The 106,397-nt window shown below is 46.9% G+C and overlaps 1 protein-coding gene across 1 annotated transcript; it reads right to left on the bottom strand.

Annotated features, from left to right (window-relative positions):
* Positions 1–9,256: 9,256 nt before the first annotated feature.
* Positions 9,257–95,259, bottom strand: RBBP8NL (RBBP8 N-terminal like). The gene is made up of 14 exons (XM_053249239.1): positions 95,181–95,259; positions 51,663–51,815; positions 50,453–50,495; positions 46,313–46,408; positions 40,790–40,902; positions 33,425–33,497; positions 31,737–31,903; positions 29,507–29,589; positions 28,947–29,110; positions 26,871–27,630; positions 25,276–25,387; positions 18,773–18,837; positions 15,238–15,364; positions 9,257–9,656 (listed from the first exon to the last, which is right to left on the bottom strand). Exons 2-14 carry the CDS (start codon positions 51,727–51,729, stop codon positions 9,523–9,525), a joined length of 2,004 nt encoding a protein of 667 aa, XP_053105214.1. The 5' UTR covers positions 51,730–51,815; positions 95,181–95,259; the 3' UTR covers positions 9,257–9,522.
* Positions 95,260–106,397: the final 11,138 nt, after the last annotated feature.

The following is a 106,397-nucleotide window of genomic DNA, read 5'->3' as shown; positions in this document are numbered from 1 at the left end:
CGGTCCTGAGACCCCTTGCCCCTTGAGATAGGTCCATAGTTGTCATGGCCACTATGAACTCCTGAAGCGCCCAGACAAATTGTTCCCAAAGTGGACACTGAAGTCCCCCAGCACCACAAGCCTGGCGGACTCCAATGCCAAACCTAAGACCAAGTCCATCAGCTCAGTTAGGGACTCCTTTGGGCAATCGGTACACCAACAGGGGCAATCGGTACACTAACAGAAGTCCCAGTCTATCCCTTGTCCCCAAAGTTAGGTACACACATTATGTATGGTCAGATGCTTCAACAGGGAGCCTGGTCAGGAAGAGGTTATTTTTATAGACCACAGCCACTCGACCTCCCTGCTTGCGTCCCCACACTTGGTCTTCAACAGAGTACCCTGGAGGGAGAAGCTGGGACCAGACTGGGCCACCAGGCTCCCCCAACCAAGTCTCTGTAATACATACCAGTTCTGCCCTTTCATCCAGAATCAAATCATGGATGATTTCAGATTTATTCTGGACAGACCCGGCATTATAGAGGAGCAAGGTGAGGGTTTGTGGGAGGTTGGTCCTGCTTCCCAAGATCAAAGAGCTGGCAGGACAGCCGGAAGGGGAAACCGCTAATAGATTTCTGACTTCCCTTCCCCTGTAATGCCTCGCTGACCCACCAACTTAACTTCTATTCCCCACCACCACCAGAATAGCCACCTCATAGTCAGTGGACACCCCCCCTTTCTCCCCATCCCTATACAAACTAGACCACATCTGAAACACCCAGGACCTAAAAACAACAGAGGCCAAAATAATACCACCTGGCCCTTGCCCTCATTCTCCCCCAAAGTGGCTCCCCCAAAGGGGTGGCCCCTTTTAGTTCAAATCTCCTCCAGAATGGAGTGTGCCAGTCCACATATTAGCTGCACCTACCCTGAATTCTCTGTGGGCTGAGGTACACCTAGGTAATTTTGGAGCCTGGACCTAAAAGCTTTTGGTGCCTCCCGCCCTGCAAATTAAGCATCATGATGCTCAGCCGGGCAACCACACTACCCAGGACAGACTAAAGAGGATTTGGGGGGCCCCAGGGGCAAGAGTGCCTCTGCCTGTGGGCTATCAGACCAGTACAGACAGGACTCTGTTTTTCCCTGAATCAAGACTGCACATTTGTGCTTAGCCCGCAGTATGTCCGGCTTAAAAAAAATCCTCTATTTTCAGCAGCTTTTGGGAAAAAACAAAAAGCTTCCACAGGGAAGCTTTTTGGGTTGTGCATTTGTCAGACTTCATTGCATGACCCAAAGGCTCCTGGGCGGACAGGTCTCTTGCTGCCCCCTCTTTTAGACAGTGCTACAAGTCCTCTGTTGGATCCAGATCTTGGGACGCCAAGATCTTGCAGTGCTAAAAATGCAGTAGCTGAAAACAAAAGCACTGGTTTCTGCTTTAAAACTCCCTGCCTCTTAAATGGTCTGGGGTGTGAGGGGAGGGAACATGAGGCGATGAAGGCAGTCACTCACAAAGGCAAGGCTTGGCAACTTGCCATGCCGTTCTTCTGTTCTTCCATAGCTGTCAAACTAAAAAAAGAAAAGAAAAAGCTCTCCCTCCACCTCCTCTGTTGTGATTGATTGGAGGAAAAACCTGGAGCAAGCCGGTGGGAACGCACAGGGAAAAGATCTGCCAGGGATTGCGGAGAGGAGTCGACCCTATGTGAACTGTCCATTTAATCCCCTGAATTAAGCATCTTGCCCTGAATTAAGCATCTGAGATATCTTGGGGCACGAAGGCATGTGGGAATAACTCCCAGGTGAAGATGACCCTCTTGCTGCAAAGCAACACCCAGATTGCCAACTCATCTATAAATGTTGTGCAACAGAAGTGTTTATATTTCAGGTTTGCACCATAGTAGCATTCTCCATCGGACAGGTCAGCAACAAATCCCACCTGTCGAAAGTCCCTAACACAGGGTAGCCGCCACCTTTTCTGTTGCACTCAGCATCATATGCTATCAGTCTGGTATGCATATTGGAAATGGTTTGACCAAGTAGACAAAGATTTGGACAGATGAGATACAGATTTCTGGAGAGTAGCAAACTCAACATGAGACACAAGCTTTTTAGCTTGCTCTTGCTGCTCTAGTTTGTTGCATCAGTCCTCCTTACTGGGTGCCGTATTTACCTGAATAGAAGACGACTCTATTACTACTACTACGAATATTTATATACTGCTCTTCAACCAAAGTTTTCAAAGTGGTTTAAATAGAAAAACAAATAATAAATAAGATGGTCTCCTGTCCCCCAAGGGCTGACAATTTAAACAGAAACGTAAGGCAGAGACCAGCAACAGCCACCGGAGGGATGCTGTGCTGGGGTTGGATAGGGTCAGTTGCTATCCCCCTGCTAAATATAAGAGAATCACCACTTAAAACCCCCCTGATAACTTGGCAAAGAGGCACTTTTTAATGTGGTGATTCTCTTCATTTAGCAGGGGGAGAGTAAATGGCCCTATCCACCCCCAGCACAGTACCTCCAGTGACAGTTGCTGGTGTCTATCTTGTATTTCTTTTTAGATTGTGAACCCTTTGGGGACAGGGATCCATCTTATTTATTTATTATTTCTCTGTGTAAACCACCCTGAGCCATTTTTGGAAGGGTGGTATAGAAGCCGAATGAACAAACAAACAAACAAACAAACAAACAAATAATAAAAAGGTGTCTCTCTGCTCTGAATTTAGAGATGACCCACTTTAAAAATCTAGATCAAATCCAGATCATATTTGCCTAAAAGGAAGAGGCCTCTGAATTTGTTGATCTCCACCCCCGCCCACCCACCCGTTTCTAACATCAAGTAATTTAGAGGGGAAAACCTAATCTTGGATTCAGATAAATACAGTAGCTTTTTCCCAGTTTTCCTCATCTCTGATGCCTCTGAACATCCCCTCCCAAATCTGAAAGCAGTGCTGGCTCCAGGTTTGGTGTGGCTTTGGGGAAAGATGCCCTCAGTGGACCCCTTTCCTCGTGTTGGTCTATCTCCTTGCCACTGTCACTGCTGCTCTTTCCTCTCTGGGCCCAATCCATGCCACTTCCCAGAGGGAGAAAGTAAAGTGAGCGAAGGTAGCTGCTCCTTTTCTTTCTTGTCCCTGCTTGGAGAAGATGGATAAATGGCCGGCAGTGGCAGCAGCAATGGCAGCAAGCAGCAGGACTGCTCACCCCAGAGGTTGGCACTGGGCCCTTTGCTGGGTATATGGAACAATGGGCACGTGCCAAATGATGCAGGCCCCTCATGTCAGTTCCATCTGGGAGACAAAACAGGACAACTCCAGTAGGTAGCTGGAAAGCATCGCACCTCTCTTTACTGCAGGGGTTCTCAAACTTGGGTCCCCAGATGTTGTTGGACTCCCATAATGCCCCGTGGCCATTGTGGCTGAGGATTATGGGAGTTGGAGTCCAACAGCATCTGGGCCCCCAAGTGTGAAGACCTCTGCTTTACTGTCCCCTTCTTAGGCCACTGCCCCATGACATTAAAATGGCGTTCAAAGGTTTCACACAGCCTCCAAGCGCAATCTTGCCCACCTGTGTTGCTGCTGCAGGCTTCCTAGATGCTGATGCTGCTTCCTAGAGCAACATTACCCTCTCTAAACATGCTGAGCAGGGACCGTGTGTGGTTTTTGCAGCGGCATTTGCTGGCCAGCTCTTGAATTCTGAGAAGCTGCCCTTTCTCCCAGTTGCCACGAAAGTGTGGATGAAAAAGGACAGATTCTTCTCGGAATGCGGGAGCTGGTTGGTAGTGGGCACAGTGGAAATGATGCAAGGTCCTTGCATGGCCTTGCATGTTTACAGGGGGTAGCATTCAGGGGCATAGCTGCAATTGAACAGTGTTTCATATAGTGATCCGAGGTCCTGTTCAGATGTAACAAGGAACCGCGGGTCCAAGGGACCTGTGGTCCTGTGCCTCCCCTCTCCCGTCCACATTCGGATGACAGGGAGAGTTGCCTCTCTGCAGTTAGCAAGACTGCAGAGAGGTGGGGCTGGCTGTGCAGCTTCCCTCTTTCCTGAAGGACAGCCCACGCAGCCAATCGGGCTGGAAGAGGGAGGAGCTTCCGGTTCCATGGGGCCAAAACTGCAGTGCCAGGGTTCAGATGTAACGCTGGCACCGCAAAACCGGAATTAAGGGTGACGAAACTCCACTCTGACTGAAGGTTCAGAGTAGAGTTTGGTGAGGGAAACCACAGACCCCTTTTCACCCTTAACTCTGGTTTTCTGAATTCAGACTTGTGGCTTCAGAAACCGGAGGTGAAGGGACCTCGGGTTTCTTATTACGCCCTAATTAGGCCAGAGTTTTGCTGGAATCCTTCCCATTGCAAATGTATCAAGTTTAGAAGTACCATGTTATGTCCACTAGGTGGCAGGCACAGACCAAAAGAGGTAAGTGCTTGCACTTTCCTATTAGGTTTCTGCTAATGACAGGGGATATTGCAACATTGTCATTAACACATATTCAAAGTTACTTAACTATGGAGCGAGGGGTGATTCGCACTTTGGATTAATTAATGCAGGATACAAGGGTGTCCTCTTGCATATGAGACAAATAGCACCAGTAATAAAGCATGATCTCAGGTGTTGTGAGAACACATACCCAAACTTACCAGTTTCCAGCACCTTGATAGGCTTCTTCCTCTCCTGTAGGTTCCTTCTCTGGGGTGGCCCAGAGTATTGTGGCACCTAAGTCAGGGTGCCAGATGTTGTCTTGCCTCATGACCCTGCTGGAGGCCAGCGCGCTTTCAAAATGTTGTTGGACTACAACTCCCATCATCCCCAGCCACAATGTCCCAAAGCTATTGTAGCTGGGGATGGTGGCAGCTATAGTTCAACATCATCTGAGGATCCAACTTTGGAAACTCTTGGCTTTCAGGACGTTGTAAAGTACTGTGTACAGTGATGGTGGTGTTATGTAATTGAACAAATAAACAGAAAAGAGCCCTATTGAGATGAGATGTTGTGCATGTGTAGAGATGTCTGTAGACTTGCACATTTGTTGGTGTGAATGACTTTGCCTGCATGCTTTAAAAAAGTGAACCGGGATACAGGCCCCTCAAATGCATGGCACAGAAAGGAAGTGCACTACTGTACCTGAATTCAACACAATGTGTGAATAACTGTACCTGTGTACAGGTCTGTATCTGTGTGTACAGGGTGCACAGATTGTACAATATTCCACCGGCCTTGTGATGGACTGTGTGTGTGCTGGTGCACAAGAGTGTTGCTGTGCAAAACACAAGAATCGTGCAAAGACATTTGTGTGATGGATGGCCACTGGAAATACTGGCTGTCCATTTGCACAAGTATTGCATTTTGTGCAAGAGGACTCTTGCCCAATTGTGTGCATATTTGTTGCACAGTATGTTCGCCAGTGTATTCATAGGACTACGGCTTTCACCTTAAAGCCTGTTCCAGTGGTCCCTGAGTGGCATTATGGCATCCTCTCTTAGACCTTTTCACATGTCATATTTGGCCTCCTTGGAAATTCATGGTGTGGATTTGTCCTTACTATGGCTGGAGGCTGCCTTTAATGACTGTCTCTACTCTGTGCAGGGCAGAAAGGACCAGCTTATTGCTGCAGTTTATACTAGGGCTAACCCCACAAAATGCCTGATTACCTGGATTCCTAGAAACTGGATACTGGCAGAAATAGCCCTCTGTTTTGGTTCTACAAAATCCCACCTGACAAAGGCTGGAGAAAAGGAATTTGAGCTATTATTACCGCCCCATGAGCTAGAATCATAATGTGTGAAAGAGCCGCCTCCCTCCGCCAAGAAAGCTTATCTGTACATACCTGGTTCAAGGTACGCAAGCAAAACACATTAAGAGACATATGAGACTGTGTTGTTGTCCTGGTGTACAAGAAGAGGGGAGGGCTCAAAACAGAGCAACTTTCCCCCACCCCTTTCAGGAAAGACTGGGAAAGAAAATCCTCCCCACCTGATCCTGAAGGACAGCTTGTTTGTACCAAATGCTTTGGAAATATGGTTCAAGAGCAGCTTATTCATGTCAACAACACTTCCAAGGTCAGTGCAAACTGCCGAGTTGGCACTTGCAGCTCGACAAACAGGTTGATGTTTTCCAGGCAAGTTCCATTTCCTTGTATGCCACCTCATTTCTTCCCCCTTCTCTTTTGCCCTTTAAGGGCTGCTTGGTGTGTTACAAAATCCCAGCATAGGAGGCACATATTACCCAGATTCAGATGTCCATTCGTGACGACTCCACACGTGAATCTTGCACATACCAGGAGACTGTCATCAGTCACAGATCTCCAGTATGCGCAGCGCACATGGCATGACAAACCTGTGCATGCAATCACCACCGGTTAAAATCATGATGCAGGTGTGAGATTACTTACTTCGTGGCTGGAAGGCCTGTGCAAAGCAGTCCTGACTTTCCTTTATGAATCCTCAACCAATATCTATCTATCTATCTATCTATCTATCTATCTATCTATCTATCTATCTATCTATCTATCTATCTCTGGTGGTGATTGCATGCACAGGTTAAAATCTATCTCATTTAGCCATCCAGGATAAACTGTGCAGAGTTTTAATCAATGCAGCATTATGCAGCAGGGGATTCAGTATACCTAGAACCCGGAATTTCATTCCTAATGCAAGGTGCATTTTGCATAATTACTATGTAGCATTTGCTGCCACAAGATGTGAAGATGTGGTGATGGCCACGAGCTTAGAAATAAAAGGGGATTTGATAAATCCATGCAGGATTAGGTCATCGATGGCTATTAGTCATGATGGTGAGATGGCACCTCCATGTTCAGAGGCAGTGTACCACTGGGGAGGGAAAGGTGAGAGAGGGCGCTTGCCTTCAAGCTCTGCATTTGGAGGCATCTGATTGGCCACTATTGGAAACAGGATGCTGAGCTAGATGGGTCCTGGGTCAGATGTTCTTTATTGCTCATTCCTTTATGGCCCTCAAGCTTTTGGGAGTAGGTCACCCAGAGCCTAATTCCATTCAGGACTGAGGCAGAAGACTCCTCTCTCAATTGATGACAGTGAGGGTGAGCAGCAGCCAGAAAGGCCATCCAGTTATTCCTGGCCCCGGGACTATTTCAGGCTGGGAGAAGCATCAGCTGCAGGGTGGCTAGGGCTCTGTGCACTAGATCTGCTATGTGTCCCTATCAGCCCAATGGAATCTGTGGGGCTTTGTCCTGGGTAAAACGTCCCTGTCACAGAAAAGTGCTGCAGGGATTTGATATACATTAGTGTCAGGGGGTGGGGGTGTCTCAATCTTGGGTCCCCAGGTGTGGCTGGACTACAACTCCCATCATCCCCTGCCACAAGAGCCAGAGGGCATTGATGGGAGCTGTAGTCCAATAAAATCTAAGGGTCTCTGCCTTAGCAGAGTGATCTGTGAAAGAAGCACTTGTACAGATTAGGGATTAGGCCTTTCACGGGCCTCCGAACAGGTTCGATCACTAGGTGGTTTGAAGGTGGGGGGGATAACTTTAAGGGTGGGGGAGGATGCATTTACCCCTCCCTCCACGCTGCGTCCCCCCCCCTCCAGCAATCGCTTAAAAACCGGTCTGGCGGGCGGGGGGTAAGTGTACCTCCCTCTGCACTTAAAGTTATCCTCCCCGCCTTTGACCTAGTCCCCGCTGCTTCTTGGCACATCCCTAGTACGGATACACACTTGCGCTTTCCAGGAGCAACCCACAGCCTCAAGCCATACTTTAGGCATACAGGAAGCTGCCATATACGGAGTCAGACCGTTGGGCCATCTACCCTGTAGTGTGTGTACTGGCTAGCAGCAGCTCCTCCAGTGTTTCAGGCAGGAGTCTCTCCCAGCCCTACCTGGAGTCGAGATGCCGGGGATCGAACCTGGGACCTTCTGAATGCCAAGCAGATGCTCCTGAGCTACAGCCCCGTCGCCGGAGGGGAATATCTTACAGCAGACAATGCTTACACATATGGACACCCATCCAAATGCAAACCATGGCAGGCCCTGCTTAGCAAAGGGGACAATTCGTGACTGCCACTGCAAGGCCATCTCTCCTCCCCATCCTTCAGTATCTGTGGAATATAGATCCTTTCACCACCTATATTCTACACCATCATTCCCCCAAGGCAACTTCTCAGCAAATAAGGCCAAGCCATGATTTTGGCCCAGGGGTCTGGAATAGCAGCCAGGCTACGTTGCAATTTCCGGGCTTGCCTTCAGGAATCCGCAGTGTCATGAGCAGCGTGATTCACTTGCAGGGCTGGGTTCGAATGTAATGATGGCCGACAGTTGCATACCCAAGCAAAAGTACACTTTGAGCATTCAGGCTTTGTTTTAAAAGCTCTCGGGCTCACAGGATCTCTTAGGCTGGTCACAGAGTCAGTGATATACCGTAGCTGGCAAATCCGTGTCCATAGACTGGAAGACATCATGGTCTCTTTACACAAGACTCGTGTGCTGAATGTTAGCTTTCCCTTCCAGTGAACATTCAGGAGCTCTGCATCTCCAGATCACACAGTGGCTGTTCTCACAACCACAAATTCCTGGGCAGGACGGGGTTAACCCAGGAATCCGTGGTCATCTGGGGAACCAGGATGCCTCCCGACCCAGAAGCTCTGAACCTGGGTAGCCCAGATCCGCTACCCAGGTTTAAAGTGAGGTAGGAGACAAAGAGAGCCACCTGACCTTTCTGCCAATGGCCATGTTTGCCATAGAGTTCTATGGAGAGCAGGGCCAGGCAGAACGGAGCTGCTGCGGTACTGAGGGCTGCCTCACTGCTGATCCCGCAATGCATTGTGGGATAGGTGGAGGCCCCAGCTCCCGATTTCAGCAATGGAGAAGGCTGCTCAAGTGTTCATGTGGGCGCACGAGCTGCAAAGCCGAAAGGAGGCTCTGGCCCTCTGGGAGGCAGGTGGTAGGAGTGTGCCTTCCCCCCAGCCGACCCCCATATAGTCATGAGAACAGGCTCATATTCATGCTCAAGATAAAATGTTATGTCATACCAAGATTAAAATGCCAGAATGGGCAGGACCTATAGAATAAGAATAATAAATTGGTAGACTGGAAGAGAGCAGTGGGCCATTCAAGTCTAACTACAAATCCAGGGGTGTAGCTAGGGGAGAGAGGGCCCGTGTTCACCCCTCTCCCCAGTGGCCCCTCAGAATGAGGGAGATAATGAAGAAAATAGGGAGGGGTGGAGTTGGGGGGAGGGGCTCTGGAGCTTGGGGGCCCGGGTTGTTTGAACCCATCCGCTCAATTATAGCTACGCCCCTGTGCAAATCTTTTGAGATAATTTATAAACGCTGTCCAGAGTGCCTTGACTGTCAGTGAGTTACTAGTCCTCATGAATTCACTTGTAAGCCAGGATTTGAACCAACAGTTCCTGGTAGCTGGTGACACAAGCAATGGGCTCCAGAAGGGTGTCCATCCTTGTTAATGTCAATGGGGATCATTAGAGCCATTTGGGGCTGCAGAAGGACCTCTTAGCAAGCCAGCAATGGCTGACAACCGCTCTAGCTGCAGCAACTGTCCTAGCCAGAAAGTACATTCAAATCATTTCTCCTCGGAGGTGGCATTTTGACTGAAAGCAGGGCTGGGGTTTTCCATTTGGTTTGCCGCTCCTTCTGCGTCGGCTGGAGTCTCACTGGGTTTGCCATTCCTTCCGCCTCTCATGGACTTTTTATAGGCTGTGAAGAGGAAAACAAACAGGGGTGTGAGCTGGACGGCCGTGCATTGCGGGATGATTCTGTCTGTGTGTACAGATGGTGGTGGTGGTGGTGATGATAGGGATATCCCAGGCCTCAGCACCTCACACACCCTGTGTTTGTCACAAGTGACTGGACACGACACATGTGGTTTATTCATGTGACCCTTGGACAACAATATCGAGCAATTGGCTTCCTGGGGGTGAAGCTCAGTGGCGGAGCATCTGCTTTGAAGGCAGAAGGTCCCAGGTTCACTAGCTGCGCTGGCAGCCTCTCCAGGTAGGGCTGGGAAAGACTCCTGCCTGAAACCTTGGAGAGATGCTGCCAGTCTGTGTAGTAGACAGTCCTGAGCTCGACGGACCAGTGGCCTGACTCAGAATAAGACAGCTTCCTGTGTTCGTATATTTTCAGACCAGAAATCTATCTTCATCCCTACAACTGCAATATGGGACCCATTTGGCCACCTCTATCAGTCAATTCCTCGCTTCTCCTTTAAAAATAAACTGCTGACAAAATGGCCACAGTATCCCTGGTGTGCCTCACTGTTGTCTGGGGCGTGATCCAGTTGTGGGTCACAACCTAGCAGCTGAAAACTAGTGAAGTAGAAAGCTATGGGGTTCATGGAAAGGTGTCATCAAAGGCAGGAGCCCCCTGGAAAGGCAGGAGCCCCCCCTCCCCCCTGGGCAAAAGCCTGATGTTGAAGCAGAAAGCAGCTGGGCTGATAGAATAGGACGCACTTAGAACAAAACCCTGTAGCAACCCATGTGGGAGCACACACCACCGTATGTGGTCCAAAGCACCAGCCAGGAGGCCAATGAAAAGAGGAGAGGAGCTTGAGGAAGGGTCCAGAGACACATAGGAGGCTGCCTTATACTGAGTCAGACCATTGATCCATCTAGCTCAGTGTTGTCTACCCAGACTGGCAGTGGCTTCTCCAAGGTTGCAGGCAGGAGTCTCTCTCAGCCCTATTTTGGAGTTGCCAGGGAGGGAATTTGGAATCTTCTGCATGCAAGCTGGCAGGCGCTCCTCCCAGAGCAGCCCCATCCCCTAAGGGGAATAGCTTGCAGTGCTCACACATGTAGTCTCCAGTGTTCCCGCTAACAGGAATTCCCAAATGTTGTTGACTACAACACTCATAATGCCCAGCCAAAGCCATTGCAGCTGGGAATGCTTGGAGTTGTAGTGAACAACATCTGGGAATCAGAGGGAACACTGGTAGTCTCCCATTCAAATGCAAACCAAGGTGGACCCTGCTTAGTAAAGGGGACAATTCATGCTTGCTACCCCCAGACCAGCTCTCCTCCCTGTCCTTGGTGGCCAACAAGCACCATCCATGGGAAGAAAGACACAGAAGCTCTTCTCACGATCAGTGAGAAGAGCTTCTCGTGGGTCTGTGGGGAAAGATCAGCTGCCCGCCCCGCAGCTGCGGGCTGGATCCAGCTGCGGGCTGGATCAGCCGCCCACACAACTCCCAGCTCCATCACGCTCGCTCCGTTAACCTCATTTAAGGCGAGGGGGAATTCGGCGGGCTAGCCGCCTTGGAATCACCGGGTTCACCTGAGAGCCTGGCAGTTCCCACGATCAGCAGAAAGCAGGCTCTTTCTACTGATCGTGGGAATAGTTTCACAGCCTAACTCTGCCTGGTGCATGAGCTGCCAATAGCCCCCAGTTTCCCACAGTGGCCCACCGGATGCCTCTGGGAAGCCCGTAAGCAGGAGATGAAGGCGCACCCCTTTGTAGGGATGTGCACTAACCGGTTCGGAGGCCATTTTAGAGGCCCCGGAACCGGTTTGAATGCTGGGGCCGGTTTGATGTTCAAAGGCCCCAGGGTTGGCACTTTAAGGGTGGAGGGAGGGTGCACTTACCCTTCCCGCCATTTCCCCCCCACCAGCGCTGTATTTTTCTAAAAACCTTTGGGCGGCAGTGTACCCCCCTGCCGCCCCGGTGCCCTCATAGGCCGGAAGTGGTTCCGTGCACATCCCTACCCCTTTGCTGCTGTCGCTCCCCTGCAACTGCTGTTGAGAGGGATCTTGCCTCTGGACCAAGATCTGCATGCAGCCGGTACCTGTTATTCACATGTTATTGTTGGACACAGCCGTACACCTCTCCTCTGCATCCTGCATTTCCGTGGGCCAGAATCAGGCCCACTTTGAAATTAAAGCCAGGTACAGTCACCCACACAAAAGCATGAATGAGTGTACAGACATCTGAACGCAGGGCCCAACAGACAACTGGAAGGATTGACGTCTACCAAACCCTGCCATGGTTTTTGGCTTGGTGCTGTCAGCTGAACACCTTTCAAGCCCTGCTCTTGAAGGGAAGGGCCCAAGGCTTTCAAAAGCTTCTTTTTCTTGTTCTGTCAACATTTTCTGTCCAAGTTCATCAGATGTGTCAAGAAGGCAAAGTGATGGGAACAGAAGCTTGTTAAACAAGCCCTCCTTTAAAGCCTGGCCGACAGCCGTCTCTCTCCCTTTTACGGTGGGTCAACACTGCTCTCTCTCTCCCCCCCCCCCCGCCCCGGGTCTCTTTCTCTCCCTCTCTCTTTTGACTGCACAAACAGAGCCGGGGATCGTGCTTTCGACCTGAGTTGGAGAAACGTTTAAACTTTTAAGAGGCAGGTTGTATGAAAGCCTGGCCCTTATCAGTTTCCTGCTTCGTCACCTGTAGGAAATACCAGTACAACGCATTGCATTGTTAGCAAGTTGACACCTCTCCGGGGCATGGCTTAAAAATAAACACGGTCTATGAGAAAAGCTCTCCCTACGTGTCAGTAGCTCTGGCAGGGAGTCTTTGGCCACGTCTTTGTCAATCAACATTTCTTAGGGAAGGCTAAGCAAACATGACATTGTGTACCTACTACACCTATTCATGTTCAGGGTTGAGAAGGCCTGTCCCCGCCCTGTCCCCACCCCAGGAACCCAGGTCAGCTTGGCTAACCATTTGCAGAAGTCCCGGCTGGCTCAGAGAGACCCACAAGTCCCTGCTGTGCTGTGTGTCTTATCGCAGTTCGCCTGTATCTCTTTGGACAAACATTGACGCAGTTAGCAGAAGTGAGTGTGTCTGGATTGTGCAGAGAAAGAGGGCCTAATTCCACCCCATCTATTTTTCTCTTTCAAATAAAGTAATAACATCAATTCATCAGTTTAGCAAGCAGGAACGGGGTAAAAAAAAACCCCAGAGGAACCAAGCAGAAGATCTTTGACAACAAGATCTGGTTATTACCTATAAAGCTCTGAATGGCTTGAGTCCAAGGTATCTAAGAGGACGCCTTCTTCTTCATGAACCCCACCCCCTATTAAGATCATCTGGGGAGAACTGGTTGTGGTTGCCACTGGTTTGGTTGGTGGTAGGGTTGCCATATCCTGGGTTGCCAAATCCAGGTGCCTAATTTGCATATTATGTAAATTGGCTTGAAAGTAATTTTGCATATGCAAATTAGCAGCTGCACTTTCCAGTTGACTTGTATTTGCTCTGGATATGTACCAACAATAGTTGGGGAATATATCTTTGCCTGACCATTTTTCTTGACATATTAACAGTAGCAATAGAACAAAAAAAAAAAAAGGGGGGGGAGGGAGAAGGGGGGGAAGCAAAAAAAAAAAGCACAGCTTTTAAATTAAGACTGCAATTCTGTACACACTTATATGAGAGAAGATCTGATTGAAACCAATGGTGCTTACTTTTAAGTAGGCATGCATTGAACGTAAAGCCAAGAAAGTCCTTAAACATGACAATACACAGCCTGGTAGACAGGCACTGATTTACATCAAAAGCAAACTATCCTCTCAACTGCCCGATAGAGATCCCCTGCTGATAAAAAATAAAGGCAACATTCCTCAGGGGATTACTGTACTTGTGACCCTCTCCCAGCTACCTCTCTTAATCCAAGTCCAGCTGTTGAGCAGAATAGTGACTGCATGCTTTGCTCCATAACTCCATTTCTACAACGGCTAGAGTGTAGCGCTTTTTTTTTAAAAAAAAAAAATGAAAGCTGAAATCTGGGTGAATCTGTGTGGGCTAAGCAATCCAGGTGAGATGCTTAAAATCCAGCTGAAACCCAGAATTCCAGGGGGCATGGCAACTCTACTTGGTGGCAACCCAAAACAGGGCCTTTTCCAGGGTTGCCCTGGGACTTTGGAATATGTTAAATGGTAACAAAATTAGAGCCTCCCCTTCTCTGGATGTTTTAAAGAAATATCTGAACTATTATGAGAGTTCAGAGGAAGGCAGCCATTATAGGCTAAGACTACTTTATTGTGTTACAGGAAGAGACAAATTCAACAAGCAGTACAGGCAGGAAGTAGGAAGGGACTCTGCCTCCAATTAGGATCACTACTAGCAAATGCTAGTGCCACCTACTGGCTGGATATATTACAACAACATTTCCACACAATAATACCTGTTTAATCAGTAGTTTTAAAGTTTTAAGTTTTAGAGCTTTATCTATATTTTACATTGGTTTAATTATGTTAATGCTTTTATTATTGTTGTGTTTTAAATTGTAAACCACCTAGAGATTTTAGATGGGGCGGTATAGAAATGTGCTAAACAAACAAACAAACATACATACATACTTTTGCTGAATAGTTAAGCCAAGTAAGGAGGATCTAATGTGATAAAGCTTGCTGAGATGAAATTGGAATTACAAGGAAGCAGGTTTAGGTGAGACATTAGGAAGAATCTCCCAACTGTAAGAGCTGCTTGATAGTGGCACAGCCGGACTCATGTACCGGTAGGCTTCTGCCAAAAGTCCAGTTGGGTTCCTCCCCATTTTTGATATCATGGGTCTATTGTGAAGTTGAGTGAGATAAGGGAATATTCTTGCACAGTAAATTTCAAGGGTAGTACATGTTATAGACCCACTAAATAAATACTTGAGCGGAAATCCTGTGTGTTATTTCTCTTGGTTCAAATTTGGTTTATGAGAACTTGGCAACGGTGGGAATCCAGATGAATTAAAGGTGGAACATTACATCATTGTTTTCAATCACAAGAGTTTAGATTTTCTGAGTGCAAAACCTGGCATATTAAGAACCTAAGAACAGCCTTGTTGGATCAGGCCCAAGAAGGCCCATCTAGTCCAGCATCCTGTTTCACACAGTGGCCCACCAGATGCCCCTGGGAAGCCCACAGGCAAGAGGTAGGTGCATACCCTCTCTCCTACTGCTCTGCAACTGGTATTCAGAAGCATCTGTCCCCTGCTAACTGAGCAAAGAGGCACCTTTTTAAAGTGGCGATTCTCTTTATTGAGCAGGGGGAGAACGACTGGCCCAATTCACCCCTGGCACAGCACTCCCCTAGTGGCTGTTGCTGGTGTCTGTCTTGTGTTTCTTTTTTAGATTGTGAGTCCTTTGGGGACAGAGAGCCATTTTATTTATATCTATGTAAACCGCTTTGGGAGTTTTTGTTGAAAAGCAGTATATAAATATTTGTCGTATTCGTATCTCATCTCTGAGGCTCGAGGTGGCCTGTAGCCCTCAGACTATGAGCCATTGATAGACCAGTCCTCTATGAATTTATCTAAATATTTTGCCGTGTGGAATTCTCAAGCTGCCACACATACCTTTGGTCCATGAATCCTGTCCTCTCTTCCGCTTCTTTGGCAATCTAGGACTGCCCGCCTTTATGCCGTAATGTTCTTTTTCCATAGAAGTTCCCTGGAGACTTCCATCACTGCACGCATCAGTCACCTACACCAATTAGGGAGGGAGGAAATGGTTCAGGCAGGATCCTGATGCTTGGAAGATCATTGTCATATCTGGCATCTGCCTCTCCCCCTCCAATGAAGATAGTGCTCAGATTTTACATTTAAGATTGGCCAAATTGGGCCTGGTTGGAAATGTTGTTGTAGGGGAAGAATGACAGTTCCATCCCCAAATAGTAAAGCAAAACCAGTTTGGTGAGAAAGCAGCAAAGCAAGAGGTCCTGAGACAGTATTGAAGAACTACAAGGATTTATTCAAAGAAAAGGTTACAAACACATGTGAAAAAGCCTGCAGCTTAATTTCAGCTGTAGCTCATGGCTGAAGAGAGAGACCAAAACCAACAGACATCTCTGGAGAGACAGAATGGAGACTAACATTGGAAGAACAAATAGGGGAGGAGTCCAGCACTTTTATCCATGACCCTAACAACACACGCCCACCCATGGTCACTATGAGACACTGCAGCTGAGAGCTGATGCTGCCAGGGTCCTAGCTCAAACAGTTGTCATCTATCTGTATTCACTCTAAAAACTAAGTGGATGCTCTTCCAGCCCTGCCCACAAGTCATCTATTGTCTAACTAGGGTTTAAAGCTGAAGCCTTTTATAGATACAGTCAGTAGACAGTAAGGTGTTCACATGACCAAAGTGGGGAAGGCTTGGGGGAAGGCATGAGCCTACCTGCCTCCCCCCGCATGACCAGAGCCTGAACAGGGCTCTGACACTCACGCACCAACATGAGTGGCATAGTGGTGAGTGGTGTGACGGGTTGAAGGCAGGGGAATGAAGCCAGGCTGCCAGGTTTCCCACAATGCACTACACAAGCAGTGTGGTGCATTGGGAAATCTCCCTTCTGCTGGGCCATTCCTTTCCCCAGCCTCTATGGCCAAGATGACTGCCGGCAGCCCAGGAGTAGCTGTTGGGCAGCATGAACATCAACATGGCCAGGCAGTGTGGTAGGTTGTAAGGATGTGCACAGAACCAGGCACGGGTGGCTCGATTGCAGGGGCTGTCTCACTTTAAGGGCAGGAGAGGGTGCACTTACCCCTCCCTTCACTTTTCCCCCACTGGTGCTCGGTATTTTACAGGTTCTACGGGGCGGCAGTGTATTTCCCTGCAGTCCTGTTTGCTCTTCGGCTGGAAGTGGCTGGTGCGTGTCACGAGTCCCTGTGCACCCGCCCGATGTGAGTGAGTGCGACGTATGTGTGCAAGCGCCCAATGGGCGCATGCATGCCAACTACCTCCAGCCACTTGTGGCCGAAGAGCAAATGGGGTGGCAGATTCATGCACATCCCTAGTAGGAGGCACACACCCTCCTACCTCACTTTTAGCCTGGGTCCAAAAGCAGGGCTACCCAGGGGAGGAGGGGTGCGACCGGGACCCATCCCAGCACTTCACACGACCTGGGGTAGCCCTGCCCTACCCCTGTAGGGCTGGTCATGGGAACGACCTTAGTGTGTTGGGTCTGGAAATGGAGATCTTTCCTTAGCAATGGGAATTTAATTTCCCTTTCCTTCCAACTTTCTTCTCCTGTATTTAGCAAGGGCATGAAGCACTGATGAATCGGGACACATGTCATGTGCCAGAAGATTAGCTTCTAGTGATTGAAGGTACTCATTCAGGGTAGCTGAAGTAGAAGAGACTTGAATAATCTTGTTGCTGGCTCTGGCATGCTTGCTTTTTCTTACATCAATAGCATGTGGGCGGTGGGGGGGGATCAACTGGCATTGAGAATGTGGCAGGGGGCTAGGGGGCATTAAACCTACCCATCTGCCATGGTCATAATGCCGTTCACATCTCCCCACTGCACATGCTATTTGCATACATTTGGAAAAATGTACTTTTTCAACTTTGTATCACTTTTATCATTGTCTTAATTGGATCTGTTCTATAAAGTTTAACACTTTTAAAAGTGGATTGGGAAATACTTATACTTGCTGCTCGTCTTTTAACGGGGTGGGGGGGGAGCATGGCAAATAGCACACAGCGCAGTGGTGGTGGAGACAATCTTTTATCTAGACCTTAGGCGAAGGTTAATTGACCCTCTTTTACATAATTTGCCAGGTTGACTGCACAAATTCTACATCAAATATTTACTTATAGATGTGAATTCATCTATCACACACACAGTTGCAAAATTCTGTTCTGCAATACAGGTTCATCTCACTCTGCTCGCTAATGGTTAGATCCAATGTACAGTTATGTTATTACTATGGCTATGTTTAAAATGTTATATTGTTTCAGATGTTGTGTTATTGGCCAAAGACCATAATAAAGACTGACTGACTGGTGGAGACAATCTGGATCAGAACAGCGGTAGAGGGCATTTCTTGCATGTGCTATTTACATACATACCGTATTTTATGGACTATAAGACTCACTTTTTTCCTTGAAAAATATCCGCCAAAATTCAGGAGCGTCTTATATGTTTTAACAGTTTAATATGTTAAAACTCTGAAAAACTGGATTAAAATTAAGGTGCGTCTTATAGTCTGTAGCGTCTTATAGTCCGTAAAATACGGTAATAGTAAATATACACTATTGTTGCTGCCTCAGAAAAGACTACATTTCCCAGGGGTAGGAGACAAGTTGCTTTCCTCTACCTTCACTCCTGCCTGCAAGGTCGCAGGCAGCCATCTCCCTACTGGGCTTCAGGGGAAGGAAGGAAAAAGTCAATTTAAAAGTCAAGCAGTAGGAAGATGGCTGCCTGTTCCATTGAGAGCAAAGGTAGAAGAAAGTGGCCTGTCTCCTGCTCCCTGCATGGACCCTGTAAGTAATTGTGGAGTGGGGTTGAAGCACCAAAGCTTTGCTTCCGAAGGTCAAAGGGCACCTGTCTGAAGCTCTAAGGTGCTCCCTGAAGCAAAGTGGGGATGCTTCACACAGCCCTACTTTTTATGAGAGTTCTGGTCCGCCACCTATCTGCTCAGTAGACAGCCCTCCAAAGTAGCCAACCAGATATTCTTGGGAAGTTCACATTCAAGGGATGTTGGAGGTAGCCCTCCCTTCAGGTAGAATCTGACAACCAGAGATATACTGCCTTTAAATATGGAGGATCTCTCTTGAGCTAGTAGCTGTTGATAAGCCTATTCTCCAGGAATCTGTCCTAACCTTTCTTAAAGTTATCTAAGCTAGTGGCCATCGCTACATTTTGTGGCAATGAATTCCACAAGAATTTATGAGTTGTGTTAAAAATTGCATCCTTTCGTCTTTCCTGAACCTACTGCCAAACGGATTCACTGGATGACCTATTGACTATGTATCCTAGTGCTGAGCATGAGAAGGGCTGTCCAGTGGCTCCCTAGCAGAGACCCACACTGACCACATGTTGCAGTTGGGTGGGAGATGCAGACTAGGGAGGGGTGCATGTACAGACTGAAGGGTGAAGACTGAACAAACCTCGCTATCAGACGTACTGTCGGGTTCATTGGATTCTTCTTTAACTGATTCTGAATCGCCATCATCTAAAGGATACAAAAACAGGAAAAACATCTATGGATGAAACATATGTCACTTGTCAGAAGCACAATAATTGATCATGGAAACAAAGCAGGCAGTTGACTGTAGGCTCTTCCAGGGGACATGAAGAAGAAGCACTGCTCCTGCACTCTTCCAAGTGCAATTTTACTCAGCTTCCACACACTCCAGGAGCCTTGCATTGTTTTTCAAGTGTGAATTCAGCTCTGTCCATTTGCAGAGCATTATGCAATTTTAGCAGTGCCACCTGCTGGCCAGGGACATTCTGTGAAGAACCACTATTCACCAGAAAAGTAGTAATCAGTTCCTCATGGCAAGTAAGAGCTGGCCAGCAGGTGGAGCTGCTAAAATTGCTCAACAACCTACTGTGCATATGGACAGAGTGTACATTTCCACTGGAAAAGATAGCACAAGCCTGCTGAAGTGTAAGGGAGACAAATAAAATCATGCTTGGAACAGTGCTTCTTAACGTCACCTGAAAGAGCTCATTGAGTACACCAAAGCTATCAATGATTGACCAGGAGAGGGATCTTGGGGTCATGGTAGACAGCTCATTGAAAGTGTTGACTCAATGGGCGGCAGCTGTGAAAAAGGCCAATTCCATGCTAGGGATCATTAGGAAGGGGATTGAAAATAAAACTGCTAATATCATAATGCCCTTATACAAAACTATGGTGCAGCCACACCTGGAGTACTGCGTACAATTCTGGTCACCACATCTAAAAAAGGACATTGTAGAACTGGAAAAGGTGCAGAAGAGGGCATCCAAGATGATCAAGGGCCTAGAACACCTTTCTTATGAGGCAAGGCTACAACATCTGGGGCTATTTAGTTTAGAAAAGAGATGACTGAGGGGAGACATGATAGGGGTCTATTAAATCACGCATGATGTGGAGAAAGTGGATAGAGAGAGATTCTTCTCCCTCTTACATAACACTAGAACCAGGGGTCATCCTGTGAAATTGGTTGCCAGCAAATTTAGGACCAACAAAAGGAAGTATTTCTTCACATAACACTTAGTCAACTTGTGGAATTCCCTGCCACAAGACATGGTGACAGCCAACAATCTGGATTGTTTTTTTGAAGGGTTTGGATAACGTCTTGGAGGAGAGGTCTATCAACAGCTACTAGTCGGAGATCTATAGGCCACCTCCAGCCTCAGAGGCAGGATGCTTCTGAGTGCCAGTTGCAGGAGAGTAACAGCAGGAGCAAGGGCATGCCGTCAACTCCTGCCTGTGGGCTTCCAGCGACATCTGGTGAGCCACTGTGTGAAACAGGATGCTGGACTAGATGGGCCTTCTTGGGCCTGATCCAGCAGGGCTGTTCTTATGTCCTTATGTTAAACCTACAGTAAATGCACTGGCAAATGAAATGCCGATGATGTTAGCAAGTCCCTATTTTACAGCATGTTCCAGACATATGGTGGCATTGAGCAGAAGACCTCTAAAAATATGAATCTGCATGACCATTTTGATCTCACAGCAAGAAAGTGACCTTTCCCATCAATATGCAGCGAGGGTCAATTTGCTCAATCAGAACTGGCAAGTTGATGATGAACTTGAACTAGGCCTCACAATAATTAAATCCACAAGAAGTATTCTGGGAAGCAACTCCTCATTTTCTTCTCTTATAAAGACCTCTCATGGCCCCGAATCTGCCAGATACAGTATGTGGTCTCTCTGTGTGTGAAGTTATTAGATCCTGAACCTGGGAGATCAGGTTAGACTTTTGGGGGGAAGAGTCAGCCCACCCTTAAGTGAGCATGGCCCAAGTATGATGGAAGAGGACCGTGTGTTAAGTGCAGGCAAGAGAGAAAGGTGCAATTAATTTGATGTCTGAACTGGAGGTGTCCAACAACTCCTTTTATACGATTCGACTAGATCAATATCAGTTTGTGACTCCTGAGGATGTGGACAAGCTGCTTAGAGCGATGAGGCCTAACACTTGTTCTCTTGACCCTTGTCCAACATGGCTTGTTCAATCTAGCAGGGAGGCTATTGTAGGCGGCCTGGTGGAAATCATAAATGCCTTTCTGAGGGAGGGCAGGATGCCTCCTTGTCTCAAGGAGGCAATTATTAGACCTCTTCTAAAGAAGCCTGCATTAGATCCCTCAGAGTTGAGCAATTATAGGCCTGTCTCCAACCTCCCGTGGTTGGGCAAGGTAATTGAGAGGATGGTGGCCTTTCAGCTCCAGGCGGTCTTGGAGGAAACTGATTATCTAGACCCATTTCAAACTGGCTTTCGGGCAGGCTATGGGGTGGAGACTGCCTTGGGCAGCCTGATGGATGATCTCCAATTGGCAATTGACAGAGGAAGTGTGACTCTGTTGGTCCTTTTGGATCTCTCGGCGGCTTTTGAAACTATCGACCATAGTATCCTTCTGGAATGTCTGAGGCTGTTGGGGGGTGGGAGGCACTGTTTTACAGTGGTTCCACTCCTACCTCTCGGACAGATTTCAGATGGTGTCGATTGGAGATTCTTGTTCTTCAAAATCTAAGCTTAAGTATGGTGTCCCTCAAGGCTCCATACTCTCTCCAATGCTCTTTAACATTTACATGAAACCGCTGGGAGAGATCATCAGGGGATTTGGAGCTGGGTGTTACCAGTACGCTGATGACACCCTGATCTACTTCTCCATGTCAACTCCTTCAGGAGCTGGCATAATCTCCCTAAATGCCAGCCTGGAAGCGGTAATGGGCTGGATGAGGGAGAATAAACTGAAGCTGAATCCAGATAAGACGGAGGTACTTATTGTGCGGGGTCAGAACTCCCGAGATGATTTTGATCTACCTGTTCTAGATGGGGTCACACTTCCCCAAAAGGAACAGGTCCGCAGTCTGGGAGTACTTCTGGATTCACACCTCTCCCTGGTTTCTCAGGTTGAGGAGGTGGCCAGGGGTGCTTGCTATCAGTTTCGGCTGATACGCCAGCTGCGTCCGTTTCTCAAGATCAATGACCTCAAAACAGTGGTACATCAGTTGGTGACCTCCAGACTTGACTTTTGTAATGCACTCTATGTGGGGCTGCCTTTGTACGTAGTCCGGAAGCTTCAGTTGGTTCAGAATGCGGCAGCCAGGTTGGTCTCTGGGTCATCTCGGAGAGACCATATTACTCCTTTGCTGATGGAGTTACACTGGCTGCCAATAGGTTTCCGGGCAAAATACAAACTGCTAGTTATAACTTATAAAGCCCTAAATGACTTAGGCCCTGGGTATTTAAGAGAACGTCTTCTTCACTATGAGCCCCACCGCCCATTAAGGTAATCTGAGGAGGTCCATCTCCAGTTACCGCCAGATCGTCTGATGGCTGCACAGACACGGGCCTTCTTGGTTGCTGCCCCAGGATTCTCCACTAAGATACGATCCTCCCTATCTCTAGCAATTTTTCAAAAAAAAAATAAAATAAAATAAAAAAATCTAAAAACCAATCTTTTTAACCAAGCTTTCTCAGCCTTTTAAAATTATTTGGTTTTAATTTTGTGATTGATTTTAAATTGTTGAAGTGTTTTAACTTTTATATGTGTTTTAATTTTTTTATGTTAACCGCCCAGAGATAAAAGTTTGAGCAGTATATAAATGTGATGAATGAATGAATGAATGAATAAATAAATAACAAGTTAATTTCTAGCTGGCTTTCTGGCAGTGACGGTGACGGTAGCGGCTGAGACCTATGGTTCACACTGAGAGCAAGCTGTAAAAAGCAAAGAAAATAGAAAGTGGAGGCAAAGCTCCAGAGAGTCCAAAGTTGGGAGGAGAGTTGGTGAAGGGATGGCACAGATCCTGGAACTTCTCAGGAAGCGACCTGCCCAGCCTGAGGCAAAGTCTGAGACCAGTTCCTCCACACAAAAGTTCCTGGAACTTGCAGGCTGGAACAGAGGCTGTGAACAGGGTTTAGGGCCAAGGTCCTGCCCTACAACAGATCAGCACACCAACAATAATGCTCCAAGGAGTGTGATCCCAGTGCAGGTGCAGGGACCAAGGTGGTCTCTTGGATCTGGCCTGCATTACTAGAACTTGGACTTCCAGGTTCTCTGTGTGGAGCCCTCTGGAAACCAGAAACTGCCAAATGGGCCAAGGTGTACCAGGAAATACATGGCTGCTCGCTGAGCTTTGTGTCAATACTCAAATGACAATCAAATAAACCTTTGCATTTTTCCCCACACCCAGAATTCAACCTGTGGAAAAATCCTCTAGCCCTGATTAAATCTCTTTATATGTACATCAACACAAAGTAATCTTCCCCCGCTTTCTTTTAACAACTTTCCCACTAATGCAAAATCCCGATTCTCTGGTCCAGACTAGGTGTTCCCCAAATGTCCTGACATATTAAAAAATAAAAATTTAAAAATCCATCCATCCAGATCCACTCCACTTTCCAGCACAGGCAGTAGAGATGATATAATGAAGCGGCTTTTGTAATTATGGAGGAAAGAACATGGATGGCTTTCTAATACATGGAGAGAATATCAGTTCTTTTGCTGAAGCACTTGGAAGAAGATTCTAGTCCTCATAGAGAAAAGTAGCACACACTGGGAAATCTGTGTACGGTTTTTATTTTTGTATTTTATATATTTTAAATCAGATTTGTTGTTATATTTTTAACTTAATACTTTTAGCTGTTGTTTTTATTATGTTTTTCAACTTTTGTAAACCACCTTGGGATTGTTTTTAATGAAAAGTGGTATATAAATTTAACACTCACTCAACTCACTCACTCACTCAAATAAATACCACAAGAGGATTTTCTCCTCAGATTGGTCTCAGATTGAGGCTTATAACTCCCTGTTGTTATCTATGGCATCAGACTATAACAAACAGCTGCCTCTCAGTCAATCTTCTGATAACCTTGAATTACAAAAGGATTCAGGGGGCCTTGTGATGGGTCCTTTAGAAAGCTAAGTGATGTGTATGTGGGGGGTGATTTGGCAAAAATTAGTGGCGGTACAGGGATGAAGCTTGCCAGTTTCATTAACTGGGGCTTGGATAACTTCATGGAGGAGAAGTCTACCATCGGCTACTAGATGGAGGGCTATAGGCCACCTCCAGCATCAAAGGCAGGATGCCTCTAAGTACCAGTTGCAGGGGAGTAACAGCAGGAGGGAGGGCATGCCCTCAACTCCTGCCTGTGGCTTCCAGTGGCATCTGGTGGGCCCCCAGACCTGGACTGTATGAAACAAGATGCTGGACTAGATGGGCCTTTTCTTATTGTTCTTATTAAGGGCTACCCTACATTTTTCTTCATAATTCTTGCACAGTCTTCTGATTGCCTGAGCACCCTATGCAAGCCCTTCAAAACCAGTTAACCCCCAGACCTGGACATACTGTTGCTGACAGGGACTGTTGTGGCCAGGGGCGGCTCCTTAAGGAGGCATGGTAAGTTGATGACCTCAGGCGGCGCCTCTGTGAAGGGAGGCAAGTGTGGACATCCTCCACTCTCTGGGCATCGCCTCACCTGCTTGCCACCCTGCTGATCTTCCCCATTGCTGCTGGGATGTGTTTTAAGGGTGGTGAAAAAGCAGGTTAACTGCCCAAACTGAAGTTTAAACTTTTGCCAGGATGGGAAAGGGCAGGGTGTGTGCAAGGGAGCTGCTGTTGGCCCTGCTGTCCAATGTTGATGGCAGTGTTAGGGGCGTGGCAAGCAGCACATGGGCCTCACCTTGGGTGGCCTCACCTTGGGTGCAAGAACTGGCGCTGGGTGCCGCCAGCCACTAAAACCCAGCCTCGTCAACTTTCCCAAGCGGGTGCTACTGAGCATGTCCAGAAAGAATAACTGAACCCCTGTGTACATTTTTTGTTGCTCACACTAGGAATCAGGTTTCACAGTCCTACAAATGTGGACAAAATAAATCTAAACTAGGGCTGCATTCTCACAATCCTGGTGATCCTAGTTAAAGAGTTAGCCAGAATTGCTGAGTCTTGAGGATCTGGTTGTGAGAACATACTTAGCCATTTTATATCTATCTATCTATCTATCTATCTATCTATCTATCTATCTATCTATCTATCTATCTATCTAAACAAACCGCTTTGGAAACTTTAGCTGGAAAGCAGTAAATAAATATTTGTTGTATTGTATATATTTCCTAGGCAATCCTGGTCAAACTACTGTGGCTAAACTGCCTTTAACCAGGATAGATAACCAGGATCTGATCTCTTAACTCTTTAGCCAGGACTGCTGTGATTGTGGGAACATAGTCTGGGAGAAAGAGGATCAGAGACTACAATGTGTGTTAATTCACACAAGTCTTTAGTTGCTGCCTCGGTCCCTGACCTAAGCTGTTGAAATGCTCATTTTAGGCTTTGTGGTGTTCAGCCTAATCTACCTATCTGGGGATCAGGCTCCTAAAGCAGTGCTCTTACCCACAAAGCTAAATATTATTCCCGATCACTGCCCTTCCAAAAGCTCAAGTGACGTTTTCATTTTACCTGGCTGGTCTGTAACTTGCTTCTCGGCTCCTGCAGGTGTTTTAGTCTCTGAACTGGCAACTGTATCACAAGGGGATGACCTGGAAACAGGCTGGTCTCGCCCTGAAGAGATCTGTAGGACGTCATAATGAATTATCTGTCAATAATTTAGTTTACACAGATTTCTGGATATCTTTGGCCAGAAATGTTGCAGGTTGGCACTCAACAAAACACCTCCTCACCCCAAACAACCCTAAATGGTGCTCAGCCTCAGTGTAGAAACTAGGACAGGTTGGCAACAGCAGACAGGAAGTTAGTCCTTGGGCCTGATCCAGCAGGGCTGTTCTTATGTTCTTAAGCAAGAATTCTGTACAAATACGCACATCCATAAATGCAGCTACCTCCAAAATCCAAATTCTGTGACTGTGGAATAATTTGTTACCTAATTTGTATACTTTGCTTGGGCTCCACAGCTCATTTTTCACACGGAAGAATCCCTATTTCTTTGTTCTATCTATCTTTTTTAAAAAAGAAGATTGTGGCACTCACAAGATATTAGGGAAGCACTAGATAGGAACATAGGAAATGGCCATATACTGAGTCAGACCATTGGTCCATCTTGCTCAGTATTGTCTGCACAGACTGGCAGCGGCTTCTCCAGACAGGCAGGAATCTCACCCAGCCCTATCTGGAGATGCCAGGGAGAGAACTTGGAACCTTTTGCATGCAAGCAAGCAGATGATAGTCTTTCCCATTCCCTAAGGGGAATATCTTACAGTGCTCACATGTCGTCTCCCATTCAAGTGCAAACCAGGGCAGACCCTGCTTAGCAAAGGAGACAATTCATGCTTGCAACCACAAGAGATGTGTGGAGGCCGAGAGCGAAGTGCTGGGGGCAAGGGAGAGGCACTACAGGCTCCCTTCTGTAGTCAAGCTCCTCTCTCGCTCCCTATGCTTTTTGTACATCTTAAGAGCTAGAAACTTGAGTTTCTTATAAAAATAAATAAAATGAAAGCGCAGAGTCTTAGGATGGCATGACAGGAGCAATGCATGCAGCCTATTATCTGTCCTCTTGTGACATATCCAGGGTGAGTGAGTATTCATAGAGGAGAGATCTTTGTGCTTTCACTTGAATGTCTACATGGAGTCAATGCACAGACAACTGTATGAGCATAGCAGGACTCTCCTTCTGTGGCTGGAAACACTGCTTTCCCCTGTAGTGTGGAGAGAGCCCATACAGATATATGTGTTGATTCACTGAGCTTCATTTGACTGCTATGTGAAATATAATCTGTGAAGTGGCCCTAACCCAGGGGTTTTCAGCCTTGAGTCCCCAGATGTTATTGGACTACAACTTCCATCATCCACAACATTTGGGCATTATGGCTGGGGATTATGGGTATCGTAGTCCAACGACAAAGTTGACAACTCCTGTCCTAACTCAATAGTGGTCTGCTCTGCAGGGCTGTTGTGTGTGTTGGGGGGCAAGCACAACATATACTGTAAAGCACCTGGCACAAAAACATCAATGAGATAAAGCAGTATAGGTGCATGAGGAAGGAGATGGTGATGAAACAGCCTAACACAAGAGCTCCCGAGGAGTACATTTTTCTTACCAAAGATGCTGCAATGCCCTCTTTGGTTTTGGCCATGAGCTGCTCTGACTCTTTGCTCCCATGGAGATATTTCGCCTCATGGGCGTGGAATGGGTCCTCATTCGGTTCTTCATCCACACTCCCAGCCTTGCACTCTGCTGAGGACTGCTGCCCGCTGACTAGCTTCAAGGCCTCTCTTCCTTTCCCATAATCTGATAAATCCAGTGGTGCTTCGGTGAGATACTCCCTCATAGTCTCAGCCGTCTCTGCTTCCTCCAGATCCTCCTTATGAATCCAGAGAAATTTCCCAAGTGTCTCATCAGTGGGCTCATCCAGGCAGGGACTTTCTTTTTTGCACTCTTTTGCAGACCTCAGCAACGGGGAGGGTGATCGCTTTTCTTGGCTGCCTTCCATCTTGGCCTTAACTTCTTGCTGTCGCTGTTGTGTTAATAAATACTGGAGTTTCTCTTGGTGGTTAAGGAACTGGAGTCTGTTCTCTAACTTGCAGTCCTTCATGTACACCACAGCGTCTGGGAGTTCCAAGATGGCAGCTTGGTCCTCCCAGTCATCTTGGGACCTTGCTCTACCTCCCACTTCTCTGGTCAGTAACAAGTGGTGAGGGAAACTGCCGTCCTTGTTGCTGGAGTTATTCCGGAGTCCAAGATGGTGCAGGGCAAAATGTTGGTCGAGGAGGCGGAGCTGTTCTTTTCTGGTGGCAAACTTCAGAGTTTCATAAGACGAAGCAATTTCATGGCAGTCTGATTTGCTGGCTCTTAAATAACTAAGACAAACATTGCTGTTACCACCACCCAAATATCTCTCAGGGTCACATTTTTGAAATGGTTCAGGAGTTATTTCACCTGGGAGACCCACTTTTCATCTATGGTGACTTTCTTTGGTTAGCCTGGACAGAATATTGAGGTGGTGAAGCCATGGTTGAGTGCTCCGCCCACTTGAGCCCGATCCTGATCCTGCATACTGCGTTCGGATCAGGCATGGAGAATCAGCTGTGGACTGTTTCTCCTTCTCTGCCCTCCCTCTCCCTCTTTTCCTTTGGTCTAGGACAGAAGTGGGCAAACCTGGCCCTCCAGCTCTTGATAAACTACAATTCCCATCAACCCCAGCCACAATTTATCAAAACCCCAGCATTGTAGCTGACTCATTCCTTTTTGCATTGGGAAGGGGGAGCCTCCATCCCATTGCAATATGGAGCAAGTCAGCCTACCTGCCAACAAGTCCCTATTTTCCCATTCACCTGGATGGGAAAATAGGGCCATATTGGCAGGGATGAGAGTGCCAAATGCTGGCACACTTTGCAGCTGACTCACTCTGTTATGCTCAGGAAAGTCGTGTCTCCTTTCCTGTGTCTAAAGGACCAAGTCAGCTGCAAAGCCAGGAGCTTAAATTCTCAGCTTTAGCAACTGACTCATTTCTTTATGTATTGGTAAAGGGGTGCCATCTTTCCTGTGCATTATAGGGTGAGTGACCTCTAAATGCTGGGAATCCCCTGTTTTGCTTTTGCAGCGGACTCAGAGCAAATCAGTGCTGCTTACTGGTTGAGATATGCCACGTTATATCACCATAAGCAAAAGGGCTAGGAAGAAACCTGATTTCTTTTAAAGGAAAGCGGAACACTTTGGGAAGAGGCCTGGAATATCCTTGAAGGGGCTAAATCTTTTCTACTCCCTCCCCCGGTGACTACGATTCTGGTATTCAGCCAGCTGATCCCCTGGGACTTTTACACACAGCAGGCTTTATCGCAAATTTACTGGGAGGCTTTATTGAGAACTCGAAGTTGTCCCCCCCAAATGATGCAAACAGTGGATTATTTTTTACCCCGGATATAAACTGGGCTACACTCATAACGTGCAGTGAAAAACCTGAATTGTGTGTGAATTGCTCCCTGATAACTCGCAGCAGGGACTTTGGGGTAAATCTGGCCAATATGTGAATGCACGCCCTCCATTCCGGAGGAGATGTGAGTTAAAGAGCTTTAAAAGCTCTGTGTGAAAAACTTCCTGGTTTTGTTTGACTTTCTTTGTGGGATAGCGCTTTTGTCTGTGACAATGATGGCTTGGGTCTTGTGGTGTTACTTACGCCTCAAAGCTGGGACTTCGCTCAGGCTGGGGGGATGGCGGAATTTCACTTGCTGGGGGCGAGGTGGAATTTCCTGGGCAATCCCTTTCCTCAGAGCACGATCTCATGCCAGGTCGAAGCAACGCAATGGTTCCATGCAGCTGGTTTGCGATCCTCTGAGAACTCTAACAACAGAGAGGAGACAGGGAGAGGGGAATGCCTGATTTCATTATTTCACGTATGCATATTCGGGATGGACAGAACTAAAGAGCAGCCCCAGGAAGTGGCAAAGGTCTTGCTCAAAGTTTCCATGGGACAGGACTTAGGATGTGGAGGGACCATAGCTCCGTGGCAGAGTACATTTATATGGTCCCAGGTTTAATCTCTAGCATTTAAAGAAAAGAAAAGAAGATCAGGTAGATGATGGGAAAGACCCCTGTCTGTGAGCTGCTGCCAGTCAGAGGAGGTTGTCCTAAGTTCAACAGGACCCATTAATTCACTCCCAGGATCAGATCTCTAGCTTATGATCATGAAACACATTTGATGGAGACGGATATACAATTTGACCTGAAAACCCTTACCGTCTCCAGAGCATGTTCTTCCTGGATAATTATTTCAGGGGAGACCCTGTTGCCCGGAGAACTTCTCCGTCCTGGAGACTGATCTAGAAGAAGAAAGAAAGGAATGATCAGAATGTATCTTTTGGTGTTTCAAATGTCATGCTGTAAGCCCCCTTTCAATTGGAGAGGGTGCTTGTAGGGTGGTTGTTGGTGGGGTTTTTTTTTTTGGGGGGGGTGCTAGGAATTCCCCATGCCTGACATCTGCAAGATACACAGGGATGCTCAATTCCTTTGCTAACTAGCAGGATCAGTGCAGGTGGCATAGTCCAAAAACAGGGGCTTGGAGCACAGAAACCTAAGGCTACTTGATTATTCTTTCTTGAGGGGAGAAGATAGAGCTCACTGATAGAATACCTGCTTTATATGCAGAAAATTCCTGGTTCAAAACCAAGTTTCTCCAGGTAAATATCAGGCAGCCGGTCTGGGGAAGACCCCCACTACAGAGCCACTGATAGCCAGAGCAGATAAAACTGGTCCAGAGGAATCCCTCCTGTTGGGAATTCTCTCTGGTAAGAGAAACCCTTTTTCATTATAGCAGAGTGCACAGAGGTACAACACAGTGGAATTTAGTTAGGCATGTGCGTATGCTGAGAGTAAAGTAACTTGGAGCCAGTTCAATATAAGCAGTATTTATTAGAGAACTCCATTCTAGATAGGAAAGTGAGGAGACAGAATCTCTAATCTATCTATCTAGCTGGATGCAGATGGATTCTGCATCTCTGCACACATGGTGCAGGGGAGAGGAGCTTGCATGTTGCAAGGTAGAAGGAAGGGAAGAGGAAGGAAGTGGCTGGAAGGAAGGAACTCCCTAAGATTAGCAATCTACATATCAAAGGGATAGTGTCAGAGCAGTAGAGAAGGGATGACCAATGTCTTGACCCTCTAGCCCTCTGACTAACTAGTCTGTCCTATGTCATTGAGACAAGAGACAGCACATAGTCCTTCCCTTCCAACACCTCCCATGTGAATTTGGTTTCTATTGGACTGTAAATGCAAACATTACTAGAGGGACACATAAACACCATTCACAAGGTAGAACTCCCTTATTCTCAACAGCCAATTAATAAATACTTAATTGATCCCACAGCCTAGCACTAGGGTAATAATGCCATTATCAAGGCCAAATTGACCCTAGAGAAAACAACATTTTTTAGCACAAACAGCAAGCATGAATTGTCCTCTTTGCTAAGCAAGGTCTGCCCTGGTGTGCATTTGAATGGGAGACTAGAAGTTTGTGCACTGTAAGATATTCCCCTCGGAGGTGGAGGCCGCTCTCAATGCTTGCATGCAGAAGGTTCTAAGTTCCCTCCCTGGCAGCATATTCAAGATAGGGCTGAGAGAGACTTCTGCCTGCATCCTTGGAGAAGCTGCTGCCAGTCTGTGAAGACAATAGTGAGCTAGATGGACCAGTGGTCTGACTTAGTATATGGCAGCTTCCTATGTTCTTAACATTTCCTTAGCTTTTCTTAAAGAGGAATCTAAATTAGACAGCCCCAGCTACGGGAATGCTCTCCCTGGGGAAATTCCCTTCCCTCTGCTTTGTCTTCTGAAAAAAGCCAAAGATCTTCCTTTCAGCCCAGGCAGCTGGGTAAGGGGATGAGTTCAGTTGCTGGCATTTTCATAGCGGATCGTTGTTGATTTTGAATGGATTGTGTATTCATTTTTAGACTGTGCATGCTTGTTTGTTGTTGGTTTTGTTTTAATATTGCACACTGTCTCAGGGACATAAATTCAAACATAAATAAAATAATAATAAGTAAAGGGAGGTTTCTCCTGGACCCTGGGGATTCTGATGACCAGAATTATCTCCTAATATCCAGGGCGGCCCTTGCATGAGGCAAGGTGAAGCGGTTGCTTCAGGTGGCAGTTTTATGAGGCTGCTGCCATGAGAGCAGCTCTTTGGGCCTGATCTGACCTTTGCAAGCAGGGCCTCTCCTCACTCCTTGTAAAGCTTTCAAGAAGCAGCACAAGAGGAGATAAGAGGAGGCAGCCAGCAGCCTTCCTCCTCCCCACTCTGGAAGCTCATTTTCAGAGCTTGCAGGGGTTGGTGTTAAGGGAGCTGGCCCCCACCAGGCTCACGGGGCAAGGCGGCACCTGGTGCTTCACCTCAGGTGTTGCACTCTTTTGGGCACCTCTGCCTAATATAGAAATGCCTCATGAAGAAACTGGGCCCAGCCCCAGAAGAACATGCCTCCTCCCATTGGACGGCTGAGACGTTCCCTATAGCCATCCTCTGTTTCTTGGCTAGCCGTCTTCTCGGTGCTGGATCTTCGGCCCTGCACGGAGAACAAGGGCAATGGTGAGTCTGGGGTGGAGCTCCCTTCTCTGGACACCCATCTCAGGAGCTTTGGTCTGTCCCTGTTGGAATACAAAGGGAATGCATGGATGAGGAGAAGGTATGGAAGATCACCATCTATTTGGACGGCACCTTTGCCCAAGAAGCGAAGGCTAAAATCCCGCCACTCTTTTGCACTGATTAATATGTAGCCAGCTTTCCCACCAGTATTGGCTCCCAGCGGGGTGGTGGTGTTTACAATAAATAATTCTTTTTTAAAACCCTATTCCTTACAATGACTGGTAATGACATACTTCTGGAATGGCACACTTATGGAATGAACAGATTTGCACTAGTGCAAGAAGGCTGACACAAATCCACACATCCTTCAGCTCTTCCCCAGCTGTTGATCAAATCAGCACAGCAGCAGGGGAAAGGGGAAAGATAGATTTCTTCCCAAGCATGTGGTCAGCACAACCCTTCTCTCTCTACCATGCAAATCCCCCCCCCCATATTTTAATGTCCCACACAGGATTCTTCAGCAGGGAGAGGTGCACGTTAAGCGTGACTGATTCTTCGGCTTTCTCTCTCTTCCAGATGCTGTTGTTTACCACTCAGTTTCCAGCTTCTCCACAGAAAAATGGCAGCACAAAGCAGCTTGAGTGAATACTCTGCACTGTGCTTGTATGGATCCACAGGCAAGTGCCACACACATACACCCCCCCACCCACCCAAACAACAATTGTCCCAGGGCAGTAATTAACCTGGGAATATCAGCAGGTCCAGGGCTGTCCTAGTTAAGCTGAGAGAGGAGCAGGTATGTTCTAAGAAATTTGCACTGTCAAGAGAAAATAATTAGTTCCAAGAAAAACCAGGAAGTTCCATTTGCCGGCAACTGAATTGTCACTCCAGTCCTTCCCAATATATGGGTATGTGCAGGATGGAACAGTTTCGATGTCAGTCCTAGCTGTGACTTTGCAGGCGCTGTTGGACTACAACTCCCATCACCCCGGGCCACAATGGCTGATGGGAGTTGTAGTCCAACAACATCTGGGGACTCACGGTTGGAAACCCATGGGTTAGAGCAATGAAAGGTGTGAGCAGGCTTAAATGATGGGTCAGAATACAGCCGGCATGTTTTGCCTTCTGTTTCTGAATCCACAAGGACTAGAATCTTACTTTTATAAATAAATTAATGAATATGCAATCTGGAAATCTGGAAAAGCTAATGGCTCAAACAGGCATTTAGTAGCAAGCCTAGAACCAGACCAACCTGGTCAACATGGCAGCAGGGGGCGTGATGCAGCTGTCAGCAACACTGAATGCCTTTTGCAGCTGCATGTCACAGCTCCTGCAATCTGGAATGCCCAGGGCCCACACTAGTGTTGGGCAGCCAGCTGAGGGTTTGCCCAGGCTCCCTTCAGACCTGTGGCTGGAAATCCCCACGCCTCTCATGAGAAGCACCAAAACCACCAAGAAAGAGCAGTTCAACGGTCCCCAGCTCAAGATGGCTGCTGCTTTCAGGAGGTCAGCCATATTGGACTGGACAGACTAGTGGGGAAGCCAAACGCCAGGTGATAAGCGGAAGCTAGGAGAGACCTTACTCCATGCTGCAGAGCCGTTTCAGTTCTTCTTTCAGGCTCTTGTTCTCCTCTCTCAGTTTGTTCATTTCGTTAGCTGTGACAGAGTAAGCAAAGAGAAGGCTGGGTTAGAGGGTGCTGGATGTATGTTCACACAGGTATGCTGGTGGGAGGCAATGTGCGTGGTGTGGACTAGAGCAGGAGTCAGCACTGCTTGAGGAAAGTCAGTTCAAAAGCTTATCAGGCTGCCCTTCTGGACTTCTCTGCATCAATTATATAGCACCTTTTAATTTGCAAAATGCAGTAAATCAGAGATTCTGAAGCTTGGGTCCCTGAATGCTGTTGGATTACAACTTCCACAATCCCCAGCCACAATGGCCAAAGGCTATTTCTTCCAGATTATTCCACAATAAAGATTTAATGCAGGGGTTCTCAAACTTGGCTCCCCAAATGTTGTTGAACTACAGCTCCTGTTAGGAGGTCCAGAATCAGGCCTCCATTGTAGTTGTCCCCAACATTTGGGGAACCAAGTTTGAGGGCTCCTGCATTACATCTTTATTGTTACGTCTCTCACAACAGTGGGGCGAGAGCAGGTCTTGTGGTAGCAAATATGAATTGTCCCCTTTGCTAAGCAGGGTCTGCCCTGGTTTGCATTTGAATGGGCGACTACATGTCTGAGCATGGTAGGAGATTCCCCTTAAGGGATGGGGGCACTCTGGGAAGAGCATCTAGGTTCCAAGTTCCCTCCCTGGCATCTCTACGATAGCGCTGAGAAAGATTGCTTTCTGCAACACTGGAGAAGCCGCTGCCAGTCTGTGTAAACAATACTGAGCGAGATGGACCTATGGTCTGACTCAGTATATGGCAGCTTCCTATGTTAGGTGTACCAATGGTCTGAGGAGGCAGCTTCCCATGTTCCTAAAACTCCTATTACACTGGTCACTATTGCTTCCATTTTATTGGTGGAGAACTGAGACTGAGGGACAGGAATAAGTCTAAGGCCATACAATGAAGAGGTGGCAGAGGAGATCCAGTGTGATATACAGGTGTACCTCGTTATCCACAGGGGCTCCATTCCTGCTGTTTTCTGCAGATAACAAAAATGCAGATCATGAGGCAGTGAGTCTATGGGGCTTAGGGGTTTAGGTTCCTGCAGGGCAAATAAGGGCACAAAACAGCAAAAGCCGGCAAAAACAGGAGCAAGAAAGTACCGTGCTCTGCAGGTCTCCAGCTGTCCAGTGATGCCCTGCAATCCACCCAATTTGGGGGATTTCCCTCAAAACCTCGTGTTGTTAAATTTATTTATTTTTTGGACAGAAGAGCCACAAAATGGCTCCTTAAGACAAAGTGGTGGCTGGAAATTACCCCAGAAATTGCCTAGGAATGTGGTAACCCTTTCTGTCCCCGCGTATGCCAGAGGCAGGTGCCCATTTACAGACTGAGGATACACAGAACCACAAATAGTGGTACCGCATATAGTGAGGTCCACCTGTAGTGCAGTGGAACACAGAAACATAGGAAGCTGCCTTACTAGTCCAGTCCATTGGTCCCTCTAGCTCAGTACTGTCTGTTCTGAACGGCAGAAGCTCTTTTCTAGGTTTCAGTCTATCCCAGCCTTACCTGGGACCTTATGCATGCAAGCAGATGCTCTGCGAATGAGCAAACATAAGATAGACACCAGCAACAGTCACTGGAGGTACTGTGTTGGGGGTGGATAAGGCCAGTTACTCTCCCCCTGCTAAATAAAGAGAATCACCACATTAAAAGGTGCCTCTTTGCCAAGTTAGCAGGGGTTAGTATCTAGTCACCCATCCAAATGCAAGCCAAGGTGAAACCTGCTTAACAAAGGGGATAACTCATGCTCACTAACATAACCCTGGCTCTCCACCTAATCTAGTGGACAGAGTTTAGTACTTGGCCCAGGGAGACTGGGGTCCAAGTCCCTGCCCAGCCATGAATCTTACTGGGTGACTTTAGGTCAGTTAGTCTAACCTCTCTAGGAGGCCTTAGTCGAATCCCTATTCTCTTGGCCTCAACTTCGGCATCTGCCATTTAACAGTGACCTACCTTAAAGAGTTGCTATGAGGGTTAGTGCTATATACATGCTATATACGGTAGTGCTATATACATGCACACGCATAATAGTAACACAACTCATGAATATAAGAACATAACAATAGCCCTGCTGGATCAGGCCCAAGGCCCATCTAGTCCAGCATCCCATTTCCCACACTGGCTCACCAAATGCCTCTGAGAAACCCACAGGCAAGAGGTGAGGGCATGCCCTCTCTCTTGCAGCTGCTCCCCTGCAATTGCTATTAAGAGGCATCTTGCCTCTGAGGCTGGAGGTGGCCTATAGCCACTAGACTAGTAATATATTAAAATCTACTTTCTGGATCAGACTGGTGTACCTAGTCCAGTAGCCTATTCCCCACAGAAGTCAACCAGATGCTCCTGGGAAGCCCATAAGCAGAAGATGAAGGCAAGAAACCTTCTTTCACTATTGCTCCCCTGACACTGGTATTCGGAGGAATACTGCCTCTGTACCTGGAAGCAGTATATAGTTATAACAACCAATGATGATGATGATGATTGAATGTTTCCTCTAGATTCTCCCACTCTTGTTCCCCCTTAAAATGGCCTTGTGCTTTTAAACGAATCATTCTGGGGACACCTTGTGAAATATTCTCCCCCTGACTACTTAACTGCTAAGGAAATGCACCCGTATGCCCCCCCTCACCGCCTTCCAGGGCAAGTAGCAACTTGGAGGGGCAATTTTCATTGGGGAAATAGTGTAGGGTGGAAGGTTTCACCCTCTTTCCTCTGTTTCACGATCTTCTTCCAGATATCTGCCCCTGCTATTTTGTTTAAAAAACCAGAACGTCAGAAAATGTCACCAGGAGGTTTTACAGACAGGGCTTTATGCTGTGCGGTATTCAAGGAGTGAATCTACTTCGCAGCAGATTCGAGACAGTTTAATCCAGGGGATTAGGTGGAGCATTCACATAGCCCTCAGCTGCTCCCCTACGCACATCAAGGACAAGCGGCAGAGCTTAGCAGAAACATTGAGGGTTTTTTCAAAAGCCACTGGAAACAGAGGATTATTTAAGTTGGACATACTTAAATAAAGGGGACTAAGCCAGAATTTGTAGCCTCCCTTCGGGGAAAAACACAGCCCTGTCTGTCCTGGTCCTTGATAGCTTGAAGGATGGTCTAGTTAAATCCAGCAAATATGTGGACTGGCACACACCAATCAGGAGTGGATTCCGGCAGGGGGGGGAGGAGCCCTGTCTGTAAAACCTCCAGTCATTTCTCATCTTGTCTGCTTTGACCCTTAAACAGTGCGGAAAAGGTTTGCATTGGCCTTATCCCTACAGAAACACGTTGAATTCTAGCTCCCCCTAGTGAAGCATCAGCTTCACACAGTCTGGAATTTGCAACCCTTCTTGTTGTGATGATATTTAAGTGGACTTTTTAAGCAGGGGCTGGGGGCACACTGGGGATAGCTTTAGGAGCTTCATAACCTTTTAAAGATGTTGTATCCCCCAGTCTAGCATCCTTCCCAGTGCTTATTACTGGTCTCTCTTGTTTGTTTTTTTAAAAGATCATGAGACCCTTTGAGAAAGGAAACTATCTTCTAGTTCAGAGGCGGCCAAACTAAGGCTCTCCAGCTGATGAGACACTACAACCCATCATCCCCAGCTGCAACAGCTGGAAGAGTTGTAGTCCATCAACAGCTGGGGAGCTCCATGTCGGCCACCCTTGTCTAGTTCCTTTTGCTAAGTAAGCCGCTTTGAAAACTGTTTTTACATATTCTTTTTGCAAGTAGTTGTTGTCCCTGAATTAGATCCTGGTGCTCCAGGCCTGGCAATCCTATCTGATCCCTGACAGCTGGTCTGTTATTACCCTCTACCACCATGTCTGTGTTTGTGACATTTTCAGTCTTGGTTCCCAGATGACTTCTGATCCTACCTTTTGCTCCGTATCATCACCACTGAGCATCATTATCATTACAGAGAGTTACTTATTTGACACAAATAAAAGAGTCCGGTGGCACATTAAAGACTAGTGAACATACAGTATAAGCCTATGATGCATCGTATATTGTAGGTTCTAAAGTTTCCCAGACTATGGGAAACACTTATATCGGGCAGCAGTGATAGAGGAAGATGCTTGAAAGGCATCATCTCATACTGTGCGGGAGATGGCAATGGTAAACCCCTCCTGTATTCTACCAAAGACAATCACAGGGCTCTGTGGTCACCAGGAGTCGAAATTGTTGGAAGTGAAGGATATGTGCTGTCTCTTGTCTCAATGACAGTGGAGGACAGACTAGTGAGTCAGAGGGCTAGAGGGTCAAGACATTGGTCATCCCGTCTCTACTGCTCTGACACTATCCCTTTGGAATGTAGATTGCTAATCTTAGGGAGTTCCTTCCTTCCAGCCACTTCCTTCCTCTTCTCCCTTCTCTTCCTGTTCCTTCTATCTTGCAACACGCAAGCTCCTCTCTCCTGCACCATGTGTGCAGAGATGCAGAATCCATCTGCATCCAGCTATCTAGATAGATTAGAGATCCTAACTCCTCACTTTCCTATCTAGAATGGAGTTCTCTAATAAATACTATTTACATTGATTTGAAACTATGAACTGGCTCCAAGTTACTTTACTCTCAGCATACACACATGCCTAACTAAATTCCGCTGTGTTGTGCCTCTGTGCACTCTGCTAAAATGAAAAAGGGTTTCTCCTACCAGAGAGAATTTCCCAACAGAAATTGACTTGACACCACACTTTAGTCTGTGAAAGCTTACACCATAATAAAGTTGTTAGCCTAGTTAGTCTGTTACAAGTCTCTCTGGTTGTTTTGTTGTTGATGATGATGATGGTGGAATTTATTCTGCTTCTGAACCTTTATTCTGCATTCCGGTTTGGATGACACTTTGCCAGCCTCCAGCATATTCGATAGGATGTGTGTGCTCCATGAGGAGGGAAGGATGAATGGAAGGAAGCTGAGATTTCAAAGATGCTGAATGGTGTGCCTGGCACCATATTCTGAGCTTGCACATTGGTGCCTTGATTCAATACTGTAGATGCTGAGCGGATACTAGAGCCATATGTAGGCAGCCTTTTCAGATATTGCAGTTGCAGCTCTTAAGGGTTTGGCAGCAGTGGCGTCCCAAGAGCTCAGTACACCTGAGGCAGGGCACCGAAGGCCGCTCCCGCCTTGTGCACCTCCTTTATTGTACGCAACAGCAGCGGCAGCTGCCACCACTTTTTCACTAGACAGATGTGGACTCCATCTCCTCCCCTACCCCAAACAAGCCCAGTGCTTTCACTCCTACCTCCTGCATGCTGGGCTAGTAATGAGAAAGGAAAGGAAGTGGAAATGATGAAAGGGTAATAGAGTACAGGAGACACTCTATAGAATGCCCCCTGTACTCTACTTCCCTTTCATTATTTCCCTTTCGCTTTCTTCTCCTTTTCATTATTAGCCCAGCACGTTGTGTGCCAGACTAGAAGGAGGAAGTGATGGCAGAGGACCAGGGGTGTAGCTAGGGGAGAGGGGGCCTGTGTTCACCCCCTCCCTTGCTGTCCTCCAGAGTGATGGAGATAATGAAGAAAATAGGGAGGGGTGGAACTGGGGGGACCCTCAGGAGCTGGGGGCCCCAGGTTATTTGAACCCATCCGCTCAATGATAGCTACACCCCTGCAGAGGACCATTGCAAAGAGCTAAGTGATGGCAGTGGGCCGCAGGGGGAGGCAGTGAGATGAAGGGGGCATTTTTCAGCCCCACCAGTGCCTGAAAAATACACTGCTTGAGGCAAGTGCCTCGCTTTGCTTCATGAAAGGACCACCCCTGTTTGGCAGGGAGTGGGGTGCAGAGAAAACACTAGAGCCCTTGCTTCTGAACAGGGATCAGTATCTTTGCAGGTAATTCAAAGATGCACAGCCCCAGCTGCTGGAGAAAGAACTTATTTGAGTAAATGGGAAACAAAAGATAAAGGTAAAGGTAAAGTGTGCCCTCAAGTTGATTTTGACTCCTGGCGCCCACAGAGCCCTGTGGTTTTATTTTGGTAGAATACAGGAGGGGTTTGCCATTGCCTTCTCCCGCGCAGTGTGAGATGATTCCTTTCAGTATCGTCCTATATCGCTGATGCCTGATATAGTACAAAAGATACTGGCTATCTAAAGGCTATACAGTGAATAGGTAGGGAGAGCGAGAGATGTTTCCATCTTCTCTCTAGGAGGAAAGAAAGAGGACTGGCTCACTACAGGAAGTACCCGAGGAGTCAAAGCAGGGGTCATAGTACTTCCTGTAGTGAGTCAGTCCTCTTCCTTTCTTCTTAAAGAGAAAATGGAAACATCTGCCTCTCTCCCTACCTATTCATTATGTAGCTGATAATCAGCTGATGTAGCTGATTAGGTCTTTCCTATCTCAAATGTAAAGCAAAGTTGTGCCTTCGAGTTGGTGTCGACTCCTGGTGACCTCAGAGAGCCCTGTGGTTGTCTTTGGTAGAATACAGGAGGGGTTTACCATTGCCATCTCCCACGCAGTATGAGATGATGACTTTCAGCACTTTCCTATATCCCTATAGGTGTACATCACCAATAAATCAAATTAGTTTAGACTCTACAGTGATCTCCATGTGTGTTTCTTAAATAGCTGCAACTAAACTCTGCACTTTGTAACTGGAGTGGTAGCTTCCTTGGCACTTTGCTAAATAACCACAAACCCTAACAGAGGGATGCTGCAGATACACTAAGCCTTGCATCTTCACTCCTGCACGGCTCCTAACACTGGGAATAATGGCAGGGAGGATGGAGACACATGGATTAGTATGCACACAGCAGCCCCTGTCCCTGCTACCAGTGGGGAATGGGATGGGTTCTCAGCTGCCGCAAAAGCCACCCGTGTCCATTCCCCTTCCATGGGCAGCAAGGAAGCTTCTAATTTCTTGGCACTATCATATTACATAGGAACATAGGAAGCTGCCATATACTGAGTCAGACCATTGGTCCTTCTAGCTCAGTAGTGTCTACACAGACTGGCAGCAGCTTCTCCAAAGTTGCAGGCAGGCATTTCTCTCAGCCCTGTCTTGGAGAAGCCAGGGAGGGAACTTGGAACCTAGATGCTCTTCCCAAAGCGGCTCCATCCCCTGAGGGGAATATCATACAGTGCTCACACTTCTAGTTTCCCTTTCATATGCAACCAGGGTGGAGCTAAGGGGGCAAGTCATGCTTGCTACCACAAGACATACAGCTTGCAAAGTTTTGATTTTTCAAAAGCAAATTCTCCCTGATCTATTTAAGAAGCATGGCGACTAGGTCTAGCTTTCTCTCTTTCACTGACTGATGCTTGAGAGAGTTTTTGACTGCCTCCATACTCACTGAGGATGAAGATGTGCTGAAGACTCTGGAAATGGGCCTTCCCAAATTCATGTTGCTTCCTCTTAGCAAGTTCTTGGGTCACCTGGCATCTGTCACAGAGTCCAGCTCGCAATCTTAAAAATAAAATAAATTAGAATAAAGGGAGAAGATAGATATAATATTTTTAGAGCAGGAAGCTCTCTCACTGCACTGAGTCTCCGTGTATATTTCCTTGTCAGGGCAGAGTTCTAGAAAAACCACTTCTGCACCTTTGAAGTGGAAGCTGGCTGTGCACCGAGCTGATTGGCTGGCCTTCTGTGATGTCACCAATGGACCTCTTCCTAACCTCTGGAGCAGTTTGCACTTTAAAAAGTGTACTTTGTAAAATGAATAGAGTGATGGATGGATAAACGCATGAACATTCATAAACAACAAAGCATCTTGTAGCCTATTAAAAGAAGACGAACTCATTTATTGCGACATAAGCTTTTGTGAGCCAGAGAGCAAATAGGGCAGATGAATGAACTGATCATTTAAGTGAGTAGGTACATAGTCCCTGAGTACAGAGACAAAAAAGAATAAACTTTTTTTTTAACGAAGTGAGGTCAAAAGGTCAAGCAATGCAAGAAGTATGCCATAGTATTATACATAAAACACAAATTAATACAACATTTCATCAAACAAATACAAGTTTTTAACAGTGATGCACACCTGACTTGTGACGAGAGAGAGCAAAGTGGATAGTGTGAATCAAGGATCACCAGCCTTGGGTCCCCAGATGCTGCTGGACTTTTGGCCACTGTGGCTGAAGATAATGAAAACTGCAGTCCAACCACATCTAGGGACCCAAGGTTGGGAACCCCTGGTGTAAACGAATGTTCATGCAGCAATTTTCAGAATTAAAAAGCAAACAAACAAGGCTAAGAACCTGCATGAAGCACGTAGGGAAGGGCAAGACTGATGCCAGAGTTTGATTCATTTGTTTGCATGTCTGTCATCATTTCAGTTGCAAAGCTGAGAAGAAGCTGAGCCTTCTGGCTGGCTGAGGGATGTCCTGTGAGCTCTTTTTAAATTACATCTGCCTTTGACCTTACCCAATGACACTGCGGAGCGGGCAGCCAGCCTACCTTATGACCTGTTGCCTGGGGTGCATGTTCTCTCTAATTTTTTTCATCTGTGTGTGAAATGAGATTTGTTCTGGGCAGCAGTATCAAGGCAGTATGTGTGCACATATATTCAGAGTGGGACCTTCCTAATTCAACCTGAGCGGGATCTAAAAGTGACTGAGCGGACATCAAAAAACATGTGAGCGCACGCACACGCGTATGCCTTAGAGGGAACACTGCTGGGCTGTGTTATATTCAGGCGCATTGAATTAACATTGCACTGTCCCATTTACAACATATCCTCTGGATTTTCCTACTCTTTCTTCCTTTGGTCAGGAGGCTATTCACACTGAGCTTTTATTGTGAATCTATTCCTGACTGGAGTGTGCCAGTCCACATATTAGCTGGATTTGCCCGGACATCCCTGCAGGCTATCAGGGACCAGGACAGACAGGACTTTGATTTTTCCCGAATGGAGGCTATGAATTCTGGCTTAGCCCGAAGTATGTCTGATTTTAAAAAATCCTCTAGTTTCAGAGCTTTCTGAAAAATAACCCAGGGCTTCTGTTATGCCCCGCAGTTTTCTCTGTTATGTTTGTGTTGGTCATGCCAGTAAATTCACGTTTTTCAGAACTCAATGAAGGGGAGTTTGACAGCTGTTTGGGGTATGGTCTGCTCTGCTCTAAGTGATCTGCAATTGCAAGCACGGGGGCGGAGGGGTGCGTTGCCAACACAACAGTGCATTGGCAGAAATCAGGACAGGGACTGGGGGAGGGACGGGGGCATGGCCATCTAGGGGGTGGTTTTTTGTTTTACTTTTAAAGCAGCCACTGAGCTGTGGCGGAGGAGTGGGATGGTGGTGAGAAACCTTCCCAAAATGATGAAGGGAAGCTGCTCTGGGGCAGGGCCAGGGTGGCTGGGGTGGGCGGAGCGCTGGCGAGTGGCGTGATAGGCCAGCAGTGGACTGACTCGGAGTCTCTAGAGCACTCATGGCCCCCGGCCACTGAGGGAGGGAGGAGCTGGGAGGGAGGGAGGAGCTGGGAATGGAGGGCGGGAGAAGAGCTCCCATCCTTGGCCCTGTCTGCCTCCAAATGAGGCGGATGGGCCGATTTCAGGCTTCTGTGCATGTGTGTGTGTGCGCAGGAGCCTGAAATTGGCCCATCTGCCTCATTTGGAGGCAGACAGGGACGAGTAAGGGAGCTCTTTGCCCTCCCTCTCTCCCGGCTCCTTCCTCCCGGACAGTCAGTGGCTAATGGGGGTGAGCGCTCTAGAGACTCCTATGAGCCAGCCCCTCTGCCGCTGCCCTGTCGCACCACTCGCCAGCACACCGCCCGCCCCAGCCAGCCCTGCCCCTGCCCCAGAGCAGCTTCCCTTCGTCGTTTGGGAGGTGGTAGAGCTGCTCTTGCCCCCATCCCATTCCACTGCTACTGCTTGGCAGCAGCTTTGAAAGTTTTAAAAAATGTTTCCACGTGTTAAAAAACAGGACAGATAGAGTCTATTGGGTGTGTGTGTGTGTGTGGGTAAACATCATGTGATGAAGGCAGTCACTCACAAAGACAAGGGTTAAGCGTCTTGCTGTTTGATCTAGCTGTTTTGCAACTCATTATGCTGGCCTTGCGCTCTTAGCTATCTAAGTATTCAAAAAAAGCTCTCTCCCCTCTTCCTCTGTGCTGTGATTTGTGATTGGTTGGAGGGAAATCCCGGACCAGGGAGGTGCGAACACACAGGAAAAAGATCTGCCAGGAGTGCGGGGAGAAGCCGACAGCTATATGGACTGTCATTTTAATTCCCTGAAGTAAACGTCTTGCAAATCTGCTGCAAAGCAGATTCGCTCTTCAGATACCCCGAGGCATAAAGCCATGTGTGAAAAACCTCCTGGAGAAAAACCTGCTGCAGGTTGTGTTAGGAGCCTTGCCAAGGAGCGGTATAAAATCCTGTCAACAGACCTGCTAAGCCTGAATTCTGTAGTTCAAGAGACAATATACTGGGGGCTATCACTTGCTCCCATGCACCTATCACATGTCCCTGTGTCTTTGGGGTGGAGAGCAGACTTCTTTAGCATTTGAAATTGATTGATTGATTGATTGATTGATTAAGTGCTGTCAAGTCAGTGTCAACTCTTAGCGACCACATAGATAGATTCTCTCCAGGATGATCTGTCTTCAACTTGGCTTTTAAGGTATCTCAGTGGTGCATTCATTGCTGTCGTAATCACGTCCATCCACCTTACTGCTGGTCGTCCTCTTCTTCTCTTTCCTTAAACTTTCCCCAGCATTATGGACTTCTCAAGGCAGCTGGATCTTCGCATAATGTGTCCGAAGTATGATAGTTTGAGCCTGGCCATTTGTGCCTCAAGTGAAAATTCTGGATTGATTTGTTCTATGATCCATTGGTTTGTTTTCCTGGCTGTCCATGGTATCCTCAAAGGTCTTCTCCAGCAACAAAGTTCAAAAGCATCAATGCTTTTTTTAATCTTGCTTCTTCAAAGTCCAGCTTTCACATCCATAGAGTGTCACGGGAAAAAACATTGTCCGAACTATTCTAATCTTGGTAGGTGTAGACACACCACGGCATCTAAATATCCTTTCCAAGGGCTTCATTTCAGCCCTACCAAATGCTAGTCTGCGGTGTATTTCTTGACTGCTGGATCCTTTACTGTTGACGGTCGATCCTAAAAGGCAGAAGCTATCTACCACTTCAATGTCTTCATTGTCAATTCTGAGGCTGGTTGCTGTACTCGTCGTCACTAGTTTAGTCTTTTTTACATTTAGTTGTAGTGCCATTTCTTCCACTCTACTCCTTGACTTTCATTATTAGAGCTTGCAGATCATCTGCATTCTCAGCTATCAGAGTGGTGTCATCAGCGTAGCGCAGGTTATTGATGTTTCTTCCTCCAACTTTAAAACCACGCTTATCTTCTTACAATCCAACTTCCCTCAGTAAATGTTCAGCATATAAGTTGAATAAATACGGAGAAAGTATACAGCCTTGTCTTACTCCTTTGCCGATCTGGAACCAGTCTCTTTCACCATGTTCCGCCTGGACTGTGGTTTCCTATCCTGTGTATAGGTTTCTCATGAGAACAATGAGATGTTTTTGGATGCCCATTTTCCTAAGGATATTCCAAAACTTGACATGGTCAACACAATCAAAGGCTTTTCTGTAGTCAATAAAGCACACATTGACTTCTTTCTGGTATTCTTTGGCTTTCTCAATTATCCAGCGTGCATCACCAATATGTCTCTTGTTCCTCAGCCTTTTCTGAAACCAGCTTGAACATCTGGCATTTCCCTTTCCACGTAGGGCTCTAATCTACGTTGGATGATCCTGAGCATTATTTTGCTAGCACAGGGAAATTAAGGATATTGTGTGATGGTTTGTGCAATCTGTTAAGTCTCCTTTCTTTGGTAGGCATTTGAAATGTTTATGTTTAAAACTACAGCAAGATAAACTATTAAGCTGTCTGCTATTTATTTTGCTGCTGTTTTGGTTCTATGCTTGTTTTATCATTATTTCTTGTTAGATTTGTGTGTGTGTGTGTGTGTATTTATTGCAAGTTGTTCCAAGCGCCAGGGTTCTGAACAGGACAGTAATATTCCAAATAAATAAAGTAATCCATTATAATATAGATACTATACATAAATATAACTTTATATTTTGTTTCTACAATAATCTGAAGACCTGTGTCAAGTCAAATGATGAATATGGTTTAATTTCCTAATAAATAATAAAGGTAGATCACTTATGAGGCTGGTTCTCACAGTCCTCATCAGGGTGGGAAGAGCACCCAGCCAGTGTGGGAGAGCCGGGTGTGCTCCCGATTGGTGGTTGCGTAAACCCAAACAACAAGGTAGGAGGCGGGGAGAGTGATCATGTGGGATGCGGGAGCTGGGTAGGGTGGGCTCGCCTTGCCCTGATTCTCTCCTCAGCATTTTACCAAGGATGGATGAAAAGTTGTCCTCTGCAGCAACTGCCTTCTGGCCCACTCATTGAAACTGCTCTCCCCTCTTCCGACCTTGTTGGTTAGGTTTACATGACCGCCAATTGGGAGTATGTGGGGCTCTCCTAATCTGGCTTGTTATATCTTCTTCTCTAATAAGGATGACATAGATGAGTCTATTATATTGTTGACTTCCTTCTTTAATGTAGATAAAGCCTCTATGTTTGGACACCCCTGGATGTATAATTTGTCCTGCCTTTCCAGTATCGAAGGAAAGGATGGCACTTCCCAATATCTATCATAGCATATCCAGACTACAGCTCTCTTCGTGGTTTCCAGTGTCCCGTTTTCTTACGATGCTGTGCATGTGTACGTGGCAGCTGGCACAGAGTGCAGCATGGACGAGGGCCAAGACGATCCATGGGGATGGATGGAGAAAATGGGGAGAGGATGCAGCAGCATCTTCCCTAAGCTGAGGCATGCCATAAACTGCCTTACCTGTTTTCTAACACTTTCACATTTTCTTTAAGGACTTTCTGCTGTTCTCGTAGCTGGTAGTTTTTAGCAAACAGCTCTTCGATTCTCTGGGAGTCCCTAATTTACAGGAGAATAAAACTCAGGATGAGAAGACTGCTGGATTCACATGCCCCCAAACAGATCCCTCCCTTGCCTTATATGACTGGACAGATAGATGAGTTCACAATATGGATTAATCCATGATATTTGTCCACAGTATGGACAAAAAGATTAGCTAAGGCTTGCAGTGCACATTGCTGTTGTAATTTAATTTATCAATGCCGAACAAAGTGCTCGGGAAGCAGGTATTGAACATAGGAGGCTGCCTTATACTGGGTCACACCATCGGCTCATGTAGGTCAGTATTGTTTACATTGACTGGAGCTTTCCCAGAAGGCTTTATTGCAGGTTTATTGCGAGGCTTTACTGCGAGTTTGAATTTGTCCAAAAAACTCAATGCAAAAAGTGGATTTTAAAATCCTAAACATAAATTGGGCTAGGCTCTAAGACGCAATGAAAACCCAGAATCATGTGTGAAGTGCTCCCCAAAATCTTGCATGGACTTTGGCATGAATCCAGCTGATGTGTGAATGCACACTCTCCATTCAGGGGTAAAAGCCCTGTCTGGAAATGCTCCAGGTAGCAGCTCTCCTGGGTTTCAGGCAGGGGTCTTTCCTGCCCTACAGTGATGCTAGAGAGTGAACCTGAGGCCTTTTGCATATGCTCTATCACTGAGTGCTGGACTCTCTCCTTGAAGATGAAAAAGGGCCTCCATTATCAAAGGAATTGGGGCAGTGCATTCCCTGCTCCTGCCATGGGGATTCCAGCACACACAAACAGCACCATCATATGAACCCACCCAGACTGTGAATCCAGAGGGAGACCCTTATGATTCTTGGCAGTTGTCGTCATCATGGCCTGGCTTGTCACAACCCCCCACTCACAGGAATAACTCTGAGTCAGAGGCCGAGAAGGTAGGACTGGCACTGGACCCAGTCCTGGATTGCGGCACTGGGCCAGAATCGGAGGTAGCAGGACATGCTCTAGCCCCTGCCCCAGACTGGGGGAGCCCCAGGGCTGCAGTCTCTGGGGCAATCAATAGCTGAGCCCACTACAGAGCCAGCCTCTCCCACACCATCACATCCCCTGATGTGTGCATGCCAGTGCCAAGCAAATAGGAAATAATAGGTTCCCCACCATATTATGTAAAAACCATATGATGAAGAGTATGTAACAAGAGGAGAGCTGGTCTTGTGGTAGCAAGCATGACTTGTCCCCTTAGCTAAGCAGGGTCTGCCCTGGTTGCATATGAATGGGAGACTTGATGTGTGAGCACTGTAAGATATTCCCCTTAGGGGATGGAGCTGCTCTGGGAAGAGCATATAGGTTCCAAGTTCCCTCCCTGGCAGCATCTCCAAGACAGGGCTGAGAGAGATTCCTGCCTGCAACCTTGGAGAAGCCACTGCCAGTCTGGGTGATAATACTGAGCTAGATGAACCTATGGTCTGACTCAGTAAATGGCACTTTCCTATGTTCCTATGTTCCTAAATCGGTTTAGTAGAGTTGTATAATCAAAGATACTCTCAACAGTAATATAGTCTGTTTCAAACAAGTCCACAAATCCACACAGTGACCTTCGTTTTGATCTTAGTCTTTATCAAGTGGAGAATAGTCTTAGAAAAGTTCCATAAACTTGACATCACTGATCCAAATCCAATTATGTACAGCCACCTCTGTTACTTCTAGAAGATTTACTAAGAGAACCAACTTATTGTGGCATTCTAATAAGCTAAAATGCTAAAACGAATAACACAATAAGTTTGTTCCCTTGGTAAATTTTCTATAAGTAACAGAGGTGGCTGTACACATGATTGGATTCTGGAGCATTTGGACCAGTACTGTCAAGTTTATGGAACCTCCTAAGATTATTCTCCAGCTGGTGCACCACTGTTTTGAGGTCATCCTCTTCAAGGAATGTGTGCAGCTGTTGAATCAGCCAAAGCTGATGGAAAGTACTCCTGCCCATGGCCTCCACCTGAGATACCAGGGTGAGGCTTGGGTCCAGGAGTACTCCCAAGCTGCGCACCTGCTCCTTCTGGGGGAGTGTAACCCCATCCAGCACAGGAGGAACTAACTCACCCCTCAGATTCCGAGCCCCCACAATGAGCACCTCAGTTTTGCTTGGATTCAGCTTCAATTTGTTACCCCTCATCCAGTCCATTACTGCCTATAGGCAGGCATTTAGAGAATGAGTGAAGATGAAAAGGAGAAGTAGATTTGGGTGTCATCAGCATACTGATAACACCCAGCACCAAATCTCCTGATGACCTCACCCTGTGGTTTCATGTAGATACTGAAAAGCATTGGTTTCAGAATGGAGCCCTGGAGGACTCCATATAACAGCTCCTGCTTTGAGGAGCAACTGTCACCAAGCTCCACCATCTGAGATCTACCCGAGAGATAGGAATGGAACCACTGCAAAGCAGTGCCTCCTATTCCCAACTCCAACAGGCGACCCAGAAGGATACCATGGTCGATGGTATTGAACGCCACCGAGAGATCCAAGAGGACCGACAGAGTCACACTCCCTCTATTGATTCCCTGGTAAAGGTCATCCATCAGGCCGACCAAGGCTGTCTCAACCCCATAGCCCATTCTAAAGCCAGTTTGAAATGGGTCTAGATAATCAGTTTCCTCCCAAACCGCCTGGATCTGGTTGGCCACCTTGCCCAACTAGAGAAGATTGGAGATTGGCCTATAACTATCCATCGCTGAGGGATCCAGGGAAGGCTTCTTAATAAGAGGTTTAACTATTGCCTCCTTCAAACAAGGAGGCACCCTACCCTCCCTCAGCGATGCATTTATGATATTAACTAGGCCATCTCCAACAACCTCTCCGCTAGATCGAAGCAGCCAGGTTGGGCAAGGATCCAGAGAACAAGTGGTAGGCTGTACTGCTCCAAGCAGCTTGTCCACATCATCAGGAGTCACAGATTGAAACTGATCCAACCTAACACTTAGGTTAGTTAGTTAGGTTGAAACTGATCCAGCCTAACACTGCAAGAGGGATCGCTGGATACCTCCCTCAGAGACCTTGCAGAAGTAGTGGAGTCCAAGTCGGCCCGAGATTTTATACGTAAAGAACCCACTAAAGGCGTCACAGCAGAGTATCTCCACTGTGGTGGGGAACCTCTTATTTCTTATTTATGGGGCACCCTGTGGGGCACCTTAGTTGTGAGGCATCTTAGTTGTGTTATTTCCCCCACCATAATATGGTGGGATACCTCTTATTTCTTATTTGCTTGATTTAAGAGACCCCAGTACACAATTTTTATCTTTGCATGCCAGTGCCAGCGACAAGCTTGACAGAAGCACGTAAAGTGGATGCGGAGTGCCAGACTCCAGAAAGCTGCCTCTTTAAGGCTTCCCCTCCCAGGCAGGGGGCAGAGCCCAGGAGAGGTTCTCTGGGCTCAGGAGCACTTAAGTTAAGGGTTCAGTGTCTGACTCCTAAGAGTGTTGAGTCAAATTGCTCCCTTGGAGCTCTCCAAGGTCCTGTGGACTTGCTGAGCCTCATGGGCAGCCAGGACAGGACAACTGTATGCAGTGACTAATGTGTGAACTGGCCCTGAATTTGCTAATGTAACCCACTCTAACCTAGGGCTGCATAACTTTAGCCCTCCAACAGATTTTGGACTACAACTCTCATAACCCTTGATTTTTGGTCACAGTGGCTGGTGATGATGGGAGTAGCAGTTCAAAAACATCTGGACACTTTCCAGAGTACACCCCAGAACAGCTGTAGAATGCTTTGGCTTGGCAGGATCGTATTAAAAACGATCCCCAGAATCTCAAACTCCTCCAACGGGAAAATACAGCTATTTTTCTGCCGCGGACTTGCAATGTTGTAGCACTAAATCGCAAAGATACAATCCGAAGTAAGGCATCAGAAATGTGAACGACACCTTGCTGTCAGTACAGGAAGTATGGAAGCACACTTTGCAGATCCGTAGTGACACTGTGGTAAGGGTTAATCTAGAAAGCGCCCTAGAGGGCCAAAGCTATGCAGCCATGCTCTAACCCCAGCCAAAGTCCTAACTTTAGAATGGCATCTGCTTCACTTACCGACATTTCTCATTGGTTATCTCATTCAGTTTTGTTTGCAGGCCTGAAAGAGTTAAAGAATACTCAGGTGAGATGCTAGACCACTGTCTGCATGTGCCATTACAGTTTAAATATCACATGATACTTCTAAAGCACATGGGTTAAAGAAATGTGCATTTGAGATGGCCAGATGACATTCTCATTTTGCCAACTGCAGTTGCAGAATCCCTTAATGAAACAGGTCAGTTTGCCAAAGAAGGCTATCCCAGAGATTTCATTTAGGGCCATAATCCATTCTGTGGCTGGCAAAAGGAGAAGGAGAGATAGTAATGCTTTACTGGTAGCCAGTCTAAAGTTTCTTCTACTTCTTTTTAAAAACAATTTTTTCCTGATGATGCAGAATCACACTGCGTCCGTATGGTGTAGTGTTTAGTGTGTCAGATGTAGACTTAGCCTCAAAAGATCTGAGTTCAAATTCCTGTTCAATTACAAAGATTATCAGATGAACTTGGGCTACTTACTCTTCCTCAGCTGAATCTGCTTTATAAGCTTGTTGCAAAGATAAGGGAGTACACCATCCTGTGCTCTTTGGAGGAAGGGTGGAATTAAAATGCAATAAACAAATATTTGTTTAAACAAATCACACCTCTCCTTCCACCTATGATCTCCAAGAGCTGACATTCAGACTAACAAAGCACTGGTGCTATGTGAGAGCTAACGGTGCTTGCTAAGGAGTTCATCTGATCTGAAGCAGGGTTAACGGTTGTGCCACCTGCTTGAAGGAATCTGCTTGCTTCCAAAATGCTCAGCTTCTAAAATCAGATGTTACAGAGATACCATACATCTCCAGTGATCTCCCATCACAATGAAAGCACCACAGTGTGGCCAAACAGCACCAGAAATACAGATGTTGTCTGTCCATGCTATTTCCCATCAATTGAATGCATGCCTGAAAATATATAACTGAAAATGCAATTATATTCTGGGATTATGAGATCTGATTAGGGTCTCAGAATGACAGCAGTGAAATTTCATTTGCCCTCACTGATGTCACAGTGCAGCCAGCTCTAATTCGCTTATGGCTCCATGATGTAATCACACTCATGATGTGATCCCCGATTAGCTGGGATCACATGGTGAAGAAGAAAGAAGGAGCCCTGTTAAAAAGTTTTTTAATTGTGTCAAAGCAGCAGAAGCATTTTTAACAAAGGATCCCCAAATCTCCTCTTACCTTGGACTTCTTTTTCGTGTATTTCCTTGAGTTTATTCAAGAATTCAGCGAAGGTTTCTGTAGCCATGTTCAGTGTGTTGTCACAAGGGAGTGTCCAAGTTGGTGAGACATGAAATCACATACTCCCAAGTCAGTTTTATCTAATCATTTAGACTATAGTTGAAGAAAGGAAGACAATAAGATAATTATTAATAGTGTTTTGATTAGTACTTCTTTTAAATATTGTCACCCCCCACAAAGTACACATCCATGATGCTTCTAAGTGCTAAAAATTAAATTACACACACTTCCCCCCAGAAACAAGGAACTCCACCAATGTATGTCTTAGAATTTACCTCCTAGACCTTCCAGATATGATTTCCTTGGGAAACAGTGTACAGAATTGCCACCTGTTGATTTCAAAAATTCTGGTCACTGGGCAGGGCAAGAGGGTGGAGTCTGAGACAGGTTGGGGCAGAGCCTGGTAATTGGCAGGAGTTAGCAAAAGCAATAGCAAAAGCTTCCGATGTGCTCCTGGGATTGGTGCAGCCGGATGTAGTGGGCTGGGCTTGCACTTGCATTCTAGTGGTGAGCGAATGGGCTGCCATGTAGTTCCTCTACCTCATACCCTTAGTTCAACGGAGCATGGGGCGGGAGAGGGGAGGAGCCTACAGACAAAATATGCAAATGCATTTCCTAACCTCTCATGCAGCGTCACATGAAATGGTATGCTGGGGCTGACCTCATAGGAAACATAGGAAACTGCCATTTACTGAGTCAGACCATTGGTCTATCTAGCTCAGTATCGTCTTCACAGACTGGCAGCGGCTTCTCCAAGGCTGCAGGCAGGAATCTCTCTCAGCCCTATCTTGGAGAAGCCAGGGAGGGAACCTGAAACCTTCTGCTCTTCCCAGAGCGGCTTCATCCCCTGAGGGGAATATCTTGCAGTGCTCACACATCAAGTCTCCCATTCAGATGCAACCAGGGCAGACCCTGCTTAGCTATGGGGACAAGTCATGCTTGCTACCACAAGACCAGCTCCTCTCCTCAGCAGCAACCCAGCTCTTTAGTGCACAGGCCTGGGCCCTGCAGTTCACGTAGGTGCACTAAGTGAAAATGACGAGGTTGACTAAAAATAAATAACTCCTCCTTTACTTACCAGAAAGGGTGGCAGGCAGTGCTTGGCTACATGTATATTCATGTACTTTGGCAACAAATACGAATTGGCCAGTAATTGAAGCAGCTGAAACAAAGGGACTTAAGAAAGCTAAAGGACACCAATCGAGCCTCCAGTTTTCTTAGCGGATAGAAGGCTGGTTCTCATGACTAGTAACAGGGTAGGAAAAGCATCCTACCCAAGTTTGGGGGTCGTGTGTGATCCTGCTTTGAGACTGTGTGTGAAGAAAAGGCAAGTGAGGAGGCAGGGGAAGTGATTGCGGGTGAGGCTTCTGCTGGGTAGAAGGCACCGGTGGAGGGAGGCCTGCGGTGGCCCATGTTTGGCCGCTGTGGCGACCTCCCTCGCCCCGTCCCCTGCATCTGATGTCGGATGTGGGTGGTTAGCCACGCCCCCCAGGCCTGAAATCAGATGTGGGAGGCGTGGTCTAGCTCCTGAATGCGGTTGTGCGGCCCTGTTCAGGAGTTAAATGGCCAGTGCTGCCTTCAGACTGCGGCCAGAAGCCTTAGGCAGGGAGAGCCACTTCTGGCCGTGCTGTGAAGGCAGCACTGGCCATTTAACTCCTGAACAGGGCTGCGTGCTTTATTGATTGTGAACCACCCTGAAGCTTTGGTTTGGGGCAGCATATTTATAGATATTTTTATTTATTTTTACATTTATATCCCACTCTTCCTTCAAGGAGCCCAGAGCGGTATACTACATACTTGAGTTTCTCCTCACAACAACCCTGTGAAGTAGGTTAGGCTGAGAGAGAAGTGACTGGCCCAGAGCCACCCAGCAAGCCTCATGGCTGAATGGGGATTTGAACTCCGGTCTCCCCGGTCCTAGTCCAGCACTCTAACCACTATATCACGCTGGCTCCCTGAATGTATTAAATAAACAAAATAAATAAAAATAAACCACACACCCCGCATCCGATGTCAGACACGGGGGGCATGGCTAACCTCCCACATCTGATGTCAGACAAAGGGGACAGGGCAAGGGAGTCCGCCACAGTGCCTTCTACCCAGAAGAAGCCTCACCCGCAATCAGTTTCCCTGCCTCCTAACTTTCTTTTTCTTCACACACAATCACAAAGCAGGATTGTGGGGCGGTGGCCTGGGTTCTTTGAACCTGGTCGCCCAATAGTGGCTACGCCCCTGGTAGAAGGGCTCCGTCCTACCCAGCAGCTGTGCCAAGCTGTTTAATGAGGTGGAAGGAAATCCTTTCCAACCACAAAATGAGAGTGCACACAGTTCTTGAACTTGGATAGAACATGGGAGGAGAGATCGTCTTGTGGTAGCAAGCATGGGTTGTCCCCTTTGCTAAGCAGGGTCTGACCTGGTTTGCATTTGAATGGGAGACTATATGTGTGAGCACTGTAAGATATTCCCCTAAGAGATGGGGCTCTAGCTCAGCGGAAGAGCACCCGATTGCTTGCATGCAGGCCTGTCCTTGGGATGGTCTGCCCTTCGCCCTTATTCACCCAGGCCCTGTGGCCAGACCCAAACATGCACACGTTCCCTGTCAGCTGCTGCTCCTCGCCCTCTCTCCTTACCCGATATCCAACATGTGCAGCACTAAGGAGTTCCATCGCTTCCCTCGTTTGAGTGACGAGAGCGGCAACCAAACTTCCCAGTGCTGCACAGACTGGATACTAAATTAGAGGCACGCATGCGCCCTGATTAGGCATCAAGGAGCATGCACACCTCTCAGATGAGATCCAGCTTGTGCTGTGCTGGGACTTTTGCCTCTTTCCTCCTTTGAGAGAGGAGAGTGGACTTCCCAGTGCTGACCAAGCTGGATACTAAACGAGAGGTGTTCATGAGCCCTGATTAGGAATTAGTGCATGCGAGCCTCTCATTTTGTATCCAACTCATGTGGTACTGGGAGGTTTGGCCGCCAGCTCTCATCACTCAAACAAGGGAGGCGACTGAACTCCTTAGTGCTGTGAGTGCTGGATACCCAGTGGGGCAAGGTGGGGGCAGGGAGCTGGAGTGGCAGTGAAGTGCTGCTGAAGGGGAGTACCGCTCACCCCCAGCCTGCACCTTCTAGGGACACCCCTGATCGCATGCAGAAGCTTCCAAGATCCCTCCCTGGCATCTCCAAGTGGGGCTGAGAGAGACTCCTGCCTGCAGCCTTGGAGAAGCCGCTGCTGGTCTGTGTAGACAAGGGCTGCTCAACTTTAGCCCTCCTGCAGATGTTGGCCTACAACTCCCATAATCCCTGGCTATGGGCCACGGTGGCTGGAGACTATGGGAGCTGTAGTCCAAAAATAGCTGGGGGGGGGGCTTAAGTTGAGCAGGCCTGGTGTTGACAATACTGAGCTAGACGGACCAATGGTTGATTCAGTGTAAGGCAGCCTCCTACGTTCCTTACTTGCTCCCTACTTGTCCTCCCTTATTGCTGGTCATGAGAACCAACCTGAAGTCCTTTGCGGGGGTGAGGAGAGGGAAAGAGGCCAGGGTTACAAACCGCTATCAGGCCCAGAGAAATGATGCTTGGTCCCAGAGGTAGATCAGACTTACCACAGGTGATCAGGCAAGTAGTTCTTCAGAAGCCTAAAGGAAACTGTGTGTGGCTGGTGGGGGAGAGGGATTATGTTCTAAACGACTTGCTTGTCACAGGCAATTATCCCATTTGCAGAGGTCCTTTAGACACCTGCCTTAAACATGGCCCTAAAGTCGTGTCTTATTTCCCTAGTGATTTTCCAAAGGTGTCATTAGTTTCTGCAGCTTTGCCAGTCCCATTCAGGGCTGGTGGCATGGCCCGATGGGAAAGGCTTTATGAGGACAAATCTTTCAGATCAAGTTCCATTAATGCCTGGGGCAAGAACTCTGCCTCACGATACCAGTGGCTTTCTGCATCGGTGGGTTCAATGAGATGAAATGATGATATTTTTTTTTTAAAGCATCTTGAAGTTTGCAGTGCTTAGCAGTGTTAATCATTCTAGAGGGATCACTTCATCCTTGTGGTGTTTTCATCAGGTCTTTCCTAATCTGCCGTAGCGGAATTTCCTGCCTTCTGAATGAAATTGCTGTGTAATGTGCAAAGAGAAGCTTCTTGATCCCTGGTTGCTAAACTGGAACTGCAACTCTGGTCAGCCAAGAAATGTTGCTGCAAAAAGGCAGAGAGGGAGCCGGAGAGACAGATTTGAGGGTCTCTTGCACCTGGAGGTTACCAGCTGGTATACCACTGTTTTCAGGTCATTCTCTTCAAGGAATTGGCAGAGTTGTGGAATCAATCGCAGCTGGTAAAAAGCACCCCTGGCCACAGCCTCAACCTGAGGAACCAGGGTGAGACCGGGTCTAAGAACACTCCCAAGCTACGAACCTGTTATTTCCGAGGGAGTGTGACTTCATTCAGAACAGGAAGTTCTATCCCATCTTGCAGATTACAGCCCCCAACAATGAGCACCTCCATCCTGCTTGGATTTAGCTTCAGTTTATTATCCCTCATCCAGCCCATTACTGCCCATAGGCAGCCAGTTAAGGGACTAATACCATTTCCTGAAATTGATGACAAGGAGAAATAGATTTGGGTGTCATCAGCCTATTGATAACACCCATCCAATCCCCTGAGGACCTAACCCAGCGGTTTCATATAGATGTTAAAAAGCACTGACAGAATGGAGCCCCGAGAGACTCCATAAAGTAGTTCCCATTTTGAAGAACAACAGTCACCAAGCGCCACCATCTGGAATCTACTTGAGACATAGGAGTGGAACCCCTGTAAAACAGTGCCTCCTATCCCCAAATCCCTCAGGTGATACAGAAGAATACTATGGTTGATGGTATCAAAAGCCTCTGAGAGATCCAAAAGAACCAGCAGAGTCACACTCCCTCTATCAATTCCCTGGCAAAGGTCATCTATCAGGCCAACCAATGCTGTCTCAACCCCATAGCACGCCCTAAAGTCAGTTTGAAATGGATCTAGATAATCAGTTCCCTCCAAGAACTGGTCAACCACGACCCTCCCAATGATCTTACTCAACCATGGGAGGTTGGAAACTGGCCTATAATTATCCATCACTGGGTGATCCAGAACGGGCTTCTAAAGAAGAGGTCTAACTACCTTCTCCTTCAAACAAGATGGCATCTTGCCCAGATTGTTAGTGGTTTAACTCAAGCCTCTTCTGTTTCAAATCTGTTTCCAGAAACAATGTCTCACTGTGATGCATTCAATGAGTTCTTTGCACATAAAATCGCTCACATTAGGCCTGATCTGGACTCCAATATTTCTGCATGGCCAGTTAGGGAGGGATCCAGCAATCCATCTTGCAAGATTAGATTGGATCAGTTTCAGTTTGTGACTCCTGAGGACGTGGACAACCTGCTTGGAGCCTAAGGCCCACCACCTGTTCTTTGGATCCTTGCCCAACATGGCTGATTTCATCTTGTAGGGAGGTTGTTGGAACTAGCCTAGTTGATATCATTAAAACCTCACTGAGGGAGGGCAAGATGCCACCTTGTTTGAAGGCGGAGGTAGGTAGACCTCTTCTTCAGAAGCCCGAGGTCATGGCTCCTTCTTCCACGATCAAGTCGTGGATTATTTCGATCTTATTTTAAACCGACCTGGCATTACAAAGGAGCATGGTTAGGTTCAGTGGGGAGTTGGAACTACTCCCCGGGACCTGACAGGGCACCCGGAAAGGAAAATAGTAATTAAATTACTGGACTCCCTTCCCCTGTAACGGCATGCTGGCCTACTAACACCCAATCCTCTATTCCCCACCACCGCCTGAAAGAGCCACCCTTATCTCATCAAAGGTACCCCCTGCTCCATCCTTAACAAGAGAACCTAGACACATCCCTGTAAGCAACCTGGCACAAACCACTAAAACAAAAACTAAAACTGGAGGACCCTGAACATTACTTCTCCTCAGGCCTCAATCCCATACCGAAGGCCTGGGGTGGCTTTGGCAGCCTCTAGGGCCTGCACTGGCGGTGTGCCTCTGGCTTGCCCCAGTCCTTTTAAGCCAAACTCCCGAGACCCCCACCTCTTGCATGGACTCTGAAGCCTGACTGAGGGAACTGGTCCTTGCAGCTGCAGTTCATCAGGGCAATCAGACAGTGGCTCAAGGAATCCCAGCAGCCGGTCTTCTCTACTGGTCAAGACCAAAGGGAGGAGGCAGGGCGGGCTCAGCAAATCTCCAGGCTAAGGTGAAGGAGATTCAGGTGGGAAAAGGGTCCAAGCTTATTGACCGCACATCCCTAGCGGCAGTTGCTCTGTCTCACCACCACTGCTGTCCACTCACCATTTTGCTGATCCCCCTTTCCCCAGCCAGTGGAAGAGGGTGGGCAAGTAAGCAGCAGAGATTGGGAGGAGGAGGAGGGAACTCCAGTCAGTGGTGGGCTTTCTGCTGGGGCACTGGCCCAAGTGGGCACCTAACCTGGGCACTTTCCAGATTGCACGCTATCACAGTGTTGCAACGGGTCCTTTAAATGTGCTTCCGTATTATTCATCTATTGATTGATTGATTGATTGAATTTATATACCGCCTAGTATAAAAATCTCTAGGCGGTGTACAGAATTAAAACATAAAATGGAACACATTTAAAATTCATTAAAAGATTTTAAAAAATCATGGATAAAAACACATTAAAACTCATTAAAATTTAAAAATCGAATCTCAGTTGAAGGCCTGGGGAAACAGCTACGTCTTCAGGGTCCTCCTAAAAGCAAACAGAGAAGGAGATGCTCTTATTTCAGCAGGGAGCGCGTTGCAAAGCCCTGAGGCAGCCACAGAAAAGGCCCGGTCCCGAGTTGCCACCAAATGAGTTCGCGGCACCCATAATCAGACCTCTCCAGATGACCTTAATAGGCGACAGGGTTCATGACAGAGAAGGCGCTATCTAAAATACCTTGGATTGCCTGTGTTTTGACATTGCAGCCCCTACGTTGTAAGGAAGGTGCCGTTCATATTTCCGACACCTTCTTTTGGATTCTATCTTTGCATTATAGTGCTACAACTTTGCAAGTCCATTGCAAAAAGCAAGCAAGCAAGCAAGCAAGCAAGCAAGCAAGCTGCATTTGCCTGTTGTAGGAGGTTCAGATCTCTAACGTGGAGCCAGCGTGGTGTAGTAGTTAGAGTGCTGGACTAGGACCGAGGAGACCCGAGTTCAAATCCCCATTCAGCCATGAGACTAGCTGGGTGACTCTGGGCCAGTCACTTCTCTCTCAGCCTAACCTACTTCACAGGGTTGTTGTGAGGGGAAAATTAAGTATGTAGTACACCACTCTGGGCTCCATGGAGGACGAGCAGGATATAAATGTAAATAATAATAATAAAAAATAATAATAATGCCGTTTGAATTCGGCACCACAAAACGTTGCAGTTTACACCACTTTTTGTGGTGTAAGGCTCTCAATCTGGAAAGCGCTCTGGTGATTACTGATGTCAGCCTTGGAGGTGGCATTATGCTGGTGTCCTGGAAGAGAGTTCCAGCATAAGAGGCAGTGCCAAGAATGGGCTTTCAGGTGGCAGAGTTGGAGGAGTGAAGGTCATAGGCAGGTATACTGTATATGTTGGGATTTGAGGGCAAAGAGATAAAGGGGAGATAAACCACTCTTTCAAGATACACAAGGACAAGTTAGGAACATAGGAAGCTGCCTTATACTGAGTCAGACCTAGCTCTGACTCAGTATAGGTCCACCTATCTCAGTTTTGTCTACACAGGCTGGCAGTGGCTTTTCCAGGGTTGCAGGCAGGAGTCTCTCTAAGTTATCGGCAGAGGGCAGGCTGCAACTGGAGGCAAAAACCGGTAAGCCTGGGAAATTGATTTAAAAAAAACAAAATGCAAGCTTCTAGGCACTTTACAACAAAGCAATAAAAACAGATTAAAAGATTAAAACATTACAACAATTAAAATTTAAAATGTTAAAACTATTAAAAACACAATTAAAACAATATCTAATTAAAAGCCTGGGTGAACAAATGTGTCTTGACTGCCTTTTAAAAAGTTGTAAGGGGGAGGCTCTTATTTCAGCAGGAAGTATGTTCCAAAGCCTGGGGGCAGCAATGGAGACGGCCCATCTTTGAGTAGCTACCAGACGAGCGGCTGGCAACTGCCGATGAACCTCTCCAGATGATCTCAAAGGGCAGTGTGTTCATAGAGAAGAAGGCATTCTCTTAAATTTCTATTTGAAACAAGTCAGCAACCTGACAACCAAGTGTTTCCTTTAGAAATATCCGCTCAAGACATTCCAGGGTGCAATTCCTTTTATGCATCCCTTATATTATGCCTGATGCACATTCCATTCTAGAAACTGAGATTACTCGAGCGTATTATGGAGGGGAACAAATTATCTCTGGAAAGAAGCGGCAATGATATCACCATAAACATGCAACCTGAGCAATGATGGGTCAATGCCCTCCATTTCATATAATGATCATGCAAATAAAGAGAATTTATTTATAACTTCTGGGCATGAAGCAAATAACGAGGTCCTTAATTGAGTTGGCCTTTGTCTTAAGCATTATTTATAAGACTGGCCTCCGACGGGTGCAATGTGTTACTTCAGAAAAAGGAAAACAAAGCCAGATGACTTAGGTTTGCTAAATAGCTATGCCCAGATGGGCTTTTTCTAATGGAGAGGAGACTGTAACATGGAAACCTTATTTTCTACACTAAAATGCATTCCTGCAGAAAACAAAAATATTGTGCCTATTTTCTGAATGTATAAAGGCCAGTTTTCAGAATTTTGTCACCCTGTAATTCTACACGAAGACTGCTCTTTCCTGGGAGTAAGTCCCATTGAACTCAGTGAAATCTACTGCTGAGTAAACATGCATAGGACTGAGTTGTAAGAAAAGAGACCCAGCACATGAATATGCAAATGGAGGGGCTGTACTATGTAAATAGGAACAGGCTCAGTTCTAAGCATTGGAATAGACCAAAGATCCACCTAACCCAGCATCCTGCTTCCTACAGAAGTGAATCAGATGCCTCCAGGAAGCCCACAAGTGGGACATATAGGCAAGATTGGCCAGATGTTCCCAACCTTGGGTCCCCAGATGTGGGACTATAACCTGCATCATCCCTTCAGCCACTGTGGTTGATGATGATGGGAACCTCCATCTCATGGCCGCTTTCCTGATTAGTCACTCAATAGTGGCAAAATGCTTCCATTCAGGCAAATCATTCAAATGTAAATAGCAAAGTGCCCAGCAGGGGGAGCAGTCTTGCAAAAACTAACAACCAGAAAAAACAGCAACTTTTTTATGCCGGATATATGGTGTTACAGCACTATATTGCAGTGATTAAATTTGAAACAAGGCATTGGAAATATGATTAGCACCCTACTCTCAGTGTAGGGACTGCAGTGTCACAACACAGGAAGTGCAGAATTACATACACTTCAGAGATATGTCGTGACCCTGTTGCAGGGACTAATCTGGAAAGCACCCTGATGAGAGTTGTAATCCAACAGCATCTGCAGTGCAGACCCCAAGTTGGGGATCCCAGATATAGGAAATTGTTGGGGGTAACATAACATAAGAACAGCCCTGCTGGATCAGGCCCAAGGCCCATCTAGTCCAGCATCCTGTTTCACACAGTGGCCCACCAGATGCTACTGGAAGCCACAGGCAGGAGTAATTACTTCTATAGCAGAGCATTTCAGGAGCTAACTCAATCCCATTACAGCAGAAGTTAACAGAGTCTTAGAGGCAACAGCTTGTAAATGATAAGCATGAAGATTCATGTAAGGTTAAACTAATCTACTTTATTCAGAAGTCCATGATGATTGGAAAGACCTACACACATGGACAAATGTGTTGGTACCCCTCCACAAAAAAAGAAGTACCCACAATTGTCTCTGAAATAACTTGAAACTGACAAACATAATTGGCACCCATCATTGTGCATTTAACAAAAATCAGACTTTGCTTTAGAGTTTTGAGAATATTTCAAATAATAACACAAATGAAAATGGCATGGACAAAAATGATCATACCCTTAACCTAATATTTTGTTGCACAACCTTTAGAAGAAATCACTGCAAACAAGCAATTCCTGTAGCTCTCAATGAGAGTTCTGCACCTATCAACAGGTAGTTTGGCCCACTCTTGCTGAGCAAACTGCTCCAGCTGTGTCAAGTTTGAAGGGTGCCTTCTCCAGACTGCATGTTTCAGTTCTTCTTTCCATAGATGTTCGATAGGATTCAAATCAGGGCTCATAGAAGGCCACTTCATAATAGTCCAATGTTTTGTCCTTAGCCATTCTTGGGTGCTTTTAGCTGTGTGTTTTGGGTCATTATGCTGTTGGAGGATCCATGACCTGTGACTGAGACAGAGATTTCTGACACTGGGCAGTACGTTTCGCTCCAGAATGTCTTGATAGTCTTGAGAATTCATTGTTCCCTGCACAGACGCAAGGCACCCCATGCCAGATGCAGCAAAGCAGCCCCAAAACATAACCGAGCCTCCTCCATGTTTCACAGTAGGTATGGTGTTCTTTTCTGTGAAACCTTCATTTTGTTGTCTGTGGACATAGAGCTGGTGTGACTTGCCCAAAAGCTCCAGTTTTGTCTCATCTGTCCAAAGGACATTCTCCCAGAAGCATTGTGGCTTGTCAATATGCATTTTAGCAAATTCCAGTCTGGCTTTTTTACAGCTCCGTTCGGCAGTTAGAGCCTGGCTGGCGCTACGTTCATGACACAGCCAGGAGCGGCTGTGGGGAGAGCCACTTCCAGCCGCGCTGCGAACGCAGCATTGGCTGTCCAGCTCCCAAACAGAGCTGCGTGGCTCCGTTCGGGAGTTAGAGCCAGGCCAGCACTGCATTTGCTGCGTGGCCAGGAGCGGCTTTCCCCTGCCTTAAGAGCCGCTCCTGGCCGCGCCACAAATGCAGCACCGGCCATTTCACTCGGGATCACGTGGCTCCACTTGGGAGCTAAACCAGCACGCCCCGCATCTGACGTCAGACGTGGGTGTGTGTGTGTGTGTGTGTTGGGGCCATGAGGCCCCTGACTGGCGGCGGCCCGGGTTCTTTGAACCCATTCACCCAACGGTAGCTCCGCCCCTGGGCTGTAAACCTTGATTCAAATGACTGTTTGAACCAGGCCAAAGTGAATGGCTACCATTCACTCTTATGGAGAACAAATCATTGCCTCTGGGGACAATATTGTAGCGGGTGGCCTGGCAGCAAATAAGTCCTCCATGCATACCACCATGCAGATAAGTATTGCATTACTATTTTATAACCTGCCCAGAGTAATCATAAGCACACTGACTTCTAGAGTCCCCTATTGTAGCTTAATGATTATTCAGAAATGTTTATTATTCAATGCCACCTTCTGATTTCCATACATCAATTATTATTGTTCTTGCATTTTATCCTGCTCTTCTTCCAAAAGACTCAGAGTGGCACACTTTGTCCCTCCCATATTTCATCCTCACAACAACCCAGTGAGGTGGGTTAGGCTGATAGTAACTGCCAAGACTTCAAGGGGGAGAGAGAAGCTGAACCTGGGTCTCCCCAGCCCGACGCTCTAGCCGAGGGGTTCTCAAAGTTGGGTCCCCAGATGTTTTTGGACTGCAACTCCCACCATCCCCTGCTGTTGTGGCAGGGGATAATGGAGGTTTTAGTCCAACAATGTCTGGGGACCCTGAGAACCCCTGCTCTAACCACTACCCCACACTGGCTCTCCATGTCCTACTCACAAAAAGCCTGCGTGCCAGATAACTGGGCTGCTTACTGGTTATGTAACAAATAAGCTCAGGACCAAAGGGAGAAAACGTGGCCAAGTACTCAATCCTTGGAAGAAGAAGGAAAAAAAAAATCTAATTTAGCAACTATTGCCTTCATCAGGCATCTCTGAAAGTTTGCAAAAGCACTCACAGGCTCAAGCTCTGTCTGTCAAGGCAACGAGGCCAGCTTATTTCAGCTCTAATTATAGCCAGGACTGAGAAAGAAACATGGCCCACTCCTGTGGAGTCTGCCTCTCTCTCGGCCAGCCATTCCTGCATGTCGTGGCTGAAATAAATAAACCCGAAATGGATTATTTATGAGGTGTGTCTGCTTTGAAAGCCCAGCCTCCTTGCCCCCAAAGTGCATTTCCAAGGCACTACAAAACTGTTTCTCATGCTTCAGTTCTGCCCGCATTACCTCCCCGGCTCTTGTCAGACCTCAGGAGGGTCAGGCCAGGACAGCCTTGGGCTGGGACTTGTCCCAAGAATGCTCAGATGCTGCCCGATGGTGCATTTCTAATCTGGCATGTGGCATCTGATCCTCTGCGTCAGTCGCAAACAAGTGTGTGGCTGCAGGGTGCTGCCACTGATCATGCCGGGCTGGGTTAATCATTACACCGGGTTTGCTGGCGAGAAATCCCCAAGGAAGATCGCTGCTCCTGCTGCCGTCGTTTGGGCCAGGGGGTTCTCAAAACTCGTCCTTTGGACATTGTGGCTGGGGATGAAGGGAGCTGTAGGCCAACAATATCTGGGGACCCACGTTTGAGAAGCCCAGCCCTATGCTCCCTTAAAAAGCTCTGCGTTCCCCACCCAGCAAGAAGCTCTAGCCGCAACAAGGCTGCTTGGGGCGCGGAGTGGGGGGGGGCGTAAGGGCAACAGAGGCAATCTGCCCGAGGCCCCCCCCACAAAGCCAAGACCCCCAACTTTGTACACACATGCACGGGTCCTTAGAGGGGGCTCCCAACACCACACCTATCTCGGGTCCCATAAATTCTCTGGATGGCTTTAGTTTGTACAGCTTTAGTTTGTACAGCTTTAGTTATACAAAAAGGGTCAATAAAGCTGAATGGTGCCTTTGATCATATCTTTTTATTTAGAAATATATAAGTTCAGCACAGGGCTGTGTCAGGGGCCATCGAGGCCATCAAGGCCTTCCTTATGAGGCCAGGCTACAACACCTGTGGCTATTTAGTTTAGAAAAAAGACGACCTGAGGGGAGACATGATAGAGGTCTATAGAATCATGCATGGAGTGGAGAAAGTGGATAGAAGGAAATTCTTCTCCCTCTCACACAACACTAGAACCAGGGGTCATCCCATGAAATTGATTGCCGGGAAATCTAGGACCAGCCAAAAAAGAAAGAAAGAAAGAAAAAAGTACTTTTTCACACAACGCATCATCCACTTGTGGAATTCTCTGCTCCAAGATGTGCTGACAGCCAACAACCTGGATGGCTTTAATAGGGGCTTGGATAACTTCATGGAGGAGAGGTCTATCATCGGCTACTAGTCGGAGGGCTATAGGCCACCTCCAGCCTCAAAGGCAGGATGCCTCTGAATATCAGTTGCAGGGGAGTAACAGCAGGAGGGAGGGCATGCCCTCAACTCCTGCCTGTGGCTTCCAGTGGCATCTGGTGGGCCGCTGTGTGAAACAGGATGCTGGACTAGATGGGCCTCCTTGGACCTGATCCAGCAGGGCTGTTCTTATGTTCTTAACTCTTGCAGGGATCATTCCAAGGGGCAGCAAGGGAGAGAGGGTGCTCCCCCGCAAATATTTCCTATTCCTCCTTTCACTCCCTCATCCACCAGACTGGCATGTTACGGCAACGTGTCAGGTAATATAGTCATAGTACATTATGGTCCGATAACCTGAATTAATAATTTTAAAAGGCCTCTGTTATTTAAAAATGCCTCATTCACTCACTCTTCTCCCCCAGAACAAGCAGCAGAAGCCAGCGCAGCCAGCTACGGAGGAGACTCCTCCAGCCTCCCAGGAGCCAGGCCAACCCCTTTGCTTCCTTCCCGGCCAGGAACTGGGCTGGGTGAGACCACGTGTGCAAGGGTGAGGGGGTGCAAGGTCACCTCCCCTGCAGATTTCAGCTGGCCTGGTGGTGCTGACCTCTCTCCCCACCTCAGTCTTCCCTGCCATATGGTCTTGGACAGGAAAAGAAAACTAGCCTGGCTGGGAAGCAGACTGGAGGGTTTGTCCTAATCCACAAAGACAGCAGACTAGTTCACGCAAGTCCATTTTGGTGGGAGGGGCTGGCCCTCACCATGGGAAAATGCAGCATTCCGCACCTCACCCAGGGGCTGCAATCTTTGGGCTATCCCTGTGCAGAGACCCCAATTTGGATTGAGGCCATGGCGCAGGAGGAAAGGAGTCTAACCCTTTCCCCCTGCACCACAGCCTTCATCCACATTGCCACTCAAAGCTACTGTTAGCATTAGAGAGGGAAGCAGACCCATACAATTTCCCTTCTGTGGCTAACAGCAGCTGGGAGTGGGGGGCATTTAAATTGGGGAACTGGCATGGGAGAAAGGGTTGGATGCCCCTCACCTCCGTACCCTGAGGCCCCATAGCTACTTTTGCAAGATGGAAGTTATGCTGGCTCTTCCAGTCGGGGAGCTCCAGTGCAACGAGTGGCTTGGCTCTGTGCCTTCACTGCCAGCTAGTACATTCCGGCTCCAAATGGCCACAGAAAGACGGAGGCAGGACAATGAGCACAGGCCCTACCTTGCAGCTCTACAGCCTGTTAAAGCAACATCTCTGATGATCAGCGAGCAATGAGGTGCAAAAAGAGGGTTGCATAACTGCTGTCACAATGACATCGCTGACATGGTTTGAAGCCAGAGGAGCAAAGCTGGATTGGCAGTGCCCTGGGTGAGGAGTGCCCACGCAGATAGTACACACAACAGCCAGCCAGCCACCAAGCTCGGCTCGGTGCCCCCTTCAGGCAGGCGCCCTGGGCGCCAACCCAGCTCACCCACCCCCAAAGCCAGCGCTGCAGAAATGCCACCCCTCCCATGGACACAAGACAACAGGGCTGTGCTCATGACTATCGCTAGGGTAGGTGAAGCCTCCAAACCTAGTTCGGGTTGACCATCATGAGAATTCAACAAGGCAGAGAGGAAGAGGAGGAAATGATAATTTAATGATAATTTAAGAGAATGTCTTCTTTGCTATGAACCACACTGCCCATTGAGATCATCTGGAGAGGTTTGTCTGCAGTTGCCACTGGCTCATCTGATGGCTTCTTGAGGATGGGCCTTCTCCATTGCTACCCTGAGGCTTTGGAACACACTTCCTGTTGAAGTAAGAGCCTCCCCATCTCTTACAACTTTTAAAAGGGCAGTCAAGATGCATTTGTTCACCCAGGCTTTTAATTAGATACTGTTCTAATTGTGTTTTAATAGTTTTTAACTTTTTAATTTTAATTGTTGAAATGTTTTAATCTTTTATTGGCTGTTTTTATTGTTTTGTAAACCGCCCAGAGAACTTGAATTTTGGGCGGTATAGAAATGTATTCAATCAATCAATCAATCAATCGGCGGGCGGGGTACAGAGGCAGGCGGCAGCGGTGAGTCCAGAACTTCCACCAGCCCCAGGGGGGGGGGAAGCACTCCCCACCAGTGTTCCCTGTAACAGGGATTCGTAGATGTTGTTGACTAAAACTCCCATAATTCCCTGCCACAGGCCATTGTAAAAGGGCTTGATGGGAGATGTAGTCAACAACATCTAGGAATCCCTGATACAGGGGACACAGTTCTCCATGCCTCCCGCCTCGACACCCATCTCACAGACGAGCATTCCCCCCGCCTGAGAGGAGAGCTGGTCTTGTGGTAGCAAGCATGACTTGTTCCCATAGCTAAGCAGGGTCTGCCCTGGTTGCATATGAATGGGAGACTTGATGTGTGAGCACTGCAAGATATTCCCCTCAGGGGATGAAGCCACTCTGGGAAGAGCAGAAGGTTCCAAGTTCCCTCCCTGGCTTCTCCAAGTTAGGGCTGAGAGAGACTCCTGCCTGCAACCTTGGAGAAGCCGCTGCCAGTCTGTGAAGACAATACTGAGCTAGATAGACCAATGGTCTGACTCAGTATATGGCAGCTTCCTATGTTCCTATGCCTCCTACCTTGCTTGTAGAATTCTCACGATGGCTCATCAAGGCTCCTGAACTGGGGTTGGAGGCTTCTCTCCTACCCTAGTAATCATCGTGAGAACAGTCCTAATGCCTGCTGACGGGCAGAATTCTGCCCCTGACCAATGCCATTGCCTCCCATGCTGCCCCTGTCCAGTGGCTGCAACCTGCTTCTTCTTTTGCTTTCAGGCCCGGCTATAGCACAGGGGACATAACTCAGTGGCAGAATGCATGCTTTGTATGCCAGAGGTCCCAGTTCCATCTCCTGCTTTAAGGATCAAGTAGCAAGGGGTGCAGAAGGGTCCTGCCTGAGACACTCAGAGAGCCGTTGCCAGGAAGAAAAGGCCACTGTGGGCTAAATGGACCAATGGCTCAACTCTGTGTAAGGCGGCTTCCAATGTCATGTGTTGATGTTGCATACTTATTTATTTGTACCTTGCTTTCCTGTGCCCCTTCCCCCACCCCCAACACAGGGCTCTGGGCTACCCTCCCCTCTAGCCCACCCTTCAGACAGCCCTGGGCAGATTCATATGTTCTTCTAAGGTTGGGGTCCTGGCCAGAAGGCGCATCTCTTCCCAATCGTATGCAGAAGGGAACAAGTGGGGGACAGGTTGTGTGCAGTTTGCTCTGAGTAGTTTGCACACAGATTAAAATAAATAAATAAATCGGAATCTAATTGGCAAAAAGAGAGAAGGCACAGTTTAAGTTTGTTTGGAATCTGTCCCTCTAGCCTGGGAACACGTTTCCTGAATCCTAGCTGTGTAGAGGGCAGCGGTGTGAATTCACCGAAGAGAAAGTCGTACTCTGCAGTCGGGATTTGGACAAATCCCTAAAGGCACACCTGCTTTGAAGAACGGGAATAAGCTCCCATTTGGAACATGTTTTTGAGGGCGCTCTCTTTACTCTTTGTTGAATTGTTGAATGGGCCCCAGAGCTAAGCCGTGATGACGAGCCCTTGCTTAGATGTAGCCCTGCATGTCGGTAATTGCTGTGAATGTCTCTGTAAGCCAGGCATGTACAGAAATGCATGCACACACATTCTGGTGTGTCTTGCACACAGTGACAGCTCTGGGTAAGTGAAGCCAAGACACAGTTCCTCTCTATGCTGTCGCCCTGGCCTTTCTGCAGGTTGCCTGACGGGCATAGGTGGAGGTGTGTTACAATCAAAGGAACAGCCAGAACTGAGAGTTCCAGTTCCAACACAGGATCCTCTGCCCTAGACAAAGAAGGGGTGCATTTTTAATTTACAGTCTGGTTAGGCTTGCCAACTGACCAGGAAAAGAAGAAAACTGGCTGAGCCTGCTCTTGTGCCTTTCCCAGCAGCCTGACATGCAGGCATGAGCAGGTGAAGGTTTTCACAGCATGGAGGCAAACAGGATCACCTGACGTGTCTTTCTCATTCTCTGTAAAGTGGCAGGCACATAGGTGACAATAAACCGCTCCAAGAGCTGGCTGGAAAGTTGACAACCCAATGGTTTACTGCTGGCACTACCAGTGGAATGGCCTTCCTGTTGCACAGACCACTTTTCCTCACTTCAGTATTAAATAGCGAATATAGAATCCGAGAAATAGGCAACATAGAATCATAGAATGCTCGAGTTGGAGGGGGCCTTGGCGGTCTTCAATCCCGTGCTGCTCAGTGAAGGAAATGGCTACAGTGTCCCCGGGAAATGGCTGTCCAGCCTCTGCCTGAGAACCTACTACCACGACTATGAATATTTATATACTGCTTTTCAACAAAAGCTCAACAAAGCAGTTTACAGAGGAAAATAATAAATAAAGCTGGCTCCTGTCCCTGTCCCCAGAGGACTCACTGAGCCTATGCCCACAATCATTAGAAAGCGGGCTAAGGGAGCCTAGTTCAGGGTGTTCTTTTTCCATTTGTTTGAACATGATAGAATCAGCTTCTATCAAGCCAGCATGGTGTAGTGGTTAGAGTGCTGAACTAGGACCGGGGAGACCCGAGTTCAAATCCCCATTCAGCCATGAGACTTGCTGGGTGACTCTGGGCCAGTCACTTCTCTCTCAGCCTAACCTACTTCACAGGGTTGTTGTGAAGAGAATATTAAGTATGTACACCCCTCTGGGCTCCTTGGAGGAAGAGCGGAATACAAATGTTAAAAAAAACTTAGGGCAAGGGCTCTCAAACCTGGGTCCCCTAGATATTGTTGGAGTACAACTCCCATCAGCCCCAGCCATTTGGTCATTGCAGCTAGGGATGATGGGAGTTTTAATCCAACAACATCTGAGGACCCAGGTTTGAGAACTCCTGAGATAGGGAATCTCTTGTCCTATTCACACATTATATTCAACACTCATACAGATCAGTACACAGGTACAGTTATTCATACATTATGTAGAACACAGGTACAGCAGTACACTTCCTATCTGTACCATGCATTTGAGGGGCCTGTACCCAGATTCACTTTTTAAAATGGACACAGGTACAGTCATTCACAAAACAAAAATATGTACAAGTTTACAGACATCTGTACACTTGTACAACATAATGTCTGAATAGGGCTCTTATCTTGACCTCATCGGGACCCACAAGTGTGTTGCATCTTTCCCACAGATGGGTGGGCAACAGAATGCCCCATCCATATCTCCTTCTATTCACACATTGCAAACTGACTGTACAAACCTCATTTAGGAGAATCACATGGGTTGTCCTTCACTGTGCTATACTTTGCCACGGGATTGGACGAGATGTATGCTTAGGCCCATGAGCACTAACCAATGCAGATGCTACATCTGTCCCTGCTAGCCAGCAGATTCTGCACAGGGAAATACAATGGTTGTTCTTGAACTTGGAACATAACATAGGTCAGTGAAATCTGATTCCTGCTTATGGCTGGTGTGTGTGTGAAGCAACATAATCTCATCCAGGAAAAGCAGGGCTGATTTAAGTAACACGAAGAGAAAAAGGCCTTGAACGAAGACTTGCCTGTTTCTACGCCAGGACAAAATGAGATTTACCAAGATCATTCCCATGGGTGAGGAGTCCTCAAACTTGGTCCCCCAGATATTGTGGGCCTACAACTCCCATCATACCTAGCCACAATGGCCTCTGGTTGTTGTGGTTACAGATGCGATGTGCAGTCCATCCACATCTGCAGACCCAAGTTTGAGAAGCCCTGGGTTCAGAGGAAGAAGAGTGGTAACACGAGTTGCACTTCTTTCACCCGGAAGACCCCACAATGTATCTGGCTTGGTAACTATGCAAATAAAAATGCACCAGCACAAGCATTTCTGGTTTAGAAGGGTGTGGCTGAGTGCAGGACACAGTTGAGGTTGCATTTATGTCAAGGCTATGAGAAGCTGAATACGTAGCAAGGCCCTGTCCACACACGCGTGCATTGACAATGCAGGCACCAGTGACATCCTCAAAACACAGATGTTATGAGTTGCAGCCAGTGACTTCAAGGGCTTCTGGAGCATGGCTGCCCTAATCCCCTACTGTTTCCCTACCAAAATGTTTTGATGGAGACTGTAAGATGTTAACAAGGATTCTCAGCCAGTGTTGAAACCCTTTCTCATGATCCATGAGTGAGGGCTCGAGGGAGAGTGAGGAGGAAGGCTGCGTGCACTTATTTCCCTACAGACAACCAAGCAGGTCGTCCTCAGCATGCCTCCTGAGTGCTCACACAGGCAGCCCTGCTGCATGGAGCAGGGCAGAGGGATCTGGGGCCGGAACTTGTTGTTCTGGCTCCGGCAATCCCACAGTGCAATGTGTGGCACACACATTGCAGGGGATCCCCCCATCAGACAGGTACTCTATGTATCCATCTCTGTGTCTCCTCGGGCTGAATTCAGCCCGAGGAGACACACAATACCTGGTACAATACCTGGTAGCCGGGGTAAAGTTGCGAGTGTACCCTTAGCCTCAGTTAAGAGGGTTAGGCAGGCAAGGAGCAGAGGGATCTGTGAGTATCCTGCTGCTTCTCATGACTAGCCTAAGCTTGCCTGGGCTGCCCCAGGCAGGGTTAGGCTGCTCATGAGAACAACCTCTTGGTGTTCCAGCTACGTCCAGAAGCCTAGTCTATGAAAAGTAATCAGGTGTACCTTGTGATCAGTTATGTGGGTGGGAAATATCCCAGCATGGGCCTCTCCACTTCTGGAAAAACTTGATGAGAGATTGGATTATGTTAGAAATTTGCACTGGACCTGCACAGCAGAGATGCCTTTGCAGTCTTTATTCTAAAGGACAGTGCCCAGTGTCCCAATACATTGTGGTATTCAGGTGGCTGGCAGCAGATGCTCACTGGAACAAAGCAGCAGGGTGCTTTCACTTTCAGCCAGGACTGATCCCTCTCCTTCAAGGACAAGCTGGTACAGGGTTGCTCCAGCCTGGTTGCATGAGTTCATTGAACTATATATACAAATCAACAGTTGCTTGAATAAGTAAGCAAGTTCAGCAGAGATGGTGGAGGAGTTCAGTACTGTCTTGCTAGCCTTTGGCAGCCAGCCTTCTGATGGGTGTGGGGTGCTCTACTAGGAACACCTGCAGTCTGCTGCGAGATTGTCCCATGCACTAACGGCAGCTGATGAATATAAGGAATTTGCAGACCTCTGGGAATCCAGAGCATCCTTGGAACTGCTAGTTTCTATTACTGCTTCGTCCACAGTCCCCTGCACCCCAGTTGATTGTCCCCATCATGATACTCCTAACATGGCAGCTCCAGTTCATCTGGACTACAATTGCACTACAGGCTGACAGTATCTTTGCCGATCCCAACTTCAGCTTTTGTGGTGGAAGCTTAGCAGACACATCCAGTTGGCGGACTAATCCTAACGCATGCCCTGCAACTTCCTTCATCGCTGTGTGTTCTACTTGTGACAACTCACCCCTGCAAGGAGAAGCTATGATATCTATGGTTCAGGAACGGCTAGATATCACAGTTGCATTTGAGAAGGGACAGCACCTATTTAAGGGGGCTTAACAGTCCATCCAATCAGTTAGGAACAGGATAGGCTGGAGCTGAGAACTTGAGGTGCTGTGAGTGGCTGCCCCCTGTAGTAAGAGGCCAGAACTCCAGCCTGGGTCTATACTAGAAGTGAAGGCTCTTGGGCTCTGGACTGAGCTGCACATTGAAGCCGGCAATTGGATCTGTCTGAACAAGAAGTACTCTAAAGATTTCTTGTTTGAGTTGCGGCTTTGTTGCAGGTGTCCTTGCCCCTGGTGTGTTGCTGACTGTGACTCCTGGCTTCCTTCTTGGTCCTGGCTTCTGACTCCGGGCTTGACTCTTTGCTCCTAGCCTGCTATCTGATCCTGATTTTTGACTCCTGACTCCCTTGCAATTGGAGCCCACAGCCCAGCCCTGATAAAACTATTGAAAGATCAGAGAATTGTGAGAGCCCTGCACTTTTCTCAGACCTGATAGACCATGCTGTCCTCTTGGTGTTGACTTGCTTTCTGTCTGCCTGCGGATGCAGCATTTCCTCCCAGCCGCCCTCTGGTCCCTCTGGCTTAGTGTTCTGCTTTCCTCTTGAGACTGCCTAAGGCCCAGTATCTGACAGATGTTTTATGAGGCTCAGGATGGGTTCCACCCCCCGTCCCCTGCATAGGTCAACATAAGATGTGTCTAGCATAACAGCACCCAAGGCACTTATTTGTGACCTGTGACTTCCTTGTTAAGATACTGCAGATTCCAACTTCCATTCCCCCCTGCCCAGGGAAACAAAGCTCAAACACGAGACATCTCTCGACTGATCTGCTTTGACATCACAGTGTAACTGTGTTGGCAAGAGGGTCATGGCCTCTCTGGCTGTGTCAGGGTCACTGCCTCAGGAAGGCCACTCTGTGCTGAAAGGATTAGGATTTGCCATGCTCTGTGCAAAAGCAGCAGAGATGAGGCAGGAGGCCTGATGCTCAAAAGGCTTTTATTGGAATCTGGGTATCCCAGCCTGTCAAACTTGGGTCCCTAGATGTTGTTGGCCTACAACTCCTATAATCCCCAGCCACAATGGCCATTGTAACTGGAAACAATGAGAGCTGTAGTCCAACAACATCTAGAGACCTAAGTTTGAGAGTCTCGCTAGTACAGGGTTGCGGTGTCGTCCTTCCACTGGTGCCTTGTCTTGTGCCGGAGCTGGCTTGTTGCATCACAGCTAAATCCCTTCTCAGGCAGCTAACTTGCCCAGTCTTTCACATGGAATCCCAGTAGCCTAAGATGCAGATGTAATCCCAGGGAGAAATGGCCCACGGCCCCCTAGCCACCTCCAGCTGCATTTGTCACCCTGCTGCATTAGCCAGTGCTGAGTACTCCCCAGCCCAGGACCTATATAGAAACTTCAGCTGACCCCTCCCCTGGACGTGCCCCTGTCCTGGGCTGCAAAGATGTGGAAGTCCTCCCTGGGCTGTCTTGGGCCTTGCTGGGTCCTAAAGCCAGATTGTGATAGGCTGTCAAAGGACGACTGGCCACCTCAGGCACTCAGATATCCTGACCCAGTGCAGCCTGCTGTTGGTTGATCTGCTCCCTGCCTGCTGTTGGCTAAAGTGCTATGAAGCTGCAGAACGGTTGTGTGGAGATGTTAGAATGTGAATTCTAAGGTCCACCTGCAACTGTTCATAAATAAATATTAAGGTCATTCACACGACCGAAATCCCTGGTGGGGGCAAAGGGAGGGGTACATCTACCTTCCCCCACACGATCTCATATGGTCTTCTGCCACACCACTTCGCCATACACATGATCACCACTGTGGCAAGCGGTAGGGATGTGCATGGAACCGCGGAGGTGCGGTCCAGCACTGGGTGGTGGTGGTGGTGGTCTCGCTTTAAGGGCGGGGTTGTGTGTACTTACCCCTCCCACCGCTTTCCCCCCTCCGGCGCTCCATTTTTGTGCAAGGTTTTTGGGGCGGCAGTGTTCCAAAGGGAGTTCTCCACACAGCAGGCTTTACTGTGAGTTTTCTGCGAGGCTTTAATGTGAACTCAATGTGATCCAAAAACCCCAATGGAAAAAGTGGATTTTTTTAACCTCGGATATAAATCAGGTTGCACTCTAACGAGCAGTAAAAAACCTGAATCGTGTGTGAAGTGCTCCCTGATAGCTCGCAGGGGCTTCAGGGGTAAATCTGCCCAATATGTGAATGCACCCGCTCCATTCTGGAGGAGATGCAGGCTAAAAGCTGGTGGCTTCCTTTCCGAAGCAACTTGTCATTTCACAAAACTGCATGTTGACTTGGGACAAGTTTTTGCAAGGAGGCGGCGACAGCTTTCATTGGAACTCTTTGGCTTACTCTGGATTTGGGACTTGCCACGTTATTTTCCCCTGGCTTGCCTTCCTAGGTATCGTTAATTGGCCTAACACTATAGGCAGGACTGAGCAATAGCAAATACAGAGGGTGGGGACCCATGAAACAAGGCGCAAGTCTCTGCCTTACCTGCTTGGTGACTTGGTGCAAGCTACCTTTATCAACTGGTTCTGTGATGTCGAGTTGGCAGGTTGTGTGACTGCAGCTAGACAGAGATGGGCAGCAAAATGGGAAGCAGCTAACCTGAGTATCTAGTTGCATCCATACAATCAACCCAGTCTGCATATCCTTCTACTAAACATAGAAGGTGCCAAGACTCAGGCAGCAGGCATTCAGTGGCATGCTTAGCCCAGGATTGCTTCTCCTAAACTCTATGGATGGACGTTCTCTCTGAATATTGGACCATGGTCAATTTCAGACGGGGACCTCAGTACCCTCGTTTCAGCCCCCGAGTCAGACTTGAAAAATCACTAGAGGGCCTTGAGCAAGTCACTTTCTCCCTGGCTAAGATTCCCCCAGCTGTAAAATTGGGATAATTGCAGCATCTCCTTGCCAATAAATATAAGAAGACGGGGGCTCTCAAACATGGGTCTCCAGATGCTGTTGGCCATTGTGGCTAGAGGTGATGGGAGTTGTAATCCAACAACAACATCTGGGGACCCAAGTTTGAGAATCCCTGCAATAAATATTGAAAGCTCTTTGCCTATTGATAGTACTGTCAAAACCGCTGTGCAGTTCAAAGCTCTGCCCAACTGATTTGTACTAAAAAGGCATCGTTTGAAAGCACATATCTTGCAGATAATGAGGCTGTTCACATGAGTAGCCCTAACCAGGGTTGGGCTGCTTGTGTGAAGCACCGGAATTGTGGCCGATCCCTGCGCTGCCGTGTAGCCCAGGAATTTTCCCTGGGCTATTACCCAGGTAGCCACCTAATGGCGCAGCGGGGAAACGACTAGCAAGCCAGAGGTTGCTGGTTCAAATCCCCGCTGGTTTGTTTCCCAGACGATGGGAAAGACCTATATCGGGCAGCCACGAGCTGACACCAACTGGCTTTTCTTGGAAACTGGATGCTAGACTGGATGGGCAATTGGAGCGAGTTTGGTTGTAACGCCGAACTGTGGTTACACGTATCCAAAGTTGACAACCCAGTTTCAAACCTTGGTATAGATCTTGGTTAGAGCATGCAAAATAAATCCTGGCTAGTTCTTTAGCCAGTGTGGCACCAGAAAAAAAAATGAGGGTGGGTGCAGAAGGGAAAGAAGTGCATTTATGGGTGGAGGGGCAGTGTCCTGCATATTAGATTTCTGAACCAAAAATGAGGTGAGTGGGAGTGGTGGCAAGCCCCTCTCTGGAGTTACCCTTACCTGTAGCATGGCTTTGGATGATAAAACTAACCTAAATTAGATGAGATATACATTAATTCTGTGTTACACCGGGACCAGCCCACTGCTTGATCCAGTGGGGCTCTTCCTATGCAGGACCAAGAAAACTAACGACAAACAGGCACAGAGACCCAGAGATCATTCCAAGTACATTTAAGGAGAATCAGGGCAGAGCAAGGCAACAAACACACAGGAAAAAAGCACCAGCAGCCAAGGAGCTCCAGTTGAAATTGCTAGGCAATTCAGGAAAGACAATTCAGGAAATACAAAAGAATGAACTTCTTCATGCAATGTATAATTAATGTATGGAATTCCCTGACACATGATGTGATGATGGCCACAGACCGAGATGTCGGGCCATCAGTGCTGTTAGCTATGATAGCTAAACAGAACCTCCATATTCAGAGGCAGCATATCTCTGAATACAGTTGCTGGGGGCTGAACAATGAGAGGGGGCAGTTGCCGTCACATTTTGCTTCTGGGCTTCCTGGAAACATCTAGCCGACTTCTCTGCCAAATAGAATGTTAAAGCAAATGGACGTTTGGTATCACCCAGCAGAGTTCTTCTTAGATTTGTGCATTGCCCCATTGCAAACGGACACATGGAGTAGGCAATGCAACATTGTCTACGGCAACCCCTTCTGCTCATAGAAGAGTATGCAAACTTTTGTACCACAGAGAATTCGTTTTCAGACAGAATGGAAAAGTTGGCTAATTCGTCCTTGCACACTGGAGCAGAAGTGTTTTCAAAATTCAGCCCTTTGAAATCATTTAAGGCTGGTAGAGGCACAATCAGGAAATATTTAGCTCTCCAAACATGTAAAAAGATAAGAACGTAAGAACTGCCTTGTGCGGCCAAACCAAAGTCCATCTGGTTCGGCATTCTGTTTCTAACAGTGGCCACCAAGTAATAAATGATCATTTTAATTTTTTTTTAAAAGCCCTCAAAGACAACATTCAACTCAGATTTCTCTAAAACCTTGTACAAATAATGCCCAATACTGATCTATGCATCTCCAAGCAGCTTCTTAAAATGAAATCTACCTTTAATTTTGAAGGCCTATGCCTTGTAACACACACCTGAGCTTTTCTACCCAAATAAGCTTCCATTGTATGGGCACAATATCAGGATCATTTTATTCTCCCAAGCCATATGCTATACTAGTCTAGGAAGCCACACTAGATGATAAAGTCCACCCCACGTGTAACAACAGCAATACTCACATCAGACTGGTGTTTCTCTCTGTCTCTCCCTTTCCCCTCAATTCCAGCAATTCTGTCTCTCTAAGTCATGATAGGGAAACAAAAACCCAGTGAACGCAGCAGAGATAGGAGAGAGCAGTGTGGGTAAATTTACACAGACAATAAGCCATAATTTTTTTTCCCTTTTTGCAATTCGGTCAAACTCGCTCTACTGGTTTGCCTTTCTTTAACTCAACAGCAGAAAGGAGGTTCAGTGGAGCTGAAGCTGTCAAACTGGTTCTGCCATAATACAAAGAAGTGGCCAGACGGGTTTGCCGTGAACTCCACATAGAGATTTGATTGTTTCCCCATAATTACAGCTCAGCTTTGCCTAGTTGGTCAAAGTCAATCATGTTAACAAAACAGGCCCGTTGATCCCCCCCCCCCATCTCCACCCACAATAAGGCATGAGCCATTAAGATGGGAAATCTTGTTTCCTTTACATAACTGCAGCCTATATAGATATGGAAAAATATGCCCAGCTGCTTGGGTTAAGTCTGAATTTTTCATGGGTTGTCAGCTTGCTTACATAGGAGCATAAGAAACTGCCTTATACTGAGTCAGATCATTGGTCCATCTAGGTCAGTACAGGAGGACCTTGATATTCGTGGGGGTTCTGTTCCACGGTTGTACCGTGGATACAGAAACCGTGAATACTGAGGCATTGAGCAAATGGGGAATTGGAGGTTAGGCACTAACTAACGAGAGGAGAGCTGGTCTTGTGGTAGCAAGCATGACTTGTCCCCTTTGCTAAGCAGGGTCTGCCCCGGTTGCATATGAATGGGAGACTAGAAGTGTGAGCACTGCAAGATATTTCCCTCAGGGGATGGAGCCGCTCTGGGAAGAGCAGAAGGTTCCAAGTTCCCTCCCTGGCGGCATCTCCAAGATCGGGCTGAGAGAGATTCCTGCCTGCAGCCTTGGAGAAGCCGCTGCCAGTCTGTGAAGACAGTACTGAGCTAGACAGACCAATGGTCTGACTCAGTATATGGCAGCTTCCTATGTACCACAGATATGCAAATGCGCGGATATTGAATCCATGTATAATGAGGTTTCCCTGTATTGTCTGCACTGACTGGCAGCAGCTCTTCAAGGTTTCAGGCCTGAATCTTTCCCAGCCAAACCTGGAAATGCTGCCAAGGATTGAACCTGAGACCTTCTGCATGCAAGGCAGATGTTCTACCACTAAGCTACTGCTTGCTCCACCTCCCTGCTTACACGGAAGGCAAGTGTCCGCTTAGCTTAGCATTTGTCTGCTCGTTTTATATTACTAAAATATGTCTCTGTGCAACTATTTTTGAGTTCTGCATCGAATCTGGAAGGAAAAATTTGCATGCACGTTTTCTCTTAATTATTTGGGTGATTTAGAACCCATTTTTTAAAATCAAAAAGATAATCAAATTACGATGGACAAATGTACATAAGCACAGTTACTCTATATTTGTTATTTCATTGATAACATTCTTAAAAGTATAAATAAAAAATTTCACACACCCCAGTAATGCAAATCAAATAATCAAAGTATGAAAAATGCGCAAATCAAATAATATAACTGCAAGGGGACATGCTAAAACCAAGAGTGGACATTAATCATAATGAGATTGTCTAAAATGGAAGGTCTTGAGTTTCCACTTAAAAGGGGGAAGCTGTTGGATCTGATACACAGTACTGGGAAGCAGGTTCCAAAGTTCAGAAGCCACCACTGAAAAGACTAATATTGTTTTTGCCTTCATGTTAATTCAGAGCACTGCATGTTGATTTTTTTTAAAAAAATGTTTATTACAGTATCAAACCTCAAAAGCAAAATTTGAAAATATTTAAAATTCAAACTGAATCTGAATATTGAAATTCTGCCAAGCTCTAAAGTGCATTTTTGTTTGGCAAAATAGCTACAAATTCTCATGTTTGCATTCCTGTTGGGGCATCTCTTTATCCAATGTGGATCCTGACTGTTCATGTGAACTAGCAGCTGGCTTGTGGATAATAGCCCCTTGATATTCATATGTGCGCACGCTGCATGTATTTTAAATCTAGGGCTCAGAGGAAAGGGTGTGAATTTTGCAAATACCGTGTTAAATGGGACTCTGTTTTTACAACAATCTTTCACAGGCTGCTATAAAAGGAACAAAAGTGTTCACCTATTCAGGATGAATTGTCTTGAATTGGCTTCATTTGCCCTCCCTGATTGACTAGGATCACATATTTGACCTGTTCAGGAAGCTTTGCCTTTGCTCTAAGCCAGCTTTGTTCACCCCCAGTGATTTCAGTATATAGCCAAATCTGATCAGCTTTGATGTCATCGCATTAACTATGTGATCCCTGATTGGCTGGGATCAATCATTGAAGGAGAAAGAAGCCGTATGGAATGGGAAAAGGTAGGGAAACAACATCTGTGAACAACCATGGAAAGTTCAAACATTCTCAGAGGAAGGAGATTTTTTGAGCAAACACTCCTGAAAGCACTTTTTATGCCCCCTACATGGGCAAATATTCAGCACAGACATAACTTAAGCAAGACTGAAATTCTTCTATGTGAATCAATTGCTGCTGGATTCCTAATTTATACTTGAGTATAAGATACCAGTTTGACTTGAAGAATCAGTTATCAAAGTGGATTACATGTTAACTCCCATAATGTCGGGCTGGTACTTCATGGTTGCATGTCTCAGCCTTTTTTCATTACTTGGTAATCCTGGAGAATGAGGAGTGAGGCAAGTAGTGGGAACTGAGACATTCTGAAATGGCACACTGCTTACACAAAAGGCCCTATTGCATTAAAAAAAAATGGTCCAAAACTTTTAGTGTGCTGTCATACTGTATTGCTTAGTAGCCATAATGGTCATATAGGTATTTTGTGCAGTACCAATTTCCCCATTAAATACATCCTAGTAGTTGTGAATACAGAACATCACAGCAGGACACAGGAACATCATTCTAACAGATGCAGGCTACACAAGCTGCTAAGAGAGTGGGGAACAAATAACGTGAAAATGTATTTATTTGGTTAAACATTTCTATTTTCTCTTTCAGAAGAATGCTAGAAAGCAGCAGCAGACATCAACAAAACCATAACATACAATAAGGCAAACTCTAAGGTAGAATCTGGAGGTTTCAGCCTCTGGATGCACAGAGAACTACACCACCAGGCTGCTTGGGGGAGTGCCAGGGGTTCAATGAACAGCCGTGGGCACCAGATTCAGTAAACACCTACTTTTAAAGGTGCCCTCTTATCGGCCCTGCTGGCCACCCTTAGAAGCCTTTTCAAGGCTGGATTCCTCTTTGCTTGTAAAGGGGGAATCCTCATCGGTTTCCCCTTTACAAGCATAGCCCTTCAACTCAAACGGACCAGACGGTTTGACCGAACCAGTTTGCTGACCAGAAGATCAGTTCAAATTTGGTCTGAATTCAAACTGAACCACAAAAACCAGTCCATGCACACCCCTAGCACTGGGAAGTCTGCCTGTCTGAGTGCCAGCCTTTGGCCATCTTTATATACATCCTTTATTAAGTATCTCAGTGGAATCTGCAGTTGTTCCTTATGCGGCACTCTGACGTAAATCTCCTGGTTTTGCATTTCATTGCTGCTGCATCAGCCAGTTATACAGGATGGTGAGGAACAACCAACCCTCAGTCTGTGACAGCTCATATACATTACATAAGTTGTAGGTTGGTGCATACTTATATGGTCATCTGACTGCCACTCTTCTTCAGAGAGCTGTCAAAACTGTCTGAGGTTCTGTCTATAAACAGTTTTTAGAAAAGAAAATGTACTCTGGATGAGAGAGAAGCTTCTAAGTTTCCCAAGTGTTGGAATCTTTTCTATTGCTCTGTTGGCACGTCAAAATACAGATGCTTAAAAAAAAAGAAGCAGCCTACATTTGTTTGTCTGTGGGGGAAAAGAACCCCATAGATCTGGTTCACAAAATCATTTGAATCTAGGTTTAATGTGAGCCGCGGTGTAGTGCAGGTGGAACACACAGGGATGGAGTGCCAGTACTTTTCGGCTTCTCTAGCTTTTAGGATGGGCAGGGTCATGTGTAGGCTATTGTGGAGAGTGCCTACAATTTTATTTATTTATTTATTTATTTATTTATTTATTTATTTATTTATTTAACATATTTCTATACCGCCCCAAAATTGCAACCACACCACTGAATGTGGGTCACCCAGGGGTGTAACTATAATAGGGCAAGGGGAGACAGTTGTCTGGGGGTCCACTGCCTTCAGCCCCTCCCCCAAGGCAAGTCACATGACTGACTCCCCCAGCTGTGCACCCACCCGGGCTTCCTTCAGTTGTATTCATCCTCCGAAATTGATGTGAGTGTTAAAACCTGGAGCTACCAGAACAGCACGTCTTTCTCTAGTACCATTAAATGACTTGCATCGTCCACAATTTACAAAACCTTTCTAAAAATAATTTAGAATGATGTACTATTGTGGCACAAAGGTTTTATATAGCTATATATCTATATCTATAAAAATTTCACTATGCTTTTTGTTACCACTATTTAGCAGCCTCATTTAAGATTTCTTTACTTCATGAGCTGAGCTTCACTGAGCGAGGGCCATTTTAAAATCTTTTCTCTGGGCCCACTCCAACCTTGCTAAACCCTGGGGTCACCAACACTGAAATAATTGTGTAAACCCACACCAAAGTGGTTCATAGCCCAAGTTTCTTGCCTTGGCATGGGTTCACACAATCATGCAAATATTGGTAACCCACATTAAACCTAGATTTAAACAACAAATATTTATATACCGCTTTTCAACAAACATTTCCAAAGCAGTTTACACAGATAAATAATAAATAAACTAGCTGACCCCGCACAGAGCATCTGTGCAGTTGTGTACTGAGCCTGTGACATCCCCCCACAGCTCGCTCGCTCACTCTCCCCCCTGCCGCTCGCTCTCCCCCACTGCTCGCTCGCCCTCCCCCCCCACGGCTCGCTCGCCCTCCCCCCTCCACGGCTCGCTCGCCCTTCCCCCCTCCGCGGCTCGCTTGCTCGCCCTTCCCGCTTCCGTGGCTCACTCGCTCGCCCTTCCCCCCATGGCTCGCTCACTCGCCCTCCCCCTCTGCGGCTCACTCACAAGCCCTCCCCCCTCTACGGCTCGCTTGCTCGCCCTCCCCCCTCCGCGGCTCGCTCGCTCATCCTCCCCCTGCAGCTCTCCCCATTCGGCCAGCCAGGGCCAGGCCAACCCACCACCGCCTCCCACCTTCTCCTCCCGGCTGGTAGGGCTTTGCCCGCCGTCTGCCCACCTCCTCACCACCGCCATCATTTCTCCCCACCACCGCCTCCTCTTCCTGGCCAGTGGGGCTTCACCCGCTGTCCACCCACCTCTTCTGGATGGAGGGGCTTTGCCTGCCAGCCCTCCACCTCTGCATCCTGACCACAGCCATTCTTTCTCTCCGCTTCAATGCTGGAACTCTTGCACGCTCTAGAGCATCTGCGTGTTAGTACTTGATTGCTCCCCTCACCTCAGAGATCTTCCCACCCTCACCTGGTCTGAACTCCTGCTCCTCCTCCATCCCGTTGCTTCCATCCTCCTCACCCTTCTTGGTCATGGCTGCAGCACTGCTGCCGCCTATTGGCCAAGCTGCAGCCCCCTATCCCCAGAGACCTCCCCACCCTCACCCGCTCCCCGCTCCTGCTCCTCCCTTCAGGAGCAGCAGCAGTGGTTGACCAGGTAGTTCCTCACTGCTGCCACCACCATGGCCGCTCGTTCCCCTCAGGCCGCTGACAGGCCCAGGCCCATCCCTTGCCTGACTGCCTCCCTCTTACAATGGCCTCAGTAGGCCCAAACAGCAGCAGTGGTTGCCTGGACCCTTCCTTGCTGCCAGTGCCGCCATGGCCACTTGTTCCCCTCAGGGCTGCTAACAGGCTCACGCCCATCCCTTGCCCTTCCTTCTGTCTCTCTTCCCCCTCCCTTCTTTCGCTCTCTCTCTCTCCTCCACTCGCTCTTCTCCACTCTTTCTTCCCCCTCCCTTCATGTTTTGTCTCCCTCCCTCCTTGAGTTAAAAGATTTTGTTCATTTACACAACGGCATCCTCCTTCTCCTGAAGGGGCTCTTTCCTCCCTCATGACCTGTCTTTTTGCAGACCCCTGCCTGCTATCCTTTTATATCCAGAACATCTTCCAACCAGAAACAGCTGCATTCCAACTGACCTTAACCATCACAGGCCCCTCCTCCTTATCTGCATAGGGGATCCCCACTGCCCAATCACCATGGTGCTTCTGCTCTCACAGGCTCCATCTCCCTATCTGCAAATGGAATCCCCCCTGCCCAGTCAGGTGCTTCTGCTTGCAAACTCTACATATGGAATCCCCACTGCCCAATCAGGTGCTTCTGCTTGCAAACTCAGCCAATCGCCTCCTTCCCACCACGTCGCCACGCATGGCACGTCTTGCTCCTTCTCCCTATCTGCATATGGAATCCCCACTGCCCAATCAAGTGCTTCTGCTTGCAAACTCAGCCAATCGCCTCCTTCCTACCACGTCGCCACGCATGGCCCGTCTTGGAGAAATAATAATATAGATAAGATGGATCCCTGTCCCCAAAGGGCTCACAATCTAAAAGAAACATAAGATAGACACCAGCAACAGTCACTGGAGGTACTGTGTTGGGGGTGGATAGGGCCAGTTACTCTCCCCCTGCTAAATAAAGAGAATCACCATGTTGAAAGGTGCCTCTTTGCCCAGCTAGCAGGGCATAACTGTGTGAACAAGGCCAAAGTAAAATGTTAAATTAAACTAGTGGGGTTTTAATTTGAATATTCATTTAGGCTTCATGTAGTCCTCCTGATGAGCAACACGTTTTGAAATATATATAAACAAACAGTCAAACCCCCAGCTGATCATGCAGAAATGCCTCCAGATATCTGCGTACAAACCTGCACGGACAGGCCTTCATTAATGATCACAGATGAGTATTCTAGCCTTAGTACCTCCTCTGAAAATTGGTGTAATGCAATCTACCTCACACTTCTGCACAGCTGTGAGGTAAGTTGCCATTATAACCATTTTACGGAGGAGGCACTGAGGTGAGAATACTCATCTGTGATTATTAATGAAGGCATGATTGAACACTGCTACTACGAATATTTATATACAGAGGTTTGTACCCAGAAAACCAAGGGCTTTTCTGCATAATCAGCTGCATTTGTTTGCAATTTTGCTGTGGCAATATTATCTTTGAATATACACTGTTGCTTTTACCTGATGAGTGAAATCCTGGCTCTATCTAGCCCAGCACGTTCTACTCTGACTGGTTAGAGCATCTCTTGAAGGTCAGGCAGAGTCATCTCCAGCTTTGCCACTTGAGATCCTTTTATCTGGAGATATGAAGGGCTGAACCTTAGACCTTCTGTAGGCAAAGCACATGCAATGCCCTGTCATTGAGCTATGTCCCTTTCACAAGCAGGAGTCCACAGACTCTGCATTCTGGTAATGTTAGGGCAGGGTTTCTTAACCTTGGGCCCCCAGATGTTGTTGGACTACAACTTCCAGAATCCCCAGACATGGCCTTTGTGGCTGGGGATTCTGGGAGTTCAACTTTGTGCAAGGAAGTTTTTTTTGTACTGAATGCTTTGTGTGCACACACGGGTATCTGAGAAACCCCACTCTTCAAAAAATGAACAAAGGCCCAATACACCACTGAGAGGAATGGAAGATGCTATGCAAGAGAATAATAGGAGGGCTTGTACAGGAGAACTTCCCAATGGATTGTGGCGTATTTGCCTGGCTTCTATTCATTTCAGTGGGGCTTATACAGAATCCAAACCGCTTTATGCACTCTGTTTTGCTTTTCACTAGAACCCCACGGTCCACTGATCAGAGCCTGGTGCAAAAGAATGGCTCAGTGGGATGCAGCCAACTGCAAAATGGTGATGCTGGGGAGGGCGCTAATTATCTCTTGAGTCATACACTGGGGTAGCCTGTATTTGCAAGGACAAATCTACCTCTGAATTACTCAGTGGCGTATCGTGGGGAAACGGCGCCCAGGGCAAACTCTGGCCCTGAAATGACGCCCCCGGCCCCCACATACCTGTGCCGGCACGGCGGCGCCCCAGGTTGCAGATCGCCAGCGGTGGCGGCGATTCGGCGGTGGCGGGCGGGTCACCCGCTGAGTGCGGCGGTGGCTGGTGGCGATTGGCTGTAGTGGCCCGAGCGGCGGTGGCGGATCGCCCGCCGAGGAGTGCAGGCAGAGCGACACCGAGGCCTGCTTGGCCCGGCGTCGCTTCCCAACTGCGCAGGCGCGCCTGCGCAGTTCACAGAATGAACTGCGCAGGCGCACCTGCGCAGCTGGGAAGTGACGCCGGGCCAGGCAGGCTTTGGCGTCACTCTGCCTGCACTCCTCGGCGGGTGATCCGCCGCAGCTCGGGCCGCTACAGCCAATTGCCGCCAGCCACCAGCCACCGCTGCACTCGGCGGGAGACCCGCCGCCGCCGCCCGCACGCCGCCACACTTGGCAGGCGATCGGGGGGGGCGGGAGGGGATGCCACTTTTTGGCGCCCCCCATGTGACCCGCCGGGGTGGCACCCAGGGCACGTGCCCTGCCTGCCCCCCCTATCGTTACACCCCTGGAATTACTACAGATCAGGAATCCTAACACAATGTTCCAAAATGGGCCAGCAGCAGAGCTGGTCAAAGCCAAGCAATTAATATTTATCTTTGAGACATAAGGATGGGGGAGACCCAAGTTCAAATCCCCATTCAGCCATGATACTAGCTGGGTGACTCTGGGCCAGTCACTTCTCTCTCAGCCTAACCTACTTCACAGGGTTGTTGTGAGGAGAAACTCAAGTATGTAGTACACCGCTCTGGACTCCTTGGAAGAAGAGCAGGATATAAAATGTTTTAAAAGTGCAGTTTTACTTGCTTTTGTTATACTACTGGGAGCCAGACACCCTTGCCAATCCATGTCACCCAGAACAGGGGTTCCCAGTCTTGAGTCCCCAAAGGCACCAGGTTCTAGTTGATGGACCTCAGGGTTCTAATAATAAAGTAGATTCCCTAAGCTTACATAGGAACATAGGAAGCTGCCTTATACCAAGTCAGACCATTGGTCCATCTAACTCAGTATTGTCTACACAGACTGGCAGCAGCTTCTCCAAGCTTACAGGCAGGAGTCTCTCTCAACTCTATCTTGGAGATGCCAGGGAGGAACTTGGAACCTTCTGCATGCAAGCATGCAGATACTCTTCCCAGATACTCTTAGGCTTCATTCCCTAAGGGGAATCTCTTACAGTGTTCACACATGCAGTCTCCCATTCAAATGCAAACCAGGATAGTCTCTGCTTAGCAAAGGGGACAAGTCATGCTTGCTTCCACAAGATCAGCTCTCCTCCTCCTTGTAAGCAGCTGTCCTCTGCATTAGAGCTGGAAATCCTTCTCTCGCTGATCCACAACACACAAGTATACACTTGGGGTTTAACTACTAGAGGTCCAGATAAAGTGGCTGAAATTGTCTGGCAAAAAAAAAAAAATAAGGAGGGGGAGCTGTCCTTAGTAAATAGGAGACAGAACAGAGGGCAGCACCGAATGAAGGCGCAGGGGAGAAGAGAAGACCTCAGCTGGTACTAGGATAAATTTCTTAAAGTGTACCTGTTCTGTATAAGAGCCTTGCACAAAACTGAGGTTTTTGTGCTCTCTCCTAACACTGGTCTCCTCCTCTCCCTTTTTTTTTTTAAACTGAGGTGAGGGTCACACTAGAGAATATGACTGTGTACAGACCCATTTATAGACTTGCTTTGAATGAAATAACATGATCCGAATGAATGCAGATATTAATTCTACACAATCTGTGGCCTCTACATGACTGTCCACCAGAGGCTGCTCTTCAGCTTCCGAGCTAGCTGGAATTGCAAATATGTGGTTGTTAACTGCACATTTTGTGACTGCCGTACTGGGAAGAGATATCAAGACCTTTCAGCTTTGGAGGAGAGGGAAAGGAAAGGAAAGCAATCTCCTCTGTTCAGAGGTGTAGGTCCAATTGAACAAGGGGTGGGGAGACAAATGTCCCTGGGTCCCTGGGAGAGGAGGGCTTGCCGGCTGGTGACAACTTGCTATTTGCTCTCCCCCTCATGTTTCAAGGCAAAGGTCCATCTTCACCTTTGTCCCAGGACCCACTTGGTACATCCCTGCCTCTCTTAGACTCCCCCCCACCCCATCTAAGCACATGCATTTCACACGTTTAAGCTTCTGTTTGAAAGTTTTGTTGGTCTTACATAAAAATAATCAGTGCAGGGGTGTGTGAGGGGAACATGGTACATGGTAGGGGTGTGCACGAAACACGTTTTGCATTCTGTTCTGAGCTCAGAATGGAACACAAAATGTGCGGGAGGTTCTGTCAGAACAATTGGATGAGCCGGTTGTTCTGATGGAATGACCCTGTTCCATCGGAACGCCCCGACTCTTTCTGAGTGTCATTTTGGATTCCAAATGGTGCCCAGAACAGGGCAGGATGTTCCGCCTCAGAATGGGTCGTTCCGTTCAGGAGCTTGAAACAGGTCCCCCTTTTAAGGGTGTTTTGTTTTGAGCTCAAGACACTCAAAATGGGCCATTTCGAGGTGGAACGTTCTGACTGCGGCATGTTCTGCACATCTCTAGTACATGGTCCCTTATGATGTGTGGAGCAAAGGCTTCTTTTTGCAGCAAAAGCTCTTTTACACAACTTTGTCTCACCCTTTATGCCAATTGTCGGAGTAGGACCTTACATCCTGTCAGAAAATGTGCCTTCTAAACCCCTGTTTGCGAACATACATAGCATGAGCATGGGACAGAAGAGGGGCCTCCAGTTATGTATTTATTTATTTTCCAAATTTGTATACTGCCCCAAAATTTCATCTCTGGATGGAATTAATTAATCAGCTCACTGCAACGTAAGAAGATAATAATAATTTTTAACATAAGCTCTTATAAAAACTATTGATGGCAAGCCCAGTCTTAAAGGAGGCACTCCCCCCACCTGCCATGAGGTAGAGTATTAAAAACATCTCCTCAAACAGCAGCAGGGGTTTTTTTCCAAGTTTTTTTTTTTTTTTTAAAGACAAGTACTTGTAAAAACTGCAAATAGCAGGCAACATTGTATAAGCGGTATTCTGCTAGGGCTGCCATATGGAAAAATTGGATGGGTCTCCTGTTCTTTTGAGAGATGCATAGAAGAGGGAATTTAAGCAGTTGCAGCTTGTCATACCGGGGGAAAGAAAAGCTGCACTTGCTGAAATTCTCTCTTCTGTGCAACAGACCTGTTCTCTTTCCCACATGACAGCCCTGAAGGCAGTGATTTAAAAAAGACTCCTGAAGATAGCATGTGGGGTTTTGCTTGTGGCAAACAAACAAAAATACCGCTATGAATCATATGGGCTAAGAAATACAAATGTTTTCTCCCTTGCCATAATTATCCCCTCTTAAGAAGTGAGAATGCATCGCCTAAGCCCGGGGTTCTCAGCCTTGGATCCCCAGATGTTGGACTACAACTCCCATAATCCCCAGACACAGTGGCCATCTTGGGGTCACCAAATGTCACTGAACCAAAAAGGCTAGGGATGATGGGAGTTGTAGTCCAACAACATCTGGGGACCCAAAGCTGGGAATCCCTGTTCTAAGCTGATGCCTTGTACATCACCGAAGAGCATAATTTCTCTAAAACTTTTGTTTTCGTGCAATATTAGGCAGAGTTAATCTATTAATGGGCTAAAAAAAACACCCTCGCACACAATTAATAGATCAAGATTTTGTTAGTCAGATAGCCCCAGTTAAGGATTATTACTCCTTTAAATATTTGTATCAACAAAATTCAGGATTTAGAATGGTAGTTCTTGAAAATGAGTAAGTTAAAATCTTTAGATTCCAGTTTTGAAAGGTTATAATATTTTGTTCATGTCTGGTTTGCAAGCTTTCAGCAATATCTTATTGACCCTTTCAGGGACAAAATGCTGGGTTAGATGCTGGTCTGATGCAGCCTGGGAATTCTTATGTTTTCTCTGCACTGAATGGGAATACTGTAGTTGTATGCAATTATGAGGCTAGGTTCAAAGGGCTGAGGTTGCTCAGCAGCACTGCAAAAGTGCTGGCAAAGCAATCTGAACCCAAAAAGTGAAAAGAGTTTTGCAGTAAAGGTGGCACCTGAGAAACAAGATAAACAAGTTGCTTTCTGTGGCAAAACCCATTTGAATACCGTCCAGTTTTTCTTGTCTCTTATGCCTTGCAAAGAGAAATAATTGCTGTTGAGCTCTGCTGAGCAAAAGCATTCTGAAGAGCAATATATCGGTGGTACCACCAGCCTGTGCACAAGCTTTATCACTTTGACTGATCAGCAGAACCACACAGGGGGAAACGGGGTGCACCAGATTGCAAAATCTGGTTACTGTTATACAACTTCACATTCTGATGCAACACATTATTGATCATAGAAACAGTCCAAGAATTCATCGCAAAGGGTTCAGTCATAGCCTTCTGTTGGGTCAGTACACTTGTAGAAAGTCCAAAAGAGGGAGGAGCTATGCCCAGTGGTATGGCACATGCTTTGCTTTGCTTGCAGAAACCCCAAATCTAATCCTTGGAATCTCCAAGGAGAGTTGACACCATCTGGAGCAGATGATTCCAGCAAGGGCGTAACTATAACAGGGCAAGGGGAGACAGTTGTCTGGGGGCCCACTGCCTTGGGGGGGCCACCCAGAGGCAAGTCACATGACTGACTCCCCCAGCCACGCACCCGCCCAGGCTTCCTTCAGTTGTATTCATCCTCCGAAACTGATGTGAGGGTTAAGACCTGGAGCTACCAGGACAGCATGTCTCTCTAGTACCATTAAATGACTTGCATCACCCACAATTTACAAAACCTTAAAAAAAAATTTAGGATGATCTTCTATTGTGGCACATAGATTATAGGTTATATATATAAATTTTACTATGCTTTTTGTTACCACTATTCAGCTTCATTTAAGATTTCTTTGCTTCATGAGCCGAGCTTCAGTGAGGGAGGGGGCATTTTAAAATCTTGTCTCTGGGCCCAGTCCAACCTTGCTACGCCCCTGGATTCCAGTTTTGAAGGCACTGCATTGGCTGCTAGTCTGTTTCCGGGTACAGTTCAAAGTGCTGGTTATTACCTTTAAATGGCTTGGGCTCCAGATATCTTAGGGACTGTCTGCTCCCAGCCAGGGCATAGCTAGGGGAGAGGGGGCCTGTGTTCACCCCGGCGGCACCTCGGAGTTAGGGAGGTAGTGAAGAAAATAGGGGGTGGTGGAGCTGGGGGGGCCTAGGTTCTTTGAACCCATCCGCTCAATTATAGCTACATTCCTGCTTCCAGCCGAATCTACCCACCTGACTATATCGGCTGAGAGGGCTGTGTTCTGCGTGCCAACACCTGCTGAGACAAGCACATGGGACAGGGCCTTCTTTGTCAAGCTCGCGGACAGGGCCTTCTTCGTGGTTGCCCCCAGGCTGGGGCACTTAGGATGAAGGGCAGTATATAAATATAAATGAATGAATGAGGGTGGCTCAAGATGGCTCAATGGGCTGATTGGGTGTAAGGCACGTTTATATGTTCAAAGCTATACTAGGCTTTTTTGGACCTGATACATTTGTATTGACCCCAAAGAAGTATATAGTTCTGTGCAAACATTTGCAATACTATAAGACAATTCACACATTATGTTCAACACTCATACAACACATGTACAGTGTACACAGGTACAGATTTGGACACAGATACAGTGATTCACATGTTATGTTGAACACAGGTATAGAAGTACATTTCCTATCTGTACCATGCATTTGAAGGGCCTGTGTTCAGGTTCACTAAATGAACACAGGTACAGTCATTCACCAACACATGCACGAGTGTACTGACAACTGTACACTTGTACGTCATAATGTCTGAATTGGGCTATTGACTAAAAATAATTGATATTTTAGGGCATAACATCTGCTCTGTCATAGCTTTTCTCCCCTTCCTCTATACAAATGTATAGCTCTACTTTCTACAAATAATGGTGAATTGCTTCAGAAGAATCTGAAGCTCTATACAGTCACCAGATTTTGGGAAGCAGTGCCCCCTTCTTCTCTTGATCAGTCCTTCCTGCTTTCTTAGATCAGCAGCTGCAGTGCTATGACACTGTCTCCCAAGTGCAAACAGGATTTCCTGTATTTGAAGAGTGCTTACAAGTAGCTTGCCAAGTCTTAGCAATAATGCTTTGATATTTGTTTAGCACTTTGCTGAAGTGCTCAAAGCACTCCATGTACATTAATCTCAACAATTCTTACTGCAACACTCTTGTAAGGTAGGCAAAGTAAAATTAAGATGTCATGTATTCAAACTGATAGGGCAGAGAGATCGGTTGGGTTGCTAAACAGGGACCAAGAAATTGGATTGGACCTGCAAACAGGAAACTTTGGACCAAAACCACAATAGCAGTGCTTTGTCTATCCAAGCACTGTCCCAAACAAGCTGGGAGCTGCAACTGCATTTTATAACAAAACAAAACAAAAAAATAGACACAAGTCAGGACTGAACACAAGAAGATGGTGCCTCCACAATATTTCCTATTCCCCCTTTTACTCCCCGCATCCATAAGACTTTGTATGGAACTTTACAGCAAAGCATCATGCAACACAGTCATAGCAGTTTATGGTCCAAGAGCTTGAATTAATTATTTTTAAATACTTCTGTTGTTCAAAAGAAGTCTCATTCACTCTCTGCACTACCCCAGAACAGTCAAGCAGAATCCAGGGAAGTAGGAAGTTCCTCCAGCCTCCCAGGACACACGCCAACCCCTCAGCTTCCTTCCTGACCAGGAACTGAGCTGGGTGAGCCCATGTGGGCAGTTGGGGTGGGGTGGTGGCGGGTGCAAGGTCACCTCCCCTGCAGATTTCAGTTTGCTTGGTATTGACCTCTCTTATAAGAACATAAGAACAGCCCTGCTGGATCAGGCCCACGGCCCATCCAGTCCAGCATCCTGTTTCACACAGTGGCCACCAGATGCCGCTGGAAGCCACAGACAGGAGTTGAGGGCATGCCCTCTCTCCTGCCATTACTCCCCTGCAACTCGTACTCAGAGGCACCCTGCTCTTGAGGCTGGAGGTGGCCCACAGCCCTCTGACTAGTAGCCATTGACAGACCTCTCCTCCATGAAGTCATCCAAACCCCTCTTAAAGCCATCCAGGTTGTTGGCTGTCACCACATCCTGTGGCAGAGAGTTCCACAAGTGGATCACGCGTTGTGTGAAAAAGTACTTCCGTTTGTTGGTCCTAGACCTCCTGGCAATCAATTTCATGGAGTGACCCCTGGTTCTAGTGTTGTGTGAGAGGGAAAAGAATCTCTCTCTCTCCACTTTCTCCATGCCATGCATGATTTTATAGACCTCTATCATGTCTCCCCGCAGACATCTTTTTTCTAAACTAAAAAGCCCCAGGTGTTGTCGTCTTGCCTCATAAGAAAGGTGCTCTAGGCCCCTGATCATCTTGGTTGCCCTCTTCTGTACCTTCTCCAGTTCAACAATGTCCTTTTTAAGATGTGGTGGCCAGAATTGTACGCAGTACTCCAAGTGTGGTCGCACCATAGTTTTGTATAAGGGCATTATAATGTTAGCCGTTTTATTTTCAATCCCCTTTCTAATGATCCCTAGCATGGAATTTGCCTTTTTCACAGCTGCCGCACATTGAGTCGACACTTTCAACGAGCTGTCCACCACAACCCCAAGATCTCTCTCCTGGCCCGTCACCGACAGCTCGGATCCCATCAACGTATACTTGAAGTTGGGGTTTCTTGTCCCAATGTGCATCACTTTACACTTGCTAACATTGAACTGCATTCGCCATTTTGTTGCCCACTCCCCCAGTTTGGAGAGATCCTTTTGGAGCTTCTCACAATCCGTTTTGGATTTCACTACCCGGAAGAGTTTGGTATCATCTGCAAATTTGGCCACCTCGCTGCTTACCCCTGCTTCTAGATCATTTATGAATAAATTAAAAAGCACCGGTCCCAGTACAGATCCCTGGGGGACCCCACTTCTTACTTCCCTCCATTGCGAAAACTCTCCATTTATACCTACCCTCTGTTTCCTGTCTTTCAACCAGTTAGCAATCCACACATGTACTTGTCCCTTTATCCCATGACCGCTAAGTTTCCTCAGGAGTCTTTGATGAGGAACTTTGTCAAACGCTCCCCAACTCAGTTTTCCTGAGAAAACTAGCCTGGAAAGCAGACCAGAAGGCATGACTTAATAAAAAAAAAACAGCAGCAGTATTTTCTAAGAGGAATATGGCCCATTGTTTGAACATTTGAAAATGTCAAGCAAGCTTCGTTAATAAGGTAAATACAGGAACAAGATTAATCTATACGTATTTAATTTATACCAGAATCCTCACTCCCCTAATAATATTATTTGCAACTCCATTGCTTCCCCAAACTAGCCATCCCCAACTCATGGGAAAGTGACTGGACGAAGGATGACAATTCCAGAGGAAAGGGCTGCTGTGCAAGCATCTTTAGTACTCAGTATGTTCATGTCGGGTATTAATGAACTGGGACCACTCAGCTCACAGCTTGCTCTGTTAACTGTGTGTTAAAGCACATGTTGAATGGGGATTTGCAAATAAGCTGCCATTTTGAAATGCAAGAAGTGAGAGAGGCTGTAATTGGGCAGCAGCAGTAGGATGATTGAGATTGCCAGGGAGCATGCTTGATTGCTTATTTATTTATTATATTTGTACACGGCCCCAAACTTCCATCTCTGGGCGGTTTACAACAACATAAAACAAATTAAAACAGACATCAAAACCTTAAAAACAATTTAAAGCCACAAATCTAGTTAAAAAGCTTGGGTGGAAAAATGTGTCTTTAAAGACGTATTCAAGGCTAGATATAGCAGGCCTGCATAACTGGAAGAGGCTTTATGGCCTCTTTCAATTCTATGATCAACCCCACCCCAACTGCTCAGCCAGCAGAATTGGGGAGGCAGTTCTCACTTCAGTGAGCACATGGAGGGAAAGGAATGGAATTGTATCTAGCGATCCTGCCCTCAACTTCTGCATATTCAGCAGAAGGTGTGAACATACATGCATACACCTCTGCATTTATGAAGATAGGCTCTTCTGTATGTGTTGGTTTCCAGTCATGCCTGCAGATTACAACTCTAAACACACAGGGCTCTGTTCACATCTCTGTTCATGCCATTCACACCAACGGGTGTGGCCCCACACGCCTCCCTTTTTATATTATATCTGTCTTGCCTGTTGTGAGTGTTGGTTTCTCAGACTTTAACCAAATAGTAGACAAGAGACCCACCTGTAGCAAAACACCTATGACAATTGACAATTGTAGAATTAGTGGAATGGAACCATTTGGGGATTGGAATGTGGAAGGACAGGAAAGTTAAGGAGTCACTTGCAGGACTATGAACCCAGTGCCCTCTTGTTCAGCTCCGAAGCCAATTAAGATATAAACTTTTCTTATGAAAGAGATTACATCAGGTACAGAAGCACATTGCTGGAAGTGCAACATAAGCCCACAAACTAGTTCAGGGCTGTTTTGCAGAAACTCTGTTTGTGTAGCTTTCTGACAGGACCTGGAGTGACAAAATACCCACTTAGGAAGGCGGTGTACATTGACCTGTGTAGATTAATGCTTCATCTTTGCTATAAAGTCCTTAGCAACATTCCTTTTCATATATAAGACCACTTACCTGGAGACATACGAAGGTCATTCACACGACCAGCCCACTGTTCCTTCTAACAGGGATTCCCAGATGACTACAACTCCCAGAATCCCCAGCTACAAGGACATTTGCTTGGGGGTTATGGGAGTTGTAGTCAACATCTGGGAATCCCTGTTAAGAGGAAACCCTGGACCAGCCTTACCTGGGTAGGGCTGGTTGTGAGAACTTCTGGGATCACGAGTGCTCCTGGAACTCCTCTCTGCCTGGTAGCCCAGGTTTTGTATCTGGGCTAAAAGTGAGGTCAGAGAGTGCACTCACACCCTCCAAACCTACCACCCAGTTGTGTGGGTGAGTGGGCTTCTGGCAGCTCTGTTCAGGCTGCTGGCATCCAGCTCGACCATAGAGCTGGGGGGAAGGAGTGTCCCATCAGCAAGCGTTCCCCCAGGGCACAGTGCTGTTCGCATGGTGCATTGTGGGATTCCTGGCAGCCGGGCTTTGCACCCCCCAGCTCCAGATTGCCATGCTGCTCGCTGCAGCAGTGATCATATGGGCGCGTGGTGCAGATAAGGCCAGAGGGCACCCTGCTCATATGAGGGAAGGTAGGTATGATCCTGCCTTCCCCCCAGCCCTTTCAAGCCCCAGCTCAAGCAGTTGTGTGAATGACCTTAAGGTCTTGTCTGGTGGCTATGGGCCACCTCCAGCCTCAGAGGAAAGACGCTTCTAAATACCAGTTGCAGGGAGCAGCAGCAGGAGAGAGGGCATGTCCTCGCCTCTTGCCTGAGGACTTCTCAGAGGGCCACTGGTGGGCCACTGTATGAAACAGAATGCTGGACTGGCTGTGCCTTCGGCCTGATCCAGGGCTGTTCTTATGCTTTTATTGTAGTGCCTGAGGCGAGGCATGAAATGCTGCCTTCCCCCACATGTCCTGTGGGGGCAGGGGGAAGCCCCCTTTCTGTTGCAAGCTTTGAAAGCGGTCTGAGGGGCAGGGAGGAGGGAAGGTTGCCAGCAGCCTCCTTTTCTCTCCTTGTGCTTCTTTCAGGCTTTGCAGAGAGTGGGAGAAGGGCTGCTTACAAAGCTTGCAAGGGTCAAATAGGTCCCAAAGAGCTGTTCCAGTGGTGGTGATGGGAGGGCATCTTGCCACCTTGCTGGCACCCCAATAATCTGCCACCTGAGGCAATTGCCTCATCTTGCCTCATGAAAGATCCGCACTTGCTGATACATGGAGTAAGAGAGCTCAAGATGAACCGGCTCCTATGCTGCTAAGAAGACCTGGCTTTCAGTTGTCCTTCAACTGAGTCACACGTGAAAAAATAGTCATGTGGTGGCTGCTTCAGATTATCACAGCCTTACACATTCAACAAGGTGGGGGATGCGCTAAGAGTGCACCTGCCCTGATGTCACTGGCAGATGTCTCAATGTGCTTTCAACATATCCTTGAATTGCTTGAGTGGGGTGGTCATCCGAATCACCTCACTACGCACTCCAAAACCCTGTTTAAACATGTGGTGAGACTGAGTAGAGCCAAAAGGTTTGTTGACATGCAATGTTTAACAAACATACAGTCTGTGTACCATGTATGCATGCACAGATCTGTATGTATGCACAGTTAGTCACATATGAACAGCCCTGGTGGATCAGGCCCAAGGCCCATGTAGTCCAGCATCCTGTTTCACACAATGGCCCACCAGATGCCTCTGAGAAGCCCACAGGCAAGAGGCGAGGGCACACCCTCTCTTCTGCTGTTGCTACACTGAACGCAGGTACAGCAGTCCATCTCCTACCTGTATCCTGCATTGCAGAGGGCCTGTACCCAGGTTCACTTTTTAAAATGAACGCATGTACAGTCATTCACCCAAAAATATGTATATGTGTACAGGTACCACCTGCATGCATGTACGATGTAAAGGCTGAATAGTCCTACATTCTTCTCTTTCTGTCTACCATAATACTAGAAATTGAAGCCATATGATGAAATTGATTGGCCATAGATTCAGGGCAAACAAAATAAATTAGTTCTTCACACAGTGTATGATAAACTTATGGAATCCGCTGCCATAAGAGGTGGTGATGTTCAGCCCTTTAAAAGCTTCATAAAGGGCTGAGATGCAACCCTGGAGGACAGATCTGTCAATGGTCATAGCACAGAGGATGGCTAAAGAGATCCTTCACATTCCTCAGAGGCAGTGTGTGGCTCTATACATTGACAGGATACTCTCTTTCTCAAGTATGTGTAATATTCTAGATGTTTTATTTCATATTTAGTCATCCCATATTCTGTACACACAAGAAGTCCCTAACACCTGAAAGCATTCACTAGCATAGTGTAATGGTTAGAGTGTTGGACTAGGACTGGGAAGACCCAAGTTCGAATCCCCATTCAACCATGAAACTCACTGGGTGACTCTGGGCCAGCCATGTATCTCTCAGCCTAACCTACCTCACAAGGTTGTTGTGAGGATAAAAATAACCATGTACACTGCTCTGAGCTCCTCGGAAGAAGAGTGGGATATAAATGTAATAAATAAATAAAAATAAATGCTAGCAAATGCAGTGAATGAACTGGGAATGGATGAATATCACTCACAGTCCACAAAAAATCCCATCATTGTGGATGCTGCAAAAAAATGCTGCCCCGGTCACAGGAATGGGTGCATCCTAGAGCCATAATAGCACCACCCTGGATGCTACAGCTCTCAACAAAAATGCATTCCTAGGGAAGGGAGAGAACTCTGTGGGGACTGATGCTTTTCAGAGGGAGTATCCATGATTTGCACTTTAAAAAAAAAATCTATTGCTTTTTTAAAACTCTGAAACCCAGCAGATTTCTGCTAACACCACACTTTATTGCAGACAATTCACTGGAAAAGCCAGACTTTTCAAGCTTCTTCATTCGCATGTCCACAAGCGGGGTGGACCGGAGAAAACGCAGAAGCTTACCTGCCTACCCCCAGATGACAAGAACCCAATCAGGACTCTGCCACCCATGCACCCACATGAGCGATGCTGCAGCGAGCCAAGTGGGGTTGGGGGAGGAATCTGGCTGCCAGGTATCCCACAATGTACTGCACCAGCAGCGTGGTGCATTAGGAAAGCTCCATACTGTCTGACCTCTCCTCCGCAACTCTATGATCAAAATGGCTGCCAGCTGCCTGGGAGCAGCTGCCCACACCGCAACATGATTCGAGAGTGATGTACAAGGTGCATGCTAATTCTCCTACCTCACTTTAAGCCCGGGTTGGAAATCTGGGCTACCGAAGTGTGGAGCCGTGGGATCCGGAGTGACCCCGGGGCTTCATATGACCAGCTCTACCTGGGCTAGCCCTGTCTTACCCAGGTAGGGTTGGTCATGAGAACGACCTTTCTGAGGAGTTCTTGCAGGGCCAACTATTCACACAGGCTTCTGCTGTGAAACTGAAATGATTTCCCTGGTTCTCTTAGTTGGCCTTCTCACCATGAGGCCTTCTGGGCCTGGAAGCATCACAAGGAAGCATCTAAAGGAAGCATCACACAACAGTGCCACATGCAGGTTCAGCCCAAGCCCATCTGCACGTTGGGAAACTCCCAGGAATTCATATTAGTTGTTGCTAATCCAGGTCACAGGTGTAATAAGGGGGGATTGATTGTATATCTGGGATCCTATCATTTCCTGAAAATATTTTGTTCTGGCTCAGGATGAGGGTGCTTTTCTCTCTGAATGAGCCAGAGGATAACCTTGGGGTCCCTCATTTTTGTCTTCATGTTTAGTCTTTCTTATCTTAGCAAATGCAGCCAATGCCTGCAATTCTTGCAATCAACGAATATAAAAACAGAGCCTCAAGGTGAATGTCTGAACTGCTGCTTGTTGGGCAGGTACCAATCTTGATTGCTTAGGTGGGTCTAAGAAAGACTTTGTCAGGAGAGATCACATGATCTGTTGCCTATGCATTATTTTACTGTTTGCCTATCAATTCATTCTTCATCGTCTCTCTGCCGTGTATCCGTTCCTTTCCCTTAAATAATAATAACGAAAGCTTTCATTGTGAAGGAACCAATTTATTTTGAGGTCTGTCAAAAGCTTATCAGGAAGAGCATATGTGCAGACAAATTGTGTCCAATGGTTTGGGAGGAAAAGAATTGAGTGCAAACACTCAAAAAGGTGATTGACTGAATAATATGTGTCTGTGGCACAGCCTCAGTGCTGGCCATGCTTAATTAAAATAAATTTGCATGCTGTAGCATACACATGAGCCTGATCTTTTCTAAGAAATGGAATGAATTTGAGGGAGATGGGAATTCAAGAAAATTTCTCCCAAGGACATCACATTTGCTTGCAAAAATCTTCATGTTTACCAACCTTCATTTGTTGTTGTTGCTGCAAATAAAAGTTTGGATAGTATTGGACTTGCAGTTTGGGAAAGGTAAAGTGTAAAGAATATAAATCAGGCAAATTAATAATTTTTTTTAAAGCATATTTCATCAGATTTCAAAATCAAATGCAGAACAATAACAAATATTTTAAAAATAATTTAAACATTACAAGTGTAGCTAAATGTAAGAACATAAAAAGAGTCTTGCTGGGTCAGAGCAAAAGTTAATGTAGTCTAGCATCCCGGTTTCCACAGTAGCCAGCTAAATGCTGTGATTGTGGAAGATGCTGTGCCAAATTTCTATGGTTCCCCCTGTTTTGATTTGAAATGTTTTGACATTTTGAGTGCCATTTGGGAGGCCTGGTTTTCCCTTGCTTTTTGGTTTTCTGGCACTGGCTTCTGATTGGCTTGCAATCTCCTTGCTTCTTGGTTGACTTGTTATCATACCAAGTGTTGACATGGGCAACTGTGCCCCCATTAGCTGGGAGGAGAGAGGAGGAGGAGGGGGGAGCCAAAAGGAGGGAGTTTGAAAATGTAGGGATCCTATCCTATGATAGCCTGTTAAAAATGCAGGATCCTATGGAGGTTTGGGGAAAGCATTAAAAAATATGTTAAAAATCACCTGCTTGCCCATTTCTTTTGTGGGTTGGGTGGTAGGTAGCACCCATAATGCCCTACCACCAAACCCACTTTGGTGTCTCTAGGAGCTACCCATGGTGTTTTGCATTTCCCCATTGTTCCATATGGCCAAAACGCTCACAACTTTGATTTTTGTTCCATCAAAACAACTGGGTTGACCGCTGTTTCAACAAAACGTTTCAGCTTTCTGCATTTTGTTTCAAGCTTGAAACAAAATGAAAAATCCATTTTGTTCACATTATATTCCTAATGATAGGGAAGATTGTGACTGTACAGACCAGCACTGAATACCTGTTGAGCGCTATTCAGACATCATGTTGTGCATGTGTACAAGTGTCTATATACACGTACATGTTTTTGTGTGAATGATTTACCAGCATGCATTTGTACTGTGAAGATATCAAAATAAAAAGGAGAAAGAAATTAAAGGGTCAAGTCAAGCATTATACACACTTAAAAATAAAATAAAAGCAAGACCTGACCCTTCGTCTTCTGTGTCTTTGGGGTGTAATTACTACATGGATCTCCTTTTGGTTTGACAGTTGCAGTTGAAGTTGTGGGAATTAAGAACCTAGAAGCTGCTATCAGGTGTCCCATTCTGGTGAGTAAGAACAGAACAGTAAAATTCCATAACTATTATGGAGATTTTTCATGTGAGTGTTAACGCCATTTCATGATGACAATAAACTACACAATGTGAAAAGTTGGTGCGCAGGTTCTAAGCGAGAGCTTATTCACTCTCCATATACTCCCACAGGATTCCATCCTGCCTCCCAGCATGACCTCATGCTCTGTTCAGATGCCACGTAGGGACCTCATGTGATTTTTTTCAGCGCCACCTGCTGGCCAGTTCATGCTTTCTGAGGATAACCCACCCCTTTTCATTATTATTTTTCTGGCGAATGGGGGAAAAGGCTGGTTCTTCTCAACAAGCAAGATCTGGCCAGTAGATGGCGCTGTGAAAATTGTGTAAGATCCTGCTTTGGAGTCTGAATAAAGTGTGAGATCAAACTGGAAGGAGAATGGAAGTCTGCGGGAATGTGTGGAGGGTAAGTACGCACTTGCCTAGAACTTGTGTGCCAGCTTTTCATTTTGCTCAGTTTATTACTGTCTGCAGATGGCCTAAAAAAAGCTAGCCCAGTTCATCAGTGCCTTGTCTGTTGTTGTTACAGACTCAGCGTCTTCCCTCTGAAGGGATAACAGGAGTCTAACCCATAGTATATGGTCTATAGTAAACCAGATGTCCCTTCCAAGGGACTGCTTTATCAGCTTTCCACTGCATGCAAATTGCTCTTCAGTACTGTCATTCTGTCCTCAGAGAATGAAATATCTTTGGCACAGACAGGATTCAGGCCGGCTCCCCACGAGGCAGCGCAACTGTGGCCCTTATCAGCGTATGTGAGCTTGCAAAGATAAGGCTTCAAAGCCAAACACATTTTAAATACACCTTAAAAAGCCTTAAAAATGTCGTTTCATAAATGTTTGTGTTTCGTGATTGATAGATAAAGTGGAGTGGTGTTATTGAATTGCTGTGCAGCTGAATACTTGCAAACAGTATTGTTGCCCCTATCAGATAAATGGGTGACTTATTAATAGGTTTCTGAATATGGTAGAATTCTCTTTTTTTTCAGAGCCAATATTTTCCAGTCTTTGTGCTTTGAGGCTTCGCACACATTAGGCTGTGACTTGCCCCATAGTTGTGTTAATCCAAATTAAGCTTGTAAAATTTCTGGACAGGAAGTGACCTTCAGGTTTGGGACATTAAGTGGTACAGGGAGATTTGTCACCTTTATTACTAGCCCTGCACCTGTATCTTTAACAGCAGCCTCCAAGGGCGGCCCTTTCATAAGGCAAGGTGAGGTGTTCACCTCAGGTGGCGGATTATTGGGGTGCCAGCAGGGTGGCACTATGCCCCCCGCAACAGCCATTGGAGCATCTCTTCAGGGCTGAATTGACTCTTGCAAACGATGCAAGGAGCATGGGAAGAAGACAGAAGGTTGAGGGGAGGAGAGCTGGGCTTATGATACATATCCTTTTCTAAGCAGGGTCCACCCTGGTTTGCTTTTGGATGTGTGACTACACACACGCGCTGCCTGCTGTTAGATGGTAGAACATCTGCTCAGTAGAAGAGCATCTGTTCTGTGTGCAGAAATTCCCAGGTTCTATCCTTGGCATTTCCAAGTAGGGCTGGGAGAGACTTTTGCCTGAAATCTTAGGAAAGCTGCTGCCAGTCAGTGTAGACATTCCTGAGCTAGACGAACCAATGGTCTGACTCAGTTATAAGTCAGCTTCCGATGTTCCTATAAAGCTTGCAAGAAGCATAAGAAGAGGGCACTGGCAACCGTCCCTCCCACTCGCCCCCTGCATCAGTTTCAAAGTTTGCAATGGCCACAACCTGGATGGCTTTAAGAGGGGTTTGGATAACTTCATGGAGGAGAGGTCTATTGATGGCTACTAGTCAGAGGGCTGTAGGTCACCTCCAGCCTTGGGGGCGGGGTGCCTCTGGGTACCAGTTGCAGGGGAGTAACAGGGCATGAGAGGGCATGCCCTCAACTCCTGCCTGTGGGTTCCAGCGGCATCTGGTGGGCCACTGTGCAAAATGGGATGCTGGACTAGATGGGCCTTGAGCCTGATCCAGCAGGGCTGTTCTTATGTTCTTAGGTTCAGTTTTGAAACATGACCAGCTTCTACTAAGGACGTGGGGCAAGTCAGCATTTGGTGTTTTGCTTCACATACTGCAGACCTTGGGCATCCCTGGCAGTCTGGCACACAGCAAGTGAGCAGAAGAAGCTCCTTTATACTGAGTCAGTCCTTTGAGCCATCCTGCTTGGTATTGACTGGCAGCAGCTCTCCAGGATTTCAGACAGGGCTCTTTCCCAGCCCTACTAGGAGGTACCAGGGATTGGAACTGGGGCCTTCTGTGTGCAGTTTCGGTGCAGTGCTACTAAGCTACAGCCCCTTTCAAGCTTTTTCTAATATAGAGAAGTGGTGGGAAAAACTGCTTAATTTATCTGTGTTCATTAAGGACTTGGAAGAAGATGAGCGTGGCTTTAAAGCTGGAGGAAGAAACATCAATAACCTGCGCTACGCTGATGACACCACTCTGATAGCTGAGAATGTGGATGATCTGCAAGCTCTAGTAATGAAAGTCAAGGAGCACAGTGAAAAAATTGGATTACAATTAAATGTCAAGAAGACTAAACTAATGCCAACGGCTACAGCAACCAGCCTCAGAATTGACAATGAAGACACTGAGGTGGTGGATAGCTTCTGCCTTTCGTGATCGACTGTCAACAGTAAAGGATCCAGCAGTCAAGAAATACACCACAGACTAGCACCTGGTAGGGCTGCAATGAAGGCCTTGGAAAGGATATTAAGATGTTGTGATGTGTCTACACCTACAAAGATTAGAATTGTTTGGACAATGGTTTTCCCGTGACACTCTATGGATGTGAAAGCTGGACTTTGAAGAAGCAAGATAGAAAAAACATTGAAGCTTCTGAACTTTGGTGCTGGAGAAGACCTTTGAGGATACCATGGACAGCCAGGAAAACAAACCAATGGATCATTAAAAAAATCAATCCAGAATTCTCACTCGAGGCACAAATGACCAGGCTCAAACTATCATACTTCGGACACATTATGCAAAGATCCAGCTCCCTTGAGAAGTCCATAATGCTGGGGAAAGTGGAAAGAAAGAGAAGAAGAGGATGACCAGCAGCAAGGTGGATGGACTCGATTACGACCCTTGCTAACTTGGCAAAGAGGCACCTTTTAATGTGGTGATTCTCTTTATTTAGCAGGGGGAGAGTAACTGGCCCTATCCACCCCCAGCACAGTACCTCCAGTGACTGCTTCTGGTGTCTAATTTAAGTTTCATTTTAGATTGTGAGCCCTTTGGGGACAGGGTTCCATCTTATTTATTTGTTATTTCTCTGTGTAAACTGCCCTGAGCCATTTTTGGAAGGGCAGTATAGAAATTGAATAAATAATAATTAAATAATAATACGTCAGCAATGAGTGCACCACTGAGAGAACTTAAAGGCCTAGTTGAAGACAGCTCATCCTGGAGAGAATCTATCAATGTGGTTGCTAAGAGCTGACATCGACTTGACTGTACTTAATCAATCAAAAATTAAGGACCCAGGAGCAAAGCCTTTAGTTAAAAAGAGTTGGCAACCCTAGATATGGTTGGGGCCAGATACAATTGAATGTGTGTAAGCCAAAGCAAGTAAAGCAATACCTTTTTATTTGAGGAAGTCATGTTCAAAACACGGGCTGACATGCTGCACAACATCTTGGATGTGTTGTGATGTGTATTTGATCTTTGATCAGAATAAACGTTGGTGATGTGTTATGATGGAACATGCATACAGTTCCACAAGTGCGCTCTTGTGCAACCACAACAAATTGCACAAACACAGTTGTGGAACCACAGGCCATTATTTCCAATGGCGTACAGTCATGCAATTGCATTTGTACATTTTTGCCATTTCGTGGCAGTGCGCTTGTGCAACTGCACATACTGTTCCATTGCAATACATGCAGAACACTGAGCAGTATGTCAGCCACTAGAAGGAGATGTTATAATCTCAGGACCAAACTAGTACATATTCCATTAAACATGTCACATCCACCATTCCCTGCTGGGCTTAGTTTTTCTTTGCTAACCAGGAGCCGTGGGGGGTCCCAGTCCAAACTGAGACTGTGTTGGGGGCAAACAGTTAAAGATCTGGAGAAAACTCAGCACATGGTTTGGCCTTAAGCTTTAGCTCCTGCTTGCAATACAGGGCAGTAATATTGGCCTACCCTACAGGGCTGTTGTAAGGGATTCTGAAATGATGTGCATGAAGGGAAAAATGACACTGTAAAGTAGCTTTGCTGGAACATGACCAGATGCCTTTAAGTCTGGTTTTGTTTGTGTAGAGATATGCGTACTGATTTTCCACCCAGAGGACCAAACTGCCTTGGAAGTCTCCTAAGCACCATAAGATAATGCTGAATAATTTAAAGAGTATGCTTAGTCCTGGGGGAATGCATGGAAATTTTGATGTCAAGTGGCAAATAATAAAAATATTTGCACTCACTTCATTTCCACAATGGCATATAAAAAGACCCTTTCCCCCCTTCAGGGTCTATCCAAGAGAAGGAGTGGGGGAAAGACCTGTAATAAAATATAAATTCTAAACAGCAATAAAATGTTTATCGCTTTTGGGGTTATGAGTGTTCAGCTTTTATGGCTATGAAAATCAATTTACTGAGCTGAGGTTTATGGCAAAATCAAAAAGTTAAAATCTGGATTCGTTGTCCTGTAGCAGGTTCTATTTATTTCCCAGTCAATGCAGGAACAGGGAGCATGCTTGCACTGAGCAGATGCTATTCTGACTGACAGCCTGCTATGAAAGCATCTTGTTCAACATCTGTTATGACCTGATAGCATCTTGCACTGATCTTTTCTGTTTCCCTTTCCAGAAGTGCATGAAGGTACACGGGCCTTATGCTGGAGAATATAGTTGAGATAATGTTCTATTTTTTCTATCAAACAGTGAGAGAACCTAGGCTTGTTCACACAATTGTTTGAATCTAGATTTAATGTGGGTTGAAGAGCCAGCATAGTGTAGTGGTTAGAGTGTTGGACTAGGACCAGGAAGAACCGAGTTTGAATCTCCATTCAACCATGAAATTCACTGGATGACTTTGGGCCAGTCATGTATCTCTCAGCCTAACCTACCTCACAGGGTTGTTGTGAGGATGAAAATAAGCATGTACACTGTTCTGATCTCCTCGGAGGAAGAGCGGGACATTAATGTAAATAATATATAATATGTTTATGCCTCAAGATTCTCACCTTGGCATGGGTTCACACAATCACACTAATGTTGGTAATCCACATTAAACCTAGATTCAAATGATTGTGTGAGCAGGCCTGCTATTTCCATCCTTGGGTTATCAGGAGAGCTCCTTCCTTCCTTCCTATTTATATCCTGCTTTTTCTCCAAGGAGCCTAGAGTGGTGCACAAGATTATGTTTATCCTTCACAACAACCCCAGAGGAAGGTTAGACTAAGGGATAAGTGACTGACCCAGAGTCACCCAGTGAGTTTCATGGCAGAATGGGTATTTGAACTCGGGTCTTCCAGTCCCAGTCCAACCCTCTAACCAGGGTGTGGCTCCTCTTAGATGGAGATTCCAGTGAAATGTGCTAGGCTCAGGCCCAGAAATTTATTTATTTATTTGATTGATATACCGCTCTTCCTAAA

Source organism: Hemicordylus capensis, chromosome 4, assembly GCF_027244095.1.
Source record: "Hemicordylus capensis ecotype Gifberg chromosome 4, rHemCap1.1.pri, whole genome shotgun sequence".
Taxonomy (NCBI): domain Eukaryota; kingdom Metazoa; phylum Chordata; class Lepidosauria; order Squamata; family Cordylidae; genus Hemicordylus; species Hemicordylus capensis.
The sequence above is the reverse complement of the archived record's forward strand: the minus strand, read 5'-3'. Positions and strand labels throughout refer to the sequence as shown.

Bases quoted from the DNA above. Each gene is read 5' to 3' on its own strand.
- RBBP8NL (XM_053249239.1), bottom strand. From the start codon at position 51,729: ATGGCTACAGAAACCTTCGCTGAATTCTTGAATAAACTCAAGGAAATA. The intron at 50,496-51,662 runs GTAAGAGGAGAT...TAACTCTTTCAG, and splicing joins ACACGAAAAAGAAGTCCAAG to GCCTGCAAACAAAACTGAAT. The intron at 9,657-15,237 runs GTATGTGTGGCA...TCCTCTTCACAG, and splicing joins ACAGGATTCATGGACCAAAG to CCTATAAAAAGTCCATGAGA.